At 46.0% G+C, this 142836-nt stretch overlaps 2 protein-coding genes and 1 long non-coding RNA gene across 5 annotated transcripts; 2 read left to right on the forward strand and 1 right to left on the reverse strand.

The window, feature by feature from the left end:
- The first annotated feature begins 15695 nt into the window (after positions 1-15695).
- Positions 15696-19134, forward strand: LOC307208803. Its single transcript, XR_013835241.1, has 3 exons — positions 15696-15794; positions 16380-18954; positions 19124-19134. It is a non-coding gene; the product is annotated as an uncharacterized lncRNA (long non-coding RNA).
- A 5426-nt stretch (positions 19135-24560) lies between these two features.
- On the reverse strand, positions 24561-88268 carry TRMT61A (tRNA methyltransferase 61A). The gene is made up of 4 exons (XM_079959574.1): positions 88099-88268; positions 84167-84531; positions 61912-62178; positions 24561-26060 (listed from the first exon to the last, which is right to left on the reverse strand). The coding sequence occupies exons 2-4, from the start codon at positions 84495-84497 to the stop codon at positions 25732-25734; spliced, it is 927 nt and encodes a 308-aa protein (XP_079815700.1). The 5' UTR covers positions 84498-84531; positions 88099-88268; the 3' UTR covers positions 24561-25731.
- Positions 88269-100825: 12557 nt separating this feature from the next.
- CKB (creatine kinase B) lies at positions 100826-118819 on the forward strand. Of its 3 annotated transcripts, none has more exons than XM_079953875.1 (8): positions 100826-100981; positions 102754-102963; positions 105408-105562; positions 108861-108993; positions 110163-110334; positions 112780-112903; positions 114240-114429; positions 118413-118819. In XM_079953875.1, exons 2-8 carry the CDS (start codon positions 102771-102773, stop codon positions 118589-118591), a joined length of 1146 nt encoding a protein of 381 aa, XP_079810001.1. In that variant the 5' UTR covers positions 100826-100981; positions 102754-102770; the 3' UTR covers positions 118592-118819. The 3 variants fall into 3 exon arrangements, with proteins under 3 accessions (XP_079810001.1, XP_079810000.1, XP_079809999.1); XM_079953874.1 differs by lacking the exon at positions 102754-102963 and adding an exon at positions 103434-103621 and having other exon boundaries at positions 100835-100981; XM_079953873.1 differs by having other exon boundaries at positions 100861-100981; positions 102758-102963.
- The last annotated feature ends 24017 nt before the right edge of the window (positions 118820-142836 follow it).

Here is a 142836-nt window from a genome sequence, read left to right on the forward strand (position 1 = left end):
GAGTCCCTGATACGAGCTCTTTCCACTGTTGAGGCAAAAATAATATTCTGCAGGAGCTGATAGACTGGTAGCAAGTCAACGGAGCTGTTCCGCTTGATTCCAAATTAAGACATTGTTCTCTGTCATTCCAGTGTGGTGATATGAACCGCAGACGCTAGCACTTTGATTTATGTTTATTGAGTGTGTGCCTCCAACTTAATTTCCTAAAGTTAAAATTTAATGAAGCAGAACGGCCAAATAATTTTTTTATGTCCTGAAACCTCATGCAGTCAGCACATTCCCTTCTTCCTCCACCGCCAACACATATTTCAGGGCTTCTTTCATTAAGATCCATTTTTCATGCAAAGTAATAAATGGAAGAGACAAAGAGAAATCAATGCTATCATTCAATGTCTCGCTACCAGTGTCTTAATATATGTTCAGTTGTTTAGTGATCATCACAGTGATATCTGGCAATCTAGGGGTGGATCTACACACAGGAAAAACACACACACTATAAATAACTCATGAATTAAATCATTATAACAAAAGAAGAAGAAAAAGCCCTACGTAAAATCACATAGAAAAGTGTTGTGCTCTACAGTGCCATCTGGTGTTGCATATTTATAACACATTTGAAATGCTGTTTTTGGGACGCAGGTGGCGCTGTGGGACGCAGGTGGCGCTGTGGGTTAAAGCCTCAGCGCCTAGGACTTGCCGATCGAAAGGTCGGCGGTTCGAATCCCTGCGGCGGGGTGCGCTCCCGCTGCTCGGTCCCAGCGCCTGCCAACCTAGCAGTTCGAAAGCACCCCCGGGTGCAAGTAGATAAATAGGGACCGCTTACCAGCGGGAAGGTAAACGGCGTTTCCGTGTGCGGCTCTGGCTCGCCAGATGCAGCTTTGTCACGCTGGCCACGTGACCCGGAAGTGTCTCCGGACAGCGCTGGCCCCTGGCCTCTTGAGTGAGATGGGCGCACAACCCCAGAGTCTGACAAGACTGGCCCGTATGGGCAGGGGTACCTTTACCTTTACCTAGCTGAGTATTTATTTATTCTGCCTCTGTATGACTGTTCATCTAACAGGACCATAAGGTGATCAATCCTTGCCTCCACTGAAATCACACACTGGAAGTCAGGCAATAGTGGGGTTGTCCACATTTTACAACACAAGATCCAATGCTCATAGTCAGGGGCTTGATCCATTTGGTCCAGATCTCACAGGAAGGAGGTTCTTCCTCCAGGCAGAGGAAGATTGGAATTTTACCCTTTTAATTATCAGCTAACTAGCCACAGTTCCCTGCGATGCCTGAAGTCAAGGAACTGTAATTTGCTTAGTGCGCAAGTCAGGAACTGAAGCCACACTTTCACTCTGGTTTGTTCCCTAGCAGCCCCATGTTTGGCAACTTTGCGAGGGGACCCTGCACACCTACCAGTATCTGTAAGGAAAATGCAAAACCTATTGCCATATAAAATGAGACCTTATGGTGCCTGGGGCAAGATGTGCCGTTGATACTTCCCCCCACCCCAAATCTGGGCTCACGCCCTGGTGGGGTGGGAGGAGCATGCTACCTGAGGTGGGTTGCCTCATGTTATCTCATTGGTGCACCAGCTATGCTAGGGCAGCAAGTCAGCTTAGGCGCTGCAGAACAGAACACATGACACACCTTTCTAGATACTGTATTTTTCGCTACATAAGACACACTTTTTTCTTCCTGAAATGTAAGGGGAAATGTCTGTGCAAATGTGTGGTCCCCAGAGCCAAATTGCCCAGGGGCGAAAAGCAGATCATGCTTTTTTTTTTATTAAAGAAGGAAGTGTGTGTTGAAGGGAAGCAGCTGATTGGCAAGTGATCAGGGAGGGAGATAAGGGACTCTAGAGATAAAGGAGGCTGCCTCGGAGGGGGGAGGTAAAAGCCCATGGATCCTTATGATTTTTGCATTGGGTCACCCCAAATTCACCATCAGATCACATAGCATGTCCATGGCTACAGCCTGCACCACAAAAATCATACATCCACTGTTTCGTTCAGAATATTTTTTTTTCTTGTTTTCCTCCTCTAAAAACTAGGTGTGTCTTATGGTCAGGTGCGTCTTATGGAGCGAAAAATACGGTACTTTCGCCTTTCAAAATTTGCTGCCTGAGGCAGCTACCTCAGTCTGCCTCAAGGTAGGGCCAGCCCTGCCTGGAAGGTTGCTCAGAAAAGGTGGCCATCGGATTGGAAAAGGCTCCCCATCACTGAACTAGACTTAGCAGCTCAACTGAAGCATTTCATGGCTGAGCCCAGCCTTGAACCAAAGCCTTCACCTTTCGTTCCATTGCTCTGCCTCTTTGCTGTGTGAATAACAGCCCTGACCAGGGTCGTTGCAAAGCAGGGAACGTCTGACCTTCCACATGGCCTCCAATTCCCATCAAGCAGCATGGCAATTGATGGGAACTGCAGTTCCTCATTCCTGCTGCAAAGAATACAGAGAATGGATGCAGACGTGACTGCAAGCTTCTCAACTGATTGTGCTGTTCCCATAACTACGCTATTTGTGCAGTCTGATGCTGTTAGCAAGAAGAGTCATGCATGACTGTGGCTTCTCCACCCATGAGTAGGAGAAATTGCAACTTGGCAGAAAGACCGGAAATCCAGAATCTGTGGTGCAGAGTCCTTGCTCTAGAGAAAACTATTATTTCTTAATAGCATAGGCATGAGAGAATCTTAGCACTGCTATAGTGTGTGTGTGTGTGTGTTTGTAAAATGGCTGCCTTTAGTTACTTTAAGAACCTGGTTGCCATAGTAACCCTGGTGCCCCAGGATCCAGCTCCTAATTTGTAAGTGGGATGAGCCCCTGAGGCAAAGCAAGTGTGATGGTTGCCTACAGATCAGAGGAGAATAGCAGAGAGTGGAGGTTGCTGTGTTTGTTCCACAGGAACGCTCGTCTCTGGGGACTCGCTTCGTGGAAGGATGGCAGTACCAATGTTTTCTGCATTTACACCTCAAGTGATTTGATTGCTTACCTCGCATTCCCTGCAGAGATGATGGTGGGATATGACATTTTCTCGTTGGCGGCGGTGGGGGAGGGGGAAACCCCAGGCATGTTTTTTCTGGAAAGAGATATGCTTGACTCTATGAAAATAACTATGACATTGTGCGAGGGGGCAACTGCTCCTGCTAGCACGGCTTTCAGGGTGAGCAAACCATTTAGGGCAGTGGTTCTCAACCTGTGGATCCCCAGATGTTGTTGGACTACAGCTCCCATCAGCCCTGAGCTCTGGCCTTGCTAGCTAGGGGTGATGGGAGTTGTAGTCCAACAACATCTGGGGACCCACAGGTTGAGAAAGGCTGATTTAGGGGATCTGAACAGGGGAGGCTAGTTCATTAGAAAAAATGGGGCAATGCTACCCACTGGATTGGTTGTATATTAGACAGGAGACAGGTGGGGACTGACTGGGGGTATATGGAGGTTGGTGGGGCAGTGCCCCATTTTTTCTAATGAACCAGCCTCCCCTGTTCAGATCCCCTAAATCAGCCTTTCTCAACCTGTGGGTCCCCAGATGTATTCCACTCACAGGTCACCTTGGCTCCTTTGTATTCATATATACAAAGCAAACATATACTCTTGCTTTGGCTATGAACCTCCAGTGGGGCATGCTATTTTCTTTCCCTATGGTGCCCTAAGGTATCACTATGTCCAGGGCACTAAAATGGCAGCTTCCAGGTACTGCTTGCAGGAGCAACACGATCACTGAGTAAATCCAAATGGGGGTGGCACAGGCAAGGGAGGGGGCCCAGTGCCAGCCCCTGTCCCTGCCCCCCAAACCTGGAATTGACATGGTCAACAGATCTACTATTTACAGTCTTAACTATGGGTCGTAACAACGTTAGCTTATATACGAAACACAGGCAATAAAACATTTAACTAGCTTTGCAACGGTCTATCACATGAATTTGTAGATGCAATAGATTAGTCTTGACAGGTCTGGTGCAAGGACAAAGTGAACAACCTTTTCAATCACTGACCTTTCCTTTTTTCTGAATTCAATTCTCTGTTTATGTGACAGAAAGTAAAAACTAACAACCCATCTTTGTGGACTTATAGTCCATTAAGTATGATTGTTGTTGATGCATTTTTCTGGCCCATTACAATCCCTCCACAGTATTTGAATATTCAGGGAATGAAAGTTTTCAAAATCTACTTGCTGTTTACTACAGAGGTTTGCAGTGAATTGTTTTGCCCTCCTCTTCTGAGGTTTTATAGTCAGGAGGCAAAGCCCATTGGCTTGCTCCTTTCATATATGGTCATGGTTGTTTTTTCGTCTAGAACTGCTGACCAGTTAATATTTTCATTTCATTTATTTCAGGTTTGTCCTGTTCCATTTCTTCAACGTAATATTAGGTTACCAATGGAAGCTTTTGTGTTGAAATGTTTCTGCCACATATTGAAATACACTGCAGAGGATTCAACCTATTATGATTGCATTATTGGAGTGTTATGGTAATCATTTCATTGCAATAAAGAATATATGATTGCATTATTGGAGTGTTATGTTAATCATTTCATTGTAATAAAGGATATATATATATATCCCTTAATACTGATTTTGGTTGCTGGAGGGTTTTTTGTTTTGAGAATGACCGCTGATAGCCCCATTGTTTGCAAGAATTTGGAAGAAGCTCATTGTAGGACTGCATTTAGAGTTCCCCTAAATGTGAGACAGGTGGCTCAAAATGGAGATAAGGAATATTTACAGCTACTTCATAAAGGCAAAGAGAATAACAGCCACAAGGGATGACTGGATTAACTCTAAGGGGAATTAAGGAGGTGGAGACAGCAGGTGCAGTCCATATGGGACCTGGCATCAAGGGGGCACTTGACTAGTGTTTGCACATTGCCTTGTGGATTACGTCTCCTGCTTCTTTCTTATCAAAAAATGAAGGGGGAGAGATTAAGTTGAGATCAGTGGGTGCAAGTACACTCCTTCCACCCACAAAGCTGAAATAGGAGCATTGCTGTGATTGTTAATCATCCCTTGCGGAGGACTCTCACATGATCGCAGCTTCCCTAGCCTGCCTTAATGCACAAGCACCTGATCGATAAGCCAGCATATCGCCTGACTCTTAGTCCTGCATTGCTCAGTGCTACCACCATTATGGAGAAATGAGCCCTCCAGGGGCGCACAAATGTCACCTGCACATGGCTATGACGCACGGTCTTTTCCTTGGCGCGCATGCAAGAAGCATTTCCTCCCAGTTAGGAGGCAGCATTCAAAGGCTTCATATCATTTTCGTTTAATGTGTTGGCCCGTGAGCTGCTGTGCTTGCTTCTTGACGAATTTTGGCCAGACCGCAATGCTTTGCACCGACTGGGGAAAACCAGAGGATTCCTCTAAATTAAAGGCGGAAATGCTTAATCCACACTTTTTGAAACGCAGTGAATCCTTCGAAACTCGCACTTCTCTGAATTGCACAATTGCACAACATTTGCAGAAATGCATGCACCAGGGTAAACTGTGCATAAGAATGCGTGTTATTAGTGAAAGCGACATCAAGAAATGTATTAGAATAGGAGAAACTGCATACAAGAACGTGGTCATTAGGAGAATTTTGCACTAAAAGGCTGATGAATTTTCATGAGGACTTCGTGTGTGTGTGTCTGCATAGACACACGAAATAAAATAAATAAACTGATGTGGAAATGTGGACAGAACAATACTGGGATGATGATGATGATGATGATGATAATAATAATAATAATAATAATAATAATAATAATAATAATAATAATATTTATACCCCACCCATGGGGCTGGGTTTCCCTAGCCACTCTGGGCAGTTTATAGCAAAAAAATAAAAAGTTTATATAAAAAGTTGTGCAGTTCTTTATCTCCTTGACATCTGAAGGGAGGGTGTTCCACAGAGTGGGCGCCACTACAGAGAAGGCCCTGAGAAACTGAAACTGTAAAGAAACTAGATGAGGGTTATAGAATCAAAAGAACTGTGGATGAAGCCCCCAAGTGTCATCCAGTCTAACCCTTTGCAATTCAGGAATCCCAGTAAAAATAATAAACACTGAGCCTAAAGACATCACAGTCCCTGCTGTGTCTCACTGTCCAAAAGGAAACACAGTCCAAAAGGAAACACAGACCCTGGTAAGCGTGCCTGGTGTCCCTGGAATCTCACACTGAAGAATATAACAATATTCTTCGTTGGAAGGGGAGATGCAACTTCCCAACAATCCCTTTTCCTCCAGCAAATGGCTTTTAATACATCGCAGGATTGGCTCTGTGGTCTAGAGAAGTTTTTAATGTTTAACAGACTATTGTATTTCAATATTTTGTTGGAAGCCACCCAGAGTGGCTGGGGAAACCCAGCCAGATGGGCGGGGTATAAATATATTACTATTACTATTATTATTATTATTATTATTATTATTATTATTATTATTATTAACCACTGAGCCTCTTGGGCTTGCCAATTAGAAGGTCAGTGGTTTGAATCCCTGCGATGGGGTGAGCTCCTGTTGCTCTGTCCCAGCTCCTGCCAACAAAGCACTTCGAAAGCACACCAGTGCAAGTAGATAAATAGGTACCGCTGTGGTGGGAAGATAAATGGTGGGTCCGTGTGCTCTGGCTTCCGTCACAGTTTCCCATTGTGCCAGAAGAGGTTTAGTCATGCTGGCCACATGACTCGGAAAGGTGACTGTGGACAAACGGCGGCTCCCTCAGCCTGAAAAGCAAGATGAGCGCTGTAACCCCATAGTCGCCTTTGACTATCCAGCGGCCCTTTACCTTTTACCCATTACAGCCACAGGTTAAGAGGCAGCTAAGCCATGATGAGTTGTGCGGAGAAACTCACACCAAGATGGATCCAAACATGTGTTGTTTGGACAGTATGGCTGATGGTGCACTGACTTCTGTTTGTATCTGCCATGAGGATGGAGAAGGGACTAGAACAGGCTGTTGCTTGCTTGTAGGGATGAAATATTCCTAGGCAGAAGCACCAAGGTATCCCAGAGCCCTAATTTCTCTGTTCCATTTTATAAGCTCTGAAAGAACATGACTCTACCACAGTTTGCCTTGCCTGTGCATTATTCACAAACATAGCTAATTTATTGTGGCCATTAGTTCTGAGATTTACAAGACATCTCTACTGGGTTTTGAATGTGGCCTTGTTTTCTTTAAATTTCCATTGTTGCCCAAAAGAATATTTTCAGAACCACAATGGAAATTTATCTTGAGCTACAGGGGCCCCACAGAACTGGCCAGCGTGCTTATTAATGTGACTGACAAGTGTGACAATCAGGAACTGTGACACCTCCCTTCTCATACCCTGCCCCCCAAGCCAAGACAGTTCACACTGTCAAAAATGCCGAGACCCTACCTGCCTGCGACTGTTTTGCCAGAGTGGTGCATGCTCTAGTTATCTCCTTCTTGGACTACTGCAATGCGCTCTACGTGGGGCTACCTTTGAAGGTGACCCGGAAACTGCAATTAATGCAGAATGCGGCAGCTAGACTGGTGACTGGGAGTGGCCGCTGAGACCACATAACACCGGTCATGAAAGATCTTCATTGGCTCCCAGTCCGTTTCTGAGCACAATTCAAAGTGTTGGTGCTGACCTTTAAAGCCCTAAACGGCCTCGGTCCAGTATATCTGAAGGAGCGTCTCCTCCCCCATCGTTCTGCCCGGACACTGAGGTCCAGCTCCGAGGGCCTTCTGGTGGTTCCCTCGCTGCGAGAAGCCAAGTTACAGGGAACCAGGCAGAGGGCCTTCTCGGTAGTGGCACCCGCCCTGTGGAACGCCCTCCCACCAGATGTCAAAGAGAAGAACAACTACCAGACTTTTCGAAGACATCTGAAGGCAGCCCTGTTTAGGGAAGTTTTTAATGCCTGATGCTGTGTTGTTTTTAACACTTGATTGGAAGCCGCCCAGAGTGGCTGGGGAAACTCAGCCAGATGGGCGGGGTATAAATAAATTATTATTATTATTATTATTATTATTATTATTATTATTATTATTATTTTCTTCCTTGTTTCTGAGCCAGAATGAGACATTACAGGCATGACTCCCCCCCCCCTCGATTCTGGATGTTTAGACTCAAGAATTGCTAACCTGGTGCCCTCCTGGTGCTTTGGACAACTATCTCCATCAGTTTCAGATGAAAATTGTCATCCAAAGCATCTGGAAGACCAAGATGGAGACCCCTATTTCCCTCACAGAGGTGCAGTTCCCAGAGTTCCCAGGGAAGATGAATTGATTATTAAACCGGTCTGAGAATTTTAGCTCTGTGAGGGGAATCAAGGGTCTCCTGACAACTGTCACCATCTTCTGCAAACTACATTCCCCAGAATTCTTTGTGTGAAGCCATGACTGTTTAAAGGGTGGTGGTACTGCTTTAAATGTATAATGCAATTTATGTATGCTACAACAGCGGCAAGAGTCTTGATAGCACAAGGATGGATGAATGAGGAAACCCCGACAAAAGAACAGTAGCAAGAGAAATTGATGAACTATGCAGAACTGGCGAAACTGACATACAAATTGCGAGATAAGGACAACTGTGACTTTAAAGAAGAATGGGAACTTTTTACAAATTATTTAAAAAGACAAAAAAATGAACTGGACTCCTTGGCAGGTTTTGAATAAACATACACAAATTAATTGAGATAATTAATTGAAATATAGTAGACAGATAATAAAAGGATATATACAATTTTACAGTATGCAGAGAATAACATGAGTTGAGAAATCAGAGAGAGGAGCTGATGGAAGTCTTGGGGGGGGGAGGGAGGGTTCTTTGGGGAGGGAAAAAAGGGGGAAATAATGAAGATGATTTGTTTTGATAATTTGTTATGTTGAAATTGTTAATATTTTTTTTAAAAAATAAAATAAATGTACAATGCAGATGGGGCCTTTGTTTGTGTAAAACATTTCTGTTTTCCCTTTGCACACACCCCACACAAGATATGCAACCATCGTACGATGTCATAAGGTTGTGGCGCCCATAATATATCTACCAATCTGTTGCCTGCAATAAAAGTGACCTTTCCCTCTGTAGCAACACACACCAGGTATATTATCTGCATACAGTCCCTTTGTACACTCTAAAGCAAATGACTGACGTTCAGACTTCTTTTGAATATGGGTGTTTCCAAGCAAAGGCTAAGCAAATGTCCTTCCTTTATTACCCTTGCCTAGCTCTACAACACCCTTCAATTTGTAACCTTCAAATGTTTATTCCTGAGGTCTTATTGATGTTCTTGGTCAGCTACTGAATTTTTGGAGTATATATAAATGGCCTACTTTTTTTGCACTGGATTTACTCGGCCAAAAGTATTAGCTTTAATGGGACTGTCCTCTGAGAGGCCGCTCTATGATCACAATGTATGGCTGGAAGCAGAGGAGAGGTGGAAGGTGCCAGTTGGGGAACCCCCAAGAGAAGAAAGCTCAGAGTGTTGCGAATTCTTCAAGGCGCTTTAGCAGAAATGCTCAGAGTTCCAGGTTCTTCAGTGCAGTATATTTATTGTGAGCTATATATACAAATCCCCTTCATGGATCACTGCCTTGCTGTGGCGAAGGGGCTTGAATAACTCAGAGAAGCTATGAACTATGCAGGGCACCCAAGGAGGACAGGTCATAGTGGAGAGTTTTGACCAAACGTGATCCACCTGGAGCAGGAACTGGCAAGCCACTCCAGTATCCCTGCCAAGAAAACTCCATGGACAAAGACAACAGGCATATAAAAGTTATGACGCTGGAAGATGAGCCCCTCAGGTTGGAAGGCGTCCAACATGCTATTGAGGAAGAGCGGAGGACAAGTACAAGTAGATCCAGAGCTGATGAAGCGGCTGGGCCAAAGCCAAAAGGTCGCTCAGTTGCGGATATGCCTGGAAGCGAAAGGAAAGTCCAATGCTGTAAAGAAAAATATGAGTTTGATCAAACTGCGGGAGGCAGTGGAAGACAGGAGTGCCTGGCGTGCTCTGGTCCATGGGGTCACAAAGAGTCGGACACGACTAAATGAGTAAACAACAACAAATATCTACAGGCTATAATACACGAGCAGTTCATACAGTCAAACAGAGTACCTGGCTGCACCTTAAGGCAAATAGGAAGACCTCTAACTCTCTCTCTGACCACACTCCTCTACACCCACCACCTTTACTGCTGGTCAGGTTTCCCTTTTAAACCGATGACAGCCAATCAACTGACAGCACATTACTGCTGAGTTGTTCTGACCCAGCACTTCCATAGAAAGCATTGCAGGCTGATTGCATCAGCTAGCAAACTCAAGCCTGCAGACTTACTATCTCACACAGCATTCTGTGATCCCGACACAGAGCCAGGGGATTGATGGTGAGACTACGAGAAGTGGTCAGAGGGAGAAGACTAGGACAAAAGTGGTGTTGGAAGCTGAAGAGGTAACAGGGTTTAGTGAGCAGGAAGAGGCTGGGGTAGAGAGCAGTCCAGAAGCAGAGGCAGAAGCAGAGACTGGAAAGGAGGGAGACCAAAAGACAGAGATGAGACAGGCTGCTGAAGAAGCCAGGGAGTCTCCCCCTCCTGCTGCAACCAGCTCCCCTCTCCCGTGGTCTCAGAACCAGAAGAAGTATGAAGACGGTGAAGCAAAGACAGTCACAGTGACAAAGTCTCAGATTGCTTGGGAAGGACCCAGGGGAGGAGGAAGCTTAGGGAACTGTGGGAAGGCAGGGACCTTTAGTCCTCTCAACTGCCTCATTGGGGCAAGGTCTACCAGGAAGAGTTGCTGTGCTCACTCTAATCAGGAGTAAGGGTTCTTCCAGATGGGCTTAACTGCAAATGGGTCACTGAGATATTGCAAAGAAAACATTGGCAATATTTCTTTTCTTTACGTATCTGATTTTCTCCAAAAAAGGTAAATCTGTATTTAATGGGGAGGGAGGCATTTTGTTGTCAACTGTGTTGTGTTGATGCTGCAAAAAGCTTGCCTGCATGAGGAGCACCAGTCTCACGATAAGCACACATCTGGGTGTTTCTAATTCCCCTTAATTGCCAAGTTCCTAGGATGAACCTTTGACCCTCTTATGCACAATTTCCTGAGCAAAAGGTCCTTTTGAACTCTTAACGTCCTTGTGCACTTTTGACCCTTCTTTGCAGGAGAGCCAAAAGGCAACCATTTTACAACCCAAGTTTTACAGACAAACACAAAATGGCTACAAATACCTATTCCTTCACATCATGTTTACTCAGATATATATGCACAAGAAGGAGGGATTGGTTTCTTATGACATACAAGCCAACATTTCTCTTATGAAAATAGGGATGTTCTAAATAATAATAATAATAATAATAATAATAATAATAATAATAATAATTCCCCACCCAGAACAGTGAAATTGATAATGCATTCTGGCAAAATCTTTGGGAGGGGGGAAACATTTTAAGTCAGTTTCTGCTAAAATGAGAGAAAATAGTTTTAAAACAATTCACAGGTGAAATGCCACAGCTCCCATTCAAGTCCTTTGTCAGCAGTTAGGTTCATATATCCAAATGTGGTGAGAATGCAAACCAGTACCAATTATTTTGGAAGTTAGTCTTTGAAGAAGTTTGTTCCATTACACAACAGGTGATATAACCTGGTCTGAGGCTAACTTTATTAAATCTGTGTAGAGATGATCAAAATAATTGCTTAAGGACCCATTAATCCTTTTTAATGTCTGCGGCTAGAAATATAATTGTACAATATTGGAAAACAGCCACTAACTTGACTCTAGAGGCATGGTGGAATAGAATATGCAGAAACTAATGAGGCAATTTTGGGAGCTCAGGAACACAAAGGCAAAGATGATTTGGAAACTTTATGGTACGTGTCTATTCAGTACAGCACCAGCTACCATGGCTCACTCTGAGACAAGATGGAGAATAAAAGGTAAAGGTACCCCTGCCCGTATGGGCCAGTCTTGACAGACTCTGGGGTTGTGCGCCCATCTCACTTAAGAGGCCAGGGGCCAGCGCTGTCCGGAGACACTTCCGGTCACATGGCCAGCGTGACATCGCTGCTCTGCCGAGCCAGAGCCGCACACGGAAACGCCGTTTACCTTCCCGCTGGTAAGCGGTCCCTATTTATCTACTTGCACCCGGAGGTGCTTTCGAACTGCTAGGTTGGCAGGCGCTGGGACCGAGCAGCGGGAGCGCACCCCGCCGCAGGGATTCGAACCGCCGACCTTTCGATCGGCAAGCCCTAGGCGCTGAGGCTTTAACCCACAGCGCCACCTGCGTCCCATGATGGAGAATAGAAGACCCTTAACTCCTATAATCAACTCTAACTAAGGGTATATGGGGATTATTTGTTAGATGTGTTTTCTGAAACTGAAAGATTTTTTTTAAAAGAATAAACCTAGAATCTTTTTAAAAATAAAACTAAATACAGAAGTTTTCTTTTAAAAAAACAAAACCAGAAAACTCCATTCAGAACAAAGGTTTTGGACTGCAGGTTCTTTTACTGCACTGTTTCATTTCAGATAATTAAAGATTATGAATTTTAGGTAGAACATTTCAAACATTCGTTTTCTCAGAGGCGTTTGACTGCTGAAAAAGGAAAGGTGGAAGGCACAGGCTTTTGAATTGCTGCTTTTATTGACTGTTCCTTCTGTAATTTCACCTTCTTTAAGGCTGTTTCCTCATTATTTTTTTTAATGTTTAATTGTTCTTTTTTTGTGAGTGGCCCAGAACTGTGGGAGAGACAGTTAAATAAATAAAATGTGCTGATTGTTAATTAATGAGCTACATCTGAAGCATCCTCCAACTCTGATTCTAACCTACATTAAGCTACCTGAATAATACGTGACAGGAAAAGTGAAGCTTTGAAATCTAGTCTAGTTTAATGGACCAAAAATGCAAGCATCGTTTGGGTCAATTCCTCCTTAAAGGTCACCACTTTCTCTAAAGAATACCTTATATCCCTGCCCAATTACTGAGGACTTGGGGGGGGGCACTGTTAATGGTCCCCTATGGCTCGGATGCACAGCTCGGATACTGCAGGAGTCATGAATTTTCTGGGCCCAATTTTGTGCAACTTTATTCCAGTTGAGGTCAGATAAACCCAATCCCTCTTGAAGTTCTAGCACCTACTGAAGACATCTTTTCAACCCTGCAAGCCCTTTAATTGAAGTCTGGTTTTATTGTCTTCAGGGACGCGGGTGGCGCTGTGCGTTAAACCACAGAGCCTAGGACTTGCCAATCAGAAGGTCGGCGGTTCGAATCCCCATGACGGGGTGAGCTCCCATCGCTCTGTCCCTGCTCCTGCCAACCTAGCAGTTCAAAAGCACGTCAAAGTGCAAGTAGATAAATAGATACTGCTCCGGCAGGAAGGTAAATGGCATTTCCATGCGCCGCTCTGGTTTCGCCAGAAGTGGCTTAGTCATGCTGGCCACATGACCTGGAAAAACTGTCTGCAGACAAACGTCAGCTCCCTCGGCCAGTAAAGCGAGATGTGCGCCGCAACCCCAGAGTCGCTCGCGACTGGACTTAACTGTCAGGGGTCCTTTAATTGTCTTAAGATTTATTTATATTTTACTTTTCTGTGTTTTGTTTCTTGTACATTGTTTAGAGATGACTGTACTTAAGCGGTGTGTGTGTGATTTCTTAGTTTACAAAAATACATGCATTGTCTCTTTTCAAATTGTGTTTTTTACAATCAGTTTCATGTGTTGTGAATTGTTAAGTGCTGCATACAGTGTTAGGTCAAGAAGAAAAGAGGGGGAAAGAAGAGAAGGGGGCATGGTGAGGAGGGTGGGGTCGGGTGGCAATGCTTATATTCTTCTGCTTAGCGTATGTGTGGGGTTTTCTGCCAGTGTCACTTGTGTGGGTTCCTTCTCTTACTATTTGCTTGTTGTATTTCTCTGGTGGTGAGAGAGGTTGCGGGTGGCCTAGGGTGTGGTTGGTTGTCTTTGATTGGCTGTACAGTGGTACCTCAGGTTAAGAACTTAATTCGTTCCACAGGTCCGTTCTTAACCTGAAACTGTTCTTAACCTGAAGCACCACTTTAGCTAATGGGGCCTCCTGCTGCTGCTGCGCCACCGGAACACAATTTCTGTTCTCATCCTGAAGCAAAGTTCTTAACCTGAAGGACTATTTCTGGGTTAGCGGAGTCTGTAACCTGAAGCGTATGTAACCCGAGGTACCACTGTAGTGAGATTTGGTTTTGTGTGTGAGTGGGGTGTGTGTTTGGATCAGGTTAGCCAGATTGATTCGTATGTTGTTGGAGGATTCTTGTTGTCGTCTTGTTGGGCTGTGTATGTGATAAAGGGTAACCATACCGGGGTGAAGGCATCTTCTATTTGTCCCTATGTCAGTTTCAGTTTTTTGGTTAGTTTTTCTAATAAGGCTGTTTCCCATACGATTTGGTACCATTGGTCCATGCTTACGCCTGACATGTCTCTCCAGTGTCTGGCTATGATGCTCCTGGCTGCTGAGATAAATTGCTTAAATTACATAAATAAAAGTGCAGAAAGTTCTGTCTCCACTATTCCACCTACACTGTGCCTCTGAGCAACAGTTTCAGGAAACCACGAGTAGATAAGAGTGATTTTGTGCTCATCCGGTCCTGCTTTTCAGCTTCCCGTTAGAGTATCTGGCTGGTCACAGTGAGAACAAGATTCTGGATTAAGATGAACCATTGGCCTGATCCAGCAAAACTCTTCTTACATTTATTTCATAGAATCATAGATTTGGAAGGGGGACCCTGAGAATCATCTAGTCCAGGCTTTCCCAAACTTAGGTCTCCAGCTGTTTTGGGACTACAATTCCCATCATCCCTGACTGCTGGTCCTGCTAGCCAGGGATGATGGGAGTTGTAGTCCAACAGCTGCTAAGAAACCCAAGTTTGGGAAGCTCTGATCTAGTCCAACTCCCTGCAATGCAGGAATGTGCAGCTGTCCCTTAGGGGGATCAAACCTGCAACCTTGGCGTTATATTACTGTTTGATTGTAATGAAACATGCTTTTAGCTTTTAATGATTTTGTCAGGTTTCATGTTTTTTATATTGCTGCAAACTGCTGTGATATATTTTTAACGATGCAGTGCCATATATTTTTAATAAGTAAATAAATAAAACCTCTAAGCAGTTTACAAGAAATATTAAAATGATTTCATCTTCACCAGCCTCTCTTGATTCAGATTGCCTGGAGAACTATAGCTGAGTGTCACTAGCATTCTGGTGGCACCTTGCTGCCAAAACTCCTGATGACTGTTCCAGCGGCTTCACATAGCTATTAAATAGCATCAGGAACTGAATAGCACCCTGCAGCACCCCAGGGAGATGACTCTGTAACATCCACAGGCGTGTATGTCTCGTACCTGTGAAGCTCTTTCTAATTTGGCAGTGCCAGTCTTCCTCTGCAGCTGGGAGGAATTGCTTGTCTCCTTGTATAAATCATTCACAGCATACGACAAATTGCTTCACATCCAGGTCCTAGAGGTGATTGATCACAGGTTGTCAGCTCTTGCTGTTCATCAGCTTGCAAAATTAAAAGACTACTCTTTTCGTCCTAGGTAGGCCATGGCAGGCCTGAAAAACAATCAATATATATATGGAATAAATTTATAAGTGGAAGCATTGCTTTAAAATGAAAATGGGGAGGGAATCTGTGATTGGAAGGTATGTCTTTCCACTCACCTGCCTCTCCAGTTTGGGCATGTGAAGTCCCAAATTGATTCTGATTCAGATGCAACAGAGAGGAAGAGCCGAGTGTCACCAGCATAATGTATTTATTTATTTTTGATGGTACAGATATGTTTTGAGAACATAATTGTTGCAACAGTAAACAACAAATACCCTGTCTGGGCTGCATCAATAGGAGTATAGCATCTAGATCAAGGGAAGTAATAGTACCACTGTATTCTGCTCTGGTCAGACCTCACCTGGAGTACTGTGTCCAGTTCTGGGCACCACAGTTCAAGAAGGACACTGACAAACTGGAACGTGTCCAGAGGAGGGCAACCAAAATGGTCAAAGGCCTGGAAACGATGCCTTATGAGGAACAGCTAAGGGAGCTGGGCATGTTTAGCCTGGAGAAGAGGAGGTTAAGGGGTGATATGATAGCCATGTTCAAATATATCAAAGGATGTCACATAGAGGAGGGAGAAAGGTTGTTTTCTGCTGCTCCAGAGAAGCGGACACGGAGCAATGGCTCCAAACTACAAGAAAGAAGATTCCACCTAAACATTAGGAAGAACTTCCTGACAGTAAGAGCTGTTCGACAGTGGAATTTGCTGCCAAGGAGTGTGGTGGAGTCTCCTTCTTTGGAGGTCTTTAAGCAGAGGCTTGACAACCATATGTCAGGAGCGCTCTGATGGTGTTTCCTGCTTGGCAGGGGGTTGGACTCGATGGCCCTTGTGGTCTCTTCCAACTCTATGATTCTATGATTCTATAATAAAATTACAGTTTTTTGTCATGCTGTGCAATACAGGCATGTCCAACAGGTAGATCGTGATCACTGGATGTCCGCGGTAGATCACTGGTAGATCACTGGCTCCCTCCAAAGAAGCTGAACAACTGTGGCTCCCCTAAAAAAAGCTGAAAATTTTACCTCCCCCCTGAAAAAACTCAGCAAATTTGACCCAACTCCTCCAAAAGGGGATAGATCACTGCCAGTTTTTAACTCTGTGAGTAGATCGTAGTCTCTTGGGAGTTGGCCACCCCTGTAATAAAAGTTTCATTTGATCACTTTAGATCGTGCCACATTTTCCCATGAGTGGGACTCCCACCAGAGTCTGAACGATTTATGTATCAATAAACATTGGTGTCATGTTGATGGCATCCCACCCCCAGATAAGAAGATAAAAAGTACTGGAGATAAAATGGTACCCTATAGTACACCATAGTGTAGACATCAAGGGGCTGATGAACACTCACCCAATGTAGATATGATCAGAATTATCATAGTGTTTCCAATACTCCTATCACAGAATTGCTCCAGATTGCCATGGCCAGTGGTACCGAAAGCTGCAGATGCTTTGGATGAATAATGTCTCGTGTTCAACCCCCAGCTCCTCCTCCCCTGCCTAAAACTCTGGAGAGCTACTGCCAGTCAGTGTAGACAATGTTGTGGATGATGGACCAATGGCTTGATTCAGCATGTTCCCAGCATGTTTGCACTCCTATCTCAGAAACATCTACACTGGCTTGGTTATGTCCACAGAAAGGAAGATGGCAGGCTCCCCGAGGACATGTCCTATGGGGAGCTGGCACCAGGCCCACTGGCAGACCATCTCTGCCCTAGAGATGTCTCCAAACATGACATGGAGTCTGGCAACATCAACCCTGTCATGTGGGAATCCTTTGCAGACAACCGCAGTGCCTGGAGACAGTCAGGCCATGTGACCCGAGTGGGAATGACTTCTGGGAGGAGCACAGAGAGAAGAAACGTGCTGGTGCATCTGCAGCAGCTCAACCGGATGCCTTCATCTGCCCCAGCTGCAACAAAACATGTCTCTCCCATATCAGTCTCTGTGGTCATGGCAAGCCCTGCAACCATCCCACAGTTTGACTTCACCCCCAAAGGAGCACTGTCTCCCAAGAAAGATAAATGCCAGCAACTGGGCCCAGGGCAGACTTACCGAGCATGTGGTCAGATACATCAGGACTCACATCATCTGAAACTGATGCCACAGCAGAAGCTTAGACATGGCTCTCTACAGTGCCGGTCGCTAGCTGATGGCTTTTTTAAAAAATAGGAAGATAAATGAATAAAGGACAATGCTAGTCATGGCTTTTAGCTATAATTGCAGGAAGCTGCCTTACCCAGTCAGGCTATCTGTCCATCAAGTCTGTTATTGTATATTCCGAAAGGCAACAGATCTTCAAAATCTCAGGCAGACAAAGGCCTTTTCCCATCACTTGCTACCTCAATTTCTTTTAACTGGAGATGACAAGCACGGAACCTGAGACTTTCTGCAAGCAAAGCATGTTTTCTACCACCTAGTGGTGGTCCTCCACTAAGATGGGAACCTCACGGTTTAGACAATGAAATCAAACCTAAATAATATACCGTATTTTTCCCTCTACAACACGCAGATTTTTTCTCCTAAAAAGGAAGGGGAAATGTCTGTGCGTGTTATAGAGCGAATGTGTGGTCCCTGGAGCCGAAAAAGCAGGCAAAAATCAAATCGCGGGTCTCCTAGAAGGGAAACTTGAAAAGAGGAAGCGGCTGCTTTCCGGCATTCTGCCTCAGGGTCTTACTGCCCACCCTCCTCTGTTTCCTTGCTGTGTTTGCTCAAACGGAACAAAGAGCAGGGAAAGCCCCTCCCCTCCAGGCAAGCAGAGGGGAAAGTGTCGTCTCTGTGCTCCGGTACTGCTGGGGGAGAGGGAGAGAGAGGGGGGAGGGAGGGAGAGAGAGAGGGAGGGAGGAAGAGAGAGAGAGGGAGAGAGAGAGAGAGAGAGAGAGAGATGGCTGGCTTGGGTGGGGGGAAACTTTTGCCTTTCTTTCCTCCCTCCCGTTAAATCCCTCTCCTGCGTTCCTCCCCTCCAGGCAAGAAGAGGGGAAAGTGTCGTCTCTGTGCTCCGGTACTGCTGGGGGAGAGGGAGAGAGAGGGGGGAGGGGGAGAGAGAGAGGGAGAGAGAGAGAGAGAGAGAGAGAGAGATGGCTGGCTTGGGTGGGGGGAAACTATTGCCTTTCTTTCCTCCCTCCGTTAAATCCCTCTCCTGCATTCTTAGCCAGCTGCTTCTCTGCACACCCCTCTCATGTCCCTTCTTTGTTTTTCCTTCGCTCCCCACTTAAAATGTGGTTACAAAGCATAGATCCACATGGATCCTCAGGATCTTTGCATTGGGTCACCCCAAATTCACCATCAGATCACATAGCATGTCCATGGCTACAGCCTGCCCCCCCAAAATCACGCACCCACTGTTGCCTGGGGCTGCAATGGTGCAAAAACATGGTTAAAAAGCATGGATCCACATGGATCCTCAGGATCTTTGCATTGGGTCACCCCAAATTCACCATCAGATCACATAGCATGTCCATGGCTACAGCCTGCCCCCCCAAAAATCATGCACCCACTGTTGCCTGGGGCTGCAATGGTGCAAAAACGTGGTTAAAAAGCATGGATCCACATGGATCCTCAGGACCTTTGCATTGGGTCACCCCAAATTCACCATCAGATCACATAGCATGTCCATGGCTACAGCCTGCCCCCCCCCCCAAATCACGCACCCACTGTTGCTTGGGGCTGCAATGGTGCAAAAACGTGGTTACAAAGCATGGATCCACATGGATCCTCAGGACCTTTGCATTGGGTCACCCCAAATTCACCATCAGATCACATAGCATGTCCATGGCTACAGCCTGCCCCCCCCCCAAATCACGCACCCACTGTTGCTTGGGGCTGCAATGGTGCAAAAACGTGGTTACAAAGCATGGATCCACAGGAATTCTCAGGATTTTTGCATTGGGTCACCCCAAATTCACCATCAGATCACATGTCTGTGGCCAAAGCATGAAGCCCAAAAATGATACATCCACTGTTTCATTCAGAATGTTTTTCCCTTTGTTTTCCTCCTCTAAAAACGATGTGCGTGTTATGGTCAGGTGCGTGTTATAGAGCGAAAAATACGGTAGTCCATGACCAATGAATAGATGCAAAAGGATAGACAGAGTCAAGGTACCAAATAAACTGCATGCATTTCTGTAACAGGTATGAAAATGTTTCAGCAACGTTACAAAAAGTAAGTCCTATGGCCCCTGACCAATAGACTGTACAATAACAACCAAGCAATCCTATGTGCTTCACAACACGGAAATGAAGACACACAGTGTGGTGCAGTGGGAATTTGAGTCGGCACAGCTAAGTATTTCAGAATACATTTTTCTGTGCACCATTGTTGAGATATTTTAGAATATACTGATGTGATAGACACCGCCTGCAATTGTATATGGGCCACATTCCATAGATTTACTCTTTGAAAAGTTTTAAAATCTTTTCATATCTGTGTTCTAGAAATACATGAGGCTTCTGTAGTGCCGCTAAGTGTTCTCTCCCCCCCCCCCCCCCCCCGGTTTTAGAAACACAAGTTTCTGGTCCTTAAGACTGTAAAGAGAGGCTTGAAAGTATGTAAGTAGCATGTGCTGAAATCTCCGTGTGGCTTTTCCAGCAGTCAAGAGACAGAGAGAGCTCTGTGGGCCCTTCCTCAAAAGCAATGCTATGTCAATGTGTGCAGATTCTTACATTATTAACCAGCCTCATTAATAGACCATAGGATAGCTTTTCCTGAACTTTATTTTGCAGAGTGAAGAGGGCTCTCTATGGAGATAAGGAGCAGCAGGCTGGAATCTGGAACCCAAATGTAGAACTGATGGTCCCTTGGTCAGAGATCCTGCAAGCCAGTTCTTAAAACCACATGTTCTTATAAGGTAAGAAATGTAAGACCTTTGTGCATGCAAAAGAACTACAGAAACGACGAGAGTGAGGTCAGTGCTTCCCACACATTGACATCTTCGAAGCCAGTCTGTTGGAGCAGCTGCAGAGGTGGGTGTGCTGCTCCACGTCCCCAAATCACGTCAGAAGAGCCGGGCATATCTGCCAGCTCTGAAGATCTAAAGGACACCCCAGAATGCCTTGGTGTAGATAACATGTGCTGGGCTTGAACGGATGAAAAGCATGTATCTTAAGAGCGCAAGAGCCTCTGGATCAGGCCAATGGCCCATCTAGTCCAGCCTCCTGTTCTCACAGTGGTCAAAACTGATACCTGTGGGAAACCTGCAAACAGGACTTGAGGGCAAGAGGATGCCCCACTCGTGCGGTTTCCAGCAAGTGGTACCCAGAATCATCGCTGCCTCCAACTGTGGAGGCAGAGCACAGTCATCGTGGCTAGTAGCCATCGATAATAAATAATAATAATAATAATATTTTTTTATTTATTTATACCCCGCCCTTCCCGATTCAAAAACCGGGCTCAGGGCGGCTAACAACAAATTTAAAACACTTAATTGTAAAAGCAGCATAAAATACAGTATAAAGACATGAATAACAATAAAATTCAAAGTTCAGAAATCAATTTAAGGGAAATCCATCTAATAAGCATTACATAATCCCCAGGGCTAGCTGGCTGAATTAGTCCTACTTGGGCCAGCAAGGAGGCCAGGGGAGAATTAGCTGTGGAGTCTCAGAGAGGATGATCTTCATAAAAAGGGAAGGGGAGGGAAGAGAAGGAAAATAAAAGATCAGGCTGAATTCAAATTGAAGGCCAGGTGGAATAGCTCTGTCTTACAGGCCCGACGGAAGGAGGTTAAATCTTGAAGGGCCCTAGTCTCATGGGACAGAGCATTCCACCAGGTTGGAGCCATCACTGAGAAGGCCCTGGCCCTGGTGGAGGATAGTCTGACTTCCTTAGGTACCTCTAAACTATGGCTATTCATCGATAGCCCTCTGCCCCATGCAGTTGTCCAATCCCCTTTTAAAACCATCCAACTCGGTTCCATTACTGCCACCTATGGGAGCAAGTTTCATATCTTTTAGCTATGCACTGGCTGAAAAAGTAATGATTTTTATTGGTCCTGAATCTCCTAACATGGAGATTCACGCATGGAGTGTTGTACTTCAGGCTCTGTTTGTGGGCTTCCCACAGGCATCTGTGGGAAGAGGGTGCTGGACTAGTGAAGCCTTTGGTCTGATCCACAGGGCGCTTAAAATTTATGCATGCAGCCCTCTCTATCTCCCATCTCTCTGTCTGCATGTCTTGCTTGACTCAAGCTGCAGAGATTGTCTTCATCAAGACTGCCAGCGGCGGCTTTGGAGCAGCACTCTCCCTTTCCGCCAGGGATGCTGGAGGACACTTTGCAATTCAATCAGGCACGCAGAGACTTGTCTGCAGGGAATGGCATCCCTCCCACACCTGCCTAGGCGAGCGAGTCAAGGAAGAAGGCAGCTACCAAAGAGAACAGGCTGTACCCTCCATCGCTCTCCTGTGAAATCCAGGAATGGGGCACCAGCAATGAATAATGGCAGAGATGTGAGTCCCTAGTTTGACTGCAAGATTTTAACCGGGAGCAAGGGACAACCTAGGAGGTATTGACACTATAAGCCTGTCTTCACCAACCCGGATACTTTGGACCACAATTTCCAACAGGGGCAGCTGTAATCCAAAACCCCTGGGGGCGTCAGGTTGCCAAAGGCTGCCACAAGCTATGCACAGGCAACTTAACCCACCCAGCTGCAAAAAGTGCTGTGCATTTAGGGTTTCTAACTTTTAGAAACCCATCCCTGCTCTGTCCCTTTATTGCTTCCTCTTCCTTTTTAATACCAAAGAAAAGTGCTTGGCATTTTTATAGCATTGTATGTTTGATGTCCTGTCCTGCGGCAAAAGGGGAAGAAAATACAGCCCTCTGTTACAGCACTTTCCAACTCGCTGCAATGCAGCGAACGCTGGAGCAACAGGGGGGAGGCTTCATGAGGCTGGCTAAGGCTGCAAACATTTTCTCAGGACAAGCACCACTGAACGCCACTTACTTCTGAATGAACGGGCCAATGCCACATGAAATAAGCCCAAATTAAATCACATCCGCACTGCTGATTGCAGCATTTCATTTCAGTTTGCCTTCGAGAGCCTGATGTAGCCCTCGGGTCTCTCTGTTCAGCCCTTGGGATTCCCCAATGGCCACATCCCCTCCCCAGCCCTGATCTGCACCTTCCTTTGAGCGTTTTTGCCAGGACTGGAATGAGTCCTTGTACTCACATAATCTCTCTTGCTTGCCCGGATGGAGGGTGGAGAGCAGGGTCCGACTCTGTGTAGAATTTAGCCTACTCTTGTTGGCATCCATCAGTATTGAGAGACAATGGTGTGTGCCTCTTGGGGGTGGAGTCAAACTATTGTGTTAGCAGCACCCAAGGGATTTCCCCAGGGCACAAGCCTAGGCAGTGTGTCTGGAGGTCCTGGGCTGTCCAGATGACGAGACACCCCCCCCCCTCTGCATTTGGCCTGGCTGGCAGATGTGGTCCAAAGGAAAGCAGAGCAAGGCGTTTGGCACCAGCTTGGCTGCAGTAGTTGCCAGAAGGAGGCATTCAAGACATCATTCAAGCCTGTTCCTTCTGGGGTCGCTCATCCCCATTCGCAGCTCTCACCTGTGGCTCCTAGAAGCTGTCAGCATGCGACAGCAGCTACACCCTGGCAAACAGTTTCAACTAGCCAGCTAAACCAGGTGAGGGCAGCCAATGGTTCTCAACCCCTCATGAGTTAGGGACTTCCCTTGCATGTGAAAACAGGCTCCAGCAACTTGAGCAGACAAGACCAATAGTGGGTCCAATGGTCAAGGAGGAGTTTTCTGTGTGTGCTGTAGAAGGAAGTGAGGGGTAGACGAGCCTCGCCTAGGTCTGGGCAATATATCAAAATAGCATCCAAAAATGGTTTGAAGCCCCTATTGTGTTATTGGTTTCATATTTTTTGATCTGGCAAAAATATTGTGAATCATGATGCAGGGTGTGTGTGTGTGTGTGTGTGTGTGTGTGCTATGCAAAAATCACAATGCGGGGAAAACCGTGAATCCAGCCAGTGCCCCTATGTAAAAGGACCCCTGACCATTGGGTCCAGTCGTGACCGACTCTGGGGTTGCGGCTCTCATCTCGCTTTATTGGCCGAGGGACCCGGCATACAGCTTCTGGGTCATGTGGCCAGCATGACTAAGCCGCTTCTGTCGAACCAGAGCAGTGCACAGAAACGCTGTTTACCTTCCCGCCGGAGTGGTACCTATTTATCTACTTGCACTTTGACGTGCTTTCGAACTGCTAGGTTGGCAGGAGCAGGGACCAAGCAACGGGAGCTCACCCCGTTGTGGGGATTCGAACCGCTGATCTTCTGATCGGCAAGTCCTAGGCCCTGTGGTTTAACCCACAGTGCCACCCGCGTCGCCCCTATGTAGCTCTATCCTTATATCAGACGTTGTGATAAATCAGTGTATCAGGATGTTTAGCTGGTGATATATTGCGATGTTGAAAACGAGATATCGTCCAGCCGTCGGCTCGTCAACCTCGGAAAACATCCCATCTAACCTACTGCACAAAGGTAGAATTTACATCCGTTGCTCCGCCCATTTTGCCTGTGGCCACGCCCATCACCTGCATGTGACCCCCTATAAGGTTGCTCAAATGGGAGTCTGGAAAAAGTCCCCTCCCCCTTTCCCGGCTTTGCACTAGAAGCATATTGTACCAAGGACATACAGTGTCGATTTGAGTGCAGGCACCTTCAGGACAGAGGCATTCAATTGGTTCTGTTTCCTCTCCTTTTGTAGGTTTAAGCAGCTCCCCCTCCTCTTCCCCAGTTGATCTGATGTTTACATATGCCTGCTGTTCTCTCTTTGCTTGCAGGCAGGCATTAATGATGCAGCAGCAGTAGAACCTTCTATCCTGCTTTCCCTCAAAAGTACTTTCGAGCACTGCATAACAGAAGACTTTTAACATCCTTCCGAAGAGGAGGAGGAGGAGGAGGCGGAAAGCTGCAGCCCTGGAACACTTACGTAACAGCTTCGAGCTCAAATGATTTGCTTTCCTGGTTTTTAATCTGCTCAGCTGTTCTATCTTTGCTCGCCGCGGTTGGCAGAACTTTTGTTAAACTGCTACAGATTAGCACCGGGGCTGTAACCCATCGAAAGCTCAGCCATGTTTATTTTTGGTCAAGAAAAGGGCAAAACCGGATTCGCACTTTCAGGCATATCTATTAATCAGCCGGCGCATGGAATGGATAAAAAGATTTGCCTCGTGGCTCGCATTTCACCCAGGTCCTAGGAAGATAAGATTGTGACGTGCTTATACGCTGGTTAAGAACACCAGGGAAGGGTTTGTTCTGTTTACAGCAATGGACATCTGTAAATACAAGTACCGTCTTACAATACAGGACTAACTGAATAAGGGAGGGTTTTTTGCTGCTTGTTGTTTGGCAGCGAGGAAGCAGGATGCAAATCGAGCCATTTATTCAGGACCAAGTGAATGTGCGATTGTGCTGAGGATTTTGCTCAGACAGAAGAGGTAGAAGAGCTGTCCCTGAACAGAATTATTTCAGGATGCAAGCAGGGATGAGACTAAATGATACTTCCTATAGGAAACCTCCAGCTCCATTCAGCATTAGATGTCAGGGTGAAGACTTGCAGCCTAACTTTCTCCCCTCAAAAGCTAGCCCTGTGCTTTGAATGTTTGTGACAAGGGAGACTCACTCACGTCATGCAACCACAATAAATTGGGTTTGATGCTCTTTCCAGGGTGGTTCACCTATGTATGCATGTATACGAATATATGGATCCACACATCCGCCTGCCTTTTTAGACTCTCTTTGCAGGGGCTGCTGGGCCAATTCTGGGCCTACGGCAAAAATCTTTTTTATTTTTTAAAAATCCAAATATTAAATAGATTCCCAACGGCAAATACAAAACCAGAAGCAAAAATTCTCCCCATTGCACACCCTCTTAGAGAGAAGAATCAATGCAGGGGTTCTAGAAAGATAAAGGAAACCTTGTTGACATCCCTCCTCCCTGCCCCAAACAACCTCAGTAAGTGGCTTTTGCTTTGCAAAGTCCATCCCACAGCTATTAGCTGCTAATCCATCTTCCTACCTGACAGGCAGCCAAGCACTGTTCCAGAAGGACAGTGTACTGCAAGGCTGATCTGGTTAGCGCTCCTGCGTGCTATTTAAACAAAAGCATAATCTTACTCAGTCTGACTATATATGGAATTGCCCGATGAGCAAAAAAAGATCAGGATGCTTGATTGGGAGGGAGGCAGGGCAGCAAGGAGGCCGCTAGCTTCGCGAGTAACTAAAATAGGCTTTTGGTAGCGAAGGTCAAATACCCAGTGTGACCCACCATCTCCCTTGGCGGCACACCGCTTTTAAACTGTGCGTTTCCCTGCTGGAGACCAGCAGAGGAGGCACCCTGATCGGATGGGCTGCCTTTGTCAGACTCTGCTCTGGCGTTACCCCCGATTCCTTTTCCAAGGTCAGGGACTGGCAAGCTGATTGTCCGAACGTTGTACACTCTCAGCAGGATCTCCAGAGTGTTACATTCGGCAAAGCCGTGTTCCTCCAGGGCCAGGCAGGTCCTTTGCACTTGTTCGATGCAAGGGGAAAAGGAACAGATGCGTCCACCTACAGAAAAAGAGGGAGGGAGAAAAGAGGATGAATGAATGAATGAATGAATGAATGAATGAGAAGCGGCAGCCTGGCTAATCTCCTCCAAACCCCGTTCCCTAGCAGTGCTACCCGAGCTCAGATTCTGTGAATCACTTATTTCCATAGCAGCTTTGCTGAAGTCGCTGGGGCAGCCCCCCCTGATGTAAATTCTATGACAGGCACAGTTTTTTCGATTTCCTGGTTTTATACAAAGTGGGGAAAGGTGCTGACTCCTACACACTGGAGATTTAGAGAGAGGTGGGTGAGTGCAGGGGCGAGGATCTGCCTCCTGCAATTCAGTGCAAGCAAAATTCTGTAAAGGGTTTAGAAAGGGCAGGACTTTCAGCACAGAGAGTATTTCTGCACCTTTTCTGTATTTCATCGGCGTGCATGCAGACAGGCAACAGGAACAGTCTGTGCCTTATCCTTGTGCCTGGTCCCTGGGTTGTTAGCATGTCACTTCCTAGACCCTTCACACAGATGCTATAGCACCTCAGTAAAGAGATACTGACTTTCGCACAATGTGCTTCGTTAATGTCAGAGTTGTGTAAACAGTGACGGTCTCTCTTTTCCTCTGCTGCTGTACAAGTTGTCTCGGGACGGAGAAAAGATTTTAAGGTTTGTGATCGGGACAGGCAGGCGGCAAAGGCACGCAGCTAATCTCCCCTGGTGTCTCCTCGACTCACACTCCCCCCAAAAGGGTGGCATCCAATTAAACAGTTCCACCGGCACCAAGGACTTTCAACTGTGCAATGGAACTTCCCTGCCTTCGTCTTTGTTGTGGGAAGAACATCTTTAGGGGTTGTACAGCATGAAAGGTCCTTGGACGGACTAGTGGAACTGTCTAATTGGACACCACCCAACATTATAAACAGTAGACGTGTGCAAATGTAACCGGTAATCCTGTTTTTTTGCCTCCCTTTGCAGGAAGGAAGGCATTGCACAACCTCTTCCAGACTTACACAATGCTGGCTACCTCACTACGCCTTGGGGATATATCTCAGGGATATCTCACGAGTTGCCTTTGCTGCTTGCCAGTACACTGAAGAACACAGCAGTCTTTTATACAGAGCCCAACCTAGATGCATCTAGCTCAGGTTGTCTCAAACCTGGGTCTGCAACTGTTGCTAGACTACAACTCCCATCATCCCTAGCTAGCAGGTCCAGTGGTCAGAGATGATGGGAGTTGTAGTCCAAAACCAGCTGGGGACCCAAGTTTAGCTGAAACCCTGATTTAGCTGAATACGTGCCCACCTTAATGTCTTGCAGCATCTCTCCAAAATTTGAGACCTCTCCCAGCCCTATCTGGAGATGCCAGGGACTGAACCCGGGACCTTCTGCAAGGAAAGCAGATGTTCTGTTGCTGAGCTACAGCCCTTCCTTGTGTCCCAGATATCCAGCGCTTGAAAACAGAAGTTAATCAGACTCAAACAGCAGCCCACAATCCCAGCAGAAGGAAGCACACTTGCACAGGAAACACACAAATATAATTTCTGGGGCTACAAGGAGCAGACAATCCACATGGTTTAGAGAGATATAATTGCTTCTGTTAATTTATATATATATATATATATATATATATATATATATATATATATATATGCATTCATATGAATGCCAGCATTAGACCACATAAGGACTGTGGATCCACAGGCCTTACATGGCTAGGCTTAAACTGAATGTTTTATCGTTTCTTTTCCTATTATGACTACTTATCTACCTGTTTAAGAAGGAATGTTGCTTTAAGCCCTATGCAAAACATCAATAGGCAATCAGCAGCAAAATTGTAAACTTTGAAGTGCAAGAGTTCTTCGTGATGGGTTCCAAAACCACACCTCTTAAGAAAATCCAGCCAGCTGCCCATATCCATCTATTCCCACTAACAATATGATACTCTTTTTTAAAAAAGGATCAGCTAACAAGATACAGTGGTACCTCGGGTTACATACGCTTCAGGTTACATATGCTTCAGGTTACAGACTCCGCTAACCCAGAAATAGTGCTTCAGGTCAAGAACTTTGCTTCAGGATGAGAACAGAAATCGGGCTCTGGCGGAGCAGCGGCAGCAGGAAACCCCATTAGCTAAAGTGGTGCTTCAGGTTAGGAACAGTTTCAGGTTAAGAACGGACCTCCGGAACGAATTAAGTACTTAACCCGAGGTACCACTGTATATGGGTTATTCAGCTGTTTTACTCAGAGTAAACCCACTGGAATTAATGGACCTAACATAGCCATGTCCATTCATTTCAATGGATCTACTTTGAGTAACGCTTAGCTGAATACATCCTCCCTGTTTACAGAACAAATCCCAGCTTGTTCTTTAAAAAACAAAACAACCCCCCACCCTCACATTGAGCTTTTACAAAATACCTCCAGTCAGCTGAAATTTAAACTTGGTGTTTAATTAGAAATGCAAACACTCCTGCAAAGAAATGTCACCCTTTAAACTGCTAGGGTGAATCAAGGACAAAGAAAAAAGTGCCAACGAACCCTGAATTACTTTCTTTTTTTCTCTCTCTCTCTGCCTCCCTAGCAGCTAACCTATCTCAAACAATAATAAAACTTGAAAGCCTCCTTATCACCTCCTTTACCCCGCCATTCTGCCGGATGACATCATTGCTCCTGCTCTAAAAGATGTCCTGCACGCCATTACAGGTGATAAAAAGTCTTACATTATTATTATTATTATTATCATTATTATCATTATTTTGATTTTTTACTTGCCCATTTGCCAGAAGGTTTCAGGTCAGGTCACAGCAACTTAAAATTCAATATTAAAAAAAGAACAATTATAAACAAACGGCTGTCACTATACATTAGGCTGGGGTGGGGTGAAGGTATTTAAAAAGCCTGGGATTTTACAGTAGGTGGAAAAATAATCCCTGCTTGTGGAATGTCCTTCCTGGTGAGACTTCTCTGCCTCCCTCATTTAAAAGCATTCCTGCTCACTCAGCCGTTTGTTGGCTCAAAGATGCTGGCCATGGCAACCATGAACTTCTTAGCGGTGAGAGGAATGTGGTTGCTTTTATGTGCTTTTAAATGTTTAAAGTGTTTTTTGTTTAAAAATATGAATTCTTAATTGTGTCATTGCAACTTTTTTGTGTTTGTTGCCCTGAGCTTCTCTGGTAAGAAGGGCAGGATGTAAATTTAATACATTGGTACCTTGGTACCTAGGGACGCGGGTTAAACCACAGAGCCTAGGGCTTGCTGATCAGAAGGTCGGCGGTTCGAATCCCCGCGACAGGGTGAGTTCCTGTTGCTCGGTCCCTGCTCCTGCCAACCTAGCAGTTTGAAAGCACATCAAAGTGCAAGTAGATAAATAGGTACCGCTCCGGCAGGAAGGTAAACAGCGTTTCTGTGCGCTGCTCTGGTTCGCCAGAAGCGGCTTAGCCATGCTGGCCACATGACCTGGAAAAACTATGTTGGCTCCCTTGGCCAATAAAGCGAGATGAGCGCCGCAAACCCCAGAGTCATCCGCGACTGGACCTAATGGCCAGGGGTCCCTTTACCTTTACCTTGGGTTACAGATGCTTCAGGTTACAGACGCTTCAGGTTACAGACCCCTGACAGAAATAGTACCTCAGGTTAAGAACTTTGCTTCAGGATGAGAACAGAAATCGCGTGGCGGCAGCGGGAGGCTCCATTAGCTAAAGTGGTACCTCGGCTTAAGAACAGTTTCAGGTTAAGAACGGACCTCCAGAACGAATTAAGTTCTTAACCCGAGGTACCACTGTACATAAAATATAATTGTGGAAGAAGTGGCTTTTGAGGAGAGACCGAAGTGGGAGAAGGAAGCAAAGGGGTTGTTGGCAGATGACGTTGGAGCTAAAAGACCAGTCTTTAGAGGTGCCACAAGACACGATAGATTTATGGTGGCATAACCTTCCGTGGACGAGATCCCACTTCATCCAATGAAGTGGAAAGCCATCAGCCTCAACTTCGGTCACTTTGGTGCTGCAAATGCAGCAGTTTGCCTTCATGCCCAGATGTGCGCTCCATTGTCTCTTCCCTGACCCACAAAAGGTTGGCAATCCCTGGTCTACGCACTACTACACAGACCTTCTGTACATTTGCAGAAGCGGGCTGTAAAATTGAAATAAGGACATCTGCACAACTGAGCATGGTTCTAGCTAGATGTCATCCACTTCCTTCCATGGGTTTTTGCTTAGAGCTGAGTCTTCAACCCGAAGTTCAGTTTTTATTAATCCTCCGAAACTGTGGTACCCACAAGCAGGACTTTTTTTTGCAGTTTCCGCCCCATCTTCTTCTAAAATTCAAATCCGCTAGCAAAGCAGATGCTTGTTTGCCCATCTGCAGTGGGGTGTCTGCGCCACAATCGCTTGAGGGAAGAGGTCAAAAGGTTGACCACAAGAGAGGAACCAGGTCAAATGGGCAGGAGGTGAAGGATGCTTGCTTCTTACTATCTCCAAACTAGAGGGGAATCAGAGGTCACCAGAAGGCAACCACAGAAAGCCTACAACACACACACACACAATCTGCATCTGCTGCCCACCACAAATTTCACCGTAACTCCTGAGTGAGAGAAACACCCAAATCTTGGCAGGTTACATTTTTATCTGGGAGCCAATGTTTGAAACTTAGATATACAGTGGAACCTTGGGTTGCGAACGTGATCTGTGTGGGAGGCACGTTCGCAACCCACAGTGCCGTGTCTGCGCATGCGCGGATCGTGATACGGCGCTTGTGCACAAAGCGTGATTTAGTGCTTCTGTGCATGCATGAGCGCCAAAACCTGGAAGTAACCCGTTCCGGTACTTCCGGGTTCGGCGCGGTGCACAACCCGAAATCACGTAACCTGAAGCGTCTGTAACCCGAGGTACCACTGTATAAGCTACCTGCCAAATGGCACCTTAAGCCTAGGTTAATAATAATAATAATAATAATAATAATAATAATTTATTATATATACCCCGCCCATCTGGCTGAGTTTCCCCAGCCACTCTGGGCGGCTTCCAATCAAGTGTTAAAAACAATACAGCATTAAATATTAAAAACTTCCCTAAACAGGGCTGCCTTCAGATGTCTTTAAAAAAGAAGATAGCTGCTTACAGTGGTGCCCCGCAAGACGAACGCCTCGCAAGACGGAAAACCCGCTAGACGAAAGGGTTTTCCGTTTTGGAGGCGCTTCACAAAATGAATTTCCCTATGGGCTTGCTTCGCAAGATGAAATGTCTTGCGAGTTCCTGTGGGTTCCCCCCCCTTTCCCCCCCTTTTCCTAAGCCGCTAAGCCGCTTATCAGCTGATCCGCTGATAAGCCGCTTATCAGCTAAACCGCTAATAGCGCTAATCCGCTAAGCTGTCAATGGGCTTGCTTCGCAAGACGAAAAAAACGCTATACGAAGAGCCTCACGGAACAGATTAATTTCGTCTTGCGAGGCACCACTGTATTTCCTTCACATCTGAAGGGAGGGCGTTCCACAGGGCGGGTGCCACTACCGAGAAGGCCCTCTGTCTGGTTCCCTGTAACCTCACTTCTCGCAATGAGGGAACCGCCAGAAGGCCCTCGGTGCTGGATCTCAGTGTCTGGGCTGAACGATGGGGGTGGAGATGCTCCTTCAGATATACAGGTTACAGTTGCTACAACCAAATGTCTAGGTGCCTTTTTTCTCCCCAGTGAAATTTATTATGATTATTATTATCCATTTCCATACCACTTTATATTTTAAAGAAAAAATCTCAAACCAGTTTACAACACATTAAAACATCAAACGAAACAGTCTAGAGCCGTGGTTCCGAATGTGGGGCACACGTCCCAAAGGGGGGCAATTTGATTTTTAAGGGGCGCAATTCGAGAATGAGTTATTAACAGTGAATTAGGCTTCCTCTATGTGAATAGGAGTTCGTTTTTTGAATAATAAGAATTATATGCCATGGGGGGAGCACATTGGGATTTTAGAGATGTTTAGGTAGGGCATGGCCAAAAAAAAAAGGTTGGGAACCACTGATCTAGAGTAAAAGAAATTCAAGGGTTCAGAATTTCAGATCCTTCTCTAGGGAACATTCTGCTTTCCTCATATTTACTGTCTCTCTCACCCCTTTTTCCACTTCTCTTTCCTCCACAACCACACTGATGACCACAAAAATGCCTCAATTTGACTGTAATGACCTGTATGAAAGACTATGATTTGAAAGTAGAGACAATGAATGAACTCTTGTTGCTTATGGAAAATCTTAATAAGAACACAATTTTTAAAATGGTATCACACATCAACTTTACTTAGATTTTATCCTTTTGTGGATTGCACCAAGTTCCTATTCAACTGACCCTTAACAGTGCAACCCTATACACAACTACTCAGACGTCAGCACTATAGAGTATGGTAGGACTTACTCCCAGGTTAAGTGGGTGCAGGATTGCAGCGTAAGGATATGATAACCATCACCCAGGAATTGCATTTCCCGCTTAAATACCTGCAATGAACTGTTTGGAAAGCCTTAATAAATACACAGTACCCACAATTATTGATATTTTTAATTAAGTGTCTATTTCCTAGCATGTGCTCAGTCTTGAAATAATGCAAAAACCCAAAATAAATCCTACACAGAGTTCTCAAAACAGAGAGATACAACAAGTGCATTTTTCCTGCTTCCTGGAATCAACATGAACGATTACGTAGAGTTATTGCTAAAACCCCCAAATTATTTACACAACGTCCTCTGAACATACAAATTAGTAACACATTTTCACATTAAGATCAGCCAAGGTTAAGAACCCACTGCCAAATTATAATCCTCAAGTAAGAATTGTTGCAAGGACCCTAAATTAATTTTATTTAAAAAATTCTACAAGTTCACAAAGTAGTTTCCCTCTCACGAAGAATAGAGGTCGACCAAAAAAATGTCAGCACACTTTCCGTATCTTACGACTGTGAACAATATACTGTTGCAAGAACCCAAAGCCAATTGCACAACCACCACAGATTCTAAGAAACAAGAGGTTCTAAGCAGCAACATGTTGTGTGTGTGTTGTGGGGGAGCCTTAAGACTCCCCAGGGTGAGTGAACAGTCAGCTGGGCAAGTGAGTTAGTGACCAGGTGAACAAATGACCAGGTGGGTTGACCAGCTGGTGAACAGGTGCAGCACAGCTGGCACACAAATGGCTTTTTCCCTCTGGCAGATGGTCTTGTGGCCAGCTCAGCTCCTCTCCAGCTGTGGGAGGAGGGTGGAGGCAGCTCTTAATAATAATAATAATAATAATAATAATAATAATAATAATAATAATAATGTTTTTATTTATACCCCACCCACCTGGCTGGGTTGCCCCAGCCACTCTGGGCGGCTTCCAACACATATAGAACTAATAATAAAACATAATAAAAGAAAAAAATTCCTTCCAGTAGCACCTTAAAGACCAATTAAGTTAGTTCTAGGTATGAGCTTTCGTGTGCATGCACACTTCTTCAGATACACTGAAACAGAAGTCACCAGACCCTTCTATATAGTGAGAAGGTGGGGAGGGGTATTACTCAGAAGGGTGGTGGGAATGGGTGATTGGCAGATAGCTGTGATGAGCCTGTTGACGACTCTTAACGACTGCAATAGGTCTTACAGGAATCACAAGACCAGTAGGAGAACACTTCAATCTCCCAGGACATTCTATACAAGATCTCAAAGTAGCTGTTCTATTACAAAGGAATTTCAGAAATAGACTGGAAAGAGAAGCTGCTGAATTGCAACTTATTACCAAACTTAAAACCATGGAGAGACCTGGTCTGAACAAAGACATTGGATTCTTATCTCATTATACATGACAAAGCCATTTTTCACCTTGCTTTTTCCTGTAAGACCTATTCAGAATGGAAATAAAATCTAGGGTGAATTGTACCCTGCCCCTGTCTTCCTCGCACCCCAAACTCGCTAGAATCAGCATGAGTTGAACGGACTACCAATGACCTCAATTTTAATTTTGGGAAGAACCACTTGCCCCCACTAATATAGGCAAAGGTTAACTACAAGGCAATCCCAACCCCACATTTTTCAGCCCTCCATTTACATTCCACTGGGAATTGTTGACGAGAAGCACAATCTTTTCTCAACCAGTTACTCAGGGAAAGACACGCACCGGGCCTTTTTGTTCCATTAGAATCCGTTCAAAAGGAACACAACACAGTTCTCTTGGGGGAAAGGGAAAGCAAATACGGTTCGACTTCCTTAGCTTCCCATATAAATCAATGCAATCCTTCTTGGTGCTTGTCCCAAAGCAGTCTTTGCAAACCACACTTTGGTCCTGCCACAGCATTGCTTTGGCAGGTTATTTAAGCTGATAAATCTTTCTGGAATCTTCATCCTAGGATCTTCATCCTCCCAGCCTCCAATAGGAGCAAGGAAACTTGCTACATCTTCAAGAGGTAGTAGATGGAGGCTGTTGATGGAGGAACTTTGCTCCCCCATCCCATACTCCTTTTCTCTATGGCTTTTTCCTCTTACCCTTAATTTGCCCTCCACTAAACCCATATCCACACCCCCAGCTATAACAATGGTACCTCTGGTTACGAACTTAATTCATTCCTGAGGTCCGTTCTTAACCTGAAACCATTCTTAATCTGAGGTACCACTTTAGCTAATGGGGCCTCCCGCTGCCGCCACGCCACCGGTGCACAATTTCCGTTCTCATCCTGAGGTAAAGTTCTTAACCTGAGGTATTACTTCTGGGTTGGCGGAGTCTAGAACCCGAAGTGTTGGTAAGCCGAGGTGTTTGTAACCTGAGATACCACTGTAATAGCAAACTACTTAAAAAAAAACTGCTGAAAAAATAGGCTAAAATACAATATAGAAAAGACCAGGCAGATTGAAGCAAATTTATAGGAAATGTTTGAAAGAATAATCTATTTTTGTCCTCAGAATTCCCTTAGTTTGCTTTTTAAAAAATATTGGTGCTATAAGCACAGCTGTCAATGTTTCTCTTTTTTAAAGGGAAATTCCCTTATTTTGAATAGGATTCCTCGCAAGTAAAGGGAAAAGTTGACAGCTATGGCTATGAGTGCTATACCTTGCGAGTAAGTGCCATCAGAAAAAGGACTGCGAAAGATTTTTGTTGCACCTTAAAGACAAGCACATTTATTATGGCATAAGCTTGTGCGGACTGAGCTTTGCTGCACCATGCCTCGTCCACAAATGTTTATGCCAGAATGAAATGTGTTAGTCTTTAAGATGCCACAAGGCTCTTGTTGTGACAGGCTCACACAGCTACCCCTTCTGGAAACTGTCAGCAAAGGAGCGTTGATGAGTTTGCTAGCTGCAGCTCTTCCTTTAGAAGCTCAGATTTTTCTGCCAAATTATTTTTAGGATGCCCAGTTTGGCCAGGACACTTCTCAGGCAGTTCTGAAATCTGCCAGGTTCAGACTGCGTGGAATAGCTGTTTGCTGCTTTGGACTAAAAAGGGGATTTTTTTTTTTTTTAAAGGAAAGCGATGATGACGGTTCTCTAGTAAAGTAGAATTAGGCCACATCAACCATATATATTTAAAGCAGGGTTTCCCAAACTTGGGTCTATGGCTGTTTTTTTGGACTACAATTCCCATCATCCCTGACCACTTGTCCTGCTAGCTAGGGATGGTGAGAGTTGTAGTCCAAAAACAACTGGAAACCCACCCAAGTTTGGGAAACCCTGATTCAAATCATTAGGACACCACTGTAACAGTCATGGCTTCCCCCAAAGAATCCTGGGAACTGTAGTTTGGTACAGGTGCTGAGAGTTGTTAGGAGACCTCTATCTCCCCCAAAGAACTACAATTCCCAGAGTTCCCTGGAAAGAAGGCTTGATAGTTAAACCATTCGATATAAGCTCCCTATGTTTCTTATCTCTATCGACTTTCTCCACCCCATGAATAATTTTATATACCTCTTTCATACTCACCTCCCCCCCCCCGAGCTAAAAAGCCCCCAATGCTGGCCTTTCTGTTGCTTTAGCCCTCTGATAATGTTGGCTGCCCTTTCCTGAACCTTCCCCAGCTCCACAACATCCTTTTTGATGCATGGTGACCAAATCTGCAGACAGTATTCCAAGTACGATTGCATCATCGATTGCATAATGGCATTATGATACTGGCAGTTTTACTTTCAACCCCTTTCCTAGCACGGAATTAGCCTTTTTCAAAGCTCTCACATGCTGGGCTGATATCGTCACTGAGCTATCCGCTATGACCCTGGTCAGTCATGACCAGTTTAGACATCATGAGTGCACATGTGTGCAGTTAGGGTGTTTTGCACATTATTTTGCACTTGAATAATGCCCATTCATCCAGTCTGGAGATAGCCTTTTGGAGCTCCTTGCAATCCCGTCTTGTTTTTCCCCCCCACCCTGGACAATTTAGTGTCATCTATAAACCTGGCCACCTCACTGCTCGCCCCTAACTCCAGGTTATTTATGAACAAGTTAAAAAGTCGTGGAAGTCCTCAGCTGTGGAAACTGTCCATTATTCCTACTCGCTGTTTCCCATTTTTTAAACCAGCTACTGAACCGTAAAAGGAGATCTCCTCTTATCCCATCACTGCTAAGGTTCCTCTGGAGTCTTTGGGGAGGGATTTTATTGAAAGCTTTTTGGAAGTCCAAGTACACAATGTTAACTTGATCACTTATATCCATATGCTCGTTGATGCTCTGAAGAATTAGTGCGACAGGAGTTGCTCTCCAGGAAGCCATGCTGATTCTCTCTCAAAAAGACTTGTTCTTCTATATGTAAGATTATTCCATTGTTAATCACGCTTCCTACCAGTTTTCCAGTTAAGCTAAGCGGCCTGTAATTTCCTAGATTCCCGTTTAAAAATTGGTATTGCATCGGTCACTTTCCGGTCCCAACATATGGAGGCTGATCTTAGGGACAAGTTGCATATTTTTGTTTGAAAATCAGCATTTTCACATTTCAGTTTGGAAAGACACCATCTGGAGCTGAGGGTTTGTCTGTTTTTAATTTGTCAATAAGTCCTAGAACCTCGCCACGTTGGTTCTGCTTCTACAAGACTTGTCCTTTTATATATTTAGTAATTCTTTAATAGCACTTTCCACCAGATGGTAAGCTGACTGATTTCTAATTTTCCAGATTTCCCTAGATTCACCCCCCCACCCTTTTTAAATGCTGTTTCACGGGCTAGTCTCTATTTGCCCTTTTCCTGGAGGAATGTTGTATCTCTGCAAACAGTGAGCTAGGAATCCCCAGAAGAGATTTCTCAGCAAATTAAGAGTTCCGAGGATTCTTCGATGAAACAATATTCACACGTTTTAGTCCAATTCGCCCACCAATTTTTTCTTGAGATGTGCTTTGGGGCCTACACCGCACTGCCAGCGATATTACATGCAGATCGAGTGGAACAGGGTTGTGTTTATTTAAGGGGGATGGTATGTGTAAACAGAATAATCCCCAGTCCTTAGATGGAGTGCTCTGGAGACTGTTAGCTTTCCATCCAAGAGGCTTCGCATCTCCTGAATGCATCAACGCGAGGCGACAAGAGACGACAAAATCCCCCCAAGGCGAACAGATCTGTCAAACGGAACATTGCGAAGGGTAGACAGAAACCAACATCTTTCAGCCGGTTCTGTCTGAAGAGAGGCTCTGTTCCTAGATAGTACCCGAAGCCGCCTCCAGTCCAGAGCTTTTAAGATGCACCTTTCCTCCCTTTACGGGGGAGAGATTGCATCTCCCGTTCAGTCACAATGTCACCTCTGCAGCTGGGAATAGAAGGCTTCGGTCTTTACTCTGAAAAGCCACCCAGCCAAATCAGCTCAAGGAATTAAAAAAGGACGTGGTCTGCCAGAAATCCAGGGATCATGTGGTCTCACTCATGATGTAATGTCCTCATAAGGCAGGCTTCCTGGCACGAAGTAGGTTTTAATGAGTGGGGGAAGGGGGAGAGAAAAAGAATGGCTGGGGTGGCGCTAATTGTTGTTCGGCCGCTCTGCATTCTTTTCCCATCTCCCCAGCCGGCTGCTGGGTCCTCTAATGGAGGCGCCCTCCTTTGCAGCCGCCCCGCAAGAAGAAGAAGAAGAAGAAAAAGCCTGTTATGCAATCTATGCAAATGATAACAAGGCAACCTGTCTGATAAAAATAGAGGGTAATGGGGACACCAGAGCGCCCTGCTTATATCCAACGCTCACTTAAAAGAGGAAAGTCACAAGTCAAGCAGAAAAAGGTGGTCCAATTTGGGACCACACTACGTACTTGGCAGGTGAGAACATTCTGCAAAGGATCTTCCATATGAAAGCAAACAAAAAACTGACCTGGATTTATGGAGCCGGTTTGGAATTAGGGTTGCCACCGGTCCCTGAATAATACAGGATTGCCCCATATTTTGATGTAAAATGCTATGTCCTGTATTGATAGTTTTGTCCTGTATTTCAGGACTTCTCTCTTTCTCTGCCAAGTTAGGGACTCTCTCCAAATCCATGTTTTTGAGAAAGGGTGTGTGAAAGGTCACATATTTAAGCTCTGGGTAGCAAAGCACAGATAGGTTTACAAATCTCTCTCTCTCTCTCTCTCTGTGTGTGTGTGTGTGTGTGAGAGAGAGAGAGAGAGAGAGAGAGAGAAATTTCAGAGGGGCCATCCTGTAAGATATTGTAATGGATTGCTTTGAAATCGCTTCAGCGCCACACACACACACACACACACACACACACACACACAAATTCTCCCCCCAACTGCACCGCCCCACTCTCTCCTGTATTTTGCCAGAACAAAGGTGACAATCCTAAGTGTGATGGAGTGACCAGCGTGTTGGACAACAATCTGGGGGACCTGGGTTCAAATTTTCACTCGGCCATGAAGTTAACTGGATGACCTTGGGCCAAACCAGTATATCTCAGGCTAACCTATACCACAGGGCTGCTGTGAACTGCAGTTCTGTAAGGGGAAATTGCAGTCCTTTGTGGGTGGGGTGTGTGTGTGCTTTCAGTGTGCCCATGTCTCCAAGGTCCTAGCCTAACCACTTAATTGCATTGTATCTAAAAGCATTTTTTTAAAATGTATTAGAAAAAAAATAATCGTCTTGTATTATATTAACAGTTTAAAATCACCAGTTGCAGCAATCAGACAATGAATTGCACCGTAATGTTCATGCACATGCAACAGAGCCCAAACTCCTGCTTCAAAGTTCTAGAGGAGGGGTCTAAAACCTTGTTGTTGTTTAGTCGTTTAGTTGTGTCCGACTCTTCATGACCCCATGGACCAGAGTACATGATTTTTAATATGTCGCCCTCAAAAGACCGAAGAAGCCCAGTGATTTTGATCAGGAGAAGCCACAGGAAGCCAGTAAGGAGGTGGTCCCTGAGAAACAGGTTGTGTTTGTATCACGGGGGAGGGGGGAATCACAGGGAGATTGTGAGTTCAGCCTTGCACAGATGCACTCAAAGTAAATCGTCACTGAATAACTAATCCCATGGCTGCTAATCCTGCTACAAATGGTTCTGCAGGACGGACTCTGAGAATTAAAAGTGGGGGAAACACACCCACACAACTCGCAAAGGCCTTGCTGACGATGGGCAAGTTTACCATGCGCCTTGGAAGGCAAAGGTGCTTCTCTGCTCCCTGTGCCAAGCGTGATGGGGCAGGTGAAAAATCCCCACAACCTGCCCCCGTTTGCTCCAATACGGCCCATTTGTTTATGTTGGAGCATCCGGAACGCAAGAGGCGACTGTGTGTGCACGGGTACGCGTGTGTCACTCAGCATCACCCTCCAAATCGCTGAACATCTGGAGCAGAGGTTCCTTCCCAGCTCAAGCTTGTTTGCATTTCTGCAATGTCAAGTTCATTTTAAGAAAACAGCACAGAAGGGAAACCCAGAGGGGAGTCTAATTAATAAATCACAGCTCTAACAGGCAATATATTCTGGCTTTTTGCCACCAAGCTAAGCATTAAAAAATAAAAACAAAAAAACCAGAGGATGTTAACCAGGGTGCTGGGTATTCTCAGCATTTAGGGAAATGGCTGCAAGGGGAGGGGGGAGAATGGGATCTCCGTGAAATGTCATCTCACAATAAATGCTTTGTGCTCAAGAGAAGGCGCCGAGGGGACATGGGAGTAGCTTACTATTGTTCCCATCAGGCTTCTCGAGAGTTTCTCCGTAGTGGTTTGCCCTGGAATGTCATGGAAGTGCTATGACTGACAGTTACATCAGCAGAGCTTCAGAGAAATGAAAAAGATGGCCCAATTGTAAACATTTCCAACCAAACCAAACCAGAGAAGACCCACAGTTGGGTTTTTGAGACATGCGTTCTAAGCCAGGCTGCAGAAGCAACGCATTCTTAAATCCATGGTGTGTGTGGGCATGTCTCTATGCGTTAACTCTTGGGCACATCTGCATTACAAGACATCTTATGTCATGGCTTCCTGCAAAGGATCTTGGGAGCTGCAGTTGGGTAATCAAAAGAGATCTCCAGCTCTATTTGTCAGAACTAGTTCCCAGGGTTCCTGGTGTGTGTGTGTGTGTGTGTGTGTGTGTGTGTGTCAGAATAGAGACCAATGATGATGATAATGATAATAATAATGATGATGATGATGATGATGATAATAATAATAATAATAATAATAATAATAATAATAATAATAATATATTTCTTATACCCTGCCCATCTGACTGAGTTGCCCCAGCCACTCTGGGCAGCTTCCAACAGTTCTTCTGTAGCTGCAGTTTCCACAACACAGCTTCCCAAGGGAATTCCAGCACAGGAACAAACCCCTAACGAGAAAGGTGTGTTGTGTGAACGCTCCCCACTGCAACTAACCCCAAGGTGCCTCCTTCAAGAACTCCCCTACCCTTGCCCCCCAACTTTCGAAACAGCTACCCCCAACTCAATTTGTTTAATGAGATCTGTGTGTTAGCCCGAGTTGATACAGTAATTATCCCAGATTAGTCTCGCTCACATTGGGAAGCTGCGTGAGCCTTTTGATCCGGGGAGCTGTCTTAAAAAATGAATGCATTCATGTATAATGCATCTGAAACTGGCGGCGTGGAGGTGGGGGGAACAATGAGGGGGCCTGTCGAAACCCTTCCAGCCCACATCCATTCGACGCAGGGGGCGAAAGAGCTCTGCGGAGTCACTTTTGCGGAGAGGTCAAGCCTCCCTGTTTCTCGTAGGCTGGGGGAAAGAGCTTAGACGGAAGGCTGGCAGACGCGATAAGTAGAAGAGGATTCGGAGTTTGCACAGGTCAAAGCACAGCTGGGGCTGGAGAGATTGGAAATGAGGGGTGCACACAGTACAGGATCTTCCCATCCACTTTCTCAGTGTTGAAGCATGAAGGGTGCGCCTTGAGTCACCTGCTTTACAAGGGAGCCTATGTCAGCAATCCCTCGGGAGACAAAAGGGCCATGGATAATTCATGCATTCCCATAATCTGAATAACTGCCTTCACAAAACACAAAGAATACTGTTTTGCAGCCGGTGCAGAAGCGCTGGGCCTTGTGGTACTATAAACAGTCTCGTGCCAGAACTGCAGCCCACAGCTATGTAAAGCGGGGTTGCCCAAACCTCTGAGTCCCATGACCCCTTGATGAGCTTATAAAATGGGCATTGACCCCCAAACCAAATCCTCTGAAAATAATGTCAAGATATATCAATAGATAATCAACATTTATTAGTCACAGAACTGTAGGGTTGGGTGGCACCACAAGGGTCATTTGGTGCAATGCAGAAATCTCAACATGTGGTCCCCCATCCAATTTGAAACCATACCGGGCCCTGCTTAGCTTTGCAAATGTTCTAGCAGTTTTGTATTTCTGACAATCGCCATAAAGTGTGAAGATAAATAAACTATGTTATATTGTGGAATCACCTTACTTAATGCAGCTTCCTCTCTCGCAAGGGAGCTGCACTCTGTACATGCCCCATGCCCTTTATTTCCGAGGTTCATAGTTCTTTATTATTATTATCTTGCACTATAACTTGCAAATGTCTTTTCAACCCATTTTTGAACCCTAGATCTTTATTCGACACCTGCATATTCTCATCAAAAGGGTCCATATCCATCACCCTGTGCAGGGTCTTTGAACATCCATGCCACTGCAGACACAGGAATCACAAGACTAAAAGAAGCCAATAATTTAGCCATTTGCAATACTTGCACTTCAGTTTCTGGCCCTCTTTGGCTTCCCGACAAATCCAGAACCATGACTGGTTTAAAATTTACGGCATGTAATGCCTTAAGAGAGAATATAATGAAAATGATATATAGGTGGTACATAACCCCAGTCAAGCTTGCAAAAATTTATCACTTGCCCGATAACAAATGCTGGAAATGTAAAGAGACTGAAGGTACATTCTTTCACCTTTGGTGGATGTGCCCAAAGATTAAGGCTTTCTGGGAAATGATCTATAATGAACTGAAAAAGGTATTTAAATATACCTTCCTTAAGAAACCAGAGGCCTTTCTTCTGGGCATGGTCGGCCAATTGGTGCTAAAGAAAGATAGAACTTTTTTTATGTATGCAACAACAGCAGCAAGAATACTCATCGCGAAGTATTGGAAGACACAAGATTTACCCACTCTGGAAGAATGGCAGATGAAGGTGATAGACTATATGGGACTAGCAGAAATGACCGGCAGAATCCGATACCAGGGAAAAGAGTCGGCGGAAGAAGACTGGAAGAAATTCAAAGACTATTTGCAGTGGCATTGCAAAATCAATGGACATTAGAGGGATGTTGGACAGAAATTAAGTGGTTACCAGCTGTAATGTAAAGGTTGAGTAATAAGTTATAAGTTACAATAAGTTATAATAAGGATTTGCTGAGTTAAGAATTTGAATTGGAATACAAAAGGGGGAGGTGAGAGGAGGTCTGGGAAACAAGTTAATGGAAATAAGTAATGGAAATTATATTTGTTTTAACTGTTTTTTAATTTTGTATCTCTGTATTTTTGTCATTTTTTGTGTATTTTTGTGTGTTGGTTTTTGTTTTTTGTATTAATTTGGAAACTCTAATAAATATCTATAAAAAAACAAAAAACAAATCCAGACCCATGACTGGATCATGAGAGCCAGGAGGAACAAAAGAAAAAGGAACACCTGCAATCAAGGTGTATGGGTCCTGTTTCTAGAAGCTGTACCAAGCCGTCAAGCTGGAACAGTGAACCAGCACCTAGAACCAGTCCGGGATCAATGTCCTTGCGATGAGACCCCTGCATCAAGAACTCAAGTGCCACAAGATATACCATGTTGCACCAAATCACAGTCCATCTTTCACCCACCATCCTATCTCCAAAAGCAGCTGGCCATCATCTTGGCAAGCATACCTTGGCCCTGCTCTGTGGTTTCCAACCAGCATCCAGTGCTATCATGACAAGCACAGCTTCTTCTCCTAAGGGTGGGGCTGCTGCTTCTACCAATGTCACATGGGGATAAGTGAGGGATCATCAGCTTCCAACAGCGTGAAAGGTGTGCAGGGGCTCCGGAGAAGGGCAAGACCTACTGCTAAAGACCTACAGCTAAGGACTTCATGTCGAGAAGTGGTGGTATCCCAGCAGATGCCTAACTGAGTGTTGCCCTTGTGTGAGCAGGTGTAACCTCCCATCCCTAAGTAGACCTCCCAAGAAGGGCCATAAGCTCAGGGACAGAGCTTTTGCTTTCCAGGCAGAAGGCCCCAGCTTCAGTCCCTGGCACCTCCAGCTAGGACCAGGAATGACTCATGTCTGAAGCTCTGGAGAGACACTGCCAGTCAGGTGTAGACCAGGGGTAGCCACCAGACCCAGCCAGCATGGACCATCGTCAGGGATAATGGGTGTTCCAAAAACATCTGGAGGACACTGATTTGTTCTGAATTGCCCTAAGGTAACGTCCACATTCCGGTGCTTTATTTCTTAATACCTAAACCTATGATTAGGGACGTGGGTGGCGCTGTGGGTTAAACCACAGAGCCTAGGGCTTGCCGATCAGAAGGTGGGCGGTTCGAATCCCCGAGATGGGGTGAGCTCCCATTGCTCGGTCCCTGCTCCTGCCAACCTAGCAGCTCAAAAGCATGTCAAAGTGCAAGTAGATAAATAGGTACCGCTCCGGCGGGAAGGTAAATGGCGTTTCTGTGTGCCGCTCTGGTTCACCTGAAGTGGCTTAGTCATGCTAGCCACATGACCTGGAAGCTCCCTCGGCCAATAAAGCGAGATGAGCGCCGCAACCCCAGAGTCAGTCACGACTGGTCCTAATGGTCAGGGGTCCCTTTACCTTTACCTTTAAACCTATGATTCCTTACAGGACATCTTCAGGAGAAAAGGTTAAGGAGTAAACCCTACACAAACCTGGAGTAGAGTCTCTAAGGCAGTTGGATGGCGCCTTGTACATCTCCTTCCAGCAACTCCTGTAAGCCAAGCTGGTGCCAAACGTACAGTTCTGGTTTCCTTAGGACCACACCAGCGAGGCTGAGATAAAGGTCTTGTCGTCTGGGCAGCCCAGGACCGCCACACACACTGCCCAGGCCTGCGCCCCAAGGAGGTTGCTTTGGTGCTGCTAATTCAGCAGTTCTGACTTCGCCCTTGGAAGAGCACTCCACTGCCTCTCGAGAAAGACAGGTGCTAACAATCTAGCGATCACTGCAGATGGTGACAGCAGCCACGAAATTAAAAGACGCCTGCTTCTTGGGAGAAGGGCAATGACAGGCCTAGACAGCATCTTGAGAAGTAGAGACATCACCTTGCCAACAAAGGTCCGTATAGTTAAAGCTATGGTTTTCCCAGTAGTGATGTATGGAAGTGAGAGCTGGACCATAAAGAAGGCTGATCGCCAAAGAATTGATGCTTTTGAATTATGGTGCTGGAGGAGACTCTTGAGAGTCCCATGGACTGCAAGAAGATCAAACCTCTCCATTCTGAAGGAAATCAGCCCTGAGTGCTCACTGGAAGGACAGATTGTGAAGCTGAGGCTCCAGTACTTTGGCCACCTCATGAGAAGAGAAGACTCCCTGGAGAAGACCCTGATGTTGGGAAAGATGGAGGGCACAAGGAGAAGGGGGCGACAGAGCATGATATGGCTGGACAGTGTTTTCGAGGTTACCAGCATGAGTCTGACCAAGCTGCGGGGGGCAGTGGAGGACAGGAGTGCCTGGCATTCTCTGGTCCATGGGGTCACGAAGAGTCGGACACGACTAAAAGACTAAACAACAACAACAACAATCTAGCTTTCTTGAATATCAGAAACGGTCCTCACCACCCTTCCCGGGAAATAAAAGTCTTCCTAACAATTTAAGGCACCAAAAAGAAACCGTAGAAGCAACGCCCCGCCATTTAAACTTACGTATTTTTAGAAACTCATTTGCCGTGGTGCTGCGATGCCACGGCTGCATCACAACAACAGCAGAAAATTGCCATTATCTTGGTGGCGGTAGATGGTAGTGGGAGGCAGTGATGGTTTGAGGGGGTGCGCAGCAACATCAGACAGCAGCATCCCTTTTTTTTTGGCATTTGCTCAATGCTTACTAGTGCACTAAAAACATTGCCTTTGCAAACAGGGGGACAGAACGTCCTTTAAGAAGAGCAGACACGTGAGCAAACAGATGTTTCGCTGACAAGGGAAATCAGAGGGTTCAGCTCACCAAAGAAAGATGGGAGTATGCACTGAATTCATTACAAGGGGGGGACGGGGACTGACAAATCACAGCATCACCCATGAAACAGGGTTTGGCTGGAAGGAAAGCATACAAGATTTTGGGCATGTCAGGTCTCAAGCCTGACTAGCACCACATTTGCTCTTCTAATCATCTCAACTTTAATGAAGTAAAATAATAATAATATCACTGCAGATGGTGACAGCAGTCACGAAATTAAAAGACGCCTGCTTCTTGGGAGAAAAGCAATGACAAACCTAGACAGCATCTTAAAAAGCAGAGACATCACCTTGCCAACAAATGTCTGTATAGTTAAAGCCGTGGTTTTCCCAGTAGTGATGTATGGAAGTGAGAGCTGGACCATAAAGAAGGCTGATCGCCGAAGAATTGATGCTTTTGAATTATGGTGCTGGAGGAGACTCTTGAGAGTCCCATGGACTGCAAGAAGATCAAACCTCTCCATTCTGAAGGAAATCAGCCCTGAGTGCTCACTGGAAGGCCAGATCCTGAAGCTGAGGCTCCAATACTTTGGCCACCTCATGAGAAGAGAAGACTCTCTGGAAAAGACCCTGATGCTGGGAAAGATTGAGGGCACAAGGAGAAGGGGACGGCAGAGGACGAGATGGTTGGACAGTGTTCTCGAAGCTACAAACATGAGCTTAACCAAACTGCGGGAGGCCGTGGAAGACAGGAGTGCCTGGCGTGCTCTGGTCCATGGGGTCATGAAGAGTCGGACACAACTAAACGACTAAACAACAACAACTAGTGTTCGTTGGGGGTTTCTTGGGTGGGATGTGGAATATCTATGGAATAGAGCATCTGGTTTGTATGCAGAGGCAACTAGCTGGCCACTGCAAGAACAGGGTGCTGGACTAAAGGGCCCCCTTGCCGGATCCAGCAGACATGTTCTGATGTTCTTATGTTCATGCAGATGGTTGCTCCAGGCTCAATCCCTTTCATCTCCAGGTAAGTCTTGGAGAGAACCCTGTCTGAAATACTGGGAAGCTGTTGCAAGTCAGTATAAATCATAGGACCACTCTATTCTGCTTTGGTCAGACCACACCTGGAATAATGTGTCCAATTCTGGGCACCACAGTTTAAGGAGGATGACGTGTGCAGAGGAGGGCAACCAAGATGATCAAGGGTCTGGAAAACAAGCCTTATGAGGAATGGTCGAAGGAGCTGGATATGTATAGCCTGGAGAAAAGGAGACTGAGAGGAGATATGATGGCCATCTTCAAATATCTGAAGGGCTGTCACATGGAAGATGGAGCAAGCTTGTTTTCTCCTGCTCTGGAGGATAGGACACGAACCAATGGATTCAGGTTACAAGAAAGGAGAGTCCAACTAAACATTCAGAAAAACTTTCTGACTGTAATAGCTGTTCAGCAGTGGAACAGACTCCCACAAGAGGTGGTAGACCCTCCTTCCTTGGAGGTTTTTAAGCAGAGATTGGATGGCCATCTGTCGTGGCTGCATTGCAGGGGGTTGGACTAGATGACCCTCGGGTCCCTTCCAACTCTAAGATCCTATGATTGTATGACCAATTGTCTGACTCCATGTAAGGGCAGATTCCTACGGGGGCAGCATCTGGGTGAAGGCAGGGAAGGGTTCCAAAGGAAGTATTATCTACATTACAAACTCATGCATGTTCTATGTCAGTTTAAAAGCCATGTCTGCCCTTCACCCCCAAAATGGAAAAGGAATCCAGCGAACTGTGGATGAGGGCCCTGATAATTCTTTATTGGAGATCTATAGCCCTCTCCCCCTTACAGAATGACCGCTTCCAATGGGGAGAGGGAAAGATATGAAAATTAGATTTTGTTTAAATCTGCGGCAAAGCTGCAGAAGTGCTGTACGCTGGCCTCTCGTTTTTTCTAGAGCTCTCTATCCTTGGCCATTTATTTATTTATCCCCCCTCCCTCCACTTCCTCATCTGTGCCAAGCTCTTCCTAATTATTCAGGAGTTTAAATGCTGCAGTCAGAATGTTATGCAAATGAAGTGCTGCACAGCTTATTCTAAGCACATCATCCAGCACAGGATTAAGGAGGGGTTTCTGTTGGAAGCCTGATGTTCTGTGCCTCTTTTTTTAAAAGGTTCCCCAAACATTTTAGGGTGGGGAGGAGGATTATTTAGGAAGAGACAGAGAAAGGGAACTATAAGAAACAGTTGTCCGCAGCAGTAGCTGGAGGAAGCCCTAACAGGTGAGGCACAGACATATTGCGGTCACTGCAGCTTGCCTCTAAGACAGACAGAAACATAAGAGAGTTTCTGGATCAGACCATGCAGCTTTCTAGATGGTTTCACATCAGCCTTAACAACAACAACAACAACAACAACGGGAGGCACAAGATAAAAGAAACCAAAATGGAGTGGCACAACGGTTCAGTGCATTTGGCAGAAAGTTGGTGGTTCGAGCCCACCCAGGTACAACTGCGGGCAGGATTTCTGCATTGCAGGGGGTTGGTCTAGATGGCCCTTGGGGTCCCTCCCAACTCTACAATTCTATGATCTCCAAGTGGAACACAGGAAGCTGGAGTCAGACGGCTGTCAGTATGGCAGGGGTAGACTTTGGTCTTTCCAACTGCAGCGGCGCCCTGTGCGAGGTTAGAATTCGGTGCCCCCAGCTTCTCGCCTTGCGTTCTGCCCAATTCACTATGTCATCATTGCAGCATCCTGCAGCACCCCCAGGCTAAGCACCCAGTGCAGCAGAACCAGCCACACTGCCCGAAATTCACCTCTGAGCATGGCCTACATTGATGGGCAGCAGCTCCCCAGGTTTCAGACTGCGGTCTCTTCCAGTTCTACCTGGATATGCTGGGGAGTCAACATGCGACCTTCTGCATGCAAAACAGATGCTCCGCTTGCAAAAGGGTTACTGTAGTAAATGTCCAACAACGTGTTTTGGAAAAAGCTCGATTTGTGGGTTGTTGTTTTTTTGGGGGGGGGGAGTTTTCCTTCCTCGGGACAATCCAAAACATATATTTTACGTTAGAAAGAACTTAGAAGATCATAGAATCATAGAGTTGGAAGAGACCACAAGGGCCATCGAGTCCAACTCCCTGCCAAGCAGGAAACACCATCAGAGCACTCCTGACATATGGTTGTCAAGCCTCTGCTTAAAGACCTCCAAAGAAGGAGACTCCACCACACTCCTTGGCAGCAAATTCCACTGTCGAACAGCTCTTACAGTCAGGAAGTTCTTCCTAATGTTTAGGTGGAATCTTTTTTCTTGTAGTTTGGAACCATTGCTCCGTGTCCGCTTCTCTGGAGCAGCAGAAAACAACCTTTCTCCCTCCTCTATGTGACACCCTTTTATATATTTGAACATGGCTATCATATCACCCCTTAACCTCCTCTTCTCCAGGCTAAACATGCCCAGCTCCCTTAGCCGTTCCTCATAAGAAGATGTGTTAAAAACTTTTAAAACTCCATAACAAACAAACAGTTTTCAAAGATAGTGCTGACCAACAGGGTATCTTGCAAGGCTCATTGAAATAATGGGAAATACTTTTCAACAACGAAACCCGAAGTACTATTAATGGAATTGTCAGTTCCGGGAAGGGGAACGGGCAAATTCCCACCACCCAGGAACTTCAGATCTGTAAACATCGTTCACTAGACAATCCCACTATTGTCTTCCTGGGGATGAAAGAGGCCCTGCCCTGGGATCACCAACAATCTTCCAATTCAATATCCCATTTATAGTTTGTGGGAGTATGAGTGCATTAGAAATCAGGAGCTGTTACTGACTGAGCATTTGAACATGTCCAACAGTGAAGCACATCAGAATTAATGGGGGGAAAGTGTTTGTGCGTCTTCATCGACACAGCTGAAGTGGAGCGAGCCTCCTCTTCGTTTTTTATTTATTAAATTTCTATACATCCGAGGATCACAGGGCTGTTGACAATATAAAAAACACAAGAGAAAATAGCAACAAACAAAAATAATAATCCCCCAGTCTAAAAGGCCAAAGATGGCTTAATTCGCCAAAGGCCTGAGAGGAGAGGAAGGTTTTTGCCGGGTGCCTAAAGATATGCAATGAAGGTGCCAGGCGAGTCTCCCTGGGGAGAGCATTCCACAAACGGGGAGCCACCACAGAAAAGTCTTGTTCTCGTGTTACCACCCTCTGGACCTCACGTGGAGGAGACACACAAGGAAAGGCCTCGGATGATGACCACAGGGTCTGGGTTGGTTCATATGGAGAGAGGTGGTCCTTGAGGTACTGTGGCACTGAGTGCTATACCAGCTGCACTGGCTCCCGGTGGAGTACAGGATCAGGTTTAAGGTGCTGGTTTTAACCTTTAAAGCCGTATACGGCCTAGGACCGCCTCTCCTGGTATGTCCCACAGAGGACCTTACGGTCTTCAAACAAAAACATCTTGGAGGTCCCGGGCCACAGGGAGGTTAGGCTGGTCTCAACCAGAACCAGGGCTTTTTCGGCCATGGCCCTGATCTGGTGGAAATGCTCTGTCACAAGAGACCAGGGCCCTGCAGGACTTGACATCTTTCCGCAGGGCCTGCAAGACAGAGCTGTTCCACCAGGTCTTTGGCCAAGGCACAGTCTGACTCCCTCCTTTGGTAATCCTCATAGAACTCTAGCCCAATGGTTGCCATTAATTTGATTTTGAATTGATTTTAGAATGGATTGATTTTAGAATGCTGTGTTACTTTTATTGTTGTTAGCCGCTCTAAGCCTGGCTTTGTCTGGGAAGGGCAGGATATAAATAAATTTTATTATTATTATTATTATTATAGTTTGGATTTGATATCCCGCTTTATCACTACCCGAAGGAGTCTCAAAGCGGCTAACATTCTCCTTTCCCTTCCTCCCCACAACAAACACTCTGTGAGGTAAGTGGGGCTGAGAGACTTCAGAGAAGTGTGACTAGCCCAAGGTCACCCAGCGGCTGCATGTGGAGGAGCAGAGACGCGAACCCAGTTCCGCAGATTACGAGTCTATCAATCTTAACCACTACACCACACTGGCTCAATTATTATTTTATTAAGGCTTTATAGGTCAAAACCAGCCCAGAAACTAACTGGCAGTCAGTGCAGTCAGGCCAGGGCTGGTGTCAACCATCTTGCCCCAGTGAACAACCAGGCCGCCAAATTCTGCACCGGCTGAAGTTTCTGAAACATCTCTAGGTGACAGCAGTGGATCCAGGGATGCTCCTGAAATGCGTACCTGCTCCTTCTAAGGGAGTGTGAATACTACTTCTACTATTATTATTATTATTATTAATAATAATAATAATAATGCAGGAATTTCCAACGCATTCAAGGTCAGAGGCATCGGGCACAGCAACTATCACACTGAAAATCGTTTTGTCAGCAGATGCTGCAAAGGCAAGGGTTGGGTGGGGAGAGGCAAGAGGCAGCGCAGGTTTAGAAGATGAAGGGAGATCTGCAGTGCAGCAGCTTTCGAAAGCAAGAACCGCTGCTGTCAGGAAGCCCACAGTGACAGTAGCAGGAAGCCCTGGCCAAAAGGTACACAGCCATAAGGCTGGTCCCAGCATGCTACACCTCACCAACGAATAAGGACCTTCGAAAGCCACAAACCCAAAGCATCTATCTTTGGGGGAGAAGAAAAATAAAATCTCCCAGGTCATTAAAGAGGCAGGTCAATGCAATCTGGGGAAGGAGCAGCAGCTATGGAGGGATGCTTAACAGACCATTAACCCTCAAGGCTATTAAAATAATGAACTGCAACTATTCAGAGATCAGGGAGTGAGTCACGCAAGGGCAGAAGAGGCTCCCTCTCCTCTTGTTAACCGGATTTATGGGATGTTTAACATTAAAAATTAACACCCACTTTTCAAATAAAATGTTATGTGATTGAGGGGGGGAGGAGGGAGGAGGCAGCATGTCATCCTCCTTTTAGCCTGTCATATTAAGAGTTGGTAAACTAGACTGCACACTCCTTGCCTGCATGTGATGGTTTAAATAGATGGAAAGGTACCCTAGGCTTGAATTATGGGCAAAGAGGGGTGTGTATGTGTGTGTGTGTGTGTGTGTGTGTGTGTGTTGGGGCTATCTATGAAATTCACAACCCCCTACTTCCCAATTTTAGTATGGTAACCCCTTCAAAAAAGGGGGGCAAGCACAAAAAAGTTAAGTGCCCCCCTGTAAAGTTAATACTAAAATGTAAACATATCCTATTCGATTCCTGCTATCAGGGGCCCTATTATACCTGGCAGTGATGTTAAAAGTCACAGTGCCTCATCCAATTTGGCCTCGGGGGCATTGTGAAATACGCACAAAATGCCCACCGACCATACTTTGGCATTTTTCACGTTAATTTCAAAATAAGAGTTATGCAGATGACATGCAGATGCCAAAGGCAGCTTTCATTTTCACCCATGATGTATTTTCAATCCAGTTGTCACTGCTGAACACATTGCTAGCTCCTATGCTGGGAAGCTCGAGTCCAGAGAACCAGCAGAAAGCAGCTAGCCTTGGAAATGCTACTGAATTATTCACCCTAAAATAATTAAGTACAGTGCGGTTTGCTCATCTGAGAAATCAGATAAGCTTTACGGCCGGTAGAGTGGAACGTCAGGCTAAGGGTGCGTGAACTGATTGTTTGCCCACTTAGCAATAGGAAAGGAACAACATGCCCAGCTTCAAATATTACTGAGCCCAATTCAAGATGCTTATATTAAGCCCTGCACGACTTGGGGGCCAGGTGCATCTGGGGACCACATCTTACCTACCAAGACCTTGCATTCATCACCTGAGGCCCTTCATTGTGTGCCCCCCATACGAAGGAGATGTGGAAGGTGGCAACAAGAGAACAGGCCTTTTTAGTGGTGGCTCCCTGACTGCGGAATGCTCTCCCCAGAGACATATGTCAGGCCCCGTTACTGCCAACCTTTAGGTGCCAGATAAAGATGCTTCTGTTCACCCAAGCATTTAGGTCATAACTGGATCATAGGGTATGACTATACCCAAAGCCTGTACTGGTGTCCTTCTTCAAGAGGGAGAACTTTTGGCTATTTTTGCTTTTTTAATTAATTTTGATGCCAGTTAAAATTTTTGTATTCTGCATGCTTTCATAATTGTAGGTCACTTCAAGACATTTTCGTAGCTGGCAACAAGTATGAAAAGCTCCCTGGGAAATGATATATTATGAATTGAAAAGGATGTTTAAAATAATGTTTGTAAAACAAACAAACCAGATGCTTTTCTTTCGGGAATTATAGGGACAGAACTACCTAAACTGTTGTTGTTGTTGTTGTTGTTGTTGTTGTTGTTGTTTAGTCGTTTAGTCGTGTCTGACTCTTCGTGACCCCATGGACCAGAGCAGGCCAGGCACTCCTGTCTTCCACTGCCTCCCGCAGTTTGGTCAGACTCATGCTGGTAGCTTTGAGAACACTGTCCTTTTTTTTTTTATAATAATTTGTATTAGTTTTCCAGTTTTAAAACAAAACAACCACAACAACATAAAAACATCAACCAATACAAACAAACACACAAATATAAGTTCTTAACCTCATTTTCATAAGCCTCCTTTCTCGGACTTCCCCATACCTCACCCTTTTTACATCCTTATTTTACCATTTTTCAGCAACCATTTTAGCCAATTAAATTTAAATTTGTTATCTTTCTCAATTTCACCTTAAATCATCAAACATTTTCGGCTGTAATTCTGCATCTTCCTTCCCCTTGACATTTTAACACTCATCAATATTGTAACAGTTCTTAAGATAAGCTTTAAATTTCTTCCAATCTTCCTCCACCGTCTCTTTCTCTTGGTCGCGGATTCTGCCAGTCATTTCTGCCAATCCCATAAAGTCAATCACTTTCGTTTGCCATTCTTCCAGTGTGGGGAGTTCTTGTGTCTTCCAATACTTTGCTAGAAGGATCCTTGCTGCTGTAGTGGCGTACATAAAAAAAGTCCTATCCTTCCTTGACACCAATTGGCCAACCATGCCCAAGAGAAATGCCTCTGGTTTCTTATGAAAAGTACATTTAAGTACCTTCTTAATTTCATTATAGATCATTTCCCAAAAGGCTTTAATCTTTGGGCAGGTCCACCAAAGGTGAAAGAAGATACCTTCAGTCTCATTACATTTCCAACATTTATTATTGGGCAGATGATAAATCTTCGCAAGTTTGACTGGGGTCATGTACCACCTGTAAATCATTTTCATAATATTTTCTCTTAGGGCATTACATGCCGTGAATTTAATACTGGTGGTCCATAACTGTTCCCAGTCAGCAAACATAATGTCATGACCAATGTCCTGTGCCCATTTAATCATGGCTGATTTAACTGTCTCATCTATTGTATTCCACTTCAGCAACAAATTGTACATTCTTGATACATTCTTAGTATTGGGTTCTAACAGTTCTGTTTCCAATTTCGATTTCTCCACCTGGAAGCCAATTTTCCTGTCTTGTTTAAAGGTTTCCATTATTTGGTAATAATGGAGCCAATCTCGCACCTTGGGCTTTAATTTCTCAAAACTCTGTAGTTTAAATTCACCACTTTCTTGTTCTAAAATTTCAGAATATTTCGGCCATTTGGATTCCATGTTAAGTTTCTTCACCTCCTTAGCCTCCATAGGTGATAACCACCTAGGAGTTTTATTTTCCAACAAATCCTTGTACCGAATCCAAACATTATATAATGCTTTCCTAACAATATGGTTTTTGAAACCCTTGTGAACTTTAACCTTGTCATACCATAAATATGCATGCCAACCAAACCTGTTATCAAATCCTTCCAGATCCAGAATATCTGCATTCTCAAGAAGTAGCCAATCTTTCAACCAGCAGAAAGCTGCCGATTCATAGTACAGTCTCAAATCCGGCAGGGCAAACCCCCCTCTTTCTTTTGCATCAGTAAGTATCTTAAATTTTATTCTGGGCTTTTTGCCCTGCCAGATAAATTTAGATATATCTTTCTGCCACTTCTTGAAACAATCTAGTTTGTCCACAATTTGTAATGTCTGAAACAAAAATAACATTCTAGGCAATACATTCATTTTGATCGCTGCAATTCGGCCTAACAAGGAAAGCTTCAAATTCGACCATATTTCTAGATCTTTCTTTACCTCTGTCCAATATTTATCATAATTGTCTTTAAATAAGTTCACATTTTTAGATGTCATATTAATCCCGCTAACCCAGTTTCATTTTGGAATCTCTCTCTTTCAACATTTGTTAATTTTTTTTCCAGAACTTTAGTTTTTAGTTTGTTCAACTTAAATCCTGCCACCTGACCAAAAAATTGAATTAGCTTTGAGAACACTCTCCAACCATCTCGTCCTCTGTCGCCCCCTTCTCCTTGTGCCCTCAGTCTTTCCCAACATCAGGGTCTTTCCCAGGGAGTCTTCTCTTCTCGTGAGGTGGCCAAAGTATTGGAGCCTCAGCTGTATAGAAACTTATTCATGTTTGCTACTACAGAGGCAAAATGGAAAGAAGCAGAAGTCCCAGCAAAGGAAGAATGGATATAGCAATGACAAACCTAGACAGCATCTTAAAAAGCAGAGACATCACCTTGCCAACAAAGGTCCGTATAGTTAAAGCTATGGTTTTCCCAGTAGTGATGTATGGAAGTGAGAGCTGGACCATAAAGAAGGCTGATCGCCGAAGAATTGATGCTTTTGAATTATGGTGCTGGAGGAGACTCTTGAGAGTCCCATGGTCTGCAAGAAGAGCAAACCTCTCCATTCTGAAGGAAATCAGCCTGAGTGCTCACTGGAAGGACAGATCGTGAAGCTGAGGCTCCAGTACTTTGGCCACCTCATGAGAAGAGAAGACTCCCTGGAAAAGACCCTGATGTTGGGAAAGATGGAGGGCACAAGGAGAAGGGGACGACAGAGCATGATATGGCTGGACAGTGTTCTTGAAGCTACCAGCATGAGTTTAACCAAACTGCGGGAGGCCGTGGAAGACAGGAGTGCCTGGCGTGCTCTGGTCCATGGGGTCACGAAGAGTTGGATACGACTAAACAACAACAACATATTTAAAGTAGATGAATAAATGAGCAAATTAGGTTAATTTGGATATGCAGAAGATATTAAAAAATAAATTTAAGGAACCGCAGAAAGAGGGGGGGAGGAAGTCAAACTTTGAAATGTTAAAATGGTTGTAAAATTAGTAAAATGTATAAACCTGAAAAGCATAAGTAAAATTTTAAAAAGAAAAAAGAAAAGCTTCCTTCAAAAGGCAGGGCAGCATATGTGCAGAGCTGGTTGGTGGGCATTCAGTAACTATCATGAAACGTGGAGAAAAAGAGGAAATTTGGTCTGTGTGCCTGCCTTTATTCCAACTAAATTTCAGGAAGAACTTTCTGAGAGTAAAAGCTGTTCGAGAGTGAAATGGTCTCCCTGGGGGGGGGGGGGTCGTGGACTCTCCTTCCTTGGAGGTGTTCCAGGTTGGGTGGCCTCAGCTTTAGCTGAGATTGCAGGGGGTTGGACTAGACCAGTGGTGGCGAACCTTGGCACTCCAGATGTTTTGGAACTACAATTCCCATCATCCCTGACCACTGGTCCGGTTAGCTAGGGATGATGGGAGTTGTAGTTCCAAAACATCTGGAGTGCCAAGGTTCGCCACCACTGGACTAGACCATGGGTAGGCAAACCAAGGCCTGGGGGCTGGATCCGGCCCAATCGCCTTCTAAATCCAGCCCACGCATGTTTTTACATAAGTAGAATGTGTCCTTTTATTTAAAATGCAGCTCTGGGTTATTTGTGGGGCACAGGAATTTGTTTGTTTTTGGTTTTTTTTCAAAATATAGTCCGCCCCCCCCCCCAAGGTCTGAGGGACAGTGGACCGGTCCCCTCCTGAAAAAGTTTGCTGACCCCTGGACTAGATTATCCGTGGGGTCCTTTCCAACTCTACAATTCTATGATTAATTTCCAACACTGAGATAGGTGCTTGAGACAGACAATATTGAGATAGGTAGGCCAGGCCCAATGCAAGGTAGCTTCCTGCACTCTTATAAGTGCCTGAAACTCTTCCAATGGAATTTTTGGGTCTTGATGGCGACAGACACAAATCGTGACACCATCATCTTTTTGAGGACAAAGCTGGAGGGGGAAATAGCATCACCCCAAACTGTTGGTGGTTTGAGTTGTTTATACAGTGGAGTACAACAGCCATGATTCCGCAAGCATTTCGTGCATGCATAACTGAAAATGTTGGCATTTGACTTGAACTGGAACCCTGACTGCACTTTAACAGCAACACCCATGGGACTATGGGAATGTTCTTCTGGCATCTTGTCACACTGCCTTTTTTGCCTAAATTTATTCCAGATATAAGGTCAATGCAATTTACAAGTCTCCAGTTCACAAGCAGAGGCGATGCTGTGCCGTGGGAACAGAAGTGATTGCGAGTTGAGAACGCCCAAAGATGGATTCCGGAAGCGCAGTCCTGTGCGTGTCGACTCAAAAGTAAGCCTTGTTGAGTTCAATGGGGCTTGCTCCTAGGTAAGCAAGGACAGGACTGCAGCTTAGGAGCCTGCTAAGCTTGAAGCAATGCTTTAATCATGTATAATGTGGATTGAATCTGAAGCCTTTGGTGGCAGATAGCGAGAGCTGGACCATAAAGAAGGCTGATCGCTGAAGAATTGATGCTTTTGAATTATGGTGCTGGAGGAGACTCTTGAGAGTCCCATGGACTGCAAGAAGACCAAACCTATCCATTCTGAAGGAAATCAGCCCTGAGTGCTCACTGGAAGGACAGATCCTGAAGCTGGGACTCCAATACTTTGGCCACCTCATGAGAAGAGAAGACTCCCTGGAAAAGACCCTGATGTTGGGAAAGATGGAGGGCACAAGGAGAAGGGGACGACAGAGGACGAGATAGTGTTCTCAAAGCTACCAGCATGAGTTTGACTAAACTGCGGGAAGCAGTGGAAGACAGAAGTGCCTGGTGTGCTCTGGTCCATGGGGTCACGAAGAGTCGGACATGACTAAACAACAACAACAAAGCGCTAAATCCCCGTTTCCAATTTGGCATGGAGCAATCAATTCTCCTTTGGGAAAGGAAGCCCCAGTTCACCGCCCATGTGCATAACCTGTTGCCTCTGCACTTGATCAAGGTAGCTGAAGTTGGAATCCAACCACACTGAGAAGCCCCAGTTTGGATCCAAACATGCTCTGCCCTTCAGCATACAAAAGGAATCTTCAGCAAACTGCAGGGCGATGTTAGACATCGTGCTAGGTGGCATCAGAAAAATATGCAGAAACATATGCAGAATGATTTCTATAGGACCTCCTTCTTACAGCAGGGATGGGAGCTCCAAGTCCCCCTTGAAATGCTTTTGAGCTACAGCTTTCAGAATGCCGCGGCAAGGCTCCTTATGGGGTCCTTGCCCTGGGATCACATTCATCCAGTACTTTACCAACCGCACTGGCTCCCGGTGGAGTACAGGGTCAGGTTTAAGGTCCTGGTTTTGACCTTTAAAGTCCTATGCGGCCTAGGACCCACGTACCTACGGGACCGCCTCTCCTGGTATGCCCCATGGAGGACCTTAAGGTCCACAAATGACAACATTTTGGAGGTCCCAAGTCGCAAGGTTGGTCTCAACTAGGGCCAGGGCCTTTTCAGTACTGGCCCTGACTTGCTGGAACGCTCTGTCACAAGAGACTAGGGCCCTGTGGGACTTGACATCTTTCCACAGGGCATGCAAGACAGAGCTGTTCCGCCTGGCCTTTGATTTGGACTCAGTCTGACCCTTATGTTTCCCTCTGCTTATGGTTTTGATCTATGGGCTACTTTTAAAATGAGGCTGCATTTTAAATTGCATTTTAACCTGTATTTTAAATTGGGTTCCCCCTCCCCATTGTGTTTTTACTGTAATTTTACTGGTGTTGGCTGCCCTGAGGCCTGCTCTGGCCGGGGAGGGCGGGGTATAAATAAAATTATCTATCTATCTATCTATCTATCTATCTATCATCTATCATCATCATCTCCCACTCTTCTCAAACTCAGCATTCAAAATTCACCAGTAGCTATTGACCACTGGCGACCAAGTGAAGATGCCTGGGGGGCCAGGACAGTGCCTGACGTCTCCCCCTTCAGAAGGTGCTTGCCTGGGTATCCTTGACTCTTGTTCATTTTCACACACTAACAACACATCCTGTAGAATTCTATCCGTTATATTTTATCTGCCCAATCAGAATGAATTGCAGGAACCGAAAAAAAAGTCGTACTGAAAAACACGACTTTTGGCCCCGAAACGGCAACTAGACATTTTGTTACGACGACTATAACCCTAGTTTAAGGATCCATTGGGCCCCTAGCTTATATACCTGAGTTTCTAACACTTCCCCAGCCATTGTTCATGCTGGCTGGGGCTGAAGGGAGTTGGCATTCAACAATTTTTAGAGGGCATATGGTTTGAAGCTCAACATCAAAAAAACTAAGATCACTGGTCCCATCACCTCCTGGCAAATAGAAGGGGAAGAAATGGAGGCAGTGAGAGATTTTACTTTCTTGGACTCCATGATCACTGCAGATGGTGACAGCAGTCATGGAATTAAAAGACGCTTGCTTCTTGGGAGAAAAGCAATGACAAACCTAGACAGCATCTTAAAAAGCAGAGACATCACCTTGCCAACAAAGGTCCGTATAGTTAAAGCTATGGTTTTCCCAGTAGTGATGTATGGAAGTGAGAGCTGGACCATAAAGAAGGCTGATCACCGAAGAATTGATGCTTTTGAATTATGGTGCTGGAGGAGACTCTTGAGAGTCCCATGGACTGCAAGAAGATCAAACCTATCCATTCTGAAGGAGATTAGCCCTGAGTGCCCACTGGAAGGACAGATCCTGAAGCTGAGGCTCCAATACTTTGGCCACCTCATGAGAAGAGAAGACCCCCTGGAAAAGACCCTGGTGTTGGGAAAGATGGAGGGCACAAGGAGAAGGGGACGACACAGGACGAGATGGTTGGACAGTGTTCTCGAAGCTACGAACATGAGTTTGACCAAACTGTGGGAGGCAGTAGAAGACAGGAGTGCCTGGCGTGCTCTGGTCCATGGGGTCACGAAGAGTCGGACACGACTAAACAACTAAACAACAACAACAAAACAGGTTCCTCATTTGCAGATATTTTCCTTTCTGCTCACAACTCTTGGTTCCATCCTATTGCATTTGACGCAGGGCTGGATAAAGACATCCCGGGGCAGTAAGCTTTCTCAAGTCCAAGAAAGCCCCCCCTCCATCACTCAATGCTGCTGTCATCAAGGGATAATTGCACACAAGTGACCCAGCCCCCAAGCGTACGAAATGTGTACTGTTCTTGACTCAGAGCCCTAAGAGATGGCTTTCCTCATCTTTCATTCAACCACCCCGGTCATTAGCAGGATTTAAAATAAAAATCTATATCACACATACGCACACCCATCAAAATGTTGCAGAGATTTTGCTTTCATCAAGCTATGTTACTATGCCTTCCCACTCACTCGCAGCTCAGCTAGAAGTTCAAGAGCTTTTTATATTATTCACATGCCAATTACTGTGTAATCAAAGTGGGGGGGGGAGAGAACAGTGGGAGAAAAGTTGTTTTTCTCCTTTCACATCTCTGCCTCTTGCTGCAAAAACCTGAAGCTCTTATTTTTAATTGCTTTTAAGTAAAAAGATCTAAATGGATCTTAGCAATAAGCCGAGCATTTCAAGACAAGGGCTGCAGAGCTTAAAGGTCAGGATCCAGTCCACACAGCAACATTATTCCTTGCAGAAACACAGACAGAAGCAGGAAATAATAATAGTTATTATTATTATTTTGCCATTTTTGCTCCATGCACAGCCTGGCAATAACATAAAACAAAAGATTGAGCAGGTATGTATCACTTTCAAGTGTTCACAGAGCTTTGCATTCATTATTTCCTCCCGTCTACCCTCCCAATCTGAAATTTGCTCCTGGAGTTCAAAAACGGCTCGCGCTAATGAAATTCCCTCTCGCAAAATGCGCCTAGAACAATGGGAGTTTCAAACAGTGCCCATCGCTCTCTCTCTCACTTCCACCTACCTCAGTTATTGTGGCAGGAAAAGGAACACATCTGCAATTGCTTGGCAGGAACAAAAGGATAAAAATGCTACAACTCACAGGTCACTACTAGGGCTGGGTGATATATTGATACATCATCCAAAACCAGTTTGAAGTCCATATTGTGGTATCAGATTCATAATTTTTGACCTGGCAATATATTGAGAATCATAGTGTGTGCATGCGTGATGCAGAAATCACAATGCAGGAAAAACCGTGAAACCAATGCCTCTACATAGCTCCATCCATATTTCGGGCTTTGTGATATATCAGTATATTGCAAAGTTTAGTTAGTGTTGAAAACCAGATACAGTGGTACCTTGGTTTACGAACTTAATCCATTCCAGAAGTCCACTCTTAAACCAAAGCGTTCTTAAACCAAGGCGTGCTTTCTCATAGCAGCGGGGGACTCAATTTACAAATGGAACACACTCAACAGGAAGCGGAACATGTTCTGCTTCCAAGGCAAAGTTCACAAACCAAAACACCTACTTCCGGGTTTACAGTGTTCTTAATCCAAGTTGTTCATAAACTAAGCTGTTCTTAAACCAAGGTACCACTGTACTGGCCAGCCCTACTGTTTGCCTCTACATAGTTCCATTCTTATTTCAGACATCGTAATATATTGTTATACTGAGATGTTCGGCTGGTATTTCATGATACTGAAAACCAGATACCACCCAGCCGTAGTCACGACCTTTCCTTTCCTTGTCCAAAGAGAGGCAGTGGCCACAATCCCAGGCCCTTCCCTAGCTGCTGCATACTCTGAGTCACCCGCATTTCCCCCAGAGTTCCAAAACTTCCCAAAGAGATTTTGCATTTGCATCACCTTTCAAGGTAGGGTTTTTTGGGGTTTTTTGTTTTTTTAAGTGAACCCATTCACAGTGCATAGCTGGTCCGTGACCGCAAAATAAAATCTGTATTTCACATGCTAACATCTTATACAGTGGTACCTCAGGTTGCAGATGCTTCAGGTTACAGACTCCGCTAACCCAGAAATAGTACCTCGGGTTAAGAACTTTGCTTCAGGATGAGAACAGAAATCGCATGGCAGCAGGAGGCCCCATTAGCTAAAGTGGTGCTTCCTTCAGGTTAAGAACAGTTTCAGGTTAAGAACGGACCTCTGGAACGAATTAAGTGCTTAACCCGAGGTAACACTGTATTCCAATAATATCATTTGAGGATTATGTCTTCAAGTGAGGAATTTGGAGGCCTCTGTTGGTACACACTCTCTACTCCCATCTCAGACCCCAGATGGATAAACCACAAAACAGGTAACATACCTTCACACTTTAGCGCGGATTTGGCGTGCCCTATGGCTTCCCACGGCGACGGAATGTCCAGGAAGACCGCGTCTGCAAGGTGAGTGATGCCAAAGCCGTTTTTGCAGACATCTTGGTTCTTCACCGTCACCAAATGGCCCACCTTGTGCTCTTCAAACTCCTCAATGGCTTTCTCAGCTCTCTGCTGGTGGAACTCCACTGTATACAGATGCCCTGTTGGAGCAATTGTCCTGATAATTGCATGAGACAGGGAGCCACTTCCAGTACCTAGGAGGAAGGGGAAGGAATTGCAGCCTTTGAGAAAGCATTTCTTATGAGAGAAGGATTCCTTCTTTATGTGTTAAGAGGATCTAGCAAGGATTCATGCTCAAACAGGCATTCAAAACCGGGTCTCCCTGCTCCTAAACCCCACCCTCTAACCACTATTCCACACTGCCCCACAACTAGAGATCTGACCAATTTAATATCATCCACGGTAGAGGATTCTGATCACCTACTTTGCTAATGGGGAGAAAAGCACAGAGCTGAGAGGCTGTCTCTGCCCCATCTGCCTAGTGGGAGGTCGCCTTCTGCTACACAGTAGCTAACAAGACTTTTTGCTTGTAGGGAATTTGTATGTTTGGAATATACATAAGGGAACATAAGGGAACAGAGATGGAAGAAGAATTTGCAACAAGATCTTGAAGAAGTCAGATCACGGCCACCTAGTCGTGTACTGTGCACCATATCCAGGTTCGCTTCTTCACTAATTTCACAGTCATTTTGACATTTCAAAACTTGACTTCCTCCCCCCCCCCTTTCTGTGGTTCCTTAAATTTGTTTTTAATATCTTCTGCACATCCAAATTAACATAATATGCTCATTTATTTAAGTATAAACCCTTATGAAACTGCAGGTTATTACAATAATCCTGCCAGTGTTCTTATCTGTTTACAGTTTATCTGTAAATATTCAATAAACCATCTCCATTCTTTTATAAAAAGTTTGTTATCTTGATTTCTTATTCTTCCGGTAAGTTTTGCCATTTCTGCATATTCCTTTTTTTTTCCTATATAATTTTTTATTGGTTTTCCATTGATTATACATATATACAGTCTAGATTACATAAGTTGCATATAACATAGCTGTTACAAGAATCATATATATAGTACACAGTTATTTGGGCTCCGCCGAGCCTCAGACTTCCCTTCACTTCATTGGTAAGTATCAGATCATTTCTAAAGTTATGTGTTTTATCTCCTTTACATATTTGCCAAACACTGTTAGAGTTGTTCCAACCCTGCCAGAGTCATCGAAGTTCTATACTTATCTCTTATATACGTCAGATATTTGTTCCAATTTTCATGAAACTTCTGGTCATCCTGGTCTCTTAGTCTTCCTGTTATTCTAGCTAGTTCAGCATAATTTATCATCTTGATCTGCCAGTCATTTATAGTAGGTATTAATTCCATTTTCCAGCTTTGGGCTAACATAGTTCTAGCGGCCGTTGTGGCATATAGAAACAGATTTTTGTCCTCTTTTTTGATTTCCTTGCAGGAAAGCTTCAGGCTTTTTGGGGAAAGTATACTTAAATTTTTTTTTAAGTTCGTTATAAATCAGTTCCCAAAAGCCTTTTACTTTACTGCATGTCCACCACATATGATAGAACTCACCATCCCCCTCTCCACATTTCCAGCATTTCTTAATCTTCAGTTTATAAATCTTAGCCAATTTCACTGGTGTGAGATAACACCTATAAATCATCTTCCAGAGGTTCTCCCTTAGTGCCGTACACGCCGTGAATTTCATATTTACATTCCACAATTCTTGCCACTTTACAAAGTCAATGTTGTAACCAATATCTATGGCCCATTTTATCATGGCCTCCTTCACCTCTTCGTCTTTTGTATACCAATCCTGTGTGAGTGTCTGGGGGCCCTGCTCCTTCCTGCCACTTACCACCTGGCCCAGGGCGGGGCCTGAAGCCTCACAGGGACTGCTGTGCTCTGCTGCCCAGGGGGACTCTCCTGTGTGAGTGTCTGGGGGCCCTGCTCCTTCCTGCCACTTACCACCTGGCCCAGGGCGGGGCCTGAAGCCTCACAGGGACTGCTGTGCTCTGCTGCCCAGGGGGACTCTCCTGTGTGAGTGTCTGAGGGCCCTGCTCTTGCCGCTTACCATCTACCTGGCCCAGGGCGGGGCCTGAAGCCTCACAGGGACTGCTGTGCTCTGCTGCCCAGGGGGACTCTCCTGTGTGAGTGCCTGAGGGCCCTGCTCTTGCCGCTTACCATCTACCTGGCCCAGGGCGGGGCCTGAAGCCTCACAGGGACTGCTGTGCTCTGCTGCCCAGGGGGACTCTCCTGTGTGAGTGTCTGGGGGCCCTGCTCCTTCCTGCCACTTACCACCTGGCCCAGGGCGGGGCCTGAAGCCTCACAGGGACTGCTGTGCTCTGCTGCCCAGGGGGACTCTCCTGTGTGAGTGTCTGAGGGCCCTGCTCCTTCCTGCCACTTACCACCTGGCCCAGGGCGGGGCCTGAAGCCTCACAGGGACTGCTGTGCTCTGCTGCCCAGGGGGACTCTCCTGTGTGAGTGTCTGAGGGCCCTGCTCCTTCCTGCCACTTACCACCTGGCCCAGGGCGGGGCCTGAAGCCTCACAGGGACTGCTGTGCTCTGCTGCCCAGGGGGACTCTCCTGTGTGAGTGTCTGAGGGCCCTGCTCCTTCCTGCCACTTACCACCTGGCCCAGGGCGGGGCCTGAAGCCTCACAGGGACTGCTGCGCTCTGCTGCCCAGGGGGACTCTCCTGTGTGAGTGTCTGAGGGCCCTGCTCCTTCCTGCCACTTACCACCTGGCCCAGGGCGGGGCCTGAAGCCTCACAGGGACTGCTGTGCTCTGCTGCCCAGGGGGACTCTCCTGTGTGAGTGTCTGAGGGCCCTGCTCCTTCCTGCCACTTACCACCTGGCCCAGGGTGGGGCCTGAAGCCTCACAGGGACTGCTGTGCTCTGCTGCCCAGGAAGACTCTCCTGTGTGAGTGTCTGAGGGCCCTGCTCCTTCCTGCCACTTACCACCTGGCCTAGGGCGGGGCCTGAAGCCTCACAGGGACTGCTGTGCTCTGCTGCCCAGGAAGACTCTCCTGTGTTAGTGTCTGGGGGCCCTGCTCCTTCCTGCCACTTACCACCTGGCCTAGGGCGGGGCCTGAAGCCTCACAGGGACTGCTGTGCTCTGCTGCCCAGGAAGACTCTCCTGTGTGAGTGTCTGAGGGCCCTGCTCTTGCCGCTTACCATCTACCTGGCCCAGGGCGGGGCCTGAAGCCTCACAGGGACTGCTGTGCTCTGCTGCCCAGGAAGACTCTCCTGTGTGAGTGTCTGGGGGCCCTGCTCCTTCCTGCCACTTACCACCTGGCCCAGGGCAGGGCCTGAAGCCTCACAGGGACTGCTGTGCTCTGCTGCCCAGGAGGACTCTCCTGTGTGAGTGTCTGAGGGCCCTGCTCTTGCCGCTTACCATCTACCTGGCCCAGGGCGGGGCCTGAAGCCTCACAGGGACTGCTGTGCTCTGCTGCCCAGGAAGACTCTCCTGTGTGAGTGTCTGGGGGCCCTGCTCCTTCCTGCCACTTACCACCTGGCCCAGGGCAGGGCCTGAAGCCTCACAGGGACTGCTGTGCTCTGCTGCCCAGGAGGACTCTCCTGTGTGAGTGTCTGAGGGCCCTGCTCTTGCCGCTTACCATCTTCCTGGCCCAGGGCGGGGCCTGAAGCCTCACAGGGACTGCTGTGCTCTGCTGCCCAGGGGGACTCTCCTGTGTGAGTGTCTGGGGGCCCTGCTCTTGCCGCTTACCATCTACCTGGCCCAGGGCGGGGCCTGAAGCCTCACAGGGACTGCTGTGCTCTGCTGCCCAGGGGGACTCTCCTGTGTGAGTGTCTGAGGGCCCTGCTCCTTCCTGCCACTTACCACCTGGCCCAGGGCAGGGCCTGACGGGCCTCACTAGGACAGTTGCTGTTACTGCTGGAGAGGTGCAGAGTGCTTTTAAAATGTTTTAAAATTTTTCTTTTGAATTTTTTGTATGGGGGGGGGTGGGATGGATGTTTATTGGGCCTGGGAATTTGTTTGATTTTATGTTTTTGTAATTTTTACTGTTTTTTGTTTGTATTGTTTTATTTTTTTTTTAAGGTGTTATTTTGTTCTTAAGAGGAGGGGTCAGGGCTGCTAGGGAGTAGGTCCCAGCCAACAAAATGGCCGGGGCATGTTCCACAGGGGGGGATGCACTGGTTACGCTAAGACCAGACCATGTCATTACAGAGGAGGCAGGTTTAGTCGTTGTCTGAGGACTATCCCTGCCTCCGGGTCTGGTCCTGACCGGATGGATACTAGAATCAGCAAGGGATACCCACATGACCTGAAGGTGCTGCTGTGCAATGCCAGGTCAATGGTTCATAAGACTACTGCCATCCATGACTTGATCATGGATGGAGGACTTGACCTGGCATGTGTAACAGAGACTTGGTTGGATGAAGCAGATGGGCCTGTCCTTGCCGCTGCTTGTCCACCAGGTTTCTCTTACGCACAGCAACCCAGGTCATGTGGGCGGGGAGGGGGGGTTGCAGTGATTTTTAGGAAGTCATTGGTTTGCACTAGGCGTCCTATTGGGAAGACCCAGTTTTCCGAGTGCATGTTCTGGAAGTTGGGCAATAGGGGCAGTACAGGATTCCTTTTGGTGTACCGACCTCCCTGCTGCACCAAGGATTCCCTGCCCGAGCTGCTTCAGGTTGTGGCGGATGTTCTCCTGGAGACACCTAGCTTGGTTGTCCTAGGGGATTTTAACATCCATGCCGACACGACCTTACAAGGGGCCGCTCGGGACTTCGTGGAAAGCATGGCCTCCATGGGGCTGTCCCTGAATAAGTCTGGCCCAACCCATAGCCGCGGACATGCCTTGGACCTGGTGTTTACCTCTATGGATGTTGGTGATCTGACACTAAGTAAAAGCCAAACGAAAGAAGTGCCATGGTCAGATCACTTCCTGGTGCAACTGGACTTCTCTGCGACCCATCCCCTCTGCAGCGAGGTGGGACCGATTCGGATGGTCCGCCCCTGCCACTTAATGGATCCAAATGGTTTCCAGAGAGTGGTAGGGGATGCTTTATCCCATGTTGATGGCCTTTCAGCCGATGCCCTGGTGGCCCGCTGGAATGTGGAGTTAACCAGGGCTATTGACTGTTTGGCTCCGAAGCGCCCTCTCCGATTGCATGGAGCCCAGACAGCCCCGTGGTTTTCCACAGATCTGAGGGCAATGAAACAATCGTTGAGACGGCTAGAGCGCCGGTGGCGGATAACTCATTCCGAATCTGACCGGACACAGGTTAGAGCTTAACGTTGAGCCCACCAAGTGGCGATAGCGACAGCGAAGAAGACTTTCTTCGCCACCTCTATTGCATCTGCAGAAAACAGCAGCAGGAGACTTTTTCAGGTGGTTCACAATTTAGCGGAACCACCTGCAACATCGGGGCCCAGTACGGGCCACATGATTTCCTGCAATGATTTCGCAAAGTTTTTTGCAGATAAAATCGCTCAGATTCGGGAAGAAGTAGACTCCACCGTGGGAGCAGGACCGGGGCGGGAGAGTGCTAGAGTTCTGTCTAGTCAAGTTGAGTGGGATCAATTCCAATCTGTTACCTCCGAGGATGTGGACAGGCTGCTTGGACGAGTGAAACCAACCACCTGTCTCCTGGATCCTTGCCCATCCTGGCTTATAAAAGCTAGCCGGGAAGGACTGGGCGATGGGCTTCGTGGGGTGGTGAATGCTTCCCTCCGTGAGGGAGCCTTCCCAGACCCACTGAAAGAGGCGGTTATTAAACCGCTTCTTAAAAAACCATCTTTAGATGCGGCCACGATGGCCAACTACCGCCCAGTCTCAAATCTTCCATTCTTGGGCAAGGTGATTGAGCGAGCGGTTGCCGAACAACTCCAGGCACGCCTGGAAGAAGCAGACCATTTGGATCCCTTCCAATCGGGATTCAGGCCTCATCATGGGGCTGAAACTGCCTTGGTCGCACTGGTTGATGATCTCCGGCGGGCTAGGGACAAAGGTGAGAGCTGTTTCCTAGTTCTGCTGGATCTCTCAGCGGCGTTTGATACCATCGACCATAACATCCTTCTGGACCGTCTTGAGGGGCTGGGAGCTGGGGGCACTGTCATACAGTGGTTCCGCTCCTTCCTCCTGGGCTGTGTTCAGAAAGTGGTGGTGGGGGATGAGTGTTCAGACCCCTGGGCTCTCACTTGTGGGGTGCCTCAGGGTTCTGTCCTCTCCCCCATGCTTTTCAACATTGACATGCAGCCGCTGGGAAAGATCATCAGGAGGTTTGGGCTGGGTGTTCATCAGTATGCGGATGATACCCAGCTCTACCTCTCTTTTAAATCAGAACCAGTGAAGGCGGTGAAGGTCCTGTGTGAGTGTCTGGAGGCAGTTGGAGGATGGATGGCGGCTAACAGATTGAGGTTGAATCCTGACAAGACTGAAGTACTGTTTTTGGGGGACAGGAGATGGGCAGGTGTGGAGGATTCCCTGGTCCTGAATGGGGTAACTGTGCCCCTGAAGAACCAGGTGCGCAGCCTGGGAGTCATTTTGGACTCACAGCTGTCCACGGAGGCACAGGTCAAATCTGTGTCCAGGGCAGCTGTTTACCAGCTCCATCTGGTACGTAGGCTGAGACCCTATCTGCCTGCAGACTGTCTCACCAGAGTGGTGCATGCTCTGGTTATCTCCCGCTTGGACTACTGCAATGCACTCTACGTGGGGCTACCTTTGAAGCTGACCCGGAAACTACAACTAATCCAGAATGTGGCAGCTAGACTGGTGACTGGGAGCGGCCCCCGAGACCATATAACACCAGTCTTGAAAGACCTACATTGGCTCCCAGTACATTTCCGAGCACAATTCAAAGTGTTGGTGCTGACCTAAACGGCCTCGGTCCAGTATATCTGAAGGAGCGTCTCCTCCCCCATCGTTCTGCCCGGACACTGAGGTCCAGCTCCGAGGGCCTTCTGGCGGTTCCCTCACTGCGAGAGGCCAAGTTACAGGGAACCAGGCAGAGTGCCTTCTCAGTAGTGGCGCCCGCCCTGTGGAACGCCCTCCCATCAGATGTCAAAGCGATAAACAACTACCTGACATTCAGAAGACATCTGAAGGCAGCCCTGTTCAGGGAAGTTTTTAATATGTGACATTTTAGTGTATTTTTCATCTTTGTTGGAAGCCGCCCAGAGTGGCTGGGGAAACCCAGCCAGATGGGCGGGGTACAAATAATAAATTATTATTATTATTATTATTATTATTATTATTATTATTATTATTACTTCTGGGGGAACTGCAAGCCCCATGCTAAATTTCGCAGACAAACAGGCCTGCCCATCGATTGCTTTGCATTACAACAGCCGCGTGAAGCCCCTTGCCAGAGCCTCTTGCCATAAGGCACGCTTGTACGACTGGGTGGGGGATTTGGGGCAACCCAGGGAGTGTAATGATTTCTGCCCCCCCAGAGGGTTAACCGTTGCCCTCGCCCCAGGTCCCTCCCCATTCATCTCCAGAAGCAAACAGAAGGGATGTCAACACAGGAAGGGTGGGGAGAAGCAAAGGAGGCAGCTTGGCAAATGTCTCTCTCGGTTTCCCACTCGATATTCTGCTTCTACATTTTTAATTATCTGGCTTTTAAAAACCTGCTCCTGAACCACCAGGGAAGAGGACTGTTCTCCTTCCCTTTCTAGGAAACACCCCCCCCCCCAATTAAAGTTGGCTTTGGCTCAGCTCCTGGGCTCTTGGGATTCATCGCAAGCCCCGCTTATGCCAAGCCTGGAATCTGATGCTATTTGGTGGTGGTTGCTGTTTAATGGCAGGAATAATGGTGGATCTTACCAACAAGGCAACACCCCCTGCGGTAGAGAGGGAGGAAATTTGCTCAGTCGACACCCAAATGTACTTGAAAATATATTTCGCTTGGGGAGGAAAGGACTGTTGTAGGAGCCCTACAGATTCGACTCAAGGGTCTGGCTAGTTCTATAACCAGCTGGAAGCATCTGGGAAGCTCACAATAGCTCTGCCCTGCTGCCTGTCCCCAGTATCTTGCACTCAGAGATAAACTGATTCAGACTATGGATACTCCATTTACCTACAAAAACTAATAACCACTGATAGACGTAGCTCCTCTGCGAAGCGTCATTAATACATGTTTTTAAAATGTATACCCCGCAAGTCACCATCAGGGCCCCGAAACGACTTACAATTAAACACACACACACACACACACACAATGTGTAAAATTCAGAGCGTAATTTCAACATCAAAGGTTAAAGCATCAGGGTTTCTGTAACGGCGCAAAAAGCCTCCTGGGATAAAACCGTTTTAACCTGGCATCTGATACTTAGGAGGGACAGTGCCTGACTGATTTCTTGTGGGAGGGAGTTCCACAGGCCCACTGAAACTGGAGGCACAACTCCTTGCTGGCCTGAGTTGTGCTTCTGGTCCAAGGGGGACCACTAATAGTGCTTCCCCCAGATGATACTGGTAATTGGTTGGGACATACAAGGTAAGGCAATCTGCGAGGTAAATTTTCTATGTACACACTCTGCATTTACTCCACATTCTGTGCACTCCCACCACTGGTTTCGGAAGCTACATACACGTGATATTGGCCACAGTCCATACAGTATCTGCCCTGTTTCTATCTTGCCATTTATTGAGGCATAATTTGATGTCCCCCCCCCCAACCAGTTTTGATCCAAAATGAGAAAAAGAACAACCTAGTGGCGTTTCAAGCAGGCAATGGCTAGGCAAGCAGTTCAACGCAGTTCATCTTAATAAACCATTGGATGGGTGCTATAAGCCAGTTAAGATGGATATGAACCCTTCTGGCTTCCTCAATCATTGGAGGTTCTTTAGACATGATAAGTGGATATCTGCTAGGGACGTTTATGGTGCCGAATATTAAGGATGCTCAAATTGACACTCTCCCATGTTGAGGGGGCGAGGTGCCTAGGAGACCCCTCTCACACGTCTGCCAAATGCAAGGCCGTGTGTTTGTGGGCACAGAGCTGGCAGGTGGATGTCTCCTCATCCCCTCAACATGGGGGGTGGCAGGGGGTGATGATGGGGGGCACATGTCAGTCTGAACAGCTCAGTTGCCTCAGGGCAGATGCGTTAACCAAGCCTTGCATGTATTTGTAAAGTCAACTTCCATTTTTTAAAATTAACTGTCAGGGAAGGCAGAGAGACGAATCAGGTAGCCCGCCTTATTTGTGAGGAAAACAACGGCCTCAGAGAAACTCCCTAAGAGAAAAATAAGAAGTCCTGAGGTAAAACTGCAGGTTTGCGGCAACGGACAACAACAACAAAAATACAGCACCAGGTACAACCAACAACAAAAGTGCCCATTAACAAATTACCATCATTCATTCAATTTGTACCTCCTTATACTTGAAGGTCTGAGGGCGGTTACAACATAAAATCACAATATAACAATAGAAAATAAATAATAACACAATCCGTGACATGTTAAAACCAGCCTAGAAAAGGCATGCTGCAGAAATGGTTTCTCATCTCCTCGGTCCAGATATACCTGCTGGAGCGAAAATGTCCCCTTGCACCGTTAATCGCAAGAGAGAGAGAGAACGCATGAGATGGCCTTTGTTACTGTGGGATCTTCAAGCATAACACATTTGAATTTCGCTGCTCCTTTCGGTTCTTTGTCCTCATGAGGACTAGGAACTTGCCCCAAAGAGAAAAAGAGCAGCAGCAACGGAGCGAAATTCTCAAGGCTCATGGAGAGCATGGGAAAAGTCTGGAAGCCACATGAAAGCACTTGAGGCCGCGTGTGGGCTTCACGCCCACATTGTTCTTAGCTGCTAATTGCTATGCGGAGAATGCAGAATGCAACCCCATAGTTCCTCTACTTAGGCCACTAATGCTCTTTTCTGGCAGGCGTTTTCAGACAGCTCTGCCTCCCAAGATCTGCCATTGTTCCTGCCAATGTTCCCGTTGTTATGAGAACAAAATATCTGAAGTGCACAACCGTGTATAAATTAGTATTCCTGAAAGGCACCAGAGATAACGAGGCTTGGTGTGAGGGCTACACAAAGCCAGCCAGTCTCACACCAGCTAGCGGAATAATACTATCCTGAATATGCCATCGGGCTAGGAGGCCTCACAGTTGCAACCTGCTTCCAGCTCTAAAGAAAGAGACCATACTACCCTGAACCTGCCTGATCTCAGAAGCTAAGCAGGGTCAGGTCTGGCTAGTACTTGGATGGGAGATTGCCTGGAAATACCAGGTGCCCTAGGCTTTTGCCTCCTTAAGAGATGGAACAGTTCAGTGGGTAGAGTATGATACTCTTAATCTCAGGGTTTTGGGTTCAATCCCCACGTTCGGCAAAATATTTCAACATTGCACAGGGTTGGATTAGATGACCCTCGTGGTCCCTTCCAACTCTACAATTCTGTGATTTTAAGATTCACATTCTTACAAGCTCATGAGCGGCAGTTATGAGATTCCTGGGACAGACCAGGGCTAGGCCTACCATTAGGCAGTGGGGTCGCTACCTCAGGTGATTTTGAGTGTCGCGGAAAAGACAGCAAATGACTAACTTTTAACATTGTTTGGTTGTTGTTGTTGTTGTTGTTGTTGTTGTTGTTGTTGTTGTTGTTGTTGTTGCCACCACCAGGGACGTGCTTGTGGGACTTTCATTTGGTCCGAGGTGTCAAACTAACTTCAACAGTCTTGGGAGCCCCAGGTCTTAATCCAACTTAGTCCCACTCAGAGCAGACATACAGTGGTACCTTGGGTTAAGTACTTAATTCGTTCTGGAGGTCCGTTCTTAACCTGAAACTGTTCTTAACCTGAAGCACCACTTTAGCTAATGGGGCCTCCTGCTGCCGCCGCGCCGCCGGAGCACGATTTCTGTTTTCATCCTGAAGCAAAGTTCTTAACCTGAAGCACGATTTCTGGGTTAGCGGAGTGTGTAACCTGAAGCGTACGTAACCTGAAGCATATGTAACCCGAGGTACCACTGTACTGAAATCAGGGAACTGAAATCAGGCACGATTAATGGGTTTAATGGGTCGACTCTGAACCAGTTAGACTGGATAGAGGTCACCATGAGCCAATCCTCCTTGCACAACATCCTGCCTGGTAGAGACAGAGGAAGAATATAACATGAAACAGAAACTCCTCGGTTCAAAGCTCACCTCTCCCATGAACTCATTCGAGGGCCTGAGAAGAGTCAAGTCACTCTCAGGTCTGCCCTCTCTGCAACAAAGAGGTAATGATACTCAAACGCCTTATTCATTATTTAATGTCCTGCATTTACGTTGCAGCTCCGCAGGAAAAGTTCTGTAGCAGGCTCAGAAGGCAAAACAGCAACCCGCTTGAAAAAGAACACAGAGTTGGAATAATCATCAGGGTTTCCCAAACTTGGGGCTTTAGCTGTTTTTGGACTACAACTCCCATCATCCCTAGCTAGTAGGACCAGTGGTCAGGGATGATGGGAATCACAGTCCCAAAGCAATTGCAAACCCAGGTTTGGGAAACCCTAACCCGGCAAAGCAGCTGACCCTTACAGGAATCGAACCCTCAGTCTTGGCTGTATCAACACCAGGCTCTAACCAACTAAGCTATCCAGCCACAAAAAAACCCAACAAATTATTATTATTATTATTATTATTATTATTATTAAAAATGAAAACGCAATTAGAATTCTGAGAGGGCCCAGGCTACGAAAGGCAAGTTGTTTAAAAGGCCTGGGTGAGTAGAAAGCTGTCAAATGTGAATCTCATCCACAAAGCTCCCTGAGGTCATGCACTGTCTGTCCCCCCTCCTACTTCAGAGATGTGCTGAAGACCGTTTTATTTATCCAAGCATTTCCCGAATGAGATTTTCAGCTCTAGTCCACCAACCATCTTTTGCGACGGCACCGTGAATTTTAGCTGTGCTGTTTTCAGTGCATAATTTACTGTTGGGCTTTCTGCACGCTGCTCTGAAATTTCATAATAAGGTGAGCAGTTTATAAATTTGCTTCCGTGCAAAGAATTCCCTTCCTTGAGCTCTGCCACTTCCTGGTGCTCCCAATTGCACCCAGGGCGTTATTCTATGCGCACGTCAGTCATCGACTCTCTGTCCCATATCCTGCCAGCTCCCAAATAAAAGTGATGCAGTGAAAAGCGTGTCCCCAATGCCCAGAGCCATCTCCCTTCTCTCTGCCGCTGGCATGCCAGGCTAGTAAGAGACAGGAAGAAGACCCAGCCCCTTGCAAGCCTGCCCTGCTTAAGTCTCTTTTTTTAAAAAAGGTCGTTTGCTCTTGCACTCAACTGGAGCGCATTAATCATGCATGTGCTCGGTCTACAAATGAGAGCAGAATCTAGGTTACTTCACACCGCCGCTCTTCAGAGCTGCCCTCAGCTGCCTCAGTTGCTGCTTTGGGAATCAGCCATGCATACAAATGCCGTCCGCAGGCCGCCTAGAGCCACCGCCAGGGCTCTTGCTGCAGCAAAGCAGATCAAATATTTGATCATAATTCCACAGCCTTGCACACAAGCAAAACTGCATTACCGTAGCTCGGCTTCGTGGTTCGACTTGCACCGGGAGCTGGGGGGGATTCCACCTGCTCGCAAATAAATGCCTTATGCACTCTCAAGGCCAGAATCCAGAGCTGTGGCTTGGTTTCCAGGAACGGCAAAGGGTGACTCATCACCTACCATGTCCACCCGCTCAGCAAGAAACACACTCACAAGCACACACACACACACCCCCAGCATTCCAGATATATACTAACTTGAAGCAGTATTGGTTTTCAGGAGAGCAGAGAGGATAGAGAAGGGTGGAAGGGGTGTGGTTATTTTTGCAGATTCTAGCGGGGGGAAATGAAGCATCACCCTTTGTGACCTTGTGGATCCAAACAGAATGAGCCCATTAGCAGGCCTCAGGAAACATGGATTAGGGCAGGTATCCCCAAACTCGGCCCTCCATATGTTTTGGGACTACAACTCCCATCATCCCTAGCTAACAGGACAAGTGGTCAGGGATGATGGGAACTGTAGTCCTAAAACATCTGGAGGGCCGAGTTTGCCTGGATTAGGGCAAATTCAGAGGGAAGCAAGGAAGGAGGTCAGCCAGGGTCCACCCACACACAAAAGCGGCTAAGAGAATCCAATCAGAAAGCAGAACCTGCAACAAGAGAGGGCTGCAAATACGGTAACCTCTGCAGTAAAACATTGCATGTAAGTTGCAGGGTTTGGCTACTTGCCTCCAACCCTATGCCTAAAAGCAGGGGTCAGCAAACTTTTTCAGCAGGGGGCTGGTCCACTGTCCCTCAGACCTTGTGGGGGGCCAGACTATATTCTGAAGGGGGGGGGGATGAACGAATTCCTATGCCCCACAAGTAACCCAGATTTGCATTTTAAATAAAAGGACACATTCTACTCATGTAAAAACACGCTGATTCCCGGACTGTCTGTTGGCCGGATTTAGAAGGCAATTGGGCCGGATAATAATAATAATAATAATAATAATAATAATAATAATAATAATTTATTATTTATACCCCGCCCATCTGGCTGGGCTTCCCCAGCCACTCTGGGCAGCTTCCAAAAGAATATTAAAATACATCAAACATTAAAAACTTCCCTAAACAGGGCTGCCTTCAGATGTCTTCTAAAAGTCTGGTAGTTGTTGTTCTCTTTGATATCTGGATCTGGCCCCCAGGCCTTAGTTTGCCTACCCATGCCTAAAAGTAAAGAAAGCTCCAGCCAGGACACCTGGGAAGACCCATCTTCCCCTCCCAGAGCTACAATTTCCAGGGCTCTTTTTGAAGAGGGGTTGGTTGTTAAGCCACTCTGAGAAGCGTAGCCGCTGCTGGAGGAGGCATGGCTTACATTCTGAGCAAAAGCATGCCATGCTGCAACTGTTTTCACAAGGGGGGCCAAATGGCTCCTCCTCTCTCTGAACAGTCACTGTCGTCCCAGCACCAATCCCTGGGCTCTGAGTTTTCTTCCCTTGGGGGTTCCCCAGCTGGTTCCTCCCTCCATTCCTCCAACCAGTCCATGAAACTCAAGCAGGGAGGCGGCTGTCGCACTCATGAGCTGCGCACGGGTTTCCCATAGGCGTCTGGTTGGCCCGTTGATGCAGGCCTGATCCTGCAGGGCTCTTCTCATACAGTATTCCTGTTTTGTTGCAGATATTACTTGTATATGCTGCAGGTAAGGAGATTTCAGTATTCTGGATGTACGTATACTTAGAAATTCATACTGACGCTTTAAATTTTTTTTATAGTGGGATAGAAAAAGAAAAAGAAGGAAAAAAGAGCATAAATATTTGCCCTGTATTCAAGGAAGCACAATACATTTTTTTTAAAAAAAAACACACCTTCATTTTGCATTCAACTGGATGTTCCACTGCAGAAAACCTAACAACTAAAGCCATGTTTCTCTTATTAAACAGTGCCTTATTATAAGAAATTTTAATCTCAGGGAATTTAACTAAATCATATCTCATATCTTAAACAACTACCAGCTTTCAATGGTTCTGTCTGCCACTTCCAGCAATTTACAATGATTATTCATGCTGCAATTAACAGACAAAGCGCACATTCTCTAATCTACCGTCCTCCAGTTTAATAAAATTTTACGTACTACTGAGACAATTTTCCAGCTGCTTAAGATCTACATGTCAATTGCTTGGGAGCCACAAGTAGCTCCAACACCATGATTTAGCCTAAAATTCAGGTGTGGGGAACCTCTGGCCCTCCTGATGTTCCAGCTCCCATCATCTCTGATCATTGGCTATGCTCCTTCCCTTTGAAGAGTGAGGCATGCACAACGCTTAATAGCAGCTGGAGTCCTAGGACAGGGTGAGTAAACAGGCTGAGCCTGTGAAGTTTCTTTGTGCCAATGCTGGTGTCAAGACTCATCATCCAGGCTGCTTGCAGTAGATTCAAGCCAAGACTCAAGTCAAGGCTCATCCCAAGTTACGTTCCTTTGTAGGAGGCTCTACACCGATAGTAGGTGGTGCTGCAGGCAGTTCCTCATCAGGAGGTATCTGACATGGAGTGTCTGGTGAAATGGGGACAGAACACTCTTTGTCCACCCACTTCATCCCTCCCCTGGAGAGAGTTCTCCATCCCACAAACCTTTGGTCCTCTCTCCAGGCTCAGACATCTGTTGGGTTCCTGTAGCTCTTTCTCCCATCCCACTATGAACCTCCCCAGGGTTGCACAGCTCCAACTTTCTGAGCTGCTCCCATTAGGATCTGACCCCCCCGTCCAAGGTGACACACAACCTCTTGTGCAAGATCTCAAGATGGAAGCCAGCACGAGGTTTCGCACAAACTCTTGTACAATGTCACACACATCTTCCGCTAGCCCTTGTACAACAGCTCATCAGGAACAGTGCCACCGCCAGAAGCTCCTCTCTCTACATTTCTGGATCCTTCCCATGACATTTATCACCCTCTTAAGATTTGCAAAGGGCTTAACTTAAAAGCCTGGCCGGCACAAAATACCAGCCTGATAATTTGCCAGCACAAGCTGACAGCAACACGTCCTTCGGTTGTAACTTGGCATCCTCCACATATGCAAAATGTTATGAGGATTATATTACATCCTACTGAAAATGTGTAAATGAGTTATTTCCCACAGGGCTTGTGTGTGTGTGTGTGTGTGTGTGTGTGTGTGTGTGTGTCTATATTTCAATGTGGTCCTTTTCACAGAGCAAACTGCCTACCTCTGCTTGACAATATGTGCTGTCAAACGATTTGAAACATAAAAGCAGGCATGCAAAACAAGTTGGAGCAATACGTTCACCTCATCTGCCAGTAACCCACTTAAAAAAAGAAAAACCCAACATGATGTATGCAAGACTCGACGGCGTAAAATTAAAAATCCTGCCCATCAAGTTGGCAATTAATTTCAGCATTAAGCCAACTCCAACGCCCCGAGTTCCTTGCACAACCACACAGGAACTCGTTTGCAGTATCGCTTCATTCAACGACAGCAGGAACGCGAAACATCTCTCCTTCACCTTTGGCCTAGCAGAAAGATGGGGGAAATATGGCCCAGCACACACATCCCTGAGCATTGGCTGTGCTGGCTAGGGCTGATGGGAGCTGGAAGACCAGCAACATCTGAACAGCCACAGATTTCACAACAAGCAAGCACCTAGCCAGTAAATAAGTTTGCAAGAAGGCTATGGAGGTAGCTGACCAAAGTCTCATCCTCATTCCCAAAATGGCAAACCACCAGCAATTCTCAGTGCTACTGCAGACTTATACACAGAATCATAGAATTGTAGAGTTGAAAAAAGCTAGTGTGATTTTAGGCTGCATCAAGAGAAGTATAGCAACCAGATCAAGGGACGTAATAGTACTGCTCTATTCTGCCTTGGCCAGACCACACCTGGAGTACTGTGTCCAGTTCTGGGCACCACTATTTAAGAAGGTTATTGACAAGCTGGAAGGTGTGCAGAGGAGGGCAACCAAGATGGTCAAGGGTCTGGAAACCAAACCTTATGAGGAACAGTTGAAGGAGCTGGGTATGTTTAGCATGGAGAAGAGGCGACTGAGAGGAGATATGATGGCCATCTTCAAATATCTGAAGGGCTGTCACATGGAAGATGGAGAAAGCTTGCTTTCTCCTGCTCGAGGGTAGAACTTGAACCAATGGCTTCAAGTTACAAGAAAGGAGATTCCAACTAAACATCAGAAAGAATTTTCTGACAGTAAGAGCTGCTCAACAGGAGAACGATCTCCATCGGGAGGCTGTGGACTCTCCTTCCTTGGAGGTTATTAAGCAGAGGCTGGATGGCCATCTGTCATGGATGCTTTAGCTGAGATTCCAGCAATGCAAGAATCTCACCCAAAGTGTGACTCAAACCCACGACTCTGAGATTAAGAGTCTCATGCTCTGCGCACTGAGCTACCTTCTAGGCCATCACTATTTTGCCTCCAGTTTGCCAAAGCAGAGGGGCAGAATGACTCCATGCTGGCTTCCAGGCGCCAATCCCCAGCCTAATGTTTTGTGATGTATTATAGAAACACTGAGTTGAAGCAACCAAGAGTCACTCTGGACCAGCCTCAGATGTTGTTGAGACAACAACTCCCATCATCTTTTACCACTGGCCATGCTACCTGGGGCTGATGGGAGCTGAAGTCCAGAAGATCTGGAGGACACCAGGCTGCTGAAGGATAACACAGATTAACCCCTTGCCCAAAAGGACAGACCCATCTACCAAACACCAGCCTACCTAAAGCAACCTAAAGAATCCAGAAAACAAGGTCACAGTTAATTAAGACGGTGAGAATTGCCACACACATGATGAGTTTCCTCATTCAGTACGAATTACCATATGAACCGAAGACGTGAGGTTTTCCCACATGTAACTGGTGCCCCCCAGCAAGGGTAGAGCCCTGACTCACACGCAAAGTTCTACTGAATGATATGGAAACAGGTGTGAGCATGAAAATCTCTCCACAGGCATGTCGCTCTCCAATGGCAAGTGCACTGCTTTCTTGCAAACGGGGCTGTATCACAGAATCGCAAAGGAGTTGGAAAAGTCAACGCTGCTTTGATGCAGGAAATCCTCTGCTCTCACTGCCCCAACTAAGCAGCCGTTCAGCCTCTGCTTAGAAACCTCTAATGGAGGAGAGTCCCCTGCCTTATAAGGTAGTATGTCCCATGCAACACTGGAAGTTACAGGTCAAACCATTGGTCCATCCAGCTCAGTAAGGGGTACACTGACTAGCAGTGGCTCTCTAGGGTTCAGACAAGTGTCTTCTCCCAGCCTTAGCTGGAGATGCTCGGAATCGAACTCAGGACTTTATGCATGCAAAGCAGAAGCTGCAGTCTCTTCCCCCAGTGGGCACATGCATGCCAGCTAACATTCCATGAAACCAGGGATGCCACTGCGTAATGGAAGCCACTGGCTTTTTCATTATTTCGTTATGGCATAATTCATTAGCAGAGGTCGAAACGAGGGCCGCTTGCCCTCTAGCCCCGCAGTAGTCAGGAGCAAACACAGCAAAGCTTCTCCCATGTGCCCTCTGCTGTAACCACAATCCCAGGAAAAGAGATCATCTGCTTTGAATGCAGAAGGCATCGGATTCAACTCCCAGGCAGGACTGGTAATGTCCCCTGCCAGAAACCCTGGAGAACTGCTGCCAACCAGTGTAAGGTAAAGGTAAAGGGACCCCTGACCATTAGGTCCAGTCATGACTGACTCTGGGGTTGCGGCGCTCATCTTGCATTATTGGCCAAGGGAGCCGGCGTACAGCTTCCGGGTCATGTGGCCAGCAGGACTAAGCCGCTTCTGGCGAACCAGAGCAGCACACGGAAATGCCGTTTACCTTCCTGCCAGAGCGGTACCTATTTATCTACTTGCACTTTGACATGCTTTTGAACTGCTAGGTTGGCAGGAGCTGGGACTGAACAACGGTAGCTCATCCCGTCGCGGGGATTCGAACCGCTGACCTTCTGATCAGCAAGCCCTAGGCTCTGTGGTTTAACCCACAGCGCCACTAGCATCCCGCCAATCAGTGTAGACAACACTAAAACAGATGGGACAAATGGTTCGACTTGGTATAAGGCAGCTTCCCCTATCTTCAAAGCAAGGATAATACAACAATAATTGGTTGTCAAAGTTCACCACCTCCTCAGACCTCCTGTGGCTCCATCTTGCTTCCTGCAAGAACTAGCGAGCACCCATGGGATCTGGCTATCCGCTCTTTATAGCTAGTGTATGGGATCGGGCAGAAATCCAGCAGCTGTTGAAAGAGCTGAAGGCACTAACTGCTGGAGTAATAAATTTGAGATACCTCCTGCAAGTGCCACATTTTGGAGAGCTGAGGAAAGCCAACATGTGTTCGCCTCTACAGAGTTCCATCCTTATTTCAGACATCACGATATAACGATGTCATCACATACAAGTTAAAACAGTACAACGCATCATCAGAGATCTACAACCTCTCCTGGACAATGACAGTTCTCTTTCTCAAGCTCTGGGAGGAAGACCTTTCATTGCCTACAGACAGCCACCCAATCTTAAACAACTCCTAACCCACAATAATACTACAACCAGACTTAACACGGACACTGGCACCAGAGCCTGCAATAAACCCAGATGCCAACTTTGCTGCCACATACACCCGGACAACACCATTACTGGCCCCAACAACATCACACATACCATCTCGGGACTATTTAATTGCTCATCGTCTAACATTGTGTATGCCATCAAATGCCAACAGTGTCCTTCAGCTCTCTATATTGGACAAACAGGCCAAACCTTACGCCAAAGAATAAACGGACATAAATCTGACATCAGGAATCACAAGACAGAGAAACCAGTAGGAGAACACTTCAATCTCCCAGGACATTCTATACAAGATCTCAAAGTAGCTGTTCTATTACAAAGAAATTTCAGAAATAGACTGGAAAGAGAAGCTGCTGAATTGCAACTTATTACCAAACTTAAAACCATGGAGAGACCTGGTCTGAACAAAGACATTGGATTCTTATCTCATTATACATGACAAAGCCATTTTTCACCTTCTCACCCCTTGCTTTTTCCTGTAAGACCTATTGCAGTCGTTAAGAGTCGTCAACAGGCTCATCACAGCTATCTGCCAATCACCCAATCCCACCACCCTTCTGAGTAATACCCCTCCCCACCTTCTCACTATATAGAAGGGTCTGGTGACTTCTGTTTCAGTGTATCTGAAGAAGTGTGCATGCACACGAAAGCTCATACCAAGAACTAACTTAGTTGGTCTTTAAGGTGCTACTGGAAGGAATTTTTTTATTTTGTTTTGACTATGGCAGACCAACACGGCTACCTATCTGTAACACGATATAACGGTACATCATAATGTTTAGCTGGTGATATATCGCGGTGTTGAAAACCAGGTATCGCCAAGCCTGACCAACATCATTTTTGTTGTTCTAATAAAGCTAATGATAGTTTAACGTGGTATAATTCTGCTTTAAATGTACTGTGCAAGAGGATTCTTCATTGCCACAGGCCTACCAATAGAGCACCTATTTACAATCTCGAATGTACAGTCTAGCCTGGCTCTCTGTGCTACTGAAGCTGCCATCTTGGATTTCCCATCCCTAAACTTAAGCTCCACCTGCAGTATACACCAAAAGCAGTATCCTGCCATCTTAGGTTTCTTCTATGGTTTTCCCCAAAGAATTCTGGGGGCTGTAGTTTGTTAAGGGCACTGAGAGTTGCTAGGGCACCCCTACTCCCCTTTAAAATTCTCAAAATGGTTGAGCAGTCATTCCCTCTTCCCAGGGAATGCTGGGAACTGCAGCTCTGTGAGGGGAACAGTAGACCTCCCAACCACTTCCACTACCCTTAAACTAAAGTTGCCAAGATTTTTGGAGGGATGCCATGACTATTTAAAGTGGCACCATGCTGCTTTAAACACAGGTTGCAGGTGGGACCTTACCTGGAGAGGCTAATAAGACTGAAGCATGACTGAAAGAATCCTAGCAATTTCTAGTGCAAAGTTCAAAGCATCAACTCAGTCCTTGGAGCTGTTTACCGGCAGTGCAAGTTTCCCACATGGAAGCGGGGAGAAACATCCTGCTGAATAAGGAAACAGGATGACAGATGGCATTTCGGCCGTCCAAGAAAGATACTGTCATGCCCAGACGCCTGCCAAAAGCTTGTGCAATCACAACAATACTGCTTTCGCTCAAGAGTCATGGGCTTGTTTTCTGACATCATGGTGCATGGGACATGAGCACATCGGGCAGCAAGAGTGTGGGGAGGGGTGTTTCTCAGGGGCCACCCTCCCCTGGGTGGAATTCTCTCCCACAGAGGGCCTGCCAAAGACCAACCCTGAGCACCTGCAAGATACACTTGTAAGCCTTTGGGGGCTGAAAAGCCAAGTTGCAAAAGAACAGCAAAATGTCAACAAATTTGATTTGAATGCTATTCTAGTGCTTATTCTTAGAATCCATTGTCCTGAGTCTTGAAGACCAGACATGCTATTAAATGCATACCCACATCAACTTAAGCTATTTATTTACAGTCCTACCTCGGGTTAAATATGCTTTGGGATGAATATTTTCGGGCTGTGCTCCGTGGTGACCTGGAAGTAACGGAGCGCGTTACTTCTGGGTTTCACCGCTCGCGCATGCGCAGACGCTCAAAATGACATCACACGCACGTGCGGAAGTGATGAATCGCGACCTGCGCACGCGCAGACGTGCGGACACAGGTTGTGTTTGCTTCAGGACGTTAACGGGGCTCCGGAACGGATCCCGTTCGCATCCAGAGGTACCACTGTATTCATTCATTCCATACCATGGCGCCTATTTTGACGTTATTCCAGCACAGGGCATCTGATCGCCGCAATGCACACATGCAGAGATAGCTCAGCTCAGTGGACCCTTTTGCACATTGAGATGGAGGGCAGCTATCTTTCTCGGCTAGTTCAGTCTTTCCAATCTTCCCACAGCTGCACTGCATACCACAGCAGCAAAGAGAGGGTGCTTGGGCGGAGGAGAAGGATTTGGGTGTCCTGCTCCTTTGAGTGTCCCTCAAACCACAAAGATCAAGATAGCAACATGCTAGATTCCAAGCCGGACAGGAAGAAATGCACCTGTCGAAGTGTGTGAGGTCATCCCCCGCACCCAAAAATGAAAAGTCCCTTTCAAAAGCCAGGCTGGCATGACCCTCAGGGTCTCCTCCAACTCTACGATTCCTTGTGAATGAGAAGCTTTTTTTAATGACCGTGCTACAGACACAGTAGCAGTAGTAGTACCGGGAATAACAATACAGTGGTGCCCCACAAGCCGAATGCCTCGCAAGACGAAAAACCCGCTAGACGAAAGGGTTTTCCGTTTTGGAGGTGCTTCGCAAAACGAATTTCCTATGGGCTTGCTTTGCAAGACAAAAATGTTTTGCGAGTTCCTGCGGGTTTCCCCCCCTCCCCCCCTTTTTCTAAGCCACTTATCCGCTAAACTGATAAGCCGCTAAAAGCCACTAAAAGCCGCTAAGCCGCTAATAGCGCTAATCCGCTAATCCGTCAATGGGCTTGCTTCGCAAGACGAAAAAACCACTAGATGAAGAGACTCGCGGAACGGATTCTTTTCGTCTTGCGAGGCACCACTGTAAGTGCAAGAGGAATTTCCCCAGTGAAAACAGTAGTAATAATTAAGGCCATGCAATGGAAATAGTAATAACAGTACCCCCCGAGAAAGTATTCCCAATTGCCATTATCAAATGCCATGCAACAAGAACCTTTACCTGATTCACAGACAATGGACCCCGGCTTCAGCTCGAGCATCATGGTGATAAGAGAGATGTCCGTCGAATACAGGATCTGCGTCCGGTGGGGGAGGTTCAGAGTCCACAGCTCGGGAGTCGGGTGAAGAATATACACCCAGCCTCCTTTGCTGCAGGTCACCTTGGAGCCATACTGCTTGCCTATCAGGTCGGTGGAATGCCTGATGACGCCATACTTCGTCTGGGTTTTACCGCCATGCTGCACCTTCACCGGAAACATGGACTCGTGGCCCAAGAAGACGATCGCCGTGTCCCCTTCCTTTATCGTCTCTCTGTAGTCGATAAAACTCATCGCGATAGTCTTGTGGCCGGCAGGTTAGCTGGAGCTAAGGAAGAAGGGAACATACAGATTGCTTATTTCCACCCTCTGTGCCTATTCCTGCCTCCAAGATCTATACTTTGGGGGGTGGCAAGGCTCAGGGGCCAAATGCGTCCTTCCAGGACTGGGAATCCAGCCCTCAAAACTTTCCCCGGGCCACATTTGCTCTCTGTTCCTGTTTTGCACCCTGATCGGATTTATAACACAGGCTTAACAAAATACCTCATTGCAAAGCATATCACAAGCATTCAGGCCTGCAGCGTGTCTTGATCCAAATGACAGTGCTTAAAATTATATATATATATATATATATAAACTTACTACGTATGCATTTAGATTTATCCTATAAGCCGCCTTGTGATCACCAGGTGAAGGATGGTGTAGAAAAATAATAATCATAGAATCTTAGAGTTGGAAGGGACCCAAGGGTCATCTAGTCTGGCCCCTTGCAATGAAGGAATCTCAGCTAAAGCATCCATGACAGATGGCTGTCCGAGCCCTCCAAGGTAGGCGAGTGTACCACCTCCCGATAACAACAACAACAACAACAACAACAACAACAACAACAACGTATATTGAACCTGCCTACCCTAGCATATAAGAAGAGCACTGTTGGATCAGGCCATAAGCTTGTTGAGCCCAGCAACCCGTTCTCACAGCAGTCAACTGTAAAGTTAAGATTTATTTATTTTTGCCCCAATATGCATCACTTAGTTCAGGGCTTTTTCAAACTTGGGTCTCCAGCTGTTTTTGGACTACAGTTCCCATCATCCCTGACCTCTAGCCCTGCTGGCTAGGGATGATGGGAGTTGTAGTCCAAAAAACAGCTGGAAAGCCCCAACTCTGTTCTCGCTTGCATGACCCAGAAAACATGACATGTAATCCAAGATGCAATGAGAGCTGCTGTCAATTAAGTGTTCAGGAAAATCTATTTGCACTCTCGGTATCATCATCATTAGAACCTGCAACAGGTTTTTGCGATGTGGAATGCTGTTCCAAGGTTTTAGCCAGCCGGCTGGCCAGGCCCTTTTCCATTCCATTTTCCCCTCCCTCCTTGGTTTTCTGCCTCCCCAAAGCCCTTGTTCCATGACCTGAAAACACGGGAGTTCACCCAGCTCAGCTGATTCCTCCCTCTCATGCATGGATGGTATAGTTTTAGCAAACCAAAGGATAGGTGTTTAGAGAATGTGCTTATTATTAGTAGACAGGATACTCTCAAGGCCACCTTAAACTCTGAAGAACAGGCTCAGAAAAGCATTCTGAGAACTTAACACTCAAAATATCACTCTGCATGCAGTTCTCTGCCTAATAATTAATAAGATTACATTCAATGCAAATTTGATCTTTGCATCATAAGGAGGGACACATCATCCTTTTTCCCCATCCTGTGCTCCCAACACACTGTGCTATTAGAAAGCAATTGAGAGGCAAGTGCAGTTAATTCCGAAATGCTAATTAAGTGCTGCGATCCTGCCTTCTGATTTGATTAACTTCCATTTGCAATTTACAAGCTAATGGGATTTTAAAGAGAGGAAAAGAAAAATGCAAAAAAGAGAGGACAAAATGATGAGCAGGTGGCAAGAAGAAACCTTTGGGCTGGAATTGTTAATTGCATAAATACATTTTTTAAAAACAGCTTTGCTCCTGTATGATTAAGAGAAGCAGAATCACAGAGATATAGGTGAAGCTTTTCCATGCATGGAAACAGGTGGCAGAAAACACTTTGCCTACTAGATTTTGGGGACTGCTGTAAAAGAAATGCGTGCAGGGCTGGGGTTTTTTTCCCCCCCCCCCCCATTTCTTTTCTTCCAAAGGTAACAGCTCTGCACTGCAGTAAAGAGGGTGGAAAAGCAAAAATCTTTTAGGTGCCCAAGTCTGGCAGACCCCTGGCAGGGTCCCTGACTGGCTTAGGCCTCTGAGGCCCGGGGTAATTGCACCAGGCTGTTCCCTCCTCCTCCTGATATGCCCCACGGAAGACCTTAAGGTCCATAAATAGCAACACCCTAGAGGTCCCGGGCCCTAAGGAAGTTAAATTAGCCTCAACCAGAGCCAGGGCCTTCTCAACACTGGCTCCGGCCTGGTGGAACGCTCTGTCTCATGAGACCAGGGCCCTGCGGGATCTGATTTCTTTCCGCAGGGCCTGTAAGACAGAGTTGTTCCATCTGGTCTTTGGCTTATAATCAGTTTGATTCCCTCCCCCTCTTTCTTTTTTTCCTTTCTCCTCCTGTGAAGAGGCTGCATCCTATTGTTTTAATGTGGTATTTTAATCTTTTTAAATTGTATTTTAATCAACTTGTATTTTTGTTAGCCGCCCTGAGCCCAGTCTTGGCTGGGGAGGGCGGGGTATAAATAAAAATTTATTATTATTATTATTATTGGTCTACAACAAACTCAGACACTTCAAGTGTCCCTATTTTCCAGGGACAGTCCCGGACTTACAGAAGCCATCCCGGTTTCTGATCTGATCCTGGAATGTCCCGCTTTTCCTTAGGAGGTCCCTATTTTCATTGGAGAAATGTTGGAGGGTATGGAGTTATGCTTTAGCAGGGAATCCCAGTCAGATGGGTGGGGTATAAATATTAAACTTATGATGATGATGGAACAGGACGTCCCTGTTTTCATCGGACAAATAGTGGGAGGGTATGCAAACTTGTTGTTGTTGTTGTTGTTTAGTCGTTTAGTCGTGTCCGACTCTTCGTGACCCCATGGACCAGAGAACGCCAGGCACTCCTGTCCTCCACTGCCGCTCCCATAATTCTTTGGGGGCGGGGCGGCCTGTTTAGAGCGCTATCATCACGCTTTAAATGCACTGTGCGAACAGCCAACCCCCTGAGCACAGGAGGAAGCCTCCGCCAGCCCTCATTTCCTTCAAATGGGGATCACCTCCCAGGCTAAGGGTGCAAAGTTTTGACTTCTGTTTCAGTGTATCTGAAGAATACAGTTTTGACTTCTGTTTCAGTGTATCTGAAGAAGTGTGCATGCACACGAAAGCTCATACCTAGAACTGACTTAGTTGGTCTTTAAGGTGCTACTGGAAGGAATTTTTTTCTTTTATTTTGTTTTGACTCAGAATTTTTGTTTGTTTCCCCTCCACGAACACCACAAGAAAACAGGCTTGTAGTAGCCCATCTGGCTTAGCACCCTGTTCTCAAAAGACCGACCACGTGCCTTTCTCAACCTGTGGGTCCCCAGATGCTGATGAACTACAACTCCCATCACCCCTAGCTAGCAAGGCCAGAGCTCAGGGATGATGGGAGTTGTAGTCCAACAACATCTGGGGACCCACAGGTTGAGAACCGCTGCGTGTGCGGGGAAAACCCCAGCGAGCAGGACCCCAGGACAGAAGCAACCCTCTCTGGTTGCCAGCAACTGGTGTTCTGGAGTATTGCGCAGGGCAGAATGGCCATCCTGCCACTAAGTTAGCCTCATCCTCCATGAAAATGTGCCCCGTCCCCTTTGAAAGTGAACCAAGAAGTGGACAGGGTGGGTGGAAAAAGCGCTTTTCCTGTTGCTCGGAATCTTCCAGCGACCAGCTCCTTTTAGGATCTCAGCAGGAGTATTTATAGATCCTTACCTTTGCCGGCTTCCCACGTGGGCGCACAGGAAGAAGGAAGCGGGGAGGGTGCATAGGATCAGAGCAGATAAACAACCTCACTCATGCGCGCACGTGGGTTGCCTTTTTCTCTCTCTCCCTCCTTTCTTTTATTGTCGCTCTTTCCGCTTTCTTCTCCCTTCTCTCGGGCTGTCGCAGGCTGCTGACGCTCCTCGGCTTCCCCGCCTTCGATGGCTCCCTGCCAGGGAAAAGCTTGCCTTGTTCTCGGCTTCGCTTTCTCCTTAGCAGTTTGTCTGAAGGAGAATGAGACGAAGCCTGCGCAAGGCTTTATAGCATAGACACAGTGCAGGATTTACGTATAAACTAAACAAATCTATATCTTAGGGCCACCCCAAAAAAAATTAAGGGGGGGGGGAAACCTGGATGTACATTTCCAAAATGTTTGTTATGAATAAAAAACCATTTTAAGTTAGAGCTTAATAATTATTTCACTATTAATACTTCTTAATTGTATTTCACTGTTAACTGTATTTCAGTTCTACAATTACTTTAAATTGTATTTTAACCCGTATTTTAAATTGTTTTTTTCTCTCTCCCCCCATTATGTTTTTATTGTAATTTTACTGGTAGTTAGCAGCCCTGAGCCCAGGGTATAAATAAATAAATATAATAATAATAATAATAATTTTTTGTTATGTGCAAATGGCTTTAGATACCTATTAGGTCCATAAATTACCATATAGCATACATTCAACACAAAAAACAGCAACAATTTGTTGTTGACAAAGGACAGCTGGACATATAAAGGGCCCCATTACCTTCAGTAGCTTAAAGATAAAGGTAAAGGACCCCTGACAGACGACTCTGGGGTTGCTCATCTCGCTTTACAGGCCGAGGGAGCCAGCGTTTGTCCGCAGACAGTTTTTCCGGGTCATGTGGCCAGCATGACAAAGCCACTTCTGGCACACACAGGACCGTGACGAGTGTCAGAGCGCATGAAAATGCCGTTTACCTTCCCGCTGCAGCGGTACCTATTTATCTACTCGCATTGGTGTACTTTTGAACTGCTAGGTTGGCAGGAGCTGGGATAGAGCAACGGGAGCTCACCCCATTGCAGGGATTCGAACCACCGACCTTCCAATCAGCAAACCTTCTTTGTGGTCCAGCTCTCACTTCCATACATCACTACTGGGAAAACCATAGCTTGAACTATACGGATCTTGTAGGTAAACTGGTCCTAAGTCTAACCACTACTCCACACTGCCTGCAGTGAAATATGCAAATTGACTCTTCTTTCCCTTTGCTTAATCATTCACACTCTATGGCGGGGGGCAGGGGGTGAGAATCTCACCTCCCGTTTCACAATCATTCCATTATACTGATGGAATTCTTGAAGCTACTGAGTCAGGCTGAGAATGAGTCCATTTGAAGAAGACAAAAAATAATATAAAAATAAAAATCCCAGGGACTGAAGGACATGTTGCCACATACATTTTTCTCACATGGTTTCTTCCCAGAAAGCATCCTGGCCAAAGTTTCAGAGCAAGCTTTGAACTGAAGCCTTGCACCCCCAGGCACAGCACTCCTATCTAAATGTGTCACTTGGCTTTTACTACTTAGATGGGATTTAGCTTATAAACAATTAGGCAACTGGCTGCCAGAGGCTAAATCTCACATGTGGGTAGAGACCTCAAACCCTCAGGGCTTGTCCGAGCTGGAGCATAATGCTGCTAGTGTGAACTGTATTTGTTTGTTTTCAGGGTGCCCACATATCCTTATCCATACGGCAATCTACGCTGTCTCCCACCCGTCCCCTGCAAATAAATACAGATTTTACTGATCTGACAGTGGAAGAAAACCCAATACAAAATTGCCTGTTACCCAATACTGGATGCTCTGAAATGCATTGTGTGGGTGGCTTTTTCTTTGATATCTGTGGTGACACGTCACTGGGTGGCATCTATTGTCACACACACCCTACTTCCATTTTGTTTCCGACATCAGCCCAAAGGAAAGGATACAGCCGGCCCTTTTCCCACTGGTTATTTCTGAAGGTTTTTGAGGTTTTTTTAAAGCTCTTTTGAGCTGATCTGCAATTGCACAAAACAGCTGCATTAAAAATAAAAATTGCCCTTGCGGGTACAGGAGGTGGGAAAGGAGGAACAAATGCACTCCTAATAAAAATCCCATTACTACTACTACTACTAAAGGAGGTGGGTTCTCAGTGCAGGAAAGGCTGAATCAGTGCAAACAGGAACTGAGCAGGAAGAGCAAACAGATTCTCATGGCTTGGAGGATTTTTGAGGGGATATTTATTGACAACTTTCATGGGTGCCGTAGAAGGTACTGGCTGACATACTTGAGCCCTTGGGTGCTGTTCTTGGCAACCATTGCTCCCCCTCCCCCAAGTGTCTCTAATTTCCAGGGACAGCCCCGGATTTACAGACGATATCTTGGTTTCTGATTTGATCCTGGGATGTCCTGCTTTTCCTTACGACATCTCTATTTTCATCAGAGAAATATTGGAAGGTAAGGAGTTGTGCAACCCCTGAGCCAAGGAGATAAGTAGCTGTACAGCCTTTGGAAGATATTTGAAGGCAGCCCTGTATAGGGAAGCTTTTTTAAAATGTTTAATGTTTTGTTGTGTTTTTATATGTGTTGGAAGCCACCCAGAGAGGCTGGGGCAACCCAGTCAGATGGGCCGGGTATAAATATTATTATTATTATTATTATTATTATTATTATTTTGGAGGGTATGCTCTGGGACTTTAACAGTTACCAGACATGCAGGAATTAACCAGGTGGAGCTTTTACCATTATGTTCTCTCCGAGCCAGGAAAAGCATCACCTGTTGAATTTCTGTATGTCAGACTGCTGTTAAAGGCATAAGAGCAGAGCCAGGTTTTTTAAATTTATTTAAAGGAAGCAGCCATATACTAGTTAAGCCCACAAAGGAGCAATTCACCTTTCTGACAGCACTCAAATGTAATTTTAGAAGTATTTGCAATTTTAGAAGAACACAGAAAATGCTCAGGTGCAAACAATTTCATCATTTTGTGGGCAGGCAACCTCATAATATTTATTGGGCCAAACATTTCATAAACTAATACAGGTTAATCCAGTGAAAACTGCCCTTTAAGTTCAGAGAGAAACATCTCCCATTCTTGGGCTTTAACAGTCCCCAGGAAACACGGGGAACAAAGTTGCTTCTAATTACGTTATTTTCTAATCCTAGATTTAAAAAATAATAATCTCCACATTCAGGAAAACAGCGTCTGTTCTTTCACATGTGAGTGCAAGGCAATAATTTGTCTGAAAGAATTTGACTGTAAGGTCACCAAAAGGACACAGTATCAGAGGGGAGGATTAGTTTAGACATCTGAGGGCTTGTTTGCGGATTCCGGGATCTAAATATTGCATCGGGTGATTATAAAGACCATAGAATTATACAGCTAATGGGGACCACAAGGGCCATTTAGTCCAACTTCCTGCAGTGCAGGACTCTTCCGCCCAATGGGGTGCAATTCCTCTCTCCCCCTTTTTTGGGAGGGCGGGGAGTGTAAAGAACAACTTCCCTACTTCAGATAGCTGCAACGTGAAAAGTACAAACCTTCCCAAAAAATGCAAAAGAAATAAACCGCAATGTATGTAGCAAACCTCACTTCTTTGTAACTAAAGTGGCGTTAGGTAAATTGCAATCTTGTGCACACTTAAGCTAGGTAGAAGGCTTAGTGGAATTTACTCCTGAGTAGACATATCTAGGACTGCACTGAGATATAGGGTGCTTAGATTCTCCTGCACCATTTCAGAGACGTAAGCAGTTTCCCCCACAGCACACGCTGCATAACATTTATAATTAAGCCTCTGGGGGAAATGAATAGCACAGCCCCCAAGAAACTTCTCTGCTTCTCCCCCATCTACGTATTAGAAATCTTTGGAGCAATTATCTGAGGGCTCCGTATTTGATTGCAAACATGCTTCCTGCTCTATAATTCAGACCCATCTGCTGTATAATTCAACAAGATACTTATACGGTCAGTCGAGGAAATATCTAATGCCACCTTCTATCCCAGAGCGGTTATCAACACACTGGGAAGTTTTTTTGTGGGGGGGAAGCAATGTCCCAATTCAGCAAGGCTCCCAGGCCCAACCCCCCAAATCTATTTGTTTTTTGAAACACAGAACTCTAATGCACAACAATGATAATTAACCCGCAGGGGAAGCTGGGAAAGGCTGATGAAAGAGAAAGCAGACAGGTATTCTCTAGCTACAGGTTCCTTGAAGATGCTGCATGGTGGCTGGTTTTTGTTACAGGTGGACCTTTAGCATCTTTTAAGATACTAGGGCAGGAAAACTCTGCCAGCTGCTATATCTATAGGCCGTTAGCTAGTAGGGTAAAGGTAAAGGTACCCCTGCCCTTACGGGCCAGTCTTGCCAGACTCTAGGGTTGTGCACTCATCTCACTCTAGAGGCCGGGAGCCAGCGCTGTCCGCAGACACTTCTGGGTCACGTGGCCAGCGTGACGAAGCTGCATCTGGCGAGCCAGCGCAGCACACGGAAACGCCGTTTACCTTCCCGCTGGTAAGCGGTCCCTATTTATCTACTTGCACCCGGGGGTGCTTTCGAACTGCTAGGTTGGCAGGCACTGGGACCGAACGACGGGAGCGCACCCCACCACAGGGATTAGAACTGCCGACCATGCGATCGGCAAGTCCTAGGCGCTGAGGTTTTACCCACAGCGCCACCCGCGTCCCTATTAGTTAGTAGGACACTCTGCCTAACAGCTGTAAGTCAGAAATTAAGCTAAGGGCCTGTCCACACTGAAGTTTAATGCGGATTTGAAAGTGCTTCTCTTGCTCTTTTGCAGGATCCACACAATGTTGTTGACAGGAGAGCGTGAGACTCTTAATCTCATTGAGTCATGGGCTCAAGCCAAAAGGATACCTGCATTGCAGGGGGTTGGACTAGATGGCCCTTGTGGTCCCTTCCAAATGTACAATTCTATGAATCTGTAAAATGACAGCTTGAACCCGCCCCCCCTCATTTGGATTTCCCCCAACCCACAGATAATCCAGTAAGAAAACCACAGCCCCCCCTACATGCCAGGCACCTTTAACTGTGATTCTTGGATGAAGGGTGGTATGTAAACAAGCAAACGAATAAGCAAATATGAACTATTTGTGTTTATTTTGCAAGTTGCTAGTCCCTGGTGTGGCTTGGGCTCAGCAGCAGTCCTGGCAAGTGGAGTTTTGAGGGTAGGCCTTGGATTATTGTAGCTCTCTGTGGCTGCTTGTTTCACGTGTCACTGTAAAACATAACATTACTACTGCTTGGAACAAGTACCATATTTTTCGCTCTATAAGATGCACCAGACCATAAGACACACCTAGTTTTTGGAGGAGGAAAACAAGAAAAAAAATATTCTGAATCCCAGAAGCCAGAACAGCAAGAGGGATCACTGCGCAGTGAAAGCAGCGATCCCTCTTGCTGTTCTGGCTTCTGGGATAAGACGCACACACATTTCCCTTTACTTTTTAGGAGGGGAAAAGTGTGTCTTATAGAGCGAAAAATACGGTATATCCTTGTGATTTTCTGCACACTGACTCTGTAATAACAATAACAATAATTTATTATTTCTACCCTGCCCATCTGGCTGGGTTTCCCCAGCCACTCTGGGCGGCTTCCAACAAAATATTAAAATACAACAGTCCTTCAGATATTAAAAGCTTCCCTAAATAATAAATAAGTTATTTATATTAAATAAACTGTAAGTTTAACAGCAACCTCAAACCCAGAAATTGAGCAGGTGATGAACTTTTTCCTGCATGGATATAAGTGCTGGCAATAATTTAATATTATTATTATTATTTATTAAATTTATATACCACCCTTCATCCGAGGATCACAGGATGGATTATGGGATGAAAACACAAAAATATTATTTTGTGCTAAGGACACCGAAGCAAGGAAAGTGGAGAGATAGCTTTGAGTAGTCATGAAAAGGCATTTGCAGGACAAAAGTTAACAATCTAGAATCAGAGACCAAAGTGAGCTCATTGGCTGGGGTGGGGGATGAAGGCTGGCAAAATGAAAGCAAGAAATGGAGAGGTCACCCGACGACAACGGTGGTGTCTTGCTTGCGATGCTTTATTCTAGAATAAGCCAAATGTAACCTAAGATAACCCACTGGGAACTCTAAGTCTGGCATTAAGAGGAATTATCTCAGCTGGAGCTGTGCTAAGAAGACAGCAGGGATGCTTGGCTTCCCCTTTACGGCCTAAGAATTGAGGGAAGAAATCGGAACCTGCTCTGAAGTCATTAAAAAACATTGCAATTCTTGTACACAGTTATTTGGATGAGGGATTAACACCTTTAAAAACATTTCAGTGGAAAGGCTTCTCTTCCTTTAGTTTGGGGGTGGGGAACCTGTGCCCCCACCCCAGATGATGAAAAGTGGAGTCTAGCAACCTCTTGAGGGACCAAAGGTTCTCCAACCTCCCTTTGACTGCTGTATAAGGGGCTGAATGGCAACTGTTCCCATCAGCATAAAAATGCCCAAAGAAGGGGTAGGCAACCTAAGGCCCGTGGGCCAAATGCGGCCCAATCGCCTTCTCAATCCGGCCCGCGGACGGTCCGGGAATCAGCGTGTTTTTACACGAGTAGAATGTGTGCTTTTATTTAAAATGCATCTCTGGGTTATTTGTGGGGCATAGGAATTCGTTCATTTTTTTCTCCCAAAATATAGTCTGGCCCACCACATGGTCTGAAGGACGGTGGACCGGCCCACGGCCCAGTGCTGACCCCTGCACTAAGGCAACCTTCCCCAACTTGCTGAGCTGGTTGGGGCTGTTGGGAGTTGTTGTCTAAGACATCTAGAGGGCACTCAGTTGGGGAAGGCTGTGCGAAGGAAGACTGTAAAATTCTGACATTTCCGCCTGTTCACAGAATAGGGTTACAACCCTCATGGGGGAGGGAGGGGGCGGCAATTTGTATTCAAACACATATGGTCCTGCCTCTGCCGTTTTGTCCTAGCGTTGGACTTCTGTTGTTTTATCTATCTACCATATATATTTGGAAAGTTGTTTTGTCTGTTTGGAAACCCCTTGAGATATCGTAAGTCGATTTTGCATGATGTTTTTGTCTCAGTCGGAGGCTGTTTTGAATAAAGATGGCCGACTGAACCTTCCAAAATGGCACTGAGCAACACTGGCTATGAGGCTTCAAGACTTCGAGTAGCATATAAAGGGTGCGCGTTTAAGCATTCAGCTGTTATTATTTCGTTTTGGCTTTAATTAGGGTGGCCAGGTTAAAAACAAGACGGGCCTCTTATACCTTTTATTAGCTGTGTGGTAGAGCTGATTCCAGTGGTATGTATTAAGATAGCTACCATGGTTTGAATAGGCTGCTAGTACTTAGGTTTAGAACCAATATACCTTAGCAGTGAGCACAATTATTCTTTTCAGACGACAATGTCTTAAAAATCACTTTTTCCCCATATTCTCCTTCCTCTATGCTTCTCAGTGTGGCGATAGGCAGCAGCCCAGAGTCATCTGGGGAGCTCTCTGTGGCTGAGGAGGGATTTGATCCTGCTCTCTCCAGTCCTCAAGATAAGCCTTATCTCTTGCTAATGCCTCCAGATATACAGTTAGCAGCAGCTGACAACCTTTGTTGGCGAATATTCCACAAATCAATTCCAAAATATATGGCTTTCTCCTAGCTCCTCAGAATGGGGTGGTGGTAAAGAAGAGCTGTGTGTCTTATGATAGCAGTATCAACATTATAGCTCCATACGGCCTGACTGATCCCATTCATTGATTTGTTCATGGATTCAGTCAACCTAGCCTTGCCATCTAAAAAGTCACGATGTAAAATGAAAAAGGAATAGGAAGCAAAGAGGAATTATTATCACCATCGCCATCCTTTCCTGTGTCATCAGATTGATCACAGATCACTGTTTTAATATGAAAACTACCAGGCAAAAGGGACACAGGTGGCGCTGTGGTCTAAACCACAGGGCCTAGGACTTGCCAATCAGAAGGTCGGCGGTTCGAATCCCCGCGACGGGGTGAGCTCCTGTTGCTTGGTCCCTGCTCCTGCCAACCTAGCAGTTCAACAGCACGTCAAAGTGCAAGTAGATAAATAGGTACCACTCCAGCGGGAAGGTAAACGGCGTTTCCGTGTGCTGCTCTGGTTCGCCAGAAGCAGCTTAGTCATGCTGGCCACATGACCCAGAAGCTGTACGCCAGCTCCCTTGGCCAATAAAGCGAGATGAGCACCACAACCCCAGAGTCGGTCACGACTGGACCTAATGTTCAGGGGTCCCTTTACCTTTTACCTTTACTACCAAGCAAAACTATCAGTGCTTTAAAAAAACCAAAACACTTTTAAAGAATGAAAACAGGAGCCTCTACAGACCTGAAAGTCCAGATTCCCTTTGAAATAAAGTAACCAGACTAGAAACACTGTGTGCAATTTGATTTCACTTCTGAAAACCAGGTCTGGAGTAACATGAAGCTGTTGGGCCTGATTCTGCTGAAGTCTTGAAGCCGTACTTATCTGCAATCTCACCCGACTTAGGCTTGTGTTTCCGTGTAACATTAGACGCAACTGGTAGGAAATGATTAATTGGTACTGTTGACAAAGCATATTGTTATATCCCTGTGTAAATCTTGGCCAAGGAACCAGTTCCACAAACATTCAGCACTTTATAGTCGTATATAAGTTAATGGAGCTTTGCAGGATTCTCAAACATGAAGTTCTCCAGACGGGCAGAGCACAAACAATTTCTGTTGGAGTTCACCTAGGAGACTAGATCCAGGATCAGATTAAATACACTGGCCGGGCGGACCTCTGTCCCAAATGATTGCACAACAGGCAAAAAATCACCAAGATGAGCTAATACGTAAGTGTAATTTTTAATAAGGCTATGATTTATGTTTGTTTGTCTTATGTGTTTGTTTATAATAGTGTGAAAACCAATAAAAAAATTTGAAAAAGAAAAGAAAAGACCCTGTGCATGTTTCCCGCTTCCTCAAAATGATGGGAAGTTCCAGGAACATATATCGCAGTCGAACTTACAGCATTGTCATAATATTTGTTTTATTTGCAAATATACAAGCAGATCATACTGGAAGTAAATTGGCACTCCTACAGCAGGCAGCATATACACAGATCCATCACTAGCTTTCTCATACAAATTGGTATCACCTTTCCCAAAACTCTGATGGAAATCACAGCTCAAGACTGGAGAGAGAGAGAGCTATGAAGGAACATCAACAGAACTTCTGCACTTTTCAAGGTCACTCCCGGCTGACCTGTTTTACTGAGCACTCATTCTGAGTCGTTTGCAGAGATGTTGTATGACACAGCGTCAAGCAACTGTTATCTCCACACTTCGCACAGCATCTTTCTGACCACAAAAAGTCTGAGCGGTTTTAGAAACAGGTTTGTTGTGGAACAGCACCGTGTCCTCTGCAAACTACACAACCTGAGTTTGCAGAATGCAAATCTCACTTGCTCAGTAGCCACAGTCTGGAAGTGCCCTGACAGTTGTGCAGAAGTGAGAATGTTGTCAGGTGTGGTTTCCCATCACGCTTAAAGAAGATGCATTTTAGGGTGACTGGGATGCTGTGCCTTTAACAGTCGTAGAGGAACTTTTGGCAGAAAACGTATTACACAAGCTAAAATGTCCTCTTTACACAATTGCTTCTGTTCCTTGATGACATTCCAAATCTCACATTTTCCCCAAGGAGTTCCGGTTGGTACACACAGTTCTTCCCCCTAACTTTTATCCCCACAACTAATCTTCTTCTTCTTCTTCTTCTTCTTCTTCTTCTTCTTCTTCTTCTTCTTCTTCTTCCTCTTCCTCTTCCTCTTCCTCTTCCTCTTGTACTTTTTCTTGTTAATAATAAAATAAGGTGCTGATACGCACCATCAAGTTGTTATAGTAATTGCCACACTTTTAACACTGCGGGTGGGGGAAGGTGCAGGCACTGGCTACCCTTTGAGTAAAAAGGTAAAGGTAAAGGTACCCCTGCCCGTACGGGCCAGTCTTGACAGACTCTGGGGTTGTGCGCCCATCTCACTTAAGAGGCCAGGGGCCAGAGCTGTCCAGAGACACTTCCGGGTCACGTGGCCAGCGTGACATCGCTGCTCTGGCAAGCCAGAGCCGCACACGGAAACGCCGTTTACCTTCCCGCTGGTAAGCGGTCCCTATTTATCTACTTGCACCCGGAGGTGCTTTCGAACTGCTAGGTTGGCAGGCGCTGGGACCGAGCAGCGGGAGCGCACCCCGCCGCAGGGATTCGAACCGCCGACCTTTCAATCGGCAAGTCCTAGGTGCTGAGGCTTTAACCCACAGCGCCACCTGCGTCCCCTAAGCTGTGCCTTAATCTGGAGCAATTAGCAGGTAGAGCTTTTCACAGTGCAGAAATAAACCTGCTCTCTTCCAAGGTCCCACAGACCGTGTGGCTATTAAATAAAGCCTAGCTTGTATGCAGCTCAGCTTCTTTCCCCTGCGCAAAAGTATTATAATATTCTCACTGGGAGAGCGGGTCTACCCATGTAACTGAGTGAGGTGGTAGAATCCCAAGGTGGCTGAAGCGGAGTGGTCAATTTAAGATTGTAGGTGGGGATGGCATTTAAACACACACACACACCACCTTCCCCTATTAAACAATAACACATCTCCCTGCAGTAAAAAACGTACAACGTCAGTGAGAAACTGGTTCTAGTCTAGCTTGCTTCCTGTTGTGCTAGATTTCTACCTGCACTGCTCTCTCCCCACAGGCAAAAGAAATTTAAAAATGTGAGCCGCTACTTGCAGTTTGAAGAGGTACCCAGGGCTGGCCTGAGATGCAGTATTTTGTTGCCTGTGGAGGGGGACAAGGGGGCACTGTTTCTCATGCCATGTACAAAAGTCAAATTGAATCTTACTGCAACACTGGCGGCGGGACCTTTTCATTGACTGCATCCAGAGCAGCAGGCTAGCTTGGGGAGGGGTTGCATACACAAGGAATGCCTCAAGGCACACAAAGGTTTGCCTTCCAAAACTTTGCAGACACTCCTTGCCCCACCTCACTCTACCCAATGGTAGGACCGGCCCCTGAGCCCATTTTTATACCTCCATTTCACTTATATGTGTTGACTGGCAACACAAGGGATGTGGAGCTGGGTGTACTGAAACTCATGTCCTGTAGGCAGCTGACTGGAACAGGATCCTGGGATAGATTAAAATAATAATAATAATTATCTTACATTTATATCCCAAATTTTTCTCCAAGGAACTCAAGGTGACCTACATAGTTCTCCCTCTCTCCATTTTATCCTCACAACGACCCTGTGAGGGTAAGACAAGCAGAGAGACTGTGACTGGCCCAAGGTCATCCAGCAAACTTTATGGCTGAATGAGGATTTAGAACCCTGGTTTCCCAAGTCCTAGTCCAACACTCTAACCACTACACCTTACTGTCTCTCAATATATATGGAACATTGTCCAGGAGGGCTCATCTTATGATCAGGCCTCAGAGTTATGGGAAAAGGGACTGCCAACTCTTCTCCTGTTGAGAAGCTGCAAAAGAAATACTGTCAGTTGATGTAGAGAAAGGAAGATTCCTACTGAAGGTTGCTTTTCACACAGAATGGAAGGGGTTAAAAAAATTCTTTCTGCCCTTCAAGATCGGAGTCCTCAACCACATCTCGCTGCATCTGAGGGAATTTCACTTTCTGTCCAAACCCTTAAAGACACAGGAAATGTCTCATCGGCTCACACACCACACCAGAACCGAAAGAGAACACAAATAAGATGCATTTCTGCATTTCTCATGCAATTCTGTGATGAGCAGCAACAAATAAAAAATTTAACCAGCTTTTGAATCATACTGTAAAAAAAGCAAATTAAAAAAAACTTCTATTTGGTAGATTTAAAAGCTGCAGTCCTATGCATAAAGACTGTCCTGGTCATAAGCCCTATGGAAATTGGTGTGGCACTTACTCCTAAGTAGACTTATGCAGGCTTAGCCTGCAAATGCCAGGCAGAGGCACAATGCAGTCGGGTTTGCAGCCCAGAGCATTCTCGGTAACTTCTGAGAAGTTTACAGTACAGAGAAAGGCAGAAATTGTTCACATGACTCTCAGGTCTGGCCAGCAACAGATCCCTGACAGATCTTGTTTGTATTTCAGTGCATTAAATATATATATGTCGTCAGCTCCCCCAAAGAGCTGGGAATTTGAAAACCTTGGCACAGAAAGAGAGCCCTTGTAGCGAATGTACCTGGCAACAGAATATTAAGCAGTATTAAGAAAATACATTTGTGACGTCCAATGATGCTGCAAGTTTACTCAGATGCAAATCCCATTGCATCCAGCTGGGCTTACTCTCAATGATGCATTAAACTTTATTTACATCTTTTTTTTCCGCCCTGCTTTTCGGGTGGGGAGGGGGGACGCCGTCCTCTAAAGTCAAGGGTATATAGGACTGCAGCCTGAATCCCATATCCTCAGCCCATGTCCCCGAGGAACTTTCCTTTGCTCTGAAGGTCTTTGCTTTAGCCTGTCAGAGAGTTTTAAAGTCCGGGGCTCCATCACTTTCTCTTTCAACCTCCGCCGCTGCCCCCCCCCCCCCAGCGCGCCTCCCCAATCTGACTGGGGAGGCTGGACAGCAAACTGGGGAGCGATAATAGGCAAGAAAAGAGGGAGTGAGCTCACCCCTCCTCGAGAGCCGGGATCCAATGGAATGAATGGAATATAAATACTAGCCAATAGGCAGCGTGCTCTGGGTATCTATAAAAGTGATGGGAAGGTGGGGGCCAGGTTCCATTCCCGGCAGGTCTTTCTGGGAGAGCTGTGGGGTTGTAAGAGGCAAAGGGAACAAGCGCTTTGCCTTTTCTCGTCTTCGAAGCCCTCGGTAAGTTTTTGGAGACCAGGCGGAGCAGCAGCAGCAGCAGCAGTTGCGATCCTCTTTAGCAATGGAATGAGACTCCTCTTAGAGATGCAGGCTGGGAGGAAAAGGAGATCGGGTGGTGGCGGCGGCTGTTGTTTTCCTTTTTAGGAAAAAGCAGCCAAGAAATTGCATAGGGATAAAGAGAGCTTTTTTTTTGGCGGGAGGTGGGGTTGCCCCAAGATGCGCGTTTGTGCGCTTCTTGGGCTTGGAAGGGAACGAAGGTGCTAGATTTTATTCCAAGGCGCGGGGTGGGGGAGAGGACGCAGCTCAGAGCTAGGAATGCGTCCACCATAACCAAGAAACAGAGAGATGCTTCAAACATTGGATGCCTCACTTTAAAAAAAAAATCTTCTGCTGCAGGTATATTGCTAGGACGCCTCAGTCCGGCTCAGCTGATATTTAGCAGGGTGTTCGCATCCATTCATCCCTCGCCGAGGTCTCCAAAGAAGGCAGAGGAATGCGTTATATAATGGGGACTGTTTCATTTTCCATTATTTTCCTCCCGAGCTAAGCGAGCGAGAGGAGAAGAAAGAGAGCCCTAGTAGCGAATGAGGACTTTTTTTTTTTAAAAAAGGGGAATATTAGAAAATATCTGGATCGGTTCTGCAGAGCAGAAGTGTCCCCCTTGAGAGTGGAGAGAGAGAAAGAGGCGCTGCGGAGAAGCCCCAGGAATCTGGGCGCGCTCGCCGCGTCTCCCTCCCCCGAGCCGTGGCGCTGCCGACTTAGGAGCTGCAGCCAGCCAGCCAGCCGCCCCTCTCCAAAACGCGGGTCTCGGCTCGCCTTGGCTCCGCGGTTCTCCGGGCTGCCCTCGAGCTTCGAGCAAGGCAGAAGGAGCCGGGTGCATCGCGGCCGGCGGGGCGAGGCGGGGCGGGGCGGCGAGAGCGCGGCCGTGCGCCCTGGGCGCCTCGAGCCCGCGCCCTGCCTGCCTGCCTGCTCGGCTTCCCTGCGCCCTCCGAGATGCACCAGCAGCCGGCAGTCCGTGCCACCTGCTCCTCGCCAAAGCGCTTCCTAGCGCGCGGCCCAGAAGCGTCGGCCGGATTTCCAGCTTCCTCGCCCCCTTTCCCGCCTTGCTGCGCATCCCGGACCGGCTTTTCTACTCTTGCAAAAGAGAGGCGAGCCGGGGCCTGGGGCGCGCCGAGAGGCTGGGCTGCTCTCGCTCGCTTTGCACGCCTCTCCCGGGAGCCCGGATCTCTCTCTCTCTCTGCAAGCGAAACTAGGCACCCTTTAGGGCGCGCGTAATTTTGCTAGCGAGGAGCTTGCCTCTTCTGCCTCTCTGCAAAAGAAGCCTCCTCCTCCCCGGCCTTGAAGGTCACCCCTTGGGACCGAGGAAAGGAAGGGAGGCGCTCGGTAGCCAAGCTCTTTAAAAGCTCCTGGAGGAAGCGCTTGGGCGGCTTGTTTTCTATTCCTGGCGCTGCCACCGATGCAGCGCCTTGACCTTGGGCAAATCTCTTAGCGACGGCTTCCCCTCTCTTGCGCTGGCCCCGGAGGCGACCTGTGCCAGCCGGAGAGGGAGCCGGGGACGGGGAGACGGGACTGAGCCATGTTTGCCAAGTCGCTGGCATTCCTCCAGGAGGGCAGGTGCCAGGCAGGCAGGGTGTTTGAATGGGCAGGTAGGGCAGGCGGCAAGGTGACCTTGCTCCGTGGCCCAGCCTCCTTCCGGAGAGCGATTGCTAAGCCAGTGCCCTGCGGGAAGAGGCGAGGCGACGGCAACACCCTCTCTTCTTCTTCTCCCCTAGCCAGTCAGGTGCCAGCCATGCCATTCTCAAACAGCCACAACCTCCTGAAGTGCAAGTACTCTGCGGAGGATGAATATCCCGATCTGAGTGTCCACAACAACCATATGGCTAAAGTGTTGACCTTGGAATTGTATGCCAAGCTGAGGGACAAAAAGACTGCTAGCGGCTGCACCGTGGATGATGTGATTCAAACTGGGGTGGACAACCCAGGTAAAAAAATAATAATGGACACCTGCTTTGATCCGGATCTGTTCTCCCTCCATTAACGAGGAAGTGCTGCTTTGAAATGGCATCTGGAAGGGGATTCAACCTTGAAGCCTCCAAAAGGCCTGGCTACTTTAAAAAGCCTTGGTGCAAAAGCCCTTGACCACCCAAAACCTTTATTCAAGGAATATAAATCCGGTCATTACATGCAATGGCTTCCACAGTCTCCCAGGAAATCCCTATGTAAATACCCTGCTAAATATGCAAACTGCGGCACAAGAAAATTTTTTCTTTTTAACCCAAGTTCTTAAAACTGAGGCTGTGTTACATATATTTTAAAAATTTCCCTTCCTTGGTTGTCTTCCGTGGCACTTCTTTGGCAAATTAAAGGGGAGCAGATCTTGGTGACCTTTTTTGCTGTCTTAACGCTGCTGTGTTTGCGTTTGTTTTGTTTTTGTCACACATTCTCTCTCTAGCAAGGATAAAATGGCCCTCTTTAATAACCAGAAGCTGCCTGCCGATGAGGAATACCCAGACCTGAGCGTCCACAACAATCATATGGCCAAAGTCCTAACCCCGGAATTGTACCAGAAACTGAGAAAAAAAGTAACCTCTAGCGGCTGCACCGTGGATGATGTCATTCAGACTGGGGTTGATAATCCTGGTAAAAAGCCTTGATTGAGATTCTTCTCTGGACCGGTGGCTTTTTGCTTAGGCTGGCATTGACCCCTGTGTATGTGTGTGTCTCTGAAGCCGTAGCTGTGATTGCAGAAACATTCCAGAAATTTTACGAGAAGTGTGGTTCCAATGAAACAAGTTACGCAACTGAGCCGAGCTCATAATTTGTGATGGAGTTTCTTAAGGCTTGCTTTTCCCCCCACCTCACACTTCCTAATTTGGAAACAGTGCCCTGTGCCATTAACCTTAATGGCTTTAAAAGGAGATTAGGAAAAGACAGGAACGTGGTTACTAGTCACGATATCTATATGTACAGGATCAGAGCTGGAGTTCTCTGAAGATTGGTTGCTGGGGAATGGCAGCAGGAGAGCAACGTTGCTCTTGTGCGTTTGGGTTTCCCTTAAAAACTCTCCCTCCCCACCCAAGGTATACCTTGGAGTACCAGACATTTGCCTGAGGGCTGCTCTCTTGACGTCCTGCTTGTAAGTTTCTCAGATGTCTGGGCAGCTAGGTTGGAGACAGGATGCTAGACTAGGTGGCCTCTAGGTTTGCAATTTTTTTTGGGGGGGGGAATCTGTGTTAACAACTGGACAGGCTCCTGAACTGTGTGCAGCTTTGTATAATAGCAATTGCATCATCTAAGCAGTATGACATTTCCGAACAAGGTTTTTTTGGCCTTCATGGTCCTATATTGGTTCCAGGCAATACATACTTTGGTTAGCTCCATTGGAAAATAGTTCCTTAAAGGATGGCACCCCCCCCCCCCCCCAGACAGCATAAACACACACAGCATGAAGCTAGAATGTATGCCATGATTATGTGAATCACAGGATTTAGCGCTGGGTGCAGAACTTGGTTTCCTGGGAAACTTGGCTGGCTGATGGAGAGAAAATGTTTGCAGTCCTTACTGTTGAAACTTCAGAAGCCAAAGGATTCTCTTGATAAAATTCCAGAGGTTTGAGTGTGAAGCTTCTTCATAACTCCTTGTTCCTGCAATATTAAATGGTGCAAAAAGGAAATGAAAAAATAACTAGAGTTATGCAGGAAGACGGTTCTCCCTCCCCCTCAAATTGCATCATGCGTACTAGCTTCAGAATCTTGATTAACTGGGTCAGAATTTTAATGTTGATGCTGAAAATACAAAGCCCTGTAAATGAGAAATGGTGGCCAGACTCTTTGAAGAGGCCAGTATGGGGCTTGCCAAGCTGTAACCTTCCACTGGGTGATTATATTCCTACGTGGAATAGATGCAATTGAAATCAATCAACTTTAGTCCTTCGGTTTCAATGGGTCTACTCAGAATATGAATGACGATGGATAATTGCCCATTGTCAGTAATCTGCCAGGCTCTTTCTCAATACTAGGCAGTGCCCCAAAGCTAGAAACTCTTTGTAATATCAGTGAACAAAACCCAGTTAATTGTGACCGTCCAAGTCTAGTTTTGCGATTTCATCATAATGTTGAATGGGGACAGTGATCCAGGCACCTTTGCTAAAACTAGCTTTCAAAAAATATTGCATTTTTGTTGTTGATGTAAGCTGGTGTTCCGGATGCTCATATGCATTTGTCTGCAAACTGCAAAATTGATTGAATTGGGCTTCGGCCTTTACACCACAGTGAAACATGCTTTACTTATACCTTATAAAGTGAATGGCATACAAAATCTGTTTTTGTTCTTCCTGATGACTTGAGTGCATGAAGCTGTTGGTATCTTGGAACTACACTCGAGCACCATCCAAACGTTGACTTTTCTGGCTTCTTGACCTCTGTAGGGCACCCCTACATTTTGACAGTAGGATGTGTAGCCGGTGATGAGGATTGCTACGACGTGTATAAGGAACTCTTTGACCCCATTATTGAAGACCGACATGGAGGCTACAAGCCTACAGACCAGCACAAGACGGACCTGAATGCCGATAACTTGCAGGTAGGAAAAACCTCTTTAGGTTTGTTGGAATTGCATTTTAAATTGACCTTACAGGCCTGACAGGACTTCAGTACATCTGGAGGGGGGAGGCAAAAGCTCCCTTGGCCTGGGACAATATCATAGGTACTTGCCAAATGTTACACCCTGCCTAGGCAAAAGCGGAACAGGCTTCCTTGAAGGCATCCTTAGTTTGACCTTGATATTTGCATGGGTTGACTAGGATCACTGCTCCTGCTGGAAGAATAGTAGACTCAGACTTGTAGAGTTGGGGAAGGGACACCTCCTGCAATGGAGGGGTTTTAACGAAAGCATCCACGACAGATGTCCATCCAACCTCTGCTTACAAACCTCCAAGGAAGGAGAGTCCAAGGGAGACTGTTCCAAGGTCAAAGAGCTCTTGCCACCAGAAAATTCTTCCTGATGCTTAGTTGGAATCTCCTTGAAACTTGAAGCCACTGGTTCGAATCCTACCTTCTAGAGCAGGAGGAAACAAGTTTGCTCCCTCTTCCACATGACAACCCTTGAGATATTTGAAGATGGCAGTCACATCCCCTCTTTTCTAGGCTCAACATACTCAACTCCCTCAACCCTTCCTCATATGGCTGGTAATAAAGTAATAAACTCCCCCAAAGAGCATGTTAGCACAGCCACCGAGACAGATCCAAACCCGTATTTCTTAAAAGAGGTGATTCTTTCCATTAAAAAGCCCTAATAATGGCTGTCTAGGCATATATGCAGACCTAGATAATGAGAATTTATTAGGCTTGGTTGTGTGTAGGGGGTCAAACGCCATTTGTAGATTGATACTTATTGTGAGTGCCTGGTGGCTAGTGCTTCTTGGAGCAATTCTGGTGGGACATGTTCCTCTTAAAGCAGGCATATGGTGCCTCTGAATGAGGTTGGTGCAGGATTACCAGTGTGGTGTAGTGTTTAAGAGCGGTAGTCTCGTAATCTGGGGAACCGGGTTCGCGTCTTCGCTCCTCCACATGCAGCTGCTGGGTGACCTTGGGCCAGTCACACTTCTTTGAAGTCTCTCAGCCCCACTCACCTCACAGAGTGTTTGTTGTGGGGGAGGAAGGGAAAGGAGAATGTTAGCCACTTTGAGACTCCTTAAAGGGAGTGAAAGGCGGGATATCAAATCCAAACACCTCTTCTTCTTCTGCAAAGTTAACCCCTCCTCCCTCTGTGCCCCACTCATCCCAGTGTGAAGCTTGGAAGGAAGAACAATTCCTAAGGAAGGAATAGAGTAGCCAGCAATATTTTGATTGTCTGCATAAAACCGATAGTGCTACATGTGGCTGAGAAAACCGATCTGTCTATACCTGTAGTTCTCAGACTTTTTTCTCTGGGCCACACTTTCAGAAGAAAAAATTGCTCATGCAAACACAATTATTTTTCATGGGAAAACGAAAAGGAACAACTCTTTGCGGTGCTTGATTTACGGCACAGAACACAACTATTTTATAACATGGTTACAGGACATCCAGGAAGTATAAAACAATGTGGCTACGTATGATCAGGAATCATTCCCAAAATATAATAGATTGTCCTTGGATCTTCCTCCCCCACACATGTTGAGAACTACTGATCTATCCATTCACACAGCCAGGGATGCTGGGATTGAATGAGCCCTAGATCACGTTGATGGCTGTTGATTTTAGTGGTGCCATTAGGTAATCTTGGACTTTTAGATGTAATGAGCTTATGGGGCCCCCCTCTGGTAAGCTGTGTTACTTGCGAATGCGGTAGGCTTGACTTGCTGCGCTGGGGGTCTCATTCTGCTGTGTGGGGCCCGGGATCTCAGCCCCCAAGTCCTAACCTGAGTGAGCTACTGGCTGGATTTGACCAGCAGCAGTCTTCCTGTGTGTTTGGAAGGTAACTTCTTTCCCGTTTAATGTTCTGTGTGTGCACATAAACACCCGCACACTAAATCTATGGTCCCGTCCACACCATATATATAAAAAACACATTTATACCATTTCAACAGTCAGGGCTTTCTCCAACGAATGCAGGGAACTGGAGTTTGTTAAAGGTGCTGGGAATTGTTACTCTGAGTAATAAATGGGAATCCCAAGGGTTCTTGAGGATGCAGCGGGGGAACTGTGGCTGTTGAAGTGGGATGAATTTGCTTGGATGTCGATGTGGCCAGAACTTCTTTACTTTAAATTGTAGCCGCTTCCCAGGATTCCTAGGTGGCCTGATCTTCTGGACAAACTGAATCTTGCCGCTCTTCCTCCTTGACCGCATCCAACAATGGGGAGGGCTGTGGAGCAGGGACAGGACACCTGCCTGGAATGCAGAAGGCCCCAGGTGGAATCCCCAGCACCTCTAGGGAGGGCTGGGAGAGATCTGAAAACCTGGAATTTCTGTCAGTTGGTGTGCCAACAATACCAACGATGAAACTGAAACTTGTATTTTATCATGTAAACCACCCTGAGATCTTGTGAATAATAATAATAATAATAATAATAATAATAATAATAATAATAATAATAATGGCAGCAAACTGCCTTATTAATATAGTAATCCCAAGAGCATTCTCTTTAGCAAGTCTGCCATTTATGGCCAACGTCCTGTCTCTTAATATGGACATGAGCCATGTAACTATGACTTCTCCCCTTCAGGGATTACTTTGCACTTTTCTGCGTGTGGATGACAAAATGCTGCTTTCTGCAGAACTCCAGGACCAGCGCTTTTAATTTAGATCAGGGTTTCCCAAACTTGGGTTTCTAGCTGTTGTCGGACTACAACTCCCATCATCCCTAGCTAGCAGGACCAGTGGTCGGGAATGATGGGAATTGTAGTCCCAAAACAGCTGGAGACCCAGGTTTGGGAAACCCTGATCTAGATGCTGGCTGTGCTTGAAATGTTGTGGCTGCACCATCGTCTGGATAGCTCAGTTGGCTAGAGCATGGTGCTGATAACGCCAAGGTTGCAGGTTCGATCCCCATGTGGGACAACTGCGTCTTTATTCCTGTATTGCCGGGGGTTAGACTATAATGATCCTCAGGTCCCTTCCAACTCTACAATATATATATATATATATATATATATATATATATATATATATATATATCATGGCAGCTGAGAACTTGTGATCTGCTGGCTGGGAAATGCATCTGCACCATCTATAATGCATGGCTGTGAGGCAGGCCATTAAAGTTTCAGCGCAGAAGCTTTGCCGAATGACTTGTGTTTTAATTCCTGGGTTGTTGCACTCATTAAATGCTGGGCAGGACAGCCTCGTCTGCGGTTGCACCGGGGTTGGTTCTAAGGCGTTCCTTCCTGTATCTTGCAGGGTGGCGACGACCTGGATCCCAACTACGTCCTGAGCTCACGTGTCCGAACTGGTAGGAGCATCCGTGGCTTCTGCCTCCCGCCTCATTGCAGCCGAGGAGAGAGGCGTGCTATCGAGAAGCTGTCCGTGGAAGGTAAAAGGTTCTGGCATTTGCATGCTGCAAAAAAAAAAGCAGCAAGCGGAGACTCTAACCCATAGCCCTGAACGTAACCTGATCACGTGGGACGAGGAAGAATGCAAAACGCATGAATCATTCAAGCCTTGTATACGATGACATGCGAGTTGCAGTTAAACAAGGCGCTTGGGACTGAATCCTCTCTGGGTGCGCCCCCAGTTTAGGTTCTTGGCAGCATTTAGGAAGCTGGCTCCTCTGTTCCATAGCACCTCTTTAAAAGACAAAAAGGACTGCATTGTTGTCTCCAAAAGGTGAAATGTGGAAGAGGAAGTTTATTGTGCAATAAAGGCAAGCACACAGCCAGACAAGCCACACCTGCGGCAGGAAGCTGGAGGAGTTCTGTGTTCTTTCCCATGCTTGCATAATAAGCCTTGGCTCCTCCCAGGTATGCAAAAGCATACCTGACCGCAGATAAGCAAACGTTGCTCCTTGATATGCGACAACTTAATAGGGCAACAAAAGGGTTGAGAATAGTGGGCCCGGATTCCTCTTTTTCTCTTCCCCCATCCCTGACTACCTGGGGAAATTGCCAGCTAAGCCGGTGGAGAATAAAAAAATTATATATAAGCACACCTGAGTTGCCGTGCTAAGCTTGGATTTGCTGCCATCTTGGTATGCTGAGGTCATGTCTGCGGCATGCATTTGAAGCACATGACTTCACCCAAAGAATCCTCAGAATTGCAGTTTAGCGGAGCTACAATGATCAGCACCTTCAACAAACAGCAGTTTGCAGGATGGGGGAGGGGGAGCCGCATGAATCGAATCTTAGCTTTGGGACCCAAGGGTCATCTAGACCAACCCCCTGCAATGCAGGAATCTCGGCTAAAGCATCCGTGTCAGATGGCCATCCAACCTCTGCTTAAAAACCTCCAAGGAAGGAGAGTCTGCAACCTCCCGAGGGAAACTGTTCCGCTGTCAAACAGCTCTTACCATCAGAAAGTTCTTCCTGATGTAAATTGAAGCCATTGGTTCAAGTCCTATCTTCCTTTATGATGCGCATGTGTATAATCGAAATAAGAACGTTGTTTGCATTCCCTTTAAGATTGTGACGTGTTAACTCGTTTTTTTGTAAAAAAGAAACAAAAAACCCCATCAGTAATTCTGCAAGCCTCTCTTGCTTTTTCCAGCTTTGGCTAGCCTGGAAGGGGACCTGAACGGGAGGTACTATGCTCTGAAAAACATGACGGATGCGGAACAGCAGCAGCTCATTGATGACCACTTCCTCTTTGACAAGCCGGTCTCTCCTCTGCTCTTAGCCTCCGGAATGGCACGTGACTGGCCTGATGCCCGGGGCATCTGGTGAGTAACGCCCAGTAGAGGCAACCCTTAAAAAAAATGACGGAAGGAAGGAAATGGGGGGTGTGTGTGTGCCAATATTGACTTGGCAGGTAGCACCTGATATGTGAAGGTAGATTCTGGTCTTGCATGTCTTCAACAGACAGGAGGAACAAGCCCTGGTCAGTAAATAGGAGAATTAAGACCTTTTGAGCCATGATTAAAAAGCAATTGCTTCCAGTATAAAATGGCCTTAGGGGGCAGCCTTTGTCAACCTGGTGCCCTCCAGATGTTTTGGACAACAACTCTGACCACTGGGCATGCTGACCAGGGCTGATGGGAATTTTAGCAGCTTCTAGAGTTGCCACAGGTTAGCCACCATCCTGTAACTAAACTCACCTGGAGCCATGAGCCTGATTCCAAGGGAGGTGTTGATATCGACTGCTCTTCTCATAAAACAGTTTCACAACCTATTATCGAGCAGCTGTTCCCAAAGCAATGATATCCTCTTCCAGGATCTTAGCTTGGCCTCAAAGAATAAAGGCAACGTGAAGCGTTCCCTAGATTGCCCTGATATTCAGTTGTAGTGTGTGAATTTTGTATTGGGAGCAAGCCAAGTCATGCGCCAGGGAGTGCTGGTTCTGGGATGGGAATGAATCCCTTCTATGCAAATAAATTCAGCATTGCTCACTTCTCCAAGTAGCCTGGATTATAGATGTGGGCATCCCCCTCCGGTATGATTTAGGGTTGCTGTACATGAGAGGATGAGAGCTTTAAATGGCACAGCCATGTCTTGGCAAGAATATATGGAAGTCTGAACTTGTCCCAAAGTGAAGATCAGAGCTAGGAATTGAGGATTTTAAAAGCAGAATGCCAGTGACTATTGCAGGCACTGAAAATCTTTCAGTAAGATTTTATTACAACCTTTCATAATACAATACAGTAAAAAACCAACTGATCTAAACGAGAGACAGATGTATACAAAGTCCTCTCTCACAGGTAGATCTTAACTTGTCCCACACAGAAAATGGTGAACCCTCTCACCTGCAAGCTTCCCTTTCTTCTCCCATCCTGCCTCTCACACAGGGTCCTTTACCAAGCTTCCCTCACCTTCATCTGTATGCAAAACCTCTCATAAACACTGAGTAAAGGTAAAGGGACCCCTGACCATTAGGTCTAGTCATGACCGACTCTGGGGTTGCGGCGCTCATCTCGCTTTACTGGCCAAGGGAGCCGGCGTACAGCTTCTGGGTCATGTGGCCAGCATGACCAAGCCGCTTCTGGCGAACCAGAGCAGCGCACGGAAATGCCGTTTACCTTCCCGCCGGAGCGGTACCTATTTATCTACTTGCACTTTGACGTGCTTTCCAACTGGTAGGTTGGCAGGAGCAGGGACCGAGCAACGGGAGCTCATCCCGTCGCGGGGATTCGAACTGCCGACCTTCTGATTGGCAAGCTCTAGGCTCTGTGGTTTAACCCACAGCGCCACCCGCGTCCCTTAAACACTGAGTAGACAGTAACAAAACAACAACACAAAGAAACAGAGTAAAGTAGCAGCAAAAACAAAGTGGGGGGGGGAAATTAGAGATAAAAATATTAAAGGAGTAAAAAAAGAAATGAATTAAGAAAAAAGATAAAGAAAATTGTCATTGAGGAGGAGTTTATTTGCAAGGCACCTTCAAACCCTAACGCCCCATGGATTGGATCCTAACTAGACTTCCATTTATGGATGGGACTAAGATCCAGTAGATGTTCCTACTGGCAGAATTTCCACTAATTTACCTCACTGCACTGCAGCTCATGCTGTGCCCCCAAATCTCTAGAGCAGGGTTTTTTTGGGGGATGGTGGGACACAATAAACTCTAGAGGACAAGGAGATCTTGATAGCTGCTTCCCCCACTGTCTTCTACTGGTGGGAATGATAAGTTAGCAGAATTCCAGTTGTGGGATCCGCCTGCCAATGGGATCAAACTCAGGATCTCGGTCCAATCCCATTTTATCCTTGCAACAAACCAAAGTAGATTAGGCTGAGAAATGGCGATTTGCCAGGGCTCCCTACTTGGGATCCGAATGCAGATCGCCAGGTTTTGAGTGCATTGTGTTACCCATTGCACGACCCTGAGTTGTTGCTGTTTTAGAAACCCATAAGTGTTTACCAGATGGATCCCTACATTTTCAAGGTTTTCTTGTTCAGCTGAAAGCTAAAATAGTCAATCTGCGGTGTGCATGACATTTGGTTGAAGGCAGAAAGCTCAAAATCCCCTGGGGTAGTTTTGATGGCCATCTGAGAGGGGGGTGGGCTTCTGCAAAGTCACGGTGGGCACAGAAAGCGTCTGTGGAAGAAATCTCGAAAGCTACAACTGCAGATGGAGCAAGGTTTAAAAATGTGGCTAGCTAAACTTAGATCTATGGCTCGAGGAAAGGTTAAAGGAACAGCTCTCAATGCCGTCCCTGCCTTGTGTCCTTCAGGCACAACGACAACAAGACATTCCTTGTGTGGATCAACGAGGAAGATCACCTAAGAATTATTTCTATGCAGAAAGGTGGAAATATGAAGGAAGTTTTCACCCGCTTCTGTACTGGGCTAACGCAGGTAAATATAAGTGTGAGTCGAAGCAAGTGGAAGTCCCCTCCCTCCCTCCCTCCCTCCCTCCCTCCCTCCCTCCCTGTGTATGTGTGAGTGTTTGTGTTTTGATGTGGTGCAACCTTCTCTGCAGAGCTCAAAAGTGCTGACCTAAGTGTCGGCTCTAAACTCAATGCAGCAGATTGTGGCTTTGCGAATTCCCAGTTCAGGCAGAGGTGGTGGCGCAGTGTGAAGAGAATGCAGCTGCGTCCTGGCAACCGAGCCCCTGTGCCTGCGCTGGAGTGCTTCTTACCTTCGTATCCGGAGGAATAAGAGGTTTCAGGCAATTGACCTTGGCCATGTGCTCCCAGGGGGAAGGCCTGTCTCTGAAATTTCTGGAGAGCGCTGGAACGCAGGCAACCTTGCATGCTTAAAGCTGTCGTCCTCTACAGATGGAAACACGGTGCTCTTAGAGGTTGCCTGCATGTACGCAGCAACCTGGTAGGCTTGAACAGATGCTCTAAGGCACATCCATAGTGGAAGGCTTTTGTGATCTGTTCCTAAGGTGAGATGCTCTGAAAGGGGTAAGAAGGCAGGCTTCTTGGCAGGGGGTTGGACTCGATGGCCCTTGTGGTCTCTTCCAACTCTATGATTCTATGATTCTTCTGTGTTTCCAAATCTTGCATTAATCATTCGGATATTTAGTCACTGCCTCTTTCTAAGAAAAGAGTCAGTCGAGTGTGAGGCAGTAGCTACATATTGGGTGGGGAACCTGTCTCAGCCTGAGGGCCACTTTTCTTCACAATCAACCTTCCAGGGGCCACATGCTTGTGGTGAATGGAGCCAGCTGCAAAAGTTGGCAGAGAAACAGGTGCAGTTGGCAGTATCAAAACCAGAAGTTTTCATGCTCTTCCACCTCTTCATCCTGGCAGGCAAGAGGCATTTTTTTGCCTTTTGAGGACATACTCCTGAAGGGCTGCATTAAGCTTCAAGGCTGTGAGGCCATGTGGTATAGTGGTTAGAGTGCTAGGAGACCAGGGTTCAAAACCCCACTTAGCCATGAAGCTCACTGGGTGAGCTTTGGGCCCAGCCACCGCATAAGCTCCTGGTTTCATCTCCCTTTTATCATCGCAACTACACAGACCATTAGGTCAGGTTGAGAGACTGTGGCTGGCTTCCTGGCTGAGTGAGAATTTGAACCCTGATCTCGCAGGTCCCTAGCCCAACACTCTAACTGCTGCAGCTGACTGAATTTTACCACACTGCAATTATAGCCATGAGTAGGCCTTGTATCTCCTTAATCTTGAGAGAGGAAGGGGTTTCTTCATAATAGCTTGTCTTTTTTTTCCACCCCTGACACACCTAGATTGAAAACCTCTTCAAATCCAAAAACTACGAATTCATGTGGAACCCTCACCTGGGCTACATCCTGACCTGTCCATCCAACCTCGGGACAGGGCTCCGTGCCGGAGTGCACATTAAGCTACCCCACCTTGGCAAGCACGAGAAATTTGGCGACATCCTCAAGAAGCTGAGGCTGCAGAAACGGGGCACAGGTGAGGAACCCAAAGCCTGGACTTGGGGCTTTATATCAAATTTACTCCTTGCTCTTTTGGCAAGAGCAAGCGGTACTCGGGCTGTCCCGCAGACCAAGCCATCAAAATATGTGAAATGATCACAGCAGGCATTAAAAAATTGAACATTGAAAATTAGGGCTGTGCATGGCCGTTCTCTCGATTTGGTGGCCGGATCCAGCACTTTGGAATGGCCCTGATATAACCCTGAGGGCAGCCAGACACCGGTCAAAGCACTGAACCCACTTCATGCAATTGGAGCTGGGGAATAATGTGCAGGCTTTTTTTTGAGGGGGGGGGAGAGCCCTGATTAGCATACAGGGGGGAAGATAAGGTGATGACAATAACTTTATTTATATGCCACCCACCTGACCGCGTTGCTTCAGCCACTCTGGGTGGCTTGCAACAAAATATTAAAACACAAAAAACCCTCAGGTCCAGCTGTTAGGCTCTAGGTCAGGCACAGGGAACCTTCAGGCAAATTATGCTTGCTGGGGTGCTGAATCGGCCTGCAAACCCTCAGCCGCAGCCGAGAACATATGGCAAAGCTGTGGTTGCAAAGGAGCCTTGGAGTCCATTCCTGATTATTCCTTTGCAAGCAGGGCTTGCCTTCAACGCCAAAAGTGAGCCCTGCTGGGATTGGTGCTATTCAGGAGCTCTTGAGTGTAGCCAATCCCTGCTGTTCATCACTCTTCCTGCTTTCCGCAGGAATCTTTCCAGCCATGGTTTGATTTCAAATAATAATAATAATAATAATTTATTATTTGTAGCCCGCCCATCTGGCTGGGTTTCCCCAGCTGCTCTGGGCGGCTTCCAACAAAGATTAAAAATACATTAAAATGTCACACATTAAAAACTTCCCTAAACAGGGCTGCCTTCAGATGTCTTCTAAATGTCAGGTAGTTGTTTACTTCCTTGACATCTGCTGGGAGGGCGTTCCACAGGGTGGGCGCCACTACTGAGAAGGCCCTATGCCTGGTTCCCTGTAGCTTAGCTTCTCACAGTGAAGGAACCGCCAGAAGGCCCTCGGCGCTGGACCTCAGTGTCAGGGCAGAACGATGGAAAGGAAGAATTCAGACCTGCACCTTTGAAGTTGAAAGTGCCTGGTGCAATGCAACATTGGCTGACAGACAAGTCAGTGGAAGGGAGGCTGCATCTGGCCTTCCCCACTTCTGCTCTTGATAGTGCTTAAAAAAAGTATATAGTCAGGCAGTGGTGCCTATTAGGCAGTGAAGCCAAGGTGGGGCACCCTTTGAAATTCCTCAGGACAAGACTAGGGTTGCCATATCTTGAAGGGCAAAAAATAGGAGAGCTTGAGCTGCTGCCAGCCCGAGAAAGAGGTGCATGGGGTCGTAGCCACACCCATGCACCTCTTTCCCCGGCTTGGGTTGGCAGTGGCCATGGTGTGCAGAGCAATCCTGAGCTGCTGCCAGCCTGAGCATACGCAGGATCCCAGCTCCTACCTGATATTTGCTATGACGGCCTCACTCTGTGGTGGTGCTTCCACTTCCAGGGCACAGCGCCCTCCAAAGCATGTGCATGACCCCCAGCCTCCCCCCAATATTTAAGGAACCCCCCAAATCCAGACATTTCCTTTAAAATGTAAAAAATCTGCCTGGATGAGCATGTTGGCTCCCCAAAAGAGGGCATGTCCTGGTTTTCTCGGACGTATGGCAACGCTAGAAAACAGTTAAGTTGAGATAAACGTGTGATGTTAGTTAGCCATTTGCAAATGGCATCCTGTAAACCTAAGAGGCTGATTCCTAAAGACCAAGGTAGTGGAGAAAAATCTGTTTTAGGATTCGGTGCAGGAAGGCATAGATCAGGCATGGCCAAACCTGGCCCTCCAGATGTTTTGGGACTACAACTCCCATCATCCCTAGTTAAAAGGACCAGTGGTCAGGGATGATGGGAATTGTAGTCCCAAAACATCTGGAGGGCTAAGTTTGCCTGGCATAGATGGACTCTGTATTCCTAAATTTTTTAGAGCTGCAGCATGCTACTCGTGTTTTGGAATTTATATCTCCTTATTTGAAGGACCACCCCAAAGCCAGCCTCATAAGTCAAAATAGTTAGAAATAACACAGCAATACAACCTCCGGTGCAATGAAATAAGTCATAAATTTGGATCCCATTGTTCGCTTTATTGTACTAGCCTGGCTGTGGGGAACGTCTTTCATCCCTTCAGGCTAACCTTTATATGCTGCTAATATATAAAAATATCAAAGTGGTTTACAACAACACATAAAAACATATAACGAAAAAAATATTAAAGTTAAAAACAGACCCATTTCTGTCTAGCTTCAGGCCTGGTTATGGTACTAAAACAACCATTACTGAGGCTCCTGACTTTTATTAGGAGAAAGAGGCTAGAGATCATCTATTGATTCTCGTTGGCGTCTCCCTGTCATTCATCACCATTGACGATGGTTTCTTTCTGGAGAGACTGTTGGGAGAAGGGAGCGCCATGCTTATTTAGGAATATATATATATATATATACAGTGGTTACATACGTTTCAGGTTACAGACTTCGCTAACCCAGAAATAGTACCTCGGGTTAAGAACTTTGCTTCAGGATGAGAACAGAAATCGTGCAGCGGCAGCGGGAGGCCTCATAAGCTAAAGTGGTGCTTCAGGTTAAGAACAGTTCCAGGTTAAGGACGGACCTCCGGAATGAATTAAGTTCTTAACCTGAGGTACCACTGTATATATATCCCACAATTCATAAATATCAGAGCAGCTGACAACAATCGTACATAAAAAAACCCCATAGAGTAGAAACAATATAAAATATTTAAATCGGAGTTCGGCAGTTACAGAAGGATATTTTCTTAATTGTTGGCATAATTTTGTCACCATGCAACGTTTTCAAAAGGTATTTGAAGGTGCGATTAGAAGGCACCTGCTGAATCTCTTTCAGAAGAACTTTCCGCAGGGGCGGATCAGTGACACTAAAGACTCGGATTCTTGTTGCTGTCAGAGGAACCTTGCCAACGCAGGAGATGGGCAGCAATGTTCCTGCAGACTGTTTCGACAGACCGAGCTGGATATTAGGCTTCAGGTGCTCCATGAGCTACCCTGCACCCAAGTTGTACAGGGCTTTATAAATCAATACAAGGACTTTGATGCTTCATTGACTTCACTCCTCCTTGCGGGATCAGTAGCAAAGGAGGGAAACAAAGATGGCTGCCAGCCATATGGGAAAGAAACCCTGTGAGAAAAGGTTGAAGGAACCGGAGCCTAGGGAGTGGTGGGTCCAGCTCTGTGCGCCTTCTAGCGGCCTCCTCATTGTGGGAAGCGAAGCTACAGGGAACAGGGTCTTCTCGGCATTGGCACCTGCCCTGTTGAACACCCTCCCATCAGATGTCAAGGGCAGGGGTGACAACTTGAATAAAATATTGTGGGAGCCTGCATAATCGATCACATGATGAAGTGCGCACACACTATTTGAATGGGAATGCCCATCAACTTTGTGGGGGCCCAGCCCACCTCAAATATTTTATTGTGGGGGCTTTGGCCCCTAGGAGTTGGCTCCCTATGCTCAAGGAGATGAGGAACCAGATAACCTCTAGAAGACATTGGAAGGCAGCCTGTATAGGGAAGCTATTTAATGTTTCATTACTTTTTATATACTGTATTTTCCCATGTATAAGACTATATTCCCCCCCCCATATTTTTTTTAGTTTAAAATTGGGGGTCATCTTACACATGGAATGTTGAAATTATTTATTTCTTAATTTTGGGCTCAAAAAATAGGGGTCGTCTTATATATGGAAAAATCCAGTATGTTGGAAGCCACCCAGAGTGGCTGGGACAAGCCGGTCAGATGGGCACGGAGTACAAATAATAAATTATTATTATTATTATCTGCAGGGCCAACTTGGGTTTTATGCAGAGTTCTTGGCTCCCTATGGTCAAGTAGATGATCCTCAATTTGATCCTTTTCCTTTTTGGTTTTCCTCAGGTGGAGTGGACACGGCTGCGGTGGGAGGCGTGTTTGATGTCTCCAACGCTGACCGCCTTGGGTTCTCTGAGGTGGAGCTGGTGCAGATGGTGGTTGATGGGGTGAAGCTGCTGATCGAAATGGAGAAGCGCCTTGAGAAAGGCCAGTGTATTGACGACCTCATCCCAGCTCAGAAATGAAAAGCACTTTAACACCCCAGCTCTCCCCCATGCTTCTTCCTAACTTATTGGATAATTAATTAAAAAAAAAATGATGCTCCAATCAAAATCCTGGAGTCGAAAGAGAAATTTCCACTTAGTAACACTTGTAGAAAGTCTTCCATCCATATGTGTTAGAGTTTATTTTTTTGATGGCTGAAATGTCACGGAGAAAATGAAATAATAAAAACCATTGTTTGGCCTGACAAATGATTGATTTGTTGCCTTCTGTTTTTCAAGGGCGTTTAGTGGCTTCTGGCTCCTCAGGGGGTAGTGGGAATTGGGGATGAACTAAGATTATAAGATAATTTATCCTTTGACTCTGGCTTGCTTCACCAACATCATTCTAGGGCCATTGTGGAAATCCTGAATTGATATATACCCAGAACACTCTCCCTCCCTCTCTCCCTCCCCCATATTTATGTATTTTCCTCTATAAAGAAACATGTAAGATTTGCATGCCTCCCAGTTGAACACCCTCCCATCAGATGTCAAGGGAAGGGGTGCCAACTTGAATAAAATATTGTGGGGGCCCAGCCTACATAATCGATCACATGACGAAGTGAATGAGAATGCCCATCAACTTTGTGGGGGCCCAGCCCTCTCAAATATTGTGAGGGTCAAAGCACCACAGCCCCTAGGAGTTGGTTCCCTATGGTCAAGGAGACTGACTGCAGCATGAGGAATGGCAGGCAATCCCAGATGAGCTATACAGTGGTACCTTGGGTTACAGATGCTTCAGGTTAGAGATGCTTCAGGTTACAGACTCTGCTAACCCAAAAATAGTACCTTGGGTTAAGAACTTTGCTTCAGGATGAGAACAGAAATTGTGTGGTGGTGGCGCAGCAGCAGCAGCGGGAGGCCCCATTAGCTAAAGTGGCACCTCAGGTTAAGAACAGTTTCAGGTTAAGAACGGACCTCTGGAACGAATTAACCCGAGGTACCACTGTACTCCCATAGAGACTACCTTACACTGCGTTTAAAACCAAAATTGCATTTGGATAGAAACTGTTTCCCAGGCGGCTAGTCCTAGTCTTTATAACCTTCTTCCAGAAGGCAGAAGCTGAAAGAGATAATTTCCGGGGTATGCACTATCCTGCACTATTTCTGTAGCTTTCTTACGACACCTGGAAGCATAGATTTGATCCAAGGTGGGAAGAGTGCACCCAATTATTCTCTTCGCAGTCTTTACAACCCTGGACCTTTGCCCTGTCCTTGCATTCCACAGGTGTCCAACAGTGGTGTCAGATGTGTGGTGGCATCTTTCTGCACTGCTGCTCCTGCTTTGTAGGAGTTCCAAGTCACAGCTCTGGGCATCCCTCCTCCTGATCAAAACAGCCACTGCAGTTCATGGCTGGGAAGTCCAGTGCCCTTTCTTTGTTATGGACCACAAAGGCAGTGTGGTATGGCTGAGAAATGCAGGCAGAGACCAAAAGCCCAGGGTTTTCATTGTCTCTTCTTCTGCCTTCATGCAGGGCCTTCATCATGCCATTTTATTCATACAACAGCCCTTTGAGGGAGATTGAATTCAGGGGTAGCCACAGGCCGCAAATCAACCAAATCTATGGCTACAAAGAGATTTCAACATTGTGTTTCTACTGTGTTGGTCCCAATGCTGTAAGGAGTGGACTACAGTGGCTTTGAGGGTTCATGTGTCTTGAAATACCTGAAGGACCTGTCAGGCTTGTTCTCCTGTGGTTCCAGAGGTCTAAAACTAATGGGTGGAAATTGCAAGGACATGGGAGAAGCTTTTTAAACAGTGGAACAGATTGCCTTGGGCCATGCTCTCCTACCTAAACAGGCATTTAGGTAGAAGTTGGGCATATGCTAAAGTTGCATCCTACATTCAGCAGGAGGGTTAGACTATAAGATCTCCTTTTAACTCTATAATCCTGCAAGTGACCTTCAGGTATACAAAACAAGACTGAGTGTCAAATGAACATACAGATTACATATATATATATGAGAGTGTAACAGTTACAAAAAATTCTCCAAGCACTTCAAATTATTATATCAAGATCTCCTGGGCTGCATCCCAGCTGATGCTTCATCAGAATGAAAGGGAGAATTTTTCACAGCTGTAGACTCCATTTATAACTTCTCTTTTGACAAAATTGTGCTAGGTCATCTGGTACACTTCTTCTGCAACAACTCCGTGCGGTAACAAAGGGTTTGTTGTTCCCAAAGACTATAATATGAAGGAAAAGTTTCAAAATCTAGAAAGGGGTGACCTTGCTGTTGCATAGAATAATAATAATAATAATAATAATAATAATAATAATAATAATAATAGTAGAAGTAGTAGTAGTAGTAGTATTTATATCCCGCCCATTTTAAAAGTAAAATAGTTGTTTATTGCCATGACATCTGCTGGGAGGGCGTTCCACAGGGCAGGTGCCACTACCGAGAAGGCCGAAATGCTTCTGCTCTAACCACTGCACAACACTGACCCTCTTGCCCACTTGTCAGGACGATGGCACAGATGGCTAGCCTACACTGAGCACTCAAACAACCACCTTGCTGAGTGATTGCACAACCACCATGCTGTTTTCACTTGGACCACATCTGCATCATACATTTCATGACCGTCATGGCTTCCCTACAAAGAATTCTGGGAACTGTAGTTTGTCAAGAGTTTACAGGAGACCTCCTCAGCACCCTTAATGAACCGCACTGCCCAGTATTCTTTGTGGGAAGCCATGACTGTTAAAGTAGGACAAAAGTGCTTTAAATGTATGTTGCAGGTGTGGCCTCAGTAAGTAAGCTATTCACCCATAACTATACTTGCTCCTGAGAGAGAGCTGAATATTCTTTCATTTACAAACACCGCACACCTTGAGAATTATATTCAGAAGTCTAATGGGGGTCTGGGGATTCTCCACACGGCTCGTTGAGACTGCAAACATACCGTTGATGCTTATCTCTATCAATTTGCAAGCAGAGAATATTTTTCTTCCCCTCAGTGTGATATGTGCTTTGCAGGTAAACCAGGAGAATCGAGACCTGGTCAACATTTCAAAAGGAGATTTGGGGCCATAGGAGCCAACTTCCTGGGGCACTGGGTGCCCGAGCACCCACAAAATTCCTGACAAATTTCAGTGTCAGGGCCATGCACACTGCGTGGCACCCCCGGCCCCCGGTACCCAGAGTTGCAGGGCCAAGTTGGCACTCCTGCTGTTGACATGCTGTTTGTTAAGTTGTGGGCGAACATATCAGACAACACAGCGATTCTTGAAACAGCTCTTCTTTATTCAGATGCCAGAACAGAACTGAACTGAAGGGCTCAGTCAGCCTGCTTATATAGAGCTCCAGAACAACGTAACTGTTGCAACTTTCTAAAACTATCCAATCACTGAACGTCACTTTCGATCCTTCATTTGCATACAAACTATCCAATCACTGAACGTCACTTTCGATCCTTCATTTGCATACAAACTATCCAATCACTGAACGTCACTTTCAATCCTTCATTTGCATAACTATCTACAGTATCCCCCTGCTGGCCCAGGGTGAGAACTTCAGTACATAACACTGTTGACACCCAGCTCTATTTCTCAGTTACGTCAGAATCAGGAGAGACTGTGAGACTGGCTTAAGCCTTTTCCTGGACGCAGTGATGGAGCAGCGATGCTTCTGGACAGCGGCTGCCGGAAACTACAGGAGTGGATCGTGCTCATGTGCTTGAATCCTGCTTGTGAGTTTGCCACAGGCATCTGGTTGGCCACCGTGAGAAAAGGAGGCCGAACTAGGTGGGCCATTGGCCTGATCCAGCAGGCTCTTCTTGTGTTCTTATGGATGAAGGCCAACAAACTGAATCCTGGTAAGGTGGAGATTCTGTAGGTGAGTGGTTCTCAGGTCTGGAAGTCGGGGAGTTCAACGGTTCTGGGCAGCATCACACTCCCTCTGCAGGAACAAGCTTGTACAGTGGTACCTCGGGTTACATATGCTTCAGGTTACATACGCTTCAGGTTACAGACTCCGCTAACCCAGAAATAGTGCTTCAGGTTAAGATCTTTGCTTCAGGATGAGAACAGAAATTGTGCTCCAGCGGCGCGGCAACAGCAGGAGGCCCCATTAGCTAAAGTGGTGTTTCAGGTTAAGAACAGTTTCAGGTTAAGAACAGACCTCCAGAACGAATTAAGTACTTAACCCGAGGCACCACTGTAGTTTGGGGGATGCTCTCAGAGCCACCTTTGTCACCAGAGGCTCAGGTGACCTCTGTAGAAAGGAACACCTATTATCAGCTTGGGTTGATAACGGGACAAACTGTGCCCTTTCCTGGACAGGGATGCTTCATGGGCTGGTGACCTCACAACAGGACCACTCTAATACTCTCTACCTGAGGCTTTCCTTGTGACGCTGAAGTTAGTGCAGCATTCTGAACAACTTAGGACCACCTAAGGGTCTTAGGACTAATGATGTGTCTGATGCCCCCCCAATTCCTGCTGCATTTGCTTTCGTATGTTTTTATATTCCTGCCTTATCAGTTTTAGGTTGTACATTTTGTAAGGACCCCGCAGATGCAACAATTGCCCAGAGAATGAATTCTAGGCATCTTGTTAAGACAAGAAATCCTCTTGCTTCGGTGAGTGGCTTGGCAAACGTGATTCAACCTTTCCTTGCTTCCACGAAGGAGAAATATCAAACGGGTGTATACTAAATAGGAGTGATGAGTGTTCCCTACTACAAAGTAGATACATACCCTAAATTGATTTAGATCATTCATATATATATGAATGAGGAATTATGAAAGTGCAGAACAGAACATGGTGGCCGCTAAGAATACATCGGGGTGTTCTGACACAAGCAATTATTCTTATTGTGTATTATTGCGATGCTAGCAAAATCTTTGTCACCGTGTGTGTGTGGAGGAAGGTCTTATAAATGATGTACATAGATGTCAGGGAGTGCAATTTGTTGCTGTATGCATTAAGTCAGGGGTTGGCAGACCAGGGTAATGAGAGCTGTGCTTTAAATTAGAAATCTGATGTGCACTAGCCAAAGCCAGATGTAACCATATAATTATTGGGGGTGTGCGCACGCACACACACTCACTTGGCTCTGGGTATGGCAGTCATGGGGCTTTTTTTTAGTGAAATAAATAATGTGCATTGACTGCCTGCTAGGGTTGGGGAGAGAGATTCGATTCAGTTGCCATTTCAAGGGGAAATTACTTAATTCACCCCTTTCAGGAACAATATGAGAACTGAAATACACCAATCTTCAAAATTTGCACTTCTCGAATGCAGTTCACTGGGTACGTTAATGTGCACAAAAATGAACACATTAGTGAAAATAACATACCTTGTGCATTATGTTATATATTATAACAACATACACAATGCATTCAATTAGGAGAAGCTTCACCAAAATGTGTATATCTGGCAAAATAGAAAATTGTGTGCATTAGGAGAATTTTGCACTAAAATACTGATTAATTTTTATGAGGACCTTTATGCCGGGGGTGGGGGTGGGGAATCACAAACCGGTGTGGAAATGTGAAGACCTGAACTTGTTGTTGTTGTTGTTGTTTAGTCGTTTAGTCGTGTCCGACTCTTCGTGACCCCATGGACCAGAGAACGCCAGGCACTCCTGTCCTCCACTGCCCCCCGCAGCTTGGTCAGACTCATGCTGGTAACCTCGAAAACACTATCCAACCATCTCGTCCTCTGTCGCCCCCTTCTCCTTGTGCCCTCCATCTTTCCCAACATCAGGGTCTTCTCCAGGGAGTCTTCTCTTCTCATGAGGTGGCCAAAGTTACTGGAGCCTCAGCTTCACAATCTGTCCTTCCAGTGAGCACTCAGGGCTGATTTCCTTCAGAATGGAGAGGTTTGATCTTCTTGCAAACCATGGGACTCTCAAGAGTCTCCTCCAGCACCATAATTCAAAAGCATCAATTCTTTGGCGATCAGCCTTCTTTATGGTCCAGCTCTCACTTCCATACATCACTACTGGGAAAACCATAGCTTTAACTATACGGACCTTTGTTGGCAAGGTGATGTCTCTACTTCTCAAGATGCTGTCTAGGCCTGTCATTGCCCTTCTCCCAAGAAGCAGGCGTCTTTTAATTTCGTGGCTGCTGTCACCATCTGCAGTGATCATGGAGCCCAAGAAAGTAAAATCTCTCACTGCCTCCATTTCTTCCCCTTCTATTTGCCAGGAGGTGATGGGACCAGTAGCCATGATCTTCGTTTTTTTGATGTTGAGCTTCAGACCATATTTTGCACTCTCCTCTTTCACCCTCAATAAAAGGTTCTTTAATTCCTCCTCGCTTTCTGCCATCAAGGTTGTGTCATCTGCATATCTGAGGTTGTTGATATTTCTTCCGGCAATCTTAATTCCGGCTAGGGATTCATCCAGCCCAGCCTTTCGCATGATGAATTCTGCATATAAGTTAAATAAGCAGGGAGACAAAATGCAGCCTTGTCGTACTCCTTTCCCAATTTTGAACCAGTCAGTTGTTCCATATCCAGTTCTAACTGTAGCTTCTTGTCCCACATAGAGATTTCTCAGGAGACAGATGAGGTGATCAGGCACTCCCATTTCTTTAAGAACTTGCCATAGTTTGCCATGGTCGACACAGTCAAAGGCTTTTGCATAGTCAATGAAGCAGAAGTAAATGTCTTTCTGGAACTCTCTAGCTTTCTCCATAATCCAGCGCATGTTTGCAATTTGGTCTCTGGTTCCTCTGCCTCTTCTAAATCCAGCTTGCACTTCTGGGAGTTCTCGGTCCACATACTGCTTGAGCCTTCCTTGTAGAATTTTAAGCATAACCTTGCTAGCGTGAGAAATTAGTGCAATTGTGCGATAGTTGGAGCATTCTTTGGCACTGCCCTTCTTTGGGATTGGGATGTAGACTGATCTTCTCCAATCTTCTGGCCACTGCTGAGTTTTCCAAACTTGCTGGCATATTGAGTGTAGCACCTTAACAGCATCATCTTTTAAAATTTTAAATAGTTCAGCTGGAATACCATCACTTCCACTGGCCTTGTTATTTGCAGTGCTTTCTAAGGCCCATTTGACTTCACTCTCCAGGATGTCTGGCTCAAGGTCAGCAACCACACTACCTGGGGTGTACGAGACATCTATTTCTTTCTGGTATAATTCCTCTGTGTATTCTTGCCACCTCTTCTTGATGTCTTCTGCTTCTGTTAGGTCCTTTCCACTTTTGTCCTTTATTATGGAAATCTTTGTACGAAATGTTCCTTTCATATCTCCAATTTTCTTGAACAGATCTCTGGTTCTTCCCATTCTATTGCTTTCCTCTATTTCTTTGCATTGCTTGTTTAAGAGGTCTTCTTGTCTCTCCTTGCTATTCTTTGGAAATCTGCATTCAATTTCCTGTATGTTTCACGATCTCCCTTGCATTTTGCTTGCCTTCTCTCCCCCGCTATTTGTAAGGCCTCATTGGACAGCCACTTTGCTTTCTTGCATTTCCTTTTCATTGGGATGGTTTTCGTTGCTGCCTCCTGTATAATGTTACGAGCCTCCATCCATAGTTCTTCATGCACTCTGTCCACCAAATCTAAATCCTTAAACCTGTTCCTCACTTCCACTGTGTATTCATAAGGGATTTGACTTAGATTGTATCTTACCGGCCCAGTGGTTTTTCCTACTTTCTTCAGTTTAAGCTTGAATTTTGCTATAAGAAGCTGATGATCTGAGCCACAGTCAGCTCCAGGTCTTGTTTTTGCTGACTGTATAGAGCTTCTCCATCTTTGGCTGCAGAGAATATAATCAATCTGATTTCGATGCTGCCCATCTGGTGATGTCCATGTGTAGAGTCGTCTCTTGTGTTGTTGGAAAAGCGTGTTTGTGATGACCAGCTTGTTCTCTTGACAGAACTCTATTAGCCTTTGCCCTGCTTCGTTTTGATCTCCAAGGCCAAACTTGCCAGTTGTTCCTTTTATCTCTTGACTCCCTACTTTAGCATTCCAATCCCCTATAATGAGAAGAACATCCTTCTTTGGTGTCACTTCTATAAGGTGTTGTAAGTCTTCATAGAATTGGTCAATTTCAGTTTCTTCAGCACCAGTAGTTGGTGCATAAACTTGGATTACTGTGATGTTAAAAGGTCTGCCTTGGATTCGTATCGAGATCATTCTATCATTTTTGAGATTGCATCCCAGTACAGCTTTTGCCACTCTTTTGTTGACTATGAGGGCCACTCCATTTCTTGTACGGGTTTCTTGCCCACAGTAGTAGATATGATGGTCATCCGAACTGAATTCACCCATTCCCGTCCATTTTAGTTCACTGATGCCCAGGATGTCAATATTTATTCTTGCCATCTCATTTTTGACCACCTCCAACTTACCCATGTTCATGGTTCTTACATTCCAGGTTCCTATGCAATATTTTTCTTTACAGCATTGGACTTTCCTTTCGCTTCCAGGCATATCCGCAACTGAGCGTCCTTTCGGCTTTGGCCCAGCCGCTTCATCAGCTCTGGATCTACTTGTACTTGCCCTCCGCTCTTCCCCAGTAGCATGTTGGACGGCTTCCGACCTGAGGGGCTCATCTTCCAGCGTCATAACTTTTATATGCCTGTTGTCTTTGTCCATGGAGTTTTCTTGGCAGGGATACTGGAGTGGCTTGCCGGTTCCGCCTCCAGGTGGATCACGTTTGGTCAAAACTCTCCACTATGACCTGTTCATCTTGGGTGCCCTGCTCGGCATAGTTCATAGCTTCTCTGAGTTCTTCAAGCCCCTTCGCCACGGCAAGGCAGTGATCCATGAAGGGGTAATCCATGAAGGTGATCCATGAAGGGGACCTGAACTTAAGACTGGGAAATTAAAAATGGAGAGAAACGAGAATTGGCAGATTCTCCTGTTCCTACTCCCTGCAAAAAAACAACAACCCCTTATAGTTGTACCTTTGGAAGTCGAACAGAATCTGTTCTGGAAGTCCGTTCGACTTCCAAAATGTTTGTAAACCAAAGCATGACTTCTGATTGGCTGCAGGAAACTCCTGTAGCCAATCAGAAGCTGTGGAAGCCCCGTCGGATGTTCAGCTTCCAAAAATAGTTCACAAACTATTATTTATTATGTTATTTTCAGAAATAGAAATATTGTAAAATTACTGAGTGCTAGAAAAATGTTGGAATGAAATCTTATGGCTTTAGTTGAAATGTTATAAGGAGTTAAGCATAAATAAGCATTATAGTATTAATGGAAAATAAGGGCAAAAATAAGTTAAGATATTTATATGACAGAAAATAGAGAAAGATGGAAAGGAATTGCTGAAACAATTAATAGAAGTGGAATACAATTAATAGAAGTGGAATACAAAAAGGGAGGTGAGAGGAGGTCGATGAAACAAGGGTATGAAAGATAGACTACTGAAATGGTACAATGTATGTTTTTAAATTGTTTTTGTTTTGTTTTGTTTAGGTTAATGTTGTGTTTTGTATTGTTTATATATTGTATTGTATTGTTTTTTCCTTTTGTTGTTGTTTTTTTCTCTTTTTTTCTCCTCTTTCCTTTTTGTAAGTTTTAAAAGTAATAAATATTTTTTTAAAAAAACAAACAAAAATAGTTCACAAAGCAGAACAGTCACTTCGGGGTTTGTGGCATTCAGGAGCCCAAACGTTTGAGAACTAAGCTGTTTGAAAACCAAGGTATGGCTGTACTCTGAAGGACACTGCCTGGGTTTCCTACCACAAGAAAGTAAAGGATGCGTGTTGACTACATGAAACAAACGATGACTTGGAATGGATAAGGCAAGCTCCACTCTGGAATGAAAGTACTATTTTTGCCCAGCTTTTCTAGCTTTCAAAACATACTCAGAAATCTTTATTGCCTCTTGATTCCCAGCTATGGGACATTTGGCACAACTGAGAGCTTTCCTTGCTAGGTAGCTGCAGCTATGCTTTGTTCTTGGCTCATAATCCCCCCTTTGCTAATTCTCAACATGTTCCTTCTTGTCTTTCTAACCCACTGAGGGAAAAATAATAATGCTTGAGTTCACATATGAAATTAATCAGGACTAAATTAAAACTAATGGGGGTACTAATAATGCAGGAGGCCCCTTGGGCGCAGTGACTTCCCCCCACTTGCGATGAACATCGAAACCCACAGTGATTCACACCATTGGAAAACACAGAGGCAAACCAACCACATTGCTCTGGGATCTCTGCAGCTTCGCACGTGCCTGTTTATGTAAACGGAGAGCATTTGACTGTAGTTTCCCCCTTTACTGCCAGCAGGGGGAGATGTTGCTTTACCTAGCTCTGCTTTAAGGGTTTCACTGGTGAAAAGAATTGCATATGGCGGACACCCCTGCATTGGAGGCTTTTAAACAGAGATTGCATGGCCATCTGTCGGGAATTATTTAGCTGTGTTCTCTGAATTGCAAGGAGTTGGACTAGATGATCCTTGGAGTCTGTTTCAGCTGTACAATTCTGTGAACTAAACAGGGGTCCCCTGCCTTGCCGTGGCGAAGGGGCTTGAATAACTCAGAGAAGCTATGAACTATGCCGAGCAGGGCACCCAAGACGGACAAGTCATAGTGGAGAGTTTTGACCAAACGTGATCCACCTGGAGGAGGAACCGGCAAGCCACTCCAGTATCCCTGCCAAGAAAACTCCATGGACAAAGTCAACAAGATCCATATAGTTCAAGCTATGGTTTTCCCAGTAGTGATGTATGGAAGTGAGAGCTGGACCAGAAAGAAGGCTGATCGCCGAAGAATTGATGCTTTTGAATTATGGTGCTGGAGGAGACTCTTCAGAGTCCCATGGACTGCAAGAAGATCAAACCTCTCCATTCTGAAGGATATCAGCCCTGAGTGCTCACTGGAAGGACAAATCCTGAAGCTGAGGCTCCAATACTTTGGCCACCTCATGAGAAGAGAAGACTCCCTGGAAAAGACCCTGATGTTGGGAAAGATGGAGGGCACAAGGAGAAGGAGATGGCAGAGGACGAGATGGTTGGACAGTGTTCTCGAAGCTACCAGCATGAGTTTGACCAAACTGCGGGAGGCAGTGGAAGACAGGAGTGCCTGGTGTGCTCTGGTCCATGGGGCCACAAAGAGTCGGACACGACTAAACGACTAAACAACAACAAAACAGGGGTCCCCTGCCGCTAACAGTCAGGGGTAGCCAACCTGGTGCTCTCCAAGTATGGCTGGACTCCAACTCCCATCCTCTCCAACAGTCAGGCACAATGGGAGTTGAAGCTGAATGATATTTGAAGGGCACCGCATGGCTACTATGGCTAGGCGATATCTGGTTTTCAACATTGTAATAATAAAATTTAAGGTCTTATATATATAATAAATGTTCATAAATGTACCAACCAAACACGTACATAGATCAGCACAGGAAGACCGACCTGAAACCATTTTGACTCCCAAACTGACCAAATGTTTTCTCTGCAAAGGGTCAGGGACCTTTCCCATTGTCTCAGGAATTCCGAAATCACCATCTCAAAGGAACGGCCAGACTACCAGGAAAGGCAATCAGATAAGGCATTATCAGATAACCTGGCAGACAGGAAAAACAACAACATTCAAATTTCTGTTGTAGACCACCTTTTCTGTGGTGTAGGTATGATGTTTGTGGGGGGTGGTCTTGGGTTACACCCCTTCTGTGATGTATGTATGATGTATGGAGGGGTGGTCTTGAGCTCCAGGGCAGAGAATTTAAGATGTCTATACAGTGGTACCTCGGGTTAAGTACTTAATTCGTTCCAGAGGTCCGTGCTTAACCTGAAGCACCACCTTAGCTAATAAGGCCTCCTGCTGCTGCCGTGCCACCGGAGCACGATTTCTGTTCTCATCCTGAAGCAAAGTTCTTAACCCGAGGTACTATTTCTGGGTTAGCAGAGTCTGTAACCTGAAGCGTATGTAACCTGAAGCGTATGTAACCCGAGTTACCACTGCATAAGGCCTTGCATGCCATTGTTCGAGGTCCTCCTCCTTTCCTGCATGTGAGGGGAGCACCCTGTTGCAACAGATCAATAAAGATCAGGCTTACTAGCTGCTTTGCTTCTCAATATTCTCTGGTTGACCTCTGGTTATTTTCTCCTATCAATAGGGAACCCACGTAAGGACTCTATATGGGCTCTTGGATACCCCATAAGGGAAAAAGGGCAGATTAAATAAGATAAATAAAATAAGTAAGACATTGAAAAGCCCACCACCAAATTAAACAATTTCCATGTAAATCAGAGGGAGATCTTACACAAAAATACAAAGAATTAATATAAAAAACCAGCTACAACCCCTTAAACAATACCCCAGCCCAAAAATCTGCTCAGCACCCTCAGCTTTTGTAGCTGGAGTCAGAGCTGGGGCCTGACCTCACAGGCCAGGTGGAAAAAGGCCTGCAAGGAAGGAGCAGGTCTTCCAGGACTCACAGCCAAAGTAGCCTGCTCTTGAAGTTACAACAACAACAACAACAACACTCCCCCATCTGACTGGGTTTCCCCAGCCACTCCGGGTGGCTTCCAGCAAAACAAAAATAAAATAAAATGTCAACCCTCAAAGTTTCCCGATACAGGGCTGCCTCCAACTCCCTTGTTTATGGCTCCTTTTGCAGTGTGCTGCTGGCCCAGACTTTATTTTGCTTCCATGTATGGCTTTCTGTTCTGCTTTCTGATATATGCAAAATATAGACCCAGCTTTTGGAGCAATGAGCTCCCCGTTGTGCTTTTGCACTTCCTCCTCAGCCCAGCAGCAGGAGGGGCATTGATCTGACACACGGGCACTGCCAGGGCGACTCTCCTTTGACTGGCTCGTTGCTGCCAGGCATACGTAAACAGCAGCTCGACTTAAAAATAAAATTTGAAAAAGTCAGCTGCAAGGAACAGCAAAGGGCACAGCTTTTGTTTCCATGGGAACGAGGCAAATAAGTGCCGTGTCAAGCAAGGCTTTGTTTGTGCAGGAACAATGCTTGCCCCTCTTAGTGTTACCTAGCCCCAAACTAGCCCCATATCTCCATGCTCTCGTAAAACAGCTGCTATAGGGACATACTGAGCTAGTCCATTGGTCCATCTAGCCTAGTACTGTCTACACTGATTGGCATCAGCTCTCTTCCAGGAGTCTCTCAGCACTTCCTTGAGTAGCTGGAGGTTTAGGCTGGGACAATCCGTATGCAAGGCCGATCGTCTCCTACGCTCCTTCTCCAGCTTTGAGGCTGGGGAGATGGTCACTTGTTAACATTTTACATTATAATAAACTTGCTACGCTTTCAGATTTGTTTTCAGGCACAAACCAAAATGCCGGCCTTCGCTTATACCCAGTGGTTCTCCAAAGGTGCGGATAAGGATGTTAAGAGGATGGCACGTGCATCAGGAAGATTCAAGGACCAAGAAACAGTTAAATGTTTCAGCGCAGTATAGTGTAGCATCAAGATCAGAAAAAAGATAAAGGCTTCTTTGTGTTGATGAGATGAGAGTTAGTTTGTCTCCAACCAGGCCCAATACAGTCATACCTCGGGTTGAATGCGCTTTGGGTTGAGTGTGTTTGAGTTGCGCTCCGTGGCGACCCGGAAGGAACGGAGAGTGTTCCTTCCTGGTTTCACCACTCACGCATGCGCAGACGCTCAAATTGACGCCATGCGCATGTGCAGGAGCGGCAAAAAGCGACACGCGCACGCGCAGACGTGTGTTACGTTCTACTCAGGATGCAAACAGGGCTCTGGAAAGGATCCCATTCACATCCAGAGGTACCACTGTATAAAGGAGATTACCTGGCCACAGCAAGCTCACACCTCTCACTGAGTTTGTATAAGGCATGTAAGAGTCTCATTTATATTTTGGGAATGATCCATGCTCCGATGTAGCTGCATTGTTTAATAACTTCTGGATGTCCCTTGATCATATTCAAAAGTAGTTGTGTTCTGTGTTATAAATCAAATGCTGCCAGGAGTCGTTCCTTTTTATTTTCCAATGTGTTTCTTAGCAAAATCAACCAATCAATCAATCAATCAATCAATCAATCAATCAGTGCGGCACATGAGCAAACTTTTATTCTGAAAGCACGGCCCAGAGAAAAAAATGTCCGAGAACCACTGACCTGCAGGGACACTTCCTGGAATAGTACAGAGTTTTAGAGCTGGAAGTTGCAAAACTTCCAAGCTCTGCGAAAATACTTCTGGGAAAAGAAAGCCCAACATCTCTCACGGCAGTCTGTTCCCTTGGTGACCAGGTCTTAACTCTTGTCAGGCATGTCCAAAGTCCATTTTGGGGGCCTAATCCGGTCCACCAGTTGGTTTAACCTGGCCCCTGTGGCAGTTTATTTTCTGAGGTAAAATCCTAAAAAAACCTCAACAACTCCAATCCTAAAAAAAAACCCTTCAATAACTTGGGTTGGCCCCTTGGTTGGCCCTCACGGCCCTTCACTTCATCAAATCCGGCCCTCTTTGAAAAAAGTTTGGACACCACATCGGCCCGAGTGTAATCAGGCACCTTTGGCCAGGAAGCGATAAATTTTAGAGGCATGAAATTAAAAACACTCATGTGCGGATGAAGGCAGAGAAACACCCACATCGAACCAGCAACCCATGAATGCATTAATGCCATAGGACGGACACAGCCATAGTGTGAAACCTCTGGAGAGCACCAGGCAAAGGCTGGCTAAAGCACTTCAGCCCTTGTTGCCTCTCCGCCAGCACTGTTCTTCCCCAGCTATTTGAAGCCACCGATGCCAACAGCAGTGCCATTTATTGTTGCTGCTTTCATTCTCACGATTGTTTTGATTTTACAGATCATTTAATATTTACTTGACTGCTAATTTGCATTTTGCTGTGTTTTAAAGATAGCAGAATGCTGTTCTGGGGCTTTGCCAGGGAAAAGAAAAGGCTAAAAATATTTTAAAAAACCAAAAAACCCTAAACCAACCAACACTTTCATCAGCAAACCAAATTAAATCCTGGCATCCCCTCCCTTGTTACTAAATTGCTGTGGCTTTTCGAGGAGCTGTCTATGGCAAGACAAAAAAAGCAGCATCTTTCTTTGCGTCTTTGCATCTGAGCGCCACCTTGTGGCCGCTGCAGTCATTACCACTTCCTAGCCTTCACTTTGTGCTAGTTTTTAGCCCTGATATAAATTCCAGAGTGGTAGTCCTGTTAACTGTTGTCTTTGTCCATGGAGTTTTCTTGGCAGGGATACTGGAGCGGCTTGCCGGTTCCTGCTCCAGGTGCATCATGTTTGGTCAACACTCTCCACTATGACCTGTCCATCTTGGGTGGCCCTGCGCGGCATAGCTCAAACCTATCCATACTAAAGGAAATCAGCCCTGAGTGCTCACTGGAAGGACAGATCCTGAAGCTGAGGCTCCAATACTTTGGCCACCTCATGAGAAGAGAAGACTCCCTGGAAAAGACCCTGATGTTGGGAAAGATGGAGGGCACAAGGAGAAGGGGACGACAGAGGACGAGATGGTTGGTCAGTGTTGTCGAAACTACTAGCATGAGTTTGACCAAACTGTGGGAGGCAGTGGAAGACAGGATTGCCTGGCGTGCTCTGGTCCAGGGGGTCACAAAGAGTCGGACACGACTAAACGACTAAACAACAACAAAGTCCTGTTAACTGGGGGTGGGGTGGGGCTCCATTTTGGGGTTCTCTTGCAAAGCGTCCTTCTCCAATGCTGCCACATGAATGCTGTGTAGATGAGCTACAGAGCAGCATCAAAACAATCAATCCCTGGAATACTGTGTCCAGTTCTGGGCACCACGCTTTAAGAAGGATGTTGACAAGCTGTGACGTTTGCAGAGAGGGCCACCAAGATGATCAAGGGTCCGGAAACCAAGCCTGATGAGGAGTAGTTGAGGGAACTGGGTATGTTTAGCCTGGAAAAGAGGAGACTGAGAGGAGATATGATAACTGTCTTCAAATATCTGAAGGGCTGTCACATGGAAGAGGCAATAAGCTTGTTTTCTCCTGCCTTGGAGGGTAGGACTCGAACCAGTGGCTTCGAGTCACAAGAAAGGAGATTCCGACTAAACATCAGGACAGTAAGAGCTGTTTGACAGTGGAACAAACTTCTTTTGGAAGGTTTGTGGACTCTCCTTCAAGGCAGCTCTGTATCGGGAAGTTTTTCATGTTTGATATGTTAAAGGTAAAGGTAAAGGTACCCCTGCCCGTACGGGCCAGTCTTGACAGACTCTGGGGTTGTGCGCCCATCTCACTTAAGAGGCCAGGGGCCAGCGCTGTCCGGAGACACTTCCGGGTCACGTGGCCAGCGTGACATCGCTGCTCTGGCGAGCCAGAGCCGCACACGGAAACGCCGTTTACCTTCCCGCTGGTAAGCGGTCCCTATTTATCTACTTGCACCTGGAGGTGCTTTCGAACTGCTAGGTTGGCAGGCGCTGGGACCGAGCAGCGGGAGCGCACCCCGCCGCAGGGATTCGAACCGCCGACCTTTCGATCGGCAAGTCCTAGGCGCTGAGGCTTTAACCCACAGTGCCACCTGCGTCCCGTTTGATATGTTACCATGTTTTATATACAGTGGTACCTCAGGTTAAGAACTTAATTGGTTCTGGAGGTCTGTTCTTAACCTGAAACTGTTCTTAACCTGAGGTATCACTTTAGCTAAGGAGGCCTTTTAATTTCTCCCTATCTTTTCAAATGCGGGCAGATGAAGACAATTTGTAAAATTAAAATGGCAATTTAACTGCAGTAAATTCTCTCCCCCTCCTACCCAAAATGGACAGAGGGAAGAGATGGCCTCACTCTTCCTAGCAGCTCGCTATGAATAAGACCCTGTGTGTTCTGTCACTAGGGGGAAAAAACAGGCGGCCCTGGGTCCCAATGGTTTCAAAGAAATGTGTGACCAAATCTGGTCACTAAAGGCCGCACTTCTTACTGTGTGATTGCTTGGTGGCATTCAGCAGTGAACAAACCGCTCTGTGGTTGTGACATTAAGCTGCTGGACTCGGAACGGCCAGTGCTTTGGTTTCCAGAGCAACTGTCAACACAGCCACTTTGTATTGCAGAGAATCCATGTGCGTCCTAAGGGCAAGCAATGTTTCCCAGAGCTTCCTGCCCTCGGAAAAACCCTTCTGTGCTGATTTTTCTGCCCAGAGCCCTTCATGAAGGAACTTCACCAACCTGCTGCCCTCCAGGTGATCTAGATAACAACCTCCGTCAACCACCAACCAGCATGGAGGGCATTAGATTGCTGAAGGTCTCGTAATCTGGTGAACCGGGTTTGCTTCCCCGCTTCTCCACATGCAGCTGCTGGGTGACCTTGGGCCAGTCACACTTCTTTGAAGTCTCTCAGCCCCACTCACCTCACAGAGTGTTTGTTGTGGGGGAGGAAGGGAAAGGAGAATGTTAGCCGCTTTGAGACTCATAATCAGGAAAAAGGTTCAGAGGTGTAAGATTTATTGTGGAGGTGTTTTGCATATACTTTACTAACTATAGGTAAGAGGCTGATAGGTCTGTAGCTGGCCGGATCCGATGTAGGGTCCTTTTTTGAATTTTGGGACGATTACCACAATGGCCCAGCTGTCGGGGAGTAAACCAGATGAATCAATGTGAGAGAATATTGCCGCAAGGGAGTCCCCCACACCCCCCCCCCGATCAATCCACTGCAATGCAGAAACACACAGCTGTCCCATACGGGGATCAAACCCAGGTGTTATCAGCGCCATGCTTTACCCAACTGAGCTGCAGATCTTTGTGAGTGCCAACAGGGAACCGGCAAGCTTAGGGAGTGAAGAACCTCTGCAAATGGAAGAGAGGAGGCAGCAATATTTGAAAGCTTTCCGTTTCCCCTAAAGTCCTAGCTTCCTACATACACACTAGCTTCCATCATATTTGTGAGGTTCCCCCAGTTCTCTGGAGCCTTGGAGGGGGGCACTGGGGTGCAGAAGGTAGGGGGGAAACAGCAAAAAGTCACTCAAGAGCGTACTGAACATTAGCACATCCTCATAATCAGGAAAAAGGTTCAGAGGTGTAAGATCATCAGCTAAATACAGTAGAGTTAGGAGTCAAAATCTGAAGCCGAGAGCCCTGGAACTGAAACTATGGCAGGGGACCAGGCAAGTTCTTGCGCAACGCTTGGGTTTGGGCGCTGGTAGCAGAAAGCAGTAAAAAAAACCAGCCTGTATCTCCAATATTAAAAGTTATTTTATTGTATATAAACATTCTTGTGGGTAAACAGTTTTGGCTTTCTATGATATAGCGGCATATAAATATTTTTTTATAAAACAAACATGAGGGCATCACTGGATGTGTCAGGGCACTGAGCCTTTGCACAAATAGTGGTGAGCTGCATGCATAGGACTGTGGGAACAGTTCTCCATGTAACCACCAATGGAACAAATGGATTTTTAGTGTTGCAGCTCCAGCCCTCTGAAATCAGTCACCAGATGAAATTAACAGGTGCCAAGCATTGTTATGTTTAGGCATTAATTGTAGATTTTTTTGTTTAAGAAGCCTTTCCCTGAAGTGGGACCCAGTCAACTTTGGGAATATTAATTGGGAATATTAATATTAACCGTAAAAAGGGTTTTATTGCTTTAGGAGTTGTTAGAAATAGTTTTATTATTTTTAGAGTGTATTATTTTTGTATTTTATCTTAGTGTATACAATGGTACCTCGGGTTGAGTACTTAATTCATTCCGGAGGTCCGTTCTTAACCTGAAACTGTTCTTAACCTGAAGCACCACTTTAGCTAGTGGGGCCTCCTGCTGCTGCCATGCGATTTCTGTTCTCATCCTGAAGCAAAGTTCTTAACCCGAGGTACTATTTCTGGGTTAGCGGAGTCTGTAACCTGAAGCATATATAACCTGAAGCGTATGTAACCCAAGGTACTATTGTACTACTTTGGCAACTTCTGATTTATAAATCTGAAAAATAAATAAATTGGGGTGGGGGAGCAGGTGGTGAGGTACTTTCACAAAGGAGGTCAGGAAGTCCCATCATATTTCAATTAGTTGATTTAAAAACAGGCCAGCACACAGATCCAAAGAAACAACAAAGAGGCAAAATTTCTAGATACCCTAATGTCTGTATCCTAGAACAGTCAGCCATGGAATTGACCAGAGAAGACATTACCCTGGACTTTGTCTTTAGTGTAATGCAAAATGTTGTGTTGGAACTGACTGGAATTGATTGGTTGGGATCATGACCAAACAGATTTGACACAATATGTAAGTGGGTGAGTTCCAACACATTTGACTTCAAGAGAGAAAAATTTCCCAAAATGAGGGAACTGGCAAAAAAGGAAATTGGAAAGGTCAAGTCAAGAGGGTGAAAGCTCTCTAGAACATTGCAGGTGGTATTCAAAACCACAATGGCAGGTCAGAAAGAAAGGTTATGACATTTGTGAAATTTTAGTTTAGGGGGGGAAAGGGAGACATGCTAGAAACGTAGAAAACTACACATGGTGAGGAGGAAGCAGAGAGCAAGACGTTTTTCAGCCTCTCTCATAATAATACTCTGGGCTGACCAATGAAATTGGATGCTATTTGTTTTTTATTAATTTATTGTTTATTAAATGTACATATGGCCATTTTATGTGTAGATATCAGGGCAGTTCACAACATGAATGCAGGGAAGTTTTTTTGGGGGGGGAGGGGGAAGAAAGCACTTCTTCGAACAGTGACCACCAACTTGGATCACCTTAAAAATATGCAGGACAAATTCAACTGAGAACTAGGCTATTGGTAGCCATGAAGGTTACGTAACACCTGCAGTATCGCAAGCAAAAAGCCTCTGGATACCAGTTGCCGAGAATCACAAGTGAGAAGAGGGAAGTCGCTCTCAGGTCCTGCTTGCAAGTTTCCACAGTGAGGAATAGGATGTTGAACCAGATGGACCTTTGGCTGGATTCAGCCGGGCTCGTCTCCTGTGCTTACGATAATGTCATGCTTTGAAGGAATTGGCAAACAGAAGCAGAGTGCAACTTTAATAAGAAGCCTTCATCAAATGTCTTATAGAAAGTGTGTGTTTTAGAATAACTGTACCAGCGACCATAAACATGGAAAAATACCATTCAGCAAACTTATTGTACATTATAGATAAATGCTTGCTCTTGTCATCACAAAGTATTTTCTATAACTTGTGTTTTGAGTCTCTCTCTCTCTCTCTCTCTCTCTCTGTGTGTGTGTGTGTGTGTGTGTGTGAGAGAGAGAGAGAGAGAGAGAGAGAGCACGCAAGCGAGACCCAAAACACAATAGAAAATACTTTGTGATGAGAAAGCACCAATTATTTAGACCTTTGGTTTGGTCACACTTTATGTGCTTCTACAAGGAATTCTCATAACCTATTGTAGCTGCACAAAAAAGGCCTAAATAGCTTTTTAAAAATTCTAAACTAGAGATCTAGATACCCACCTGAGATTTTAAGTGCTTTGAAATGTTCACTGCTTTAACAAAATGGGAGAAGCAATGCCCATTACTAACATTGTTCAACAATCAAATATCTATACATAGCAAGCAGTTTCAAAAACCAGACATTTTATACTTTCTTTTACAGTAATTATAACCTTTATCTCAGCCACCTGCAACTGGAGTTGATTATAGAGAACACCAAGGCTGGCTTAGGATGCTTTTAACCAATAGGTAAAGAGTCCCGTCAAAGGTGACTACGGGGTGTGGCACTCATCTTGCTTTCAGGCTGAGGGAGCCGGCGTTTGTCCACAGATAGCTTTCTGGGTCATGTGGCCAGCAGGACTAAACCACTTCTGGCACAATGGAACACTGTGATGCAAACCAGAGTGCATGGAAACACCATTTACCTTCCCAGCGCAGCAGTACCTATTTATCTACTTGCACTGGTGAGCTTTTGAACTGCTAGGTTGGCAGGAGCTGGGACAGAGCAACAGAAGCTCACCCCATCATGGGGATTCGAAGCGCCAATCTTCTGATTGACAAGCCCAAGAGGCTCAGTGGTTTAGACCACAGCGCCACCTGCATCCCTTTTAACTAGTATAGCATGTTTGCAAGGAAGTTTTACACAGATGTGAAATTGGATGTGAAACATTCAGTACTGGCCTCCTAGGCTGAACTCAAGATGGGTGCATCAAGTATGTTTTAAAAGTAATGTAAAATAAAGCTCTTTCCACGCTTGTGCTTTGCTGGACTGGGGGCCACAAGCACTAAATCACACAAGAGGACCCACATGAAAATTATGTTAGGTAATTAAGCCCATATCAAATCTAGGCCTTGAAGGACATTTCATATAACCAGAAGAGCGAACAAGATGATGCTGTTCTGTGCTTTGATTCGAAGAAGACATATCCATTTTGGTAGCTATCGCTAGAAGTGTTGTCTCATAGAAAAGGTTGGTCACTTCTGGGTTCTTAAGATCAACAGATATGGAGAATCTATACAATGCAAATCATAAAACATACTCTGCAATGCAGGTTTCTGTTTCCCTCACTGAGCAGCTGCTGGTAGTCACAGGACTATGTTTTCATTCCACAGTCCAGATACTGTTGGATTCCCACGGGAAAGGGAGACGGGATGTGACGTTTACTGTTTTCCTGTTTCCTTTGTACTGTCATTTCTTTGTTGGAGTTGCTCTCTGCTTCTCACAGAGGCAAGATGTATATTTGTATGCTCTCAGCATAGCTTAGTAATAAAGCTTAGCAATGTAGCCATACCTGCCTCATCCTTTCGTTGCGGACTCTGGGTTATACTCTGCTGGGCTCGAGCGAAGATGGGCCGTATCAGTTCGGAAGACCGGAGCTGAATTCATCTAACACCCAGCAAGTTTTTTTTTATTTTTAGTGATGATGATTTCACAGATGGTGTGCAATTCTTTGGTAATGACTAAGAAAAGAGAGGTATGGATAAAGGCCCAGGAACCAGACTTAAGTTACTCAACGTGACAGTTCATACCGACAACCTTGCAACCGCTGTCTCACGCTGTCCCTTTTCCTGATGCAATGGAACGGAAAAGGTTTCAGATACAAAGCTTGCAAACCCCCTGATTCTGTGAGCACACAGATTTGTTCCAATTGCTTCCACGTCTCAGAATATGCTTGCTGTTTGTGTTTGTGTCTGTGTCTGCATGTGCAGAATCTTTTTAGTAGTTTAGATATGTATCAAGAAGAGGGCCCCAACTGCCTTTACACTTGCAGGCAAAATGGCAGCCCTCTTTTAATCACTTTTTTTTGCTTTAAGGACAAAATCTCCTGTACACATTAGTTAACAGTTTGCAAAGGAAGAGTGGCCATGCTTTTGCCCTGGCAGCTATTAGGTAGATTTAGTACAAACTGGTACCCCTCCAATTGTTTTGCACTAAATAATAATTAAAAATTTTCCATACCTAACCCAGTTGACTGGGTTGCCCCAGCCACTGTGGGCAGCTTCCAGCAAAAAAACAACAACAAACTACTACATCTACCACCTTCCTTTATCATTAAACATTCTGGCTGGAGCTGATGGGAGTCCAAAGTATCTGGAGGGTTGTGGAAGGCTAATTTAGAATAGAAAAATTGACAGGGAGAGGTAGTATTTTCCTCACTTATTTTTGCAACCACTGGTAATCCACCCGCCCCCCCCCCCATTGCCAGCATTAATGGTCAAGACAGTCAGCATTTTAGTCATGGGACAAGTCTCCCATTAACTGGAATTCAAGACTTCTCTCACTCTTGTCCTTTCTTAGCTGGCTTCTGTCCTATAGAAAATGGGTTCCATCCCATGGCGACATTCTGCTAGCAGAGATGCTTCAGCTTGTGCAAGGAAGGGTAGCTGATTTTTTTCTGGTCCCTCCTACCTTCTGTCCCCCAAAAGCTCCTCCTGAGGGTTGGGGGAGTCAGTGTTCAAAACTTCCATTGCTTTAGGCTCATTTTGCGACAGGCAACTTCATTAGTGTGAGCCTTTTCTCAGCTCTGGGCGCAGTACTGCACCTAAGGTTTCAGATTAAAACTGCAGAGTGGAAGGAGGACCTTTTTCTGCCTCCTCACTTCCAGCTACTCTCTGAAGACTGGAGAAGAGACCCTCTTAAGAATATTAGGGGGGTGGGCAGGGGAAGGACTAGATCATGTGAAAAATGAACATAATGTTTTAGCTGCAGTTCATTCATTTTCAGCTTTGTATTCTTGTTGTAACTTGGCTTCGCTGGGGGGAAGCCAAGTTACAGGGAACCAGGCAGAGGGCCTTCTCAGTAGTGGCACCCGCCCTTTGGAACGCCCTCCCACCAGATGTCAAAGAGAAAAATAACTACCAAACTTTTAGAAGACATCTGAAGGCAGCCCTGTTTAGGGAAGCTTTTAATGTTTAATAGGTTATTGTTTTTTAGTGTTTTGTTCCCAGCCAGATGGGCGGGGTATAAATAATAAGCGTGCCATTTCGTTGTTGCGCCCACAGCCTAGGTTTAAGGTGCCATTTAGCTCCTAGTTTTCATATCTCAGTTTCTAACACTGGAGGAAACCCCTTAATAGTACGGGTTATGGTATAGAGGACTGCAATTGGTAGGGAGGTTGATGAAATCGGGGTGCCTCGCTAATGAAAGAGCTTCTGTAACACAAAGCCACCACAGGATAAGACTCAACGAAAGACATGTTCCAGTAAGTCTGCTGCTAAACACATTTCTACCTCAACATAAAGGGTTGCATCCAAAACAGTGCCAGTGGAATTCCTCTGTGACAGTGGCTATTCCATTTCCTCTCCTATCCCTGCGCATGGCCCCCAGATCTTTTTGGGAGGGTTCCCCAACTTTCCAGAGCTGATTTGAAGGGTGCGTGGGGGACTGAGGAGGAGAGGTGGGGAAAGTTCTTTCTGCTAACACAACTGTCTTGCGGTAGCAGAAGGGGAGTGCTGGATACTGCCCATCTGTGTTAAAAAGGAGACGTTATGTGCACAATTCTCCAGGAAAGTTCCCTGAACTGGCCCCACTGGAGTGAACAGGAGCAATGCAAGAGCAAAGTGGCCCAAAATAAAATGACAAAAAATTGCAATTTGTTCTAGTAAAAACCTTGAGGAGAAAGGATCAAGAAGATAAAATGCTCAACTTTTGCTTAGCAAGGAAAAAATAAAAACTTGAAGCATTTCCCCACAGTTTTAATTATCACAAATGTGTAGTTTTAATTTTGATTCCAGACTTAAATAATAATAAATAGGTGGGAGAAAGATTGCAAGACTTGAGGGAAAAAAAACACTTGTTTTAAGTTACCTCATGAGAGCAAATAAGAAACCACAGGAATACTGTTCACAACCATAAACCCAAACCCTTCATACTATTCTTAAACACAGCAGTGAATCGCAAAGCCTGAATTTACTGGTGACCTCGTTAGCTTTGTTTAACGTATTCTTAAGTGTCTCCATC

Source organism: Podarcis cretensis, assembly GCF_951804945.1.
Source record: "Podarcis cretensis genome assembly, chromosome: 1".
Taxonomy (NCBI): Eukaryota; Metazoa; Chordata; class Lepidosauria; order Squamata; family Lacertidae; genus Podarcis; species Podarcis cretensis.

Coding starts and splice junctions, on each gene's coding strand:
- CKB (XM_079953873.1), top strand. CDS start 100,869: ATGGGAAGGTGGGGGCCAGGTTCCATTCCCGGCAGGTCTTTCTGGGAG. Junction 100,982..102,757: donor TCTCGTCTTCGAAGCCCTCG/GTAAGTTTTTGG, acceptor TCCCCTAGCCAG/TCAGGTGCCAGCCATGCCAT. Junction 102,964..105,407: donor AACTGGGGTGGACAACCCAG/GTAAAAAAATAA, acceptor TGACCTCTGTAG/GGCACCCCTACATTTTGACA.
- TRMT61A (XM_079959574.1), bottom strand. CDS start 84,497: ATGAGTTTTATCGACTACAGAGAGACGATAAAGGAAGGGGACACGGCG. Junction 62,179..84,166: donor GTCCATTGTCTGTGAATCAG/GTAAAGGTTCTT, acceptor CCTTCCTCCTAG/GTACTGGAAGTGGCTCCCTG. Junction 26,061..61,911: donor ATCCGCGCTAAAGTGTGAAG/GTATGTTACCTG, acceptor CTTTTTCTGTAG/GTGGACGCATCTGTTCCTTT.